This window comes from Juglans regia, chromosome 3, assembly GCF_001411555.2.
Source record: "Juglans regia cultivar Chandler chromosome 3, Walnut 2.0, whole genome shotgun sequence".
NCBI classification, from domain to species: Eukaryota; Viridiplantae; Streptophyta; class Magnoliopsida; order Fagales; family Juglandaceae; genus Juglans; species Juglans regia.
This window is the reverse complement of record NC_049903.1, coordinates 2,072,856-2,211,366: the sequence shown is the minus strand read 5'-3', so window position 1 is coordinate 2,211,366 and position 138,511 is coordinate 2,072,856. Positions and strand designations below refer to the sequence as shown.

The window sequence follows — 138,511 nt, the reverse complement described above, 5'->3', positions numbered from 1 at the left end:
CGTGTACAAAACTTTCTATCCACGGTAAAAAATACCAAATCCATAACCAAATTAACCACATCACAATTCATTCGTGCCCACCACGGCCACATCCAAAATTAGACCAAACTTTACTCAAACTACCGGTCAAAAGAAGAAAATGACAGAAAGAGACACCGAAGTCAAAGACTGTTCTATTCCGACACAACACTCTCCAGCCACATTTAACCTCAATTTACATTTTGTTTGCCGTAAGAGGGCAGATTTCTAACACAGTTTTCTGCCTCGTGATGTCTTTAAAGTGACATAAGCGAAGCATATATAGCACCAACCTGGTAAGTGAAGTTCAACATTGTGGGTCCCGGGCCGACATGCCCGATGCCGATGCGCCACTCCGATGGAAACGGTGCGCCCCCGAGCGAGCCCAATATGACTTCGGCAGCCTCGGCAGACAAGGGCATGGACGGAATTTTGGGAAATCTTTTCAAAACCTCGGTGTCCTCCAAGTCCAAACTCTCACCACCATCAACCCCAGCCCACCCCGGACTCAGTGGGTCCCCCACGCCCTTCATCACGGTTCCTCTCTCAAAACCCTTCCTAAACCCGTCCCCCTCGGCGTACAGTAGCACAGCTACAGCCCCATGCGCATCCGCCTTTTGAACCACGACCCCTCTGGGCAAATCACCCTTCCTCGCAATCACCACGCACCCGCTAACGTTCACCCCCAATAACCCCAGCGCACGATAGTCATCATCCGTACCGTAATTAACAAACACCGCCTTAGCGTACGCCGACCCGGACGGCGAGTACGCATGGTAGGGTAATACCACGTCCCGAGTCGCTTGCGTAAAGTCCGTCAAGGGCAGGTCAAGGACTGTGCCGTCGCTAAAATGCGCAGAGAGGGAGGAGTGCACGGGATAAGAGAGGAGGGCTCGGTACTGGGCAGTGCGAGTTTCGAGTCCAAGGTCCTTGAAGTGGGAGAGGACGTAATGGGTAGTGTCGAGGGAGGGTTTGGTTCCGGCGAGGTGAGGATGCTGGGTGAGGGCGCGGAGGTAGGATGCAAAGGTGTAGTTGGTGGCAGAGGAGAGGAAAATCTGGCGGAAGCGGGGAGCATTTTGGGAATTTGATTGCAAGAGTGTAGGGTGCGGGTAATGCAGGGTATAGAATCCCAGAATGCAGAGGATGAGGACGAGTAAGAAGGTGCTCAAGGGTGATGGTTTCGGCGTAAAGAAGAAGGTGCCGGGCATGGAGAAAGCCGCTTCGGCCATTTTAGAAAACTAAAAAAAACAAAAAACCGAGTTCAGAAAGAGAGAGTTTAGGGCATGGAGCTGGCGTTATATGCAGAGGAGGAAGAGTCGGAGCAGTTTTGTATGGGAGTTACTGACAGTCTCTCAGTGGGAGTTGCTTTTGTTTTGCTTTTTTTTTTTTTCTCGGAAAAGCTTTCGTTTTGCTTTGTTTTTGTACTTGTTGTTATTGATGTTGGTGGTGAGGATATTTGATTGGTCGGGATGCGAAGCATGAGTTGTGATGTGCCAATCAGTGCCAGAAAAAGGCTGAAAACCCTCTTCCTCTTGGTCTTGGATGGATTCTCATTCTATTTTATGGGGCTATATACGGGGTTTACTGCTTAGCCGAACAGTTCCCACTCTCTCTTCCTTTGTTTTCTTTCTTCCTTGATATACATGAAGCGTGCCTTTTGATTTTGACGCCTTACCCGGAATCATGCGAAAGCGACCCTCTTCAAGTGGATGGGCCACGCACCTTGCCCACAATATATATTGTCTTGTAAATACACTTTCTATCTTTGTAAAGGGAAAGGAATTTCGTAAAATAAGTATTACGTACGTAAATAGATTATATAAAATTGATAAAACTATCCTTACAAATTTACGTGCATTTATATAATCTATTAGATATATTTTATAATAAAAATAATTTTATAATTTGATATGTCACATCAAATCATATCATTTATATAATTATTTCTTAAAATTACATTCTTTAAAAACAATTAAATTGTATAATTTTATAAAATCGAAGTTTTGATATATACGCTATAAATCTCAAAAAAATAATAAGTGATTTAATTGGATGTTGTCCGCTGTATAGGACCCTAAACGTTACAGCTACAAAGGCAATCGGAATAGGACCCTACATGGATTATCTGAACTTTGTTCCCTCTACATCGCGGGTTCACGTTCCAGACTAGTTTTTTCATACAGAGAGAGAGAGAGAGAGAGAGAGAGAGAGGGGTTCCAATGGCCAAAGATGCCCCCTCTGTTAAAGTCTAAAATGAAGTGGTGGGTCCTTCATGTTTTAAGAGCTATACAACATCAACAAGAGGATTACTTATAAAATAGAGGCGGTCTGCTACATAATTTACTCACGCGAGAAGGACAGCCCAACAAACATTTGAGAACACAATGCTACAGAACATCTCACTTCTCTCCCATTCAACTTTTTCATGTCATATACATATATTAAGGTTTAAGAATGTCATTTTCTTATTTTAACAAATTATTTTTTATTATTAAATAAAACCGATTCATAAATAACTCGAAAAATAATTGGTACTAATAGCTTTGCAACAAAATTTGGAGTCAAGTAAAAGAGCACTGTTATTTTAATTAAAGGAAAATTTTAATTGTAAATAATTTTACGCATTAATACGTGCACTCATTCAATATGATTAGTTAGAAAGTAGATTTTATTGAAAATAGTACTAATTTAAATTTATAATATAAATGTAACAACATTAATACACAGATTGGTACGCAAACTTATTTGTACGTAATAAAACTCTATTTTAAAATCTCTACAATACACAATACTTACATAGCATAAATAATACGTTCTACACACCAACTTGAGAATTGAATAATTTTAAGTAAAAGAAACCGAGTTACGTTAAATTGTTTACTTTAATCGATTATTTTCGTTATTTTCTTGATTCAATGGGCTGAGCTTCAGTTTTTAGTGGCTCCGACGAATAATTTGAAAAGAAAAAAAAACACGCACATTTCTCTCGAAACAAAAATATAATTACTCTCTCGATAAATGACATTATTAATCTAATTAAACTGGTACAAGCGTATCTGGCCAAACAGAAAAGAACCGATGTAAGTAGGCGGTGGAACGGAATTTCCAATTTATTTTGTCTTTTTTTATTTCTATTTTTTTAAGAAGCATTCATGCCTTTTCCAGCAAGTGCTGCCCCTCCTCCACATCCTTACTTTGCTTTCAGTGACATCTTTAACAGATACTACGAATAACACATTCTGTGGCTATGAATCCACACAAAAAAGGAATTGTCTCGGTTTTGTCCGAGAAAGACTGCCAGAGACATGAAATATTTTGCCTTTTTCTGGGTCTTTATTCATCTGTTTTCTGTGAAAAAAGGAATGAGAATCAGTGTCCCCTTTCCCCTTTCGCTTTCACTTGCACTTTGTAATCTACGCTAAACGCGTAAAAGCAGAGTAGATCTTTCATGCCGAGGCGAGTGACTGAGTGGGAAGAGCATTAGCTCTCAAGCATCCATATGTCTTATCAGTTGAAAATGATGCATCATATCCAATAATGCAATCATTTTAAGATGCCTTTTTTAAGGGGAAAATGATCAGAGGACGGCAGGGTTCAAAAGAGATTTTGAAAGTCCAATACCAGTGTTCTATGGTATCTTCAGATTATCGAGTGATTAGCTAAACTGTTTGATACATGGCGTCTTGTTAATGGGTCGTCTTACGCTTCTCTTAACTTGGCTGTTACCAACCCTGCCCATGCTCGTTGTCAATTCCCACCTCGGCTTGGCACCTTGATTTTATTATACCTTTGCCAAATATAGACATGAAGACTGTTAGTGTTTATAAGATGTGGCCAAGATGCATAATGCAAGAATACCATACAAACAAGGTTGAAATATACAACAATAATTAGAAAAATTACATATGGAAAGCCAGTGTAAAGGGAAAGCCTCTAAACCGTTAATGATCGTTAGCAAAATTTGATTTGTAAAATAATTTAATTTAGAATTTACCTATAAATCAGATTATGATACATCAGTAGTGTGGAAGGTGTGTCATAATAAATAACTAGTATCTCATATAAAAAGAATTTATAGGAAAATGGAGAGAGAGCAGCTTCACTTGCACTGAAGGCCATCCATGTACGATGTATCGCCTTTATATACTTGCACTTGAGGCTCTATCCATGTACGATGTATCTCCTTTATATGAAGATATTTATTATTCTGTTTCAAAATCAGGGCCACCATCCAGTCTCATACATATGGGTCCAAATACCCTTCAAAGTTCAAATCCCAACTACAGTGTTGTAAGTACCATAAGCAGCAAAAAGCAATCCACATGACAAAATGAAAAAATCCAAGGCTCTTTGCCAGAAATGGAGAGAACCACCAAACAATATCAGGTGAAATGTGGTTGGCAAAACAAATGAGATCAGTGCACATAGAGTACTTCCCACAAGTGAGGCAAATATACCAAACCCGGGCACGTACGAGGCCAAGAACGCCAAGCTGATCACCAAGATTGCACGACTCATATACATTGCAAACTTACTTATTCTGGTTGAATAATCACTGTTGCAGAGGAGCTTCTGAAACCATTTGCTTTTGTCTAAACTTCCTTCCACAATCTCTCTTATTGGGTGTATCATGATTGGGAACGTGAAGATTAGCCCCAAGCACAGGCCAACCTGTTGGTAGACACTGCAAAATTATTTAAGCTGCAAATGACTGCTTGTAACTTAATGATACAGAGGGACATGACATATTGTGCTTAAAAGGTCAATCACCGTGAGATGCTCGCTGAAGGCAAAGTCATGACCCAGCAAATCCAACCCTAACACCTACTTAATTTTCAACGGGAACAAGACAATCAACCTAGTGAAAGGTGCCACAGATCAGTATGTCATCACTTTGTTTTTGTTTTTATTTCTTTAATTTTTTATTGTCTCGTGTAATTTAGAACATGGTTTACAGTGACATATATTCGAAGATAATAAGTACATAGGGGAAAATGATGCTAGGACATGAATGGGGGTTGATTTTATTTCATTTTTACCTATAATTAAATCTGAAAAGCTATTTGGTTTTCATCAAACAAAGTTTGATCCCACATACATAGATAGCGATACGGATTTGTTTGTATCAGTATAGACATGCACGCATATCTATATATGTCTTGAAATATTATGTGTTGGCTGTATCTTTCTGAGTGTCCCATGTATCCAGTAATTTTATATGATTACAACAATTCTATATATACTCATGCATATAGCAATTATATCCAAACGACAAGATACTCCATGTTACCCCCAATGAATGAAAATCGTTCAAAAGCGTACAGTCTATGTACATCATGCATGTATTCTTGTATTTATTCCTAAGACCAATAGGTGAAGCAAATTGGATCGTTCAAGTTAGCCCTAAGTTCATACTCCCCCACTTCTCCACCCCCAACACCAGTAGTAATTAAACTTAAGTACAACGTAGATGTTGGATAAGTGAAAATCAAAATATCAGCGATTACGGGCCACATTAAGAGTACTGTCATCTATAATGCTTAAAATCAGTAATAAACATTATCTTATGTCAATAAAATTAAAAAGCACACATTTAGGTCTTACATCTACAATTATGCACAAGAGATTGGAACACATTACCTGAACTGCTACTGCCCACCAATCATGGGGCAGATTAAGAATCACGATATCTTTTGTTTGATCACCATAGGCCATGTAACCAGAGAATCCAAACAAAACATACACGAGGGTTATTCCCGTGAAAGTCTTGGCCAGCAATTTTGGGAATGTGGATTTTTCTTTCATTGAGGATTCCAATGCGAGTGTCATACCAAACCCGCCAAAGCAGAACACCGCCATCCCTCCTGCGTAAGATAGTCCTCCTATGTTGGATGTGATTGCCGCCCTATCCCTAAACGAAAATTCACTTCCTACAAGTTGTTGTATGTCATCCTTCACCACAATTGCCATAGCTAACACATTACAACAATCGGCAAAGATACTAAACGGTGCTAGAGCTGAGAGACTGCCTATCCATGACAAGCCAATTTCAATTGGTACCAACAAAAATATGGAAGACCCCAAGGTGAGACCTTGGCCTTTGAATATCGATGAAAGGTTTTGTCCTATAAATACTAGATATGCCACTGAACCTCCAACTTGGGTAATCAAAATAAGAAATTCTGCTAGATAACCGCCGGTTCTTCCCATGCATTTATAACCCAAGTCGCCGTAGGCTTTCATCTCTATTGATTCTTCTTCCGATGCCAACTTTCGCCTGCATTGAACCTGTTGACCCAGAGAATTAATTTAAATATTGGAACACGAAAAGTCCCCAAAAAATGCTGAGTGAAGTACGGGTGCTGACTTCTTCATGACAGCCTTGTACCTAAATATTCATCGAAATCATTTGAGGGGTACGTAAAAATATCAAAGATAAACGACCAAATTCTACATAAGGTATCACCCATCCAGTTATCTAGATATAAGGGTCCTGAAATTTAAAAAAAAAAATACAAAGAACTATTTTCCGCGGATATCCCGAAAGAGCCTGACTCTGAGTTCTAGTAAAGCCTGTACTCCAAATCTACATCTGGGGACGAACAAAAACGACGAAAGAAAAAGCCGATCATGAACTTACAAGGAGGAGCATGCAGTAGCAGCTGGAGAGCCCAGCCACGAGAACGACAATCGAACCGGCAAGCCAACCGGCACTTCTGAAAGCGAAAGGAAGCCCCAACACACCCGTCCCAACAACGGAGACTATTATGTTTCCTACTGTTTGAGCCATTGAAGCTGTTCCTATCGAAGAAGTAGATTCAAGCAAAGGAACTGAAGCACGTTTTCTTTGTTGCTCCATAGTGGAAGCTCAACCCAGTGAGTTTTCCTCGCTGAACTCGTGGCCTATAGCTTTATAACTAAGAAATTTAAACCAATGGATAGTATTGAACCTAGTTTGGATTTTTTGGGATTTGATCCACCGTCTGAGAGAGCTGTGTTCGATTATCAACCCACCTACTCACGCCACGTCACCAAACGCTAGGCTGTTCTATTCTGGAGTTGACGACTGTAAAATTGGGAGTAGGCGTTACAAAATAAGTTCCCAATTACATGGTAGTGTCAGTGTCAGTGTCAGGATAAGAAGGTAGTAATCCAGCACTGCAATTCGGGACCCATTTTGTCTCTCGAATAGGTTTTTTATTTTTTTTATATATTTTTTTAATCATCATAAATATTTTAAAAAAAATAAAAAAATTACAACATCATTAAAAAATATTTTTTTAATCATTCAGTAAAATAAAAAAAATAAAAAACATTCGGGACACTCTTTAGGTCTCGAATTCGGAACCTAAAGTATTTCCCAATTTTTAGTCATTAAAATCCATTATATTTTTAGTCATATTAAACGGAGATGGAAAAATGCTACATCCCCCGATGGGCTGGGCTGTAACATTTTTTTATCTATATTTTTATATAAATATTTTTAATAATTTTAAATATTTTAAAAAGTAAAATAAAAATTATAATATTATTAAAAAATATATTTTTAATTACGAAATAAAATAAAAAAAAATATTTATTCTACTTCGTAATTAAAAAAATATTTTTTAATAATTTTTTTTTTTACTTTCTGATTAAGGAAATATTTTTTAATGATATTTTAAATTTATTTTATTTTTTAAAAATGTAAAAAAATTTATATAAAATATAAATTAAAAAAATACACATAGAAAAATATATGCTAAGTTCAACAGGAGCCACCAGTGGGTTGTAGCATGTCTATTTTAAATATTTAAAAAAATCATAATATTATTAAAAAATATTTTATTATTTTTTATAATTTTTTATTTTATTTCATGACTAAAAAAGTATTTTTTAATATATATTTTTTTACTTTCTAATTAAGAAAGTATTGTCAAACTCAAGAGTATCACGATGATCACAGGCTATATGAGATTATGTAAGGAATCGTAATCAGAGTATTGTAATGGTAAATACTAAACAAATTAGAGTGCTATTGTTGTAAAAAACAACATGTGCTTTAGAATTCATTAAAGTTAGAGTTCCACTGCAAACTTTATATTAAAAATATGAATTTGGATTGGATCTCAAAACAATCCGACGTGACCAAACTCGAAGTTTCCACTTAAGCCGAAGGTTGGGAAAGCATCTTTTTACCACTCCTAGGAGATATGCATAGATTGGTATTGTTTATATGAAGTTCAAGTTTGTAGTTCTATGACAATTGAAGGCGTCTTATCTTGATTCATTTGATGATATCTTCTGCAGATAACCCAAATGAAATCAGGGTCTGTTTTCAGGAGCCATATCCTTCAAGAGGTAGGGACTAGGGAGGATTCGAATGGAATCTTCAGGAATGATGAACTTCAGTATATGTTTCGCTAGTAACAAAGTGAGAGAGAGAGAGAGAGAGAAAGGGGTTTACAAATATGATTTAATAAACTGGGATTAGAAAGATTAGAACAAAAGAAACAGCTGCTGTATAACAAACTCTAGTAATTTGCAAAGATGTGCATAAAATACACAAGGCAAGCAATTTTCACGTTCAAAATGTTACCGCCTCTTCTACTTGCAGCAAAGTATGTTTTCTGTTCTCTCTCTCCTAACCAGTTGTCATAAAATATCCAACCGTTCAGACATGTCTTCGACTAAGACAATTAGGTTGCTGCGTTTGAATAGCGTCTTTCTTCCTATTTTCCAATTGCTTCAAGATCCCAGAGACATTTTAGATGGCCTCAAAATAGTAGGGCTGGCAAACACAGTCAATAGCATGTATCAGTTTCCTCCTAGGCCCCACTGCATTTGCACCCATATCTTTGAGCTTCTTCATGGTTAAATTCACCAACTGAAATTTATTAACACTCTTCCTTTGAAAAATCCTCACAAACTGACTCAGTCCGAGCGATGCTAGCCACCTACTCAAGCCCCCAGCCTTTTGAAGATTCCTCTCAAGATTTGATGCCCTCAGCCTTTGACTCACCAACATTCCTCCATCGAAGAAGCCACTTGGGCAATGTAATAGTCTAGGCCGCTTGATAGCTTTTGAGGTATCAGATACCCCAAATCTTTTATCAGTTTTTGAGGTGCCAACTTGATCTACCCTGCTCAAGCCCCCTGCTTCCATTATTGAATCTACCCTTAGTGGCTTGGCTAATGTCGACAAATCTTGAGCAGGAACTTTTCTTGTAATTTGAATACCCTTTCTTGGAGCCAATGGTATGGACTTCTCTCGTTCATCAACTGACAATATTCTGGGACATATATCAATTGGAGCTTCTATTTGGTTACTCGTTGTCTTTCTCGGTATGGCTTGTGGCTGGCTTGGTCCTGGCTTTTGAGTTATTAACTTTTTTGCAGCAGGAAGAGGAGGCACCAAAATGGTGACCCTCTGCTTTTTCACAATCACCCAACCACCTTCTCCTTGCAAATCCAGATCATTATCAGATTTTGATGAGTCAATGTAGCCACTTGGAGTGATATTCTTATTTCTAGGGGTTGCCACAAGGTGTTGCTTTGTTCTCACCATCAGAAGACAATCTGCTTGTATGATCAGAAGACAATCTGCTTGTTATTATAAATCATGCAATACACTCAATATCCCATGTATTGATTTGATGACAACCAATGAAATCAGTAATGCATTAATGAAATAGAGCACACGATATCTTTTTGACAAGTAAAACAGACTTTTATTAATATAGACATAGCCCAAATACACAGGACATATACGCGAGAACACCCAGTTAGGAGCTAAGGATAGAGACTAATACTATGCACACAACTCTGACACAGCAACAAGTGGATTACACAATAATTATTTTGGGCAAAACAAAACAATTCACATACATGCAAGTACTGTGGAATATGAAGGAAACAATATCCTTTCCAAATCTCTTGTTTTGATATGGGAACAAATTGAGCAGTCCACTCCATCTACTTGATCATAAGGCACAGATAAAATGAAGTTCAATTGAACATGAGAAGAACTGTTACAATGCTCATTTGTAGAAGTAAAAACTTCAACTTAATGAATCTCACTGCAGCATTGATTTTTTAACAAGAAAACCAAGGTCACGAAACAAGAAAGAGGTTGTGTACCATTTGGGATGGCAAACCTATCAACCTTATACTGCTCCTATTTAAGAATCTATTCCCTTCTTCCACTCTATCACAATAAGTGACTGAGACCACAGGATAATTGACAAAATTTAATTGAAAATAAAAACAATCGAGCTTCCCACTTTCAGGAGAAATACCGAGCTCTAGACTTTTTCCACATAAATACTAATCTCGCACCAGTCGGGAAAAAAACTGACCAATGATTATATGAGGTTTTCCGTCATTATTGATGCTAAATTAGAACTGAAGAATTGGCACAATGATCAAAAGAAAACCTTTTGTATTTCTAGCATATAGTTGCATGCCAAAGATATGATGCTCCAAAATATCTGCCATCAAAAGCATCTTTACATGGTTAATTATTCAACCGAAGTCAATTCAACAAACGAGAGTCTGAAAGACATGACTACAAATATCCCTTGGTTTTCTCAATGTGAAAATTATTTTCGACTTCTGTAGACAAAATGGTTCAACAACTAACTCCACTGAAGAGCAATAATTTTCAAGCATTCGTATATGTATCCTCGTTTACCTTCTCATTTACAAGTGTGGTCCCTTTTCCCTTCAGAGGTTCTTGGTCAAACGTTAAAATTACACGAGCAAGATCATTTATTGGCCTATAAAGTCACAGTTAAATTAATATGAGCAAGCGCATTTCTTCCCTTATGAGGTCAACCGCAAAACTCTTAAGAATTAGTTTGACTTAAATGAGGCCACAAGTTGTCTTAAGTTCTTAACTGTCAATGTTGGATTAAAAAAAACTGTCAAACCTGAAACCCCCAAGTAAGTACTAACTCTGCAAACACAGAGACGGATTCTCTCAGTCACTTGAATTGCATAACCAGTGAAACTACGAATAGAGTGAACAAAAGCACCTTTTTTTCGATGTGAAGACTGAAGGGCATGATAAGAAAATCATGGAACGTAAGAGAGACTTGAGAAAATTACCAGTAGGGAGCTGGGGCAGGCGAATCGTAAATAGTCAAAGCGCTTGACTGAAAGCACCCAAAGCCCTAAGGAACGAAAACCGGATGATTAGATCGAGATAATGGAAGTGATTAGGAAAACCAAAATGAAACTCAATGCCGTTTTGGGCATACCTTTGATGAGCTCAATCGCCGGAGACAGAGCCAAGTCCGGTTCTGAAGTTTGGTTTTGGGTTGAATTTTACGAAAATATGAGTGGTTTGTCATCTTCGCGTGTTGATGTATAATTGTATTTTTGTTCTTAAGGCGAAAATAAGTCGCTGCCTTTCGGCCGGGCTATGAAGAGTTTTTAACGGCGAAGACAGAACGACGGTGAAGGGATGGCTCAATTGGAATTGACGAATTTATATTTAAAAAGTTGGGGATATTAAATGAGTAATACTATATACATTTTTAGACTGTGATTTTTTTTTAAAAAAAATAAATTTTCCATTACAAAAATAATTTTTATATGTGTGTTTCAGATTTATTCATTTTTCTTAAATGTAATGCACAAGACTTATACATTATAGGACTATAAATATCAATTTTTAGATAAATAAAAAATTTAACTGAAAATTGAAGTTGAAATCAGATCTTCATTATCATCTCAAAATATCTGATCAATGAAAAACTAATTTAATTAATTAAATTATATTAACAAAAAAATCCCCATTTCGTATTCATTTAAAATAAAATTATTAGTTTTTTTAGTCGCTTTATAATTGACATTGCCATTTTATAAAATAAACTCGCCATAGAAATTTATACTTTGAGAAATAAAGTTATCCTATTTATATTCTTCCACTCCAAGACGTGCATAATCAATATTTCATACCTTCTTTTTTTGTTAGTTATCCCTTCCTTCTTGAACATTAATATCTGCAGCATAGGTTAGTTTGTTTCCTTGTTGGATAACTTTTATTTTTGTAAAGATGAAAACAATTCCTCTGTGAAAAGATAATAGAAAAATGGAAAAATATACCAATAAAAAACTACAAGACATAAATTGGCTTTATCATATTCTCTTCATATTAAAAAGAAAATAAGTACTATAGTTATAAAAAAAAATTCAAAAGTAAATTCAAACTTAATATGATATATTAGATTTACTTTACAATACAAGTAACTTTACAATCTGACATGTCATAGGAAGCCTCATCAGATTTATTTTTATGAATTTCTTTTGTAGCCAAATCATTTATGTAAAAAGAACTATATTTTACCAATTAATTTTGGCTAAATTGGTATTTTCTCCTTTAATGAAAAAGAATTATTATATGAGAAAATAAGGTAAACATTTAGGGTTGGTTTGGTTACACAAAACTAAACTATCTCATCTTATTTCATATAATTATTATAATTTTTTCAAACTCACACACAAAATATAATAAATAATTCAACTTTTTTAAATCTCAAAATAAAAATAATATTATAATTTTATATTATAATAATATTTTATTCAACTTTTAATAAAATATTTTATCTCATCTAAAGTGCGTAACCAAGCGAGTACTTAATTGATTGTAATATGTAATACATTAGGGATTTGTTCAAATCAATCTGCCAGCCAAATGGTTATTAATTACCTATAATATATATACTAAATTAGTCGGATTTTTTTAGATTTTACGATGGCCCAACTGATCATGGAAGAGAATTTAAATAAAAAAAAATATTTAACTTGTTATTAGATAATAAATTAAGTATAAGAACGATTTACCATTTTAAAATGTATCTTGTTTATAAAAAAATATGAATAAATCTAAAAAAACTCAAGAAAAAAGATTATTTTTTAAAATAATGTTATGCACAATTATAGAATGTGCAAATGATGCATAATCATTTTTAAAAAGAGTGAGTTTTATTATTAAAAAATTAATTTTATATGTAAGTTTTATATTTATTCATTTTTTTTAAAAAGATTGTGCAGTACTCATAATATCATTTCTTTAATTTTTAAGACTTTTGATTTTTTTTAAAAATTTTTTTATATACAATTATTTTTATATATTTTTTTACGTACTTTACTAATTTAATTAGCTTTGTCTCTTTTTTAATTTAAAATAAATATTTTTATCAATTACATAAGTGGAGTGTAAACAGCAAAATCATTTTGTTTTAGAGGTAGAGCACGTGAGGTCAGTATAAAGAATAAATATAGATAGAAGTTACTTTTGGGAGCATTCATTTTGTACACATGATATGACATCATCTAGACCACACATCTCTCTAAGTGAGTGTTGGGAACAATCAACTAGAAGTAACCACGTAGTGAGTGTAAAGTGTGTACTGCTATAATGACTTCTCTTTAATATTACTCATTAATAAAATGATTATTAATAAAATTATATATTTTTTTATTTAATTTTTAATGATTAAAGATATTAAAAATTATTTAAAAAAAAAAAAAAAACTAGCGTACGCCCAGCGGTTACTGGCACGATCCATTAAATATTGAGAGAGAGAGAAAAAGCAAAGCCCGACGACTGCTAGAAAGTGGAAAGGATCACAATTACACGTGCGTAGCATGCACAGCGAAAGCAATAACTCTTCCCTCTTAACAGCCTGCGTCAGCGTTAATGAAAAACAAACCAAAAACGGAAGGAAGGAAGCAAGCTTGCCTACGTAACACGCGGGCTTTCCGCGAACTGCAAAAGTACTGTAATCCTTCTGTGTGATCTTTTAATTCTTATTACGCGCTTGGAACCTATGCCACCGAACGAGTCTGGAAACGCGCACCATTTTATTCTCCTCAATTAGCAGCAATACTCCCGATCACAACCACGAACTTTGATTTTTGTTTTTCTTTAAATAACCAATCACTGATCCAAATCTTTCTCTCTCTCTCTCTCTCTGCAAATTATCTTTTTCATCCGGTATCCTCCAAACAGAAGATTAAGCGCCCCCAAGGTATACAAGAACCCGAATCAAAATTTTTTTGGTGTGAGAATTTACTGGCTTGTCAAGAAGATGAAATTCGGGGAGACTTTCACGGAGTACCTGCACGGTGACCAGGAGTGGTTCTTGGAAAAATGTTCTCATGTCGAATATAAGAGCCTCAAGAAAGTTCTAAAGACCTGTCGGAGTTGCAAACCATTGGGTGATTCCTGCAAATCGGAATGTCAATGTGAATCTTGCCCTCGATCGTGACTTTAGTTTTCGTTTCTCGGGCCGGTGTTTATTGTCGTTGATAATAGTTTATCCTCTAATGATTGACATTGTTGAATTTGTGAAGTTGTGTATTGATGAAAAACAAATCTAGGGAAATTACAGTGAAAATTGATGATTAGTAAAGCAAACGAGAATAATTAATCTTCGATCTTTGTGCTAAGTTTGATTACATGAATCAAGGGTTTTTTTTCTCTTACAGGGCATTCAAACTATTTGAAAAGCTGCTAACTTGGCTTTTTTTCATAATTTTTTTTTTAAATTTGTAAACATGCGCGTGGATTTGTCAAACATAATCATTTTTCTTGTTTCTTTGACATACTGGGAATTGCATTTTTGTATTCTTTTAGTTGGTAGTCGATAGTCCCTCTTATGAAGCTTTGTGCGTTGATGATCTGTAGTGTGTGATCAGAAGTTCTTTTCTGAGCTGACGAAGGAAGCTTCGGAAATAAATGGATGCTTTAGTTCAAGAGTGAGGCATCTCCTTGATCTTCATGTTGCCTCCGGAATGCAGGGATATTTATTGCGTTTGCGTCGTTATTTCAAGAATGATCAACAGGCAATGGTACTAGAAGGACGGATGCTGGTTGAATATGTTACAATGAATGCGATTGCAATCAGAAAAATCCTTAAGAAGTATGATAAAGTATGCATCGGATAAGTTTGTACCTGCTCACTATCCTCGCTGTTTTGGTTGATTTTCCTTTGCATCAAACAATAATTTCCGTTGTTTTGCGCCTTCCCTTTTAGGTTCATTGCTCAGAAAATGGGAGGAATTTCAAATCCAAATTGCGGGCGGAACACATTGAGCTTTTGCAATCACCTTTGCTCATAGAATTGGCTGCTTTTTATTTGAGTCTCAACGGAGAAAAAAAAGGAGAGTTTAATGAGTTCTCCAGCCAGTTTTCTTGTGATTTTGATGCCACCCCACCTGTAATGAAATTGAGACTTCCGCATTCTATAAAGCTAGAATATGATCTGACTTGCGCTGTTTGCTTGGTAAGATCCTTTTTTTCAATTGCATTCTGGGGAAATATATTTTGCTTTTGCACGCATTCTCTTATATATGTGTATTTAATTATGCTCTCACAGGATGTTGTTTTTAATTCATACGCATTGAGTTGCGGCCATCTTTTTTGCAAGTCATGTGCTTGCTCATCTGCTTCTGTCTTGATCTTCCAAGGCCTTAAAACTGCAAATCCGGAGTCAAAGTGCCCAATTTGCAGACAGGTTTGTATTTAGCATCAGAAGAAAATGGGGAAGTATTATTTGATGTCCAAACGCCTGTTAATGCAACTAGAGAAACCTAACAATAAGCTAGTCAACTTGTTGTACAATTCGGTAGGGCCTTGTCTTTTGACTTTCTCGTGACTTTCTTAAGTATGCTTGCTTCTTCTTTAATCATTTAGGGGAGGTTTAGAAGGTTAGATGTGAATTTTATATTTTGTTTTAAAGTTTAAAATATTATATTTTAACATTATTATTATTTTAAAATTTAAAAAATATGTATTGAGATTTGAAAAAATTAAATTGTTTATTATATTTTATATGAAGATTTAAAAAAAGTGTAATGATATGAGATGAGATGAGAATTTTATATTTTATTTTTGTTACCAAACCTGCCCTTAGTTGTGTTTGTACAAACAATTCGGACGAGATGAGATGTATTGAATAGTAATTTAATAAAATATTATTAAATTTAATTTTTTAGTATTATTTTTATTTTAATATTTGAAAAAGTTGAATTTTTATTATATTTTTTATGAAAATTTAATAAAATTATAATGATGATATGAGATGAGATAAGAAGGTTTGTGTATCCAAATCCAGCCATAAAGGAGGAATGTTTTTAGTATTATTTTTATTTTGAGATTTAAAAAAATTGAATTGTTTATTATATTTTTATATAAAAACTTAATAAAATTGTAATGATGAGATGAGATAAGACGATATGAGATATATTAAATAGTAGAAATGAGATGTATTAAATAGTAGTTGAATAAAATATTATTAGATATAATTTTTTAGTATTATTTTTATTTTGAGATTTGAAAATTGAATTTTTTATTATATTTTTGTATAAAATTTTGATAAAATTGTAATAATGAGATAAGATGAGGAGATTTATGTATCCAAACTCATCCCTGAATGTTTCAAAGTGCCTGTTGAATAACATACATTCCAACAAATTTGAAGTTGTTGTTATGACCAGATTACATGGTAATAGTTATAACTGTGAATCTTGAGGGTAGTTTAGTTGGTCTGGTTTTGCGTTTACTCTTCAATGATCATCAGTTCGAGTCCTCTTAAAACTATTGGAGGTTACCTAATCGTTAACTTTAGGGCTCGTGGGATTAGTCAAGGTGCGCGCAAACTGGCCCAGACACCTACAATTAAAAAAAAAAAAAAATTGTAACTGTATAGTGTGGGTTCCGAGAGAGTAAATTTATCTTTTTTATCTTTTCTGGATCAGGTTGGAGTATATGCAAAAGCAATGCACATGGTAGAACTGGACATGCTATTGAAAAAAAGGTGGAAGAGAAATGAATAACCTATTCCCCCTTTCTTCGCCTGAGAAAACATCGCCATTACTGACCTCAAGAGCTCTTGCAGGTGTAAAGACTATTGGAAGGAGAGGTTTGCTGCAGAACGTGCCGAGACGACGAAACAATCCAAGGAGTTTTGGGATGCAGAGGCCAAGTATTTAATTGGGTATTGATCATCATGTGGTTCTCTCATGATAAAACTGAGTTTTCAATCCTAGTACTAAGCATTTGCATGTGGTGGGATTTTAGTGGTGCTTGGTGTATCTTTGGTGACAATGTTCGTGCTTTTAGTTTTAACTCACGAGGAAGACATCTATTTTCACCGTGACCATATATATCATCAGTTAATTTGCAATGTTGCTGAAAATGTTATTTTGTGTTTATCATCTAGAGTTACCTAACTTATTATGGAAAATATATTAACCACAAATGGATTACACAAAAATAATTTCATAAACTGATGTGGCATGATATATTTCGTCAAATTGTAAAATTATTTTTATTATAAAGTAAATCTAACGGATTACATAGACCCACATCAATTTATAAGATTACTTTTATGTAATATCTTTGTGGCTATACTAATACCCACTTATTATATATAATCAAGGTTTTTGTGGATATTAATTTCTCTCTATCGTTGCTTCCCATTTTTTTTTAAGAAAGAGAAATGTTGAGTTTGCAATAAATATTATAAGAAATATTATTTTACAAATTGATGGGAATTTATATGCCAGAAAATAAAAGGTGAAAATGTTCAAATGGCACAAGAATTCGACCTGAATCGATTAGAAATTGAGCCAATTTCAGTATTTTTTTATTCGTACACATAATTGTACGCGTATTCGTACTCATAATTTTTGTAGACTTTATAATTGTAATGTCAGTTTGGATAGTGAAAATATTTTATCTCATCTTATCTTATAATACAATAAATAATACAACTTTTTAAAATTTTCGCACAAAATATAATAAATAATTTAATATTTTCAAATCTCAAAATAGTAATAATATTAAAAAATAACACTCTAACAATATTTTATTTAATTTTTAATTTTTATATAAAATCATCTCATCTCATCTCACTATCCAAACCACACTAACTTTATCTATTTTTTCATAAAAGTATATATTCACTGTCAATTTGGATACAAAATCCTCCCATTAATCTCAACTCATTTCATTTAATCATTATAATTTTTTTCAATTTTTCACATAAAATATAATAAATAATTCAATTTTTTCAAATTTTAAAATAGTAATAATATTAAAAAGTAATATTCAAACAATATTTTATTTAACATTGTGGTTTGGATTCAGATATGAGTTGAAATGGTTTGTGAATAATAGAATAAAAGTTGAATTATTTATTATATTTTGTATAGAAATTTGGAAAAATTATTTTGAGATTTGAAAAAGTTGAATTGTTTATTATATTTTGTGTGAAAATTTAAAAAAATTATAATGATGAGATGAGTTGAGGTATATTTTAAATATAAACAAAACCTCAATTTTTATCTCAAATTACTATCCAAATCTCCCTTAAAAATTATAAAAAAAACCATTTTAATTTATCATTCAAGTTTTAAATTTAAATAATATTAGATATAATTATGGATTAACTACTGCAAAAAAATCAAAAAAAAAATTTTTTGATTAAAAAATTTTTTTTGATCTTTTTATCAAAAGATCAAAAAAAAATTTATTATTAAAAAATATTATTTTTATATAAATATCATATTTATTGAATTTATTCTAAAACAATACGTACATTTTTACTCAAATGCCAAATACCATTTCTATTTTTAAGTTTTAACTATTTGAAAACGGCCTCTCTCTCTCTTTATCCTTCCCCCTCCCTTATCTTCTGTCCATGTTAATTTTTGTGTAGGTTTTTTTAGTTTTTAATTGTGTTTTTTCGGACCAAATAAGGAAAATTTGTCGTTTGAGTGTAGGTTTTTTTAGTTTTTAGTTATGTTTTTTCGAGTTAAATAAGGGAGGATTGTCGTTTGGATGTTTCCAACCGTCACCTTTCAACACGCGCCATATTGGAACGATGCTCAGTCGCCGATCTTTAAGACCACTGAATCCAGTGTCCATTAGAGTGGAGCGTAGCCCGTACGCACGGGAAGAAGTTCCAGATCTCATCGGCGAGTGGCTTCACGCGCCATCGAGGACCTCTTTGTCGACGCTACGCTCGGCTTCTCTGGTATCCTTATCTCCGGGACTTCCAAGATTGACCGGCGATTTCCCTTCCAGAGTGACCAGTGTCCTGCACGCGCCTCTGTCGTTGCAATGTGCACTGTTCATTCTTTTTATTTCAGTGTTCTTTGATTTTCTGTTTCTTGTTGTTCCATTTCAATGTTTTGTTTCGTTGTTTTTTTTTTTTTACCCGAGTGAGGTGTTGAGTTTTTGGTTTCGATGTAATTTGGGACAAGATCTGTTCGAGAGTGGCAGGCGATGTTACGGTCGATGGTCGTACGGCCAGTGCTCGTGAGTAGGTGCCGCCTGCGCAATGGAGGCTATTTTGTCCATGTGTGAGCTGGGTGCTCATGCCGTCAGTACTCAAGATGCTGATGCTTATTGTGGGCGTTACGTCCGGAGTCACACTGGTGCTTGTGGTTTTGTAGTTATTAGTGTGTTTAATTTGTAGCTATTTTTGGAGTTTTTAATAAATTAGAAATAGACTATTGGATTTAGTATCCATAGTAGGGTCCTGTACTCTTCCTCCCTAAGAGGATAGATGGGGTTTTTAAATTCTGTTTTTACATAATTAATTTTTCTGTTAAGAGAGAGTTTGTTGTGTTGTGAAGTTAAAACAATATCTGTCACAAATAAATTTGTGTGTGGAACATAGAAGAGCTACTGATGCGTAGTTAGTTTATAGTCTAATTTTTTTATGTATTTATAAATCATAGTTGTAACTTGGTATATTAATGAAATGAGTCTGTTTTCCTTTTTTTTAAAAAAAGAAAAAAAACTATTTGAAAACGGCCGCCGGATCCATTAGCCCACTGGCCACTAGTTTCATCACTGGGAAAAAGAACGAGAGTGCTTATACCCACCAATTCAGTGGCTATAGCCGGAGTCTCTCTCTCCGTCTCTGTGTGTTCATCTGGTTCCGGTGACAAACAACGATGACCTTTTCGTCCTGGTTTTCTCGTCTACGTTCCGCTTCGAAGGACTTCTTCTACTCCAACCTCCGAAGCTCATATTTCCATAATCTTAACACTCCAAGATCACCCACCACGCATATCTTCCACTCCCATAGCTCAAGAAACTCATATCTACCGCTGCTTCCTGCGGTCCTTGCAGCCTCAGTTGGATCAATTGCCCTTCAGTCTCATTCAAAATATTCATTCTCTGACGCTTCTGATCTCGATGCTAGGTGTGTTTTTTTCCCTTTTTTTATAAGAAGTGTTATTTTAAGATTTTTGATTGGTTGGGAAAACAAGGAGCTGCTCAATAAATGGGTTTTAATGTTTCTGGTTAATAGAGGTGGCAGCTTTGGGGGAAAAGGTAGCACGGAGTTTGTGGTAAAGGGCTCTCGTAAGGAACTTCCACAAGAGCTCGTTGGTGAACTGAAGGCTATCTGTCAAGTATTCTATCGCTGCTTCTTTATATTTGATTGTTGTGAAATTTTGAAGGAAGGAATACGGTCTTCATTATCATCATCCTTGCTGTCGTTGCTATTGTTATTATGCCAGTTGTTACAATTGTTAGTTTATTGTTTGTGGGCGGTTAATGATACTGTTAGTTATGCAGGATAACATTACTACGGATTATGATGAGAGGTATATCCATGGAAAACCACAAAACAGCTTTCACAAAGCAGTCAATATCCCTGATGTGGTTGTTTTTCCAAGGTGAGACTTATATGGCCATTTGGCCTTGAGGTTTGATGATTAATCTTTGCGGATAAGCTTTTCGGGTCCTTCATTGTTCCTTATCTTCATATGTTATCTTATTCACACTTCTTCAAGAATGTTGGTTTCGTATGGATTTGTTTAAACTTCACATAAATTTATATGAAGTAGCAGTGTACAAGTTCTTTGAGATTTATAGCAATAGTATCTATCTGAGTTTGTATTTATTTAGAAACTCTAGCAGGCCCTGTCAAAAACTCAATGATGATGATGTTTGCATAGTAGATGAGTTTAATCATTAATGCCATCTTAAAGTGAACTTTGTGGTAATTTTCTTCCCCCACCCCCTTCTAGGTCACGATTGTAGCAGTCATGTAGTGTGGCAGCAAGATTATAGTTGGATGGTGAAGCCCGAGCTATGATGATGTCTGCATAATAAGGATTACGGAATAGAAGGTTGATTGTGGGAAAGCTAATCATGTCACCATATGAACCTTTTGCAAGTGTGCGCACGTATACTTGTGTACCATGAATGTTTGCTCAAATTTAGGTGTTTCCTATGTGTGATAGCTTAATATGACAAGATGCATGAAATTTTTCACGAGCAGTTTCATATTATGTATTCAAGACACGAGGAAATAGTTTTAGGGGATACGTAAAAACTCTGCTTTTATGATATTCAAAATTTGGAATGCAGAAATTTCTTGAGATTATATGAAATACTTATTAGATTTCATGGTATCTAGACAGAATGTGACCTGATTTCTAATTTTCAGGTCCGAGGAAGAAGTTTCCAAGATAGTCAAATCATGTGACAAGCATAAGGTCTGAGTTACTGTGTTTCTCCTACAAATTCTATGGATTGACAGTAACGCTCTACTCTTATGCTTATCCTTCACTTGTACTGTGGTTCTTGCTTTGAGATACGTGGTATTCCCCTTTCACTTGGATGGTTCTAAATGACCATTAAAGATAAGCATGTTGAAAGAATTGCGAGAATGGCAAACTACCTACCATAGACATCCACAATTAATGATCTAGTTTGCTTTGCCTGCTATTGCAAGTAAATAAAAAAATAACCCTAACCTTTTCTAGAAGGTACTAAAGTGGGTATGGTTTTAATCCACAAGCAGGTCCCCATTGTACCATATGGTGGAGCTACATCAATTGAGGGTCACACCTTGTCTCCAAATGGAGGTGTTTGCATCGACATGACATTGATGAAGGTATGTATTGACCTCTTTGTATTGTATAAGGGTTAGCACCGATTTGTAAAAATCAGAAACTCACTTTCTTTAGAACTGAAACTTAAAATTTTCTGATGCCGTTTCTTATATTTGGATAGAGAACTCTTAATTTTTGGCTGACAACTTTGCTCAAGAATTATGCAATTTTTAGGCCTTCATATATTAAATGATATAGGGTACATCAGCACAGTTAAAAGTTGCAACCATTTTATTTGGTTCGATGCCGGCTTTGATGCAAGCATGCAAGTGCTTCCCTTCCCTTTTGTATATAGATTATGTATTCATATATGTAACCCAACAAAAGACAAACTTAGGGGGAGCTGACACTGCATTTTATCATGAGCTGGATCTTATTTTCACTTCCTTTGATGTTGATCTAATGAGTCTAAATTCATCATTCTCTTGCATTTAATTTATCTTTTCTAGTTGCAAAACAATTAATTTTTGGCATTATGATTATTGGCCGTCATGCTTATATCGAATCATTTGTTCAAATGGTAGAGCATTAAAGCGTTACATATTGAGGACATGGATGTGGTTGTTGAGCCTGGGATTGGATGGATGGAGCTTAATGAATACCTAGAGCCTTATGGTCTGTTCTTTCCCCTTGATCCAGGTTAGTTTAACATGTGTTCTTCTACTAATGCTTTTGTTTCGAACCAATACACTTATTTATGCTTGTTCATTGCCATTTAGAACCAATACACATTTTGAACCGGGCGAGTAATAGCAAATTTTCATGAAACTCATAGCCTAGTTAATCAACACGAAACTTTATCTCTGCAGCATACACTCTTCTTTTGATAGCATGGCATCACAAATCTTATGCTTCTCACTGCTCTACTAAATCAGAGAGGCTACTTTGTATAATGAAATTTGGGTCAGCATGTGGCGTTGCTGCTTCAAATTTGCATAAAAAAACTGAGACAATCCATTTTGTGAATGTAATTCTATGCTTTTAGTTTGCCCTTATCATTTTTGGCCAATTTAGGGTGAGATTGACTCCATACTATGTTTTGTGCTGTTCATTTATTTTATATATGCATCTGTACACATGCATCTTGTTGCTGTTCATTTATTGTGCTGTTCATTTATTTTAAAGTGTTTGGCTTATCAATAAGTTCTTATTCTCTCTCCGTACACATGCATCTTGTTGCTTTGTTACGTTGATGGTTCTGTAGTTTAGTTGATTAAGATGGGTGAGGGTATGAATAGGAAGAAGATAGCTTCGAATGTTGTTTTCAGTGAATTTAAGTCTTTTGTGGTGGTGAGAGATGGTCCTGGGGTGCTAATCACTGAACGTGGTTGGAAGTTTGTAAAAAAACTGCACTTGGGTTCAGCTGCAACAAGTTGGTTTATCAAGGCACTGAATGACTGCTTGAAGTTAAGGAGAAGAGAGTTCTACACAGCTCATCGGGAAGGAGATAGGGGATTCATAGCCCAACGTTGTTCTAATCCTCAAGGAACATTCATGGCATTGCTGGAATATAAACAGGGGGGCCGTCGGAACTGTATTTTCATTCCTGAGGATCATGAGGGAGCGGGATGGAGGAGGTTGATGGAGGTGTTGAGGGAGGTGCTGCCTCAACAACTCCAGTCGACGGCAGTGCTGCCTCATTTCTCTAGCGGCAACATGGATGTTTTACAGAAGCAGAGTTATCTGGACATTACTAGAGGTACTGTTAGACTGGGCTCTAGTCCTGACATGCATGGGAGGGATGGTGGTTTGGTTGGGGTGCAGTGTAGTGGGGAGGATGGCAGGAGACGTGATGGCTTTGACAAGGAAGGTATGGTTTGTCTCTTGTCAGATATGCAGGCTCAAATTAGTTCTCTGCAGAGTAATTTGGAGAAAGTGAAACGCAGTGTTGTGGAGGGGGGTTGGAGGGAGTTGGGCTTGGGGCTGGAAGATGGGTTTTGCTCCAAAGGGAAAGGCCTCTCATATGGGCCAGGATACGCCCAGCAGGTCCCCTGCTTGGCTCAATAGGCCCAGCCTGTCAAGCGACAGGCCGTGGAGACTGCGTGGAGACGTCGGCCTCTAAGGGCCGAAACTCCTTCATCGTCGGGTGGGCCTCAACACCTGCCGCCGACAATGGACCAGGGGCCGCCGTCAGAGGGGGTGGGTCTCCCGTCGTCACCTGGGGTGCTAGAAACAGTGGCAGAGCACCGAGAAACAGGGGAGAAAGGTGCGATGGAGGTTGACGGAGGATGCTGAGGTGCTCATTCATCGGAGCTACCGCAGAAAGTTGCGACGGAGGGTTCTGAGGTCTCTTCGACGCTATTGCAGCAGTTCTGTCCACTGGGGAGTGAAGTTTCCGGGGCGATGGTCATGGATCTACTTTCGGGACCTGCAACGTTGGGTGCGACAGAGGTAGCCGATGCCCCTGCGACGTCGGGGTACGCTCAGATCAAGTCGCCGACCACCGTCGAGGGCTTAGGAGTAGCTCAGGTATTGCCCATGTTGGCGGAAGTGGAAGAAGAGGCTTTGAAGGCAGTGGAGGTCGAAAATGATGAGCCTGTTGAGAAAACTTTGGAGGATGGGGAGGTGGATGAGGTGTGTAACACTCGGAACTTGTGGGTGGAGGATATGGAAGGGGGGATCGATGGGGGCACTGGGTCTTATTCAGTGGTGTTGAAGGAGGCTGATTCTATGGTCCAACCAATGGATCAGCTCATGGGCAGCGGCTTTGTGGGTGATAAGGATGAGTTGGAAAGTCCTATCCTATTACGTATTATTTCCCCAAAGCCAGTGTACAATATAACAGACGATTGGCTGTTAAAAAAAGTAGAGGAAGTTCAAGAGTGTGTGAGAATCTCGTTTGCTGGGTATGAAGAACAGTTTAAGACCCTGTTGATTGCAATGGAGGCAGGGAGACCAACGGTTCTGAAATCAGCAGTGAAACGGGACCGGGAGTTGAAACGTCTCAAATGCTCTATTAATTACGACAACAAGGAGGGAAGTGTGGGGAGGGAGAGGTTGAAGGGTAAGGGCATTTCGTTATTTAATGAAACCTAAAATCCTCTCATGGAATGTAAGGGGGATCAATAACGTGAACAAACGGCTTCGAATTAGATCCCTCATTCGGAGTTGGAAGGCTGACATTGTATGCCTTCAAGAGACTAAGTTGTGTGGCGTTGATAGATACATAATTCGAAGCTTGTGGGGCTGTTCCTTTGTGGGGTGGTGTTCTCTACCCTCATCGGGGGTTTCGGGAGGGGTGTTGGTAATGTGGGATAAGCGTGTGGTGGAGATGGTCGAAGATTGCATGGGGAAATTCACAATGGCTGTATCTTTTAGGAACACTGAGGATGGGTGGTTGTGGGCTTTAGCGGGTGTGTATGGGCCCAATGTAGAAAGAGATAGATGCTTTTTGTGGGAGGAATTGGCAGGTCTTCACTCCTTATGGGATTTACCCTGGGTTTTTTGCGGAGATTTTAATATTGTTCGGTTCCCTAGTGAGAGGGCAGGGGCCTCTACGTCGTCAGGGGCAATGGAAGCCTTTTCAGAGTTGATCTTTGATCTGAATCTTGTGGATCTTCCGCTGATTGGGGGGGCCTACACTTGGTCTAATAGCCGAGGGGGGTCCCGGCTGGACAGATTTCTAGTCTCCTCTTCTTGGGAGACGTCAGAAAAGGCTGCCACGTGTTTGTTCCGATCATTTCCAATTTTGCTTGATTGTGGTGGTATTCGTGGGGGTAGACGCTTCTTCAAATTTGAGAATATGTGGTTGGAAGTTGAAGGATTTGCTGATAAGGTAAAGGTTTGGTGGGACAGTTATTCTTTTGAGGGCACCCCTAGTTTCATAGTGGCGGGTAAACTTAAAGCTCTCAAGTTTGACTTGATGAAGTGGAATGAAGAAGAATTTAGACATACGGAAGTGCAGAAAAATATCCTTTAGGATGAGCTGCAGGCTTTGGAGGAAGGGGTAGTTAATGCGGACTCTTTATTAATGAAGAAAGTGGTGGTGACAGAAATTGAGAAAGTATTGTTGCTAGAAGAAATATCTTGGAGGCAAAAATCAATGGCACTTTGGTTGAAGGAGGGGGATAAATGTACTAAGTTTTTCCACAAGGTGGCTAATTCACATAGGCGTAACAATGCCATTGAAGTACTCCATTCCGGTCCTAGTGTGTTACATTCTTCCGAAGAAATCCAAGACCACATAGTGCAGTATTATGAGGATCTCCTTGCTGAAAAAGAAGAATGGCGCCCCAAACTAGATGGTTTACCCTTTGCTCAACTGGATTTGGATGTAGCTGGATGGTTGGAGAGGCCTTTTGATGAAGAGGAGGTGCATCTCGTGGTGAAAAGTATGTGCAGAGACAAAGCACCCGGTCTGGATGGTTTCTCTTTGGCGTTCTTTCAGGAGAGTTGGGACATTGTGAAGGAGGAAGTGATGCAGATTTTCCATACTTTTCATTCTAGTCAAAAGTTTGAGAAGTCACTAAACGCCACTTTCATTGCTCTCATTCCGAAAATAGCCGGTGCATATGAATTGAAAGATTTCCGGCCTATTAGTTTGGTAGGGGGGATTTATAAAATCATATCAAAGGTGTTAGCTAATCGAATGAGTTTGGTCATGGACAAACTCATTTCCAAACCTCAAAATGCATTTGTAAAGGGGCGGCAAATTCTGGACTCAGTATTGATAGCAAATGAGTGCTTGGATAGTCGGTTGCGAGAGGGCACCCCGGGGGTTCTTTGCAAGCTCGATATGGAGAAAGCTTATGACCATGTATGTTGGGATTTTCTCCTTTATATGCTTAGAAGATGTGGTTTTGGGGATAGATGGTGTGCTTGGATTAAACATTGTGTCTCAACCGCTCGATTTTCGGTCCTAGTCAATGGAAGACCTTGTGGTTTTTTTCAATCTTCCAGGGGTTTGAGACAAGGGGATCCACTATCCCCTTTCCTTTTTGTCATTGTAATGGAGGCATTGAGTCGTATGGTGGAGGCCGCTGTAAGGGGGGGAATTCTTGCTGGTTTTTCAGTGGACAGCAATAGTAATACCAGCTCCATTTCTCATTTACTCTTTGCTGATGATACGCTCATTTTTTGTGATGCTGTAAGTGGCCAGATTCAAGCTTTAAGGGCAGTTTTGTTGTGTTTTGAAGCTGTTTCGGGACTCAAGGTGAACTTGGGGAAGTCGGAGCTGGTTCCGGTGGGGGAGGTGAACAATATAGCCTCTTTAGCGGAGCTACTAGGTTGCAAAATTGCCTCTCTCCCTATGACATATCTTGGACTCCCCTTAGGGGCGTCTTTCAAAGCAAAGAGCATTTGGGATGGGGTGGTAGAGAAGGTTGAGCAACGACTTTCAGGATGGAAACGGCTATATTTATCGAGAGGGGGGAGATTAACCCTTATTAAAAGCACTCTTTCCAACCTTCCCACTTACTATCTTTCTCTATTTCCATTACCGGTAGGTGTAGCAAACCGGTTAAAAAAGTTGTTTAGAGCTTTTTTGTGGGGTGGTATGGGAGAGGAATCCAAATTTCACCTTGTGAGTTGGCAAAGGGTGAGCTGTCCATTGGCGAATGGGGGGTTAGGGGTACGAAACTTGTGTGTTTTCAACAAGGCACTCTTAGGGAAGTGGCTGTGGAGATATCATAAGGAAGGGAATTCGCTGTGGAGAGAGGTTATTGATCATAAGTATGGTTGTGAGTGGGGGGAATGGTGCTCTAAGGAGGGTAGGGGGTCTTACGGAGTAAGCCTGTGGAGATTCATAAGGAAGGGGTGGAATACCTTTGAAAAACATCTTAAGTTTGAGGTGGGTGATGGAACACGTACCCGCTTTTGGTTCGATGTATGGAGTGGGGAGAGTCCTCTTTGCCTGGCTTTCCCAGGTGCTTTTAATTTGGCTGGAAATCAGCAAGCTCCAGTTTCAGAAGTTCTATGTCGTGCCAATGGGATGGTCACTTGGAATGTCACTTTTACAAGAAATGCTCAGGACTGGGAATTAGAAGAGCTGGCAGAGTTTTACAGTTACTTATATTTAGCAAAGTTAGGGGCCAATGGGGGAGACCGTATGTTGTGGACTCACACGAGGAAAGAGAAGTTTACTGTTGAATCTTTCTATAAGGCTTTGACAGTCCTACAACCCACTTTCTTTCCATGGAAGAGTATATGGAAGGTGTTAGTGCCTTCTAAAGTTGCTTTTTTCACTTGGACAGCTGCTCATGAAGTTGCTTTTTTCACTTGGACAGCTGCTCATGGGAAGATATTGACGGTTGACAATTTAAGAAAACGAGGTATGGTGATCATGGAGTGGTGCTACATGTGTAAAAAAAGTGGAGAATCGGTAGATCACTTGCTCTTACATTGTGAGGTGGCTGGGGAGCTTTGGGCTGGTATTCTTAGTAGAGCTGGGCTAAGTTGGGCTATGCCCAAGAGTGTGGTGGACCTATTAGCATGCTGGAATAGGTCTCATAGTAGTGCCCAATTAGCAGCCGTGTGGCGGATGATTCCTTTGTGCCTAATGTGGTGTCTATGGTTGGAAAGGAATGACAGATGTTTTAATAACAAGGAGCGTGCAATGGGGGAAATCTGGAACTTCTTTGTATTCTCTATTTTCCAGTGGTTTTCTGCTATTGTATTGAGGGGAGGGAATGTTCAGGAGTTCTTATCTTCTTTCTAGTCTATTAGAATGTAATTAGGTGCCTCTCTTAGTATATTTCCTGTGTACTTGGGCATTGCCTAGTTTCATTCACATCAATAAAAATTATTACTTACAAAAAAAATATATGCATCTGGTTTAGAAATTAGGCTCGAGCCATGAGGTCCCATTGTTTAATATAGATTTACAGTACTAAAATTTTTTTTGTATTGTCTCCGGGATTCCTTGTCATAAAAGAAATTTTTGAAATGCAGGGCCTGGTGCTACCATCGGGGGTATGTGTGCTACACGTTGTTCCGGTTCTTTAGCTGTGAGGTAGTTGCCCTGTTTTCTCAGCTTTGAATTTTTCGGTTTTGCTGGAAATATCCTGTTTTTTATTGGTATCTTGATACATGCAAGTTTGTTTCTCTTAAGTAAAGACTCAAGACCTTGATTACCTGATGATGTGACATTTAGAGGCCTACGTAGACTGTGTTCAAATGTTATCCAAAACCTAATGGTCTTCTTTACTGAACAATATTATGATTAAGTGGTAGAAATACATGAAAGCAACTGAGCACAGTCTCAGCTTCTCTAGCAAGTATTCTTTTGTCACAGATTTATAAATGCCCAAGTGTTTCTGCTCTGAGAGAGTACTAAAGTTGCAGGAGTATAATGAAATGTGGTAAGAGTTGCATATGATTAATATGTACATGGAGTGCTGTATCAAGGTTGATCTTTAAGAATATGTGCCCTTTTTTCTTAATTGATTATCATAGTTCCTGTGGGTTGTTTGACTTCTATTTGTTTTCAACCATTTCCGTAACTATCTGATTGAAATCTTGAGTTGTTGCACCTTGTCCAACACAGATGCTGATTTATGGATAGTGGATCTATTGTTACCCTAGCAAGTGTCAACTGTATGTACTATGTACACTATATCCCAAATGAACTAGTTAAGGCTACAACTTGAATTCCCCAGAATCATGTATAACACCTTCTTCTAGCTGGTATAGTAGTGTAGGACTGGAAAACTTCCCAATCCAGAATAACACTGGTTCCTTTCCGCTCTGAGTCCCCATGCTTTAGGAGTGGTGGTGTCTAATCCCAAAAGTGTACCCAAAATTGGTCAGAAATGGCCATCATGGGTATCTATGTACTAAACTTTCATCTGCTTCCATCACTTTATTCTGTAGAACATCTACAGGAGCAAGCAAATTTAGAAATCAGGTCCATAATTTTTTTTTTGATAATTAATAAGAGAAATTTTATTCCAAGTAAATAGGCATAGCCCAAGTACACAAAATGTATACAATTTTTTTTTTTTTATAAGTAAAAATATTGTATATATCAAAAGGAGAAACCAAGTATACTGACTGTATACAAGAAAACACATTGCCCAAAATGACCCAACAGCCCCTAATGACCCAAAAAGCCCATAAAAAAAAACCCTAAATACACCAGACTTGATCCCAACCCCTTGTTTCCCATAGAACTAAAACTCTACCCAAACACCAACCCCAACACCTTGATTACCGTCTTCACAATGCCCTCCCTTTAAACTTCCCTCTAGTTGAGCTATCACCCTTAGCATCATAGTTGATTGCCGAAAAAAGACGCTGTAACTCCCTTCTTTTCTTGAAACTTGATTTGGTTTCAAGTGCGCGGCTTGCCTCGATTGTAGTAATTAGTTCATTAAATTGGTCTTCACATCCTCCATGTGAAATTACCACGAACTATTGAATCTTGTTAACTTTAGGTAGAATCCAATCTGCTTTTGGAGGAAGAGAGACCAGGGGAGCCACAATATCCCCATACACTGTATCCAACTGCACTCCTGACTCTAGACATTCCTCTACACAAGACACCAACGCCAAGCTCATTGGTTCTCTAGTAACTCTATTAGTTCTCTCCAATGGTATTGGGGTCCCCATTTGAGATTCTGGGGTGACAGCAAGTCCCTTCACCTCTGGGGTGATAGCAGATCCTACATCTCCTTCAGACCTCGGCAGTACACCATTTTTCTTCAACTCTGACGAGGGAGCCATAGTTTCTTCTGGGACCAAGGGTGTAATACCGACTATCGGTCTATCCTATGTTACACGAGGCGAATGACATTCAATTACTGATGTCTCTACGCCAATACCCGAATAACCCAAATTTCCTTTTGACCCGCCATACTCTCTTGGATCTGGTTATAGGAACGGGGCTAAATCCGATCTTCCATTTTCTTTTTTCTGAGTTTAAAGGATTCGGGCCTATCTTGTTTCTTACCATCCTGTTGGCTCTAGCTGAAAGTCGGTCTATTTTCGTAGACAAGAAAGTTATCGCTGCCTTCAACTCGACAAATTGGGTTTCCATCTCCTTTAAAGAATTGTGCATCTCGACAAGTTGGTCCTGAGGCGTGATTTGCAGACCCCCCACACTCTGAACCACCGAAGCATGACCCGTCTTTAGAGCTGCCGCATAGGATCGTCTCGCCATCGAGGATGTACTTGGGTCTTTATGTACCTCCAAGTTCTCTCTCTGCCACGCCACCTACATGTCTGCTACACAACTCCTTGACAGAGTAAGGAAAAATTACGTAGCACCTCCCCCATCCTTCTCCAGCCACTGCCCCCCTCTTCAGGAATGAAAATAACATTCCTCCTCCCACCACCACCATACTCCTCCACCGCCATATAACATCCTTGAGCATTCGAGCAGCAATGCGCCCTAAAGCTGCATCAACCTTCCCGGACAGTGGAGAAAAAATCTTGTTTCTTCTCTTTAGTGCACCCTTCCATGGCCTAAAATGTATACAAATGAGAACAACTACTTACAAGCTAAAACATAATACAACTAAAGCAAAACATTACAATCATTCCCATTCCTTACAAGATTCTTCACCCAAAAGCTTGAAGTACTAAGGAAAAACTCCCTAAGTTCCCCCATAGAACGTTCACAATTATTAAAGCACCTCTTGTTCCTCTCTAACCATAAACACTAAAGTAAGCACATGGGGATCATCTTCAACACTGCAGTGTTGTTACTTCTCCCCTCAATACCTTGCCAGCATGCAAAGAAATCCTCCATATGCATAGGCATCACCCAGAAAATGCCAACCCTTGCAAAAATCTCATTCCACAACGATGTCGCCACCTCACAATGAAGAAAAAGATGATCAATAGATTCACCATCCTTCTTACACATAAAACACCATTCAGCCACCTGAAAACCTCTCTTCCTCATGTTGTCTGTGGTTAATATTTTCTCAAGGGACACCAGCCAGCAGAAGAAAGCAACCTTACTAGGCACCTTGGCTCTCCAAATACATTTCCAAGGATAATCTTTGACCCCATTACTGGTTAAGACCTTGTAAAAAGAACTCACTGAAAATCTGGAATTAACTGTATGCACCCACAGCAAACTGTCCTCCCTGTTCTGATCAAGCTTCATCTCTTATAATCTTCCTAGTAAGTCAGAAACTTCACATACTTCCCAATCCTGCACATCTCTAGTAAATTCCACAGTCCAGCAAATCAAATTGTTAGAAAAGTGATAGGAATCAGCCACTGCAGCCCCTTTATCTCTAGAAATCCTGAAAAGATTAGGGAAAACAACCTTAAGAGATGAATCCCCACACCAAGTGTCATGCCAAAAATAGATCTTGCCCCATCCCCCCCCACCTTGAATTTAGTATTCTTGACAAGGTCCATAATTATTTCCGAATTTTAGTCTTAAATTTATGATGATAACCTGGATCTTCTCTTTATATGTTGAATTCTCACTCACATAAGTAGAAAAAAAATCTAGAAATAGTTTCAATGGTTTGATTTTATATTAGAGTTAATTTTTCTGTTTCTAGCATGTAGGTATGGAACCATGCGTGATAATGTCATAAATCTCAAGGTTTGTCAGTAAACCTTATTGCACCGATATCGAAACAATCAACTCTTCTGATGTCCAATTCACCTTCCAGATGCTGTATTGTTTTTCTGTTTGTCTTCCAGGTAGTTCTTGCCAATGGAGATATTGTCAAGACGGCATCTCGTGCTCGAAAGAGTGCTGCAGGGTCTGTTCTTTCTTCTTTATCAAATCTATTGTTGAAGATTTCCTTTTCTCTGGTTATATTTCTGATGAGTTCTGTTAAAAAATAAATGAGAAAGCTGGTGAGATGAAAATGAGATCTTTAACCAGGCAGGACTTTAACCTTTCAACATTGAATCTCGTAGGTATGATTTGACCCGCCTGATGATTGGAAGTGAAGGAACTCTGGGTGTGATAACAGAAGTCACTCTTCGGCTTCAGAAAATCCCACAGTATTCAGTGGTACTTGGACACTTTTTTTTCTTTTTTTAAGATTTTTTTAGATAATTCTAGTTTGCTGACTTATGTCTTTGGATAAGTGGATGTTAAACCGATCATATAATAAAAATTTATCATTTAATTTTATTGTTAAGCAGTTTCAATAAAAAATATATTTGAATCTCACTTCTCATTTCAACGTATCCAGTCCTCATTGGTAATCCTTGCCACTATAAAGTACACAGTTTGTGTGGAGGCTTCTTGACTTGTGGGTTGTAAGCTTAACTGCCATCCTCCCTTGTTTCTGATTCCATACAACAAGGTGAAAGATAAGTGATACATAACATGTTGGGAAAAAGATACACTAAAAATGGAAGACTTGCATTTTATGATAATTTGAGCTGTCTTGTTACTTCATATGAATATACAAGTAATTTAACTAATCTGATCGCGTTAGAGAAAATCTTTTGGTTATCAACATAAATCTCATCAAGACAGAAGTTGATCGCTTGTATTTCTCTCTATAGAATGTCGTGGTTCTTGCCTACAATGCTTCTACAAATTTGGCACTGAAAGATGAGCATATATTTGCTGTTGCTCTTATTGTATACTCGCTAGCTATTGCAAGCACCCATGATTGAAGTGTTCTAAATGGATAGAAATGTGTAACTCTGGAATCATAATTCTGTTGTATGGTTATTAGGTGCTTGAAGTTAATCACAGTTTGGCCATTTCTAGTGTAAATTAAGATTGTTTCTTCTATTAATATTTGGAAAAGATATATTGTAGTGAACATTGGCACCTTTCTTTAACCCACTTTCAAATATCAGAATTAAAATTTTCTTTTCTTGTCTTGAAATCATTAATTAACTCTCAGTTGGAGTCATATTCATGTCCAATGCTTAAATGCATTTTGTTGATTAAATTCTCAACAATATTGCAGGTTGCAATGTGTAATTTCCCTTCAGTTAAGGATGCAGCAGATGTTGCTATTGCCACGATGCTGTCTGGTATACAGGTGGGACTTTAGCTGCATATTTTGTCCCCTTTTCAATTCCTTTATGGATATTCTTTTCATACTTCTAGGTGTCAAGGGTAGAACTGTTGGATGAGGTTCAAGTGAGGGCTATCAACATTGCTAATGGAAAAGATTTGCATGAAAGTCCAACTTTGATGTTTGAATTTATTGGCACAGGTAAACAGGATCCTCGTTCACTTTCTCTCTCTCTCTCTCTCTGAAATTTCAAATTGAAGGCAACTTTATCAGTGAGCTTACTGCACTGACCTGGTAGGCTTCCTTTATTGTCATAAGGCCTAAACCAACATTATTTTATGATTGTTAACTCTTATGTCGGCTTAAACTAAAAAAGTTTATGCTGAATAGGATGTAATTATTCTAGGTTAGAAATCAAAAGTAAGATCACAGATAATACGCTCGACATGACTCAGGCTTTAAATTGTCCTCCTCCCTTCCCTCCTCTCTTCTAAGTAACATTATCATTGTTTTTTCATATTTCTGAATAATACATCACAATTTCCTATAGAAATTTTCTCTAACATACCTTCTTCTGTACCTTTTGTGATTCCTGATTTATTCCCCAATTACTGTATTTTAGAGGCGTATTCACGCGAGCAAACACAAATTGTTCAGAAGATCGTTGCAGAGCACAATGGCTCAGATTTTGTTTTTGCAGAAGATTCCGATGCTAAAAAGGAACTTTGGAAGGTAGAGATTACTTAACGGATGTTGAGTACTGATTGACATTTTGTTATGTTTCTTCTTCATGTTGACTTAAAAACTAGGCCATTTTACCGTAAAAAACTTAGTGTGGAGCTATTTTGTATTCAAATAACAAGCCTACAAGTTTGGCAATTTACATCTGCAAATAGACTTGGTGGCTGCTTTATTTAAAATCTGCACTTGAACTTGCGTTGTTCAGTGCACATCTCCACTATTTTAATGTAAATGTCCAAATTATATAGTTTTTCATGTATGATGTCATTTATTTGGTATGCATTACGTGGATCTACTCAAGCATGCACTGTGCCCTCTATCCCAGCTATTTTACTGCAATGAATAATTATAATCTTACCTTGCTAATAAAGTTATAGTATGACATGCATAAGTTATACACGTAAGTAGAATGTGGATCTCCAAAACCCAATTTAGGTTCAAATCCTATAAAGCATGGTTCTATTAATGTTAGGCAGCTCTTGAAAACTAGAATTACTTCATCTCCGTGTGACTCGATTAATAGACTGATAGTACATTCAAATGTACCTCTTTACGGATGCATGGATACACGCACGTGCACGAGCACACACACGTACAACTTGGACTATATATGCATATACAGTATGTGGTTCTTGAGCCACATCCTTGTGTCTCAACTCAGTCCAAAACATACCAGAGATCAGGTTAATTTCTGTAACCAATCTTTATCAGATCAACACACGAACTGACCTTTATGTTCATGTTTGGTAAGTAGGTATTGGTTTTTTATTCACTCAATTTGCAGCACTTTTTTTTAGTCTTTCGGTAGAGATCCGATTGTGTATCTTGTTTAATGAGGTCTCTGGTCAGAGGCTTCATCCAAGAAGTTGATCTCTATGTTTTCTAATGCAAAGTTTTAATTACATGAAGATAAGGAAGGAGGCACTCTGGGCTTGCTTTGCATTCAAACCTAATTTTGAGGCAATGATTACGGTCAGTTGCTATTGGAGATTTTAGTTAGAATTGTATTTGCTTCCTTACTCTTAAGAACCACTTTTTTTCTTTTTTTTTTTTGGGGGGGGGGAGATGGTGTGCCAGTTTAAAATCTATCACTTTTCATTTTTGCAGGATGTATGTGTTCCTCTCTCATCCCTTGCAGAATTAATATCAAGGTCCAAACAAGAGCTCAACGCATCACCACTGGTCTGGTATGTCTGATCAGAATGGCTATTCTTTTGTTACCTATAAAAAAAAAAGAGAGAATGACTATTCTTTTGCGATGTTACCTGATACTCACATTGCACATGCCTCTCATCATTTTTCCTATTAACAGCACAGTTGTTGCTCATGCTGGTGATGGAAATTTCCACACGGTGATTCTGTTCGACCCTAACATAGATGAACACCGGCAGGAGGCAGAGAGACTTAACCAATTTATGGTTTATACCGCATTGGCAATGGAAGGTCTGTACTCTATTCTGGGACAAACTTAGAGCATCTGCTTTTATAATTTTAATATGCATGCTCTATCAGAAGTTGATGTTATCTTGAGTCAATTATTCTGCTGCTTTCCCTGCCTCTGAAAACTTCTAACCAAAAAATTGTGGCTCTGCAACCTGAAAGCAAGTTATGGTGCTAACAATTGTTTTTTGTGACAACAAGCAGGAACATGTACCGGTGAACATGGTGTTGGTACAGGGAAAGTGAAGGTACCTCATTTGAATCTTTAAACATTTAGGATATTTCATAGGACGTCAACATGCAACTTATCAAATGCACCAAGAAACAACATATCTAAAGATGGGTATGCTTGATTTCATGCTTTGGTACTTCCCTAGGGCCAATGGCTTGGAATTAAAAGGAACTTTTGCTTATTTATTTCTTTACTGGGACAACTGGGACAACTAATGCAGCCAGGTATACAAGGAATGCATAGATTATGCCAATTTTTTTGATGGATTATAGCATTGAGGATACATAAGATTGGTCTTCAATCACAGAAGGAAAATTTACCCCATATGAGGACTATGGCTGGAGCAAACTTTTTATGATGCTTCTTACTTCGGTTGATGTTTTTCATTAGCATGTATAATTTACTAGTATTGGCGATTCAAATTCAAAGACTCCAGTGCATTGTCAATTTTTTAAACAATGTAGTTACTATTCTGCATTTACCCTTTTCAGTATCTTGAGAAAGAGCTTGGAATGGAGGCTCTGAGGACAATGAAAAGAATAAAGGCTGCTTTAGATCCCAACAATATTATGAATCCAGGAAAGCTCATTCCTCCCCATGTTTGTTTCTAATCTTTGCTCATATATGCATGCCCAATCCTCTGTTCTCACATGCGTGCACATCCTCTTTAGGAACTGTTGTGCCTTCCAAATATTGTACCTGCCAGAGTGGCAGAATCTGTTTTGTAATCCACAGGCAATAATGACTCGTAAACTTGGTCGATGGGCAATTACATCAGACTTTTTAGTGTAATTACATCAGTCCTCCCACAACATCTGTTTGGCGTTGACTTGGGAAATTAAAAAGTTGTTACTTCACTCCTTGTTATAAGTTTCTCATAGTTATTTTGTTGTTTCTTCTTAGTGATTTTACTACTTGATCTGAGAATGTTCAGGAGTTGTTTAGATCGAATTTGCTAAAAGAAATTTTTAATGTTCAAGTGGTAATCCAAGTCTTAATGAGTATACAGTTTTAAAGCGTGCAAGTTTCGTGCACTATTTTTTTTTAAAAATAGAGTCTATTATTAAAAAATAAATTTTTTATATGAATTTTAAATTTATCTATTTTTTTTAAAAAAAGTGCGCAAAATTTACATAGTTTAAGACTATAAATATCATTTGTTTCTTGACAAATAAGTATGATTGGTTTTGTCAAAAATAAAGAAATTCTTGTAAAAGTTGCGCTACTTTTAGAATGATCAAATCTCACGTAAAAGTTTGCTACATGATCTCAACTTCATTGTCATTCGTAGGCTATATCATAGTTGCTAATAACTTTAGAATGATCAAATCCCACGTAAAGGAGAGAATCGACAAGAAAATCGGGCCACCGATTCGATTCATCGTTGCGAGTGTAACTACAACTGGGATTCTTGTCTTCATATAACCTAGTTGTGTCGGTTTTTCTTTCTCGACCAAGGGGTCTAAAGAGTAGGCCAATAGCATATGACTTGGCAAGGATTTAAGCGGATCCCCCGGGCTGGTCATGAAACTCCGAGTCTTTTTCATTGGCATGCCCGCAGGAGGGCCAAGCAAAGACCAGAAGTCAAACGAGGTAGAAGACAAGAGTGGGACAAAATAGAAGCAGTCTCAAAGATTCTAAATATTGAGCTTTTAAAAGTATTTTGTCTTTGCTAGAAAAGGTAAAGATCTTCGCGACTCTTCGATAACCGAGTATAGATTTGGTTCCTAAGTTGCATATTCATGGAAAGATAAATATTGTTATTTATAGTAAATTATGTTATCTTTGTTTATATAACATATTTTAAATGATTTAGTGTGTTAACCACTTAAATAATTATTTAAAATATATCTTGTAACAATTAGTAATAATGAAAAAATCAGTTATAAAGAACATTATTTTTCTATTTTAAATAATAATTGTTTAGGTGGTTAATATATAGAAAAATGTTTTAGCCACAAAGAAATTCTATAAAAGTAAATTTACAAACTAATATAGTTTGATATTGTATGTTAGATTGTAAAATTATTTTTATTATAAAATAGATATAATGTATTCTATAAATTCAAGTTAATTTATAAGTTTACTTTATATACATATATTTTTTTTTATGATTGTAACATTTGTCTGATATATCATATTTATCTCTCTATCACCTGCAACCAATGCTGAGGGTAAAAAAAAAATATATATATTCATCATCTCTACACTACACATTACACATAATTTTTTAATTTTTTTTCTCTTATCAAATGTGTGGTGTATAAATGATGAGTAGAATAATTCAATTAGTTTAAAAAATAAAAAATAAAATTAATAAAATCAAGTATAATGTATAGTGCATGAAACGAAATGATCATAACAAACCTCGAGGGGGCATTATCTCTTGTTTAGGCTACGTTTGGATATTGAACTAGGTTGAATAGTAGTGAGTTGAGATGGTAGAGTGAGTTTTGTGAGATTCACTTAAGATGAGTTTAAATGTATTTGGATATTAAGATGAGTTTATATGTATTTATGAGAAATTTAAAAGAATTGTGGGTCTCACGTATAAAAAAATGTTGAATTGAAAAAAGTTATAGATTCCATATGTAAAAAAATTTTGAGTTGAGATGAGTTTAATAATTTAATATTTAGATGTTAGATTTTGTTTAAAATTAAACTAAATTAAATTGAGCTCAGAAAAGATTAACAACCAAGCCGAGCAAAGGAGGCTGAGTGAAGTGGGAGAAGGAGGTAGGTCTAACACTAGGCATGCAGCAGGTTCCACGGAGTTTTCGGCAGTGGGCACAGATATTAAATTTTAAAACACAACACATGCTCAGTCGGCCACACAGTGCACACACATATGGATAGAATCGTTTTGTAGAGGAAGACTTTCAAACCTAGATATTGGCCGGCCGGGATGGTGGAATTTGGCCGGGCTAATTAAACCGTGCAGTAGTACTTACTTGAACCATCGCCATATATTATATGTTATACCCACCATCTACAGCACCATCATCATCATCATCAGTACGTAGTACATGCACCTGAGATTTGGGCAATGCATGTCCTTTGCTTAGTTTGTATTTGAACATGAATCGACAAGCTGCTTTGGCGTTTTGCATCAGCAGTGGCACTAATGCAATCTACAGGTAGGAATTAGGATTCATGCACTTGAAAATCCAGATTTTTCACCCCCTTTTGTCTTGTTAATTATAAGTTCATCCCTGCATAATTATATGGATTATATATCTTCACTACAATAAAATTATCCTTTAGGAACATTTTATCTCTAGAAATATTTTAAAATAATTTTTTTTCATCTCTAATTCATCTAAACAAATCTATCGTAAAATAAAATTTAAATTTCGTTTTAAAAAAATTTGAGCCATATTATATTCATCGAAAATGTGTGGATGTATCAGACTCTGAACAAGAATTAAAAAGTTTTTTTTTTAATTTTTCTTCATTCAATTTGTTTATATTTTTAAATATTTATTTAAAAAAATCATTACATCATTAAAAAATAATTTTTTAATTATTAAATAATAAAAAAAAATTATCGGGACCTAACTCTTAGGTTGCGTTTGGATGTTGAAGTGAGTTGAGTTGAGTTGAGTTGAGATGATAAAATATTGTTAGAATATTATTTTTTAATATTATTATTATTTTAAGATTTGAAAAAGTTGAATTATTTATTATATTTTATGTTAAAATTTGAAAAAATTGTAATAATGAGTTGAGATGAGTTGAGAGATATTTGTCATCCAAACGAAGCCTTAATAGCATTTCTGAAAATATTTTCATGTCCAGCCCCCTGCTGCCAGTATATAAGCCTATCTAGCTTAGGGGTGTCAATATGTTACACGACCCATTAACCCAACACGAACACGACACGATAAAAGCGGGTTAGGGTTAACTCTTAACGGGTTCGGGTCAAAACGGGTTGACCCGTTAAGACACGATAGCTTAACGGGTTGATAACGGGTCAACCCGTTATGACCCGTTATAACCCGTTATAACCCGTTATGAAAGTTAAAATTACAATTATACCCTTATACCTAAAAAATAAAATTGTTGGGATTTTAATTTCGATATTTTTATTGTTTAGATTGTAATTTTGGACTTGTAGTTAGTTTTATATTTTTTTATAGATACTGTGATTTTAATATTTATATAAAATTATGGTAAAAAGAGGTTAATTTTGGGTTTGTTTTAATCCATTTACATAAATAGGTCAAAACGGGTTGACACGACACGACCCGTTATATTATTGGGTCGTGTTAGGGTTTGAGATTTTGACACGATAAGCTTAACGGGTCGGGTTAGGGTTAACCTATATAGTATAATATATATGTCTTGACACGACACGAACACGACCCGTTAACACGATTTGACACCCCTAATCTAGCTAGCTAGCTAGCTAGCTCGGTGACTTCAAATTAGTGGGGATCCGATAAGCCAGCTTGATTGAAACCCAATCAATTGAGGGCCCATCTAGCCGTCGTCCCTTTTTTATATATTTTTTTATTTCTACTTTAATTACTAGTACAGGCGGTATCCGCCACCATCCTTTTTTACTGGTTTAAGTTCCATTCAAAGGGCCCAGCTAGCGCAGAAAAACTACTCCAATTGCAATTACAAAATTAACTCGTTATCTTCGACTCGTTCCAACCTTTTAACGTACGATCTGTCATTTAGAAATTAGAATATTAGGGCTTAAACTATTGTTAAACCTCACGAGTGTTTGATGGCGGCCGCCACGCGAAGTACTGTAAGTGTCAATTAAGAACTATGCATTAATAGGTAGTGCATTATATCCTTTAATTTTATAGTAGTATTACAGTATTACGTATATTTATATTTTTATTTATAATTTTATTTATAAAACTCATTTTATTAATTTTTTATTAATTTTAATTTTAAATTTTAAATTTTATAATTTTTAGTATATCAATAATCAATATGTAAAAAAATAAATTTTTCTTAAATATATCTAACATTTTTCTTAATTTTATAAGTCGCGTCTTATTTGCCTAATTTGGATACTAATGTATTCTGAAATAAATATTTTATTATTATTTATTATTTTATTATTTAATATTTTATTATTATTATTCAAAAAATATGTCAAAATACCACGGTAACAAAACTAACAGTTCCTTCATTTTCTTTGTCTAGAACATAAGTCGCATGCAGCCTCCACGTGATAATTAATGGCGGAAAAATGTTGTTTATTAATTCTTTGATTTTATTAATATTCCAGTTACATCATTTGAGATCGAAGGATCAATTTTACGTATGAAAATTTTATAAATTAATTAATTTATAAAATTATTTATGTCAAATCAATCGATGTATAGCAAATTTGATCTAGCTAGCTAGGCTGCCATTCTTTTCCCTTGTTTTTTAAAAACACTACTTTACCTCTCCATTTTGTCCACTTTATTTGACCGCTTGTCTTTTTTTTTTTACTTAGTGATTAAAAAAGTAATTTTAAATGTATTTATATTTTTTTATTTTTTTTAAATATATTTAAATGTATTAAAAAATATGAAAAGAAAAAAAAAAAAAAAAGTTACGCTGGGCGGTCAACATGGGGCGGCATTGTAGCCGCACCCAAAAAAAAAAAAAAAACTACGGTTATTCATTCATACAATTTACATCCACATGCATGGATGGCACGTACGACATACACATGAAATTTTATTTACATTTTATTTGATGATCCCCAGTTTCTGGGAACCCATGCATGCAGTTGACCATTCACATGATCCAAAAAGTCTTATGTATTTATATAAACTGTTACACATAGATAGGTTAAAAACTGAGCAAGCTATTCTTCATATTCTAATTGTAAAGCATGATGAGAACCCTGATCACCTAAGCCATTAATTTCAACCCTAAAAACAAACATTAACCTAGCCACTACTCGCATCTATGGTCCATATTCAATGCAATAAGATAAACCAATGGCCATGCACGCATATGCCACCACTTTCAATAATGTCCTTCAAATTTACACAATCACCCCCAACTTTTCCCACTATCCCTTCTCTAACCACCTTCCTTTCCCTTACTTATATCCCTCACACATTCCCTCCTGCATAGACAAACCAAACTAACCCATCCCTTAATACAGATTTAGCAACATGGGTTCTCTCCCCCACATCGTCGAAGACTGCATGGGTGTCCTCCAACTCTTTAGCGACGGCACCATTTTCCGCCTCAAAGACATAAACTTCAACATTCCTGTCGTCCACGACAACTCAGTCATATTCAAAGACTGTCTCTACGACGAGAAACTAAACCTCCATTTGCGCATGTACAAACCTACGTCATCCAAATCCAGTCCCATGCCTCGTAATCTTCAGCTCCCCATCATTGTATACATCCATGGTGGCGGCTTCTGTGTCGGCTCTCGCGTATGGCCCAACTGTCACAACTGCTGCGTCCGCCTGGCTTCTGGGCTCGGCGCTCTAGTCATCGCACCGGACTATCGGCTGGCGCCAGAGCATCGGCTTCCAGCTGCCATAGACGACGCAGTGAGTGCAGTGAGGTGGCTAAAGGGGCAGGCTTTGGGTGAGAGTACCGGTGGCGATGCATGGTTGAGCGGCACCGTTGATTTTGACCGGGTGTATATAGTTGGGGACTCGTCTGGAGGGAATATTGCTCACCATTTAGCGGTCCGGTTCGGTTCCGGTTCGTTTGAGGTGTATCCGGTTCGAGTACGAGGTTATGTGCTGCTGGGACCCTTTTTTGGCGGGGAGGTCAGGACAAAGTCTGAGGAGGGGCCGTCTGAAGAACTGCTGAATTTGGAGATACTTGACAGGTAATTATTGTCACATTTCTTTCAATTATTAAAAGAATTTTCATTGGTTTTACTCATGATTAATCGTGATCATGTCATATTAATGATCAGTATGATTGGTTATGTCCTATATTATATATATTGGTTTACTTGATCTATATATGTTTTTATTTTTAATAAGTAAAAATCTTTTTGCAAAGGAGTTTGTATATATATCAAATCACGCATCAATTTTGACATGCAATATATCAATATAATAAAATTATGTGAATTAAAGACAGAAGTACTAAATATAAGATATTTTATTCACTCAAAAAATTTTTTTTTTATTTTTCTTTTCAATAAAAAGGTCATGTTAATATCGATATATAGTTTAGTGTGCTAAACCACTTGTACCTAATAAGACTCTTTTAATAATTATAATACAGATCATACATATTATAATTAATCCTATTTTCAAGGCAATGGTTGAATATAGATCATGCAATGTCATGTTGTGCTAATTATTATATATATTATTAGTTATAATTGCTACTTAGGAAAAAAATGTTACCATAAAAGGAAAACAAACAAGGTAAGAGGTAAAGCTCGATCTCATAAAACTTACCGCCAGAAAAGGTGGGTGGAATAAGAAGAAAAATAAATAAAAATGATGACTTGTAGAAATTCCCAACAGTACGTACTACTAGTCATCATGTGCTCCTATCCTTTTGGCTTTGGGTCGCTTTTTAGTTTTTCCTTTTGGTGATAATTGAAGCGCATCAATTTCACAGAAATGATTAAGGGTAGTCCGTACGAAATATAAAGGTGATACAACTTGGAACAGTGGCCACCAATATTCTCGTGGAAAATACCAATTGAATTGACTGTCACTACTCGGGAATATCCAGGAGTCACGACATTTTAGTGATTTTGTTCTCATCTACTCTAGCCTTATTCCTCCGATCGAACTGACCTCCGATTTCTGACCACCTTTAATTTCTTGAATATCAGTTGGTTGGCTGTTTTTTGTTTGTTTTTTTCCTCTTCAAATTTATGCTATCTAGCTAGTCTTCTTAGTCTTCTTGATCATGTTAATGACACGTAATTATATTTGATTAAGGATTAATATTATGGGTGGGTTTCTTAGTGTCATCTCATTTTTAATTTGCTTTTGCAAAGTATATATAATGAATTAATGCTAAATTGCCATTAATTACGTACAGCTAGCTAGCTATAACATCTTTCTGTTTGGTGCATGGGACATTTTAATTAAAAAGGTCTTAAAAATCTTGGTACCTGCCTATAAAAACCCTAGATCGAACATCGATCATGGATAAGATATTCTAGCCTATATATATATATATATATATATATATACGTAGAATATAATTATATAATCATCAAAAGATAAGTATAATGCAACTGGCCTGGATATATAATTAGTCATTTTTTTAATTAACATATAAAGTCATGCATGTGCTGCAGTAGTAGTACTTTGATCGAGTCAGTCACCAAATTGAAAATAATTTTGCATTTTAAGAACGTCAGCAAATTAAGTCAAGACAAATATATATATACGTACGTTTAGTTCAAGGCCAAAGTAGTACTTATACGTATATAATTAGATCATTAACATACACATGTCAGGCATATTTTAGTAAATAGCAACGCGTGGCTTTTTCCGGCCTATTGGACTTAAATTTCTTTATACCACTTGGCAGTGGTGCCAAAACAGTCCATTTCCATATAATCCATATCAGCAATCCATTAAAAAGTCATCTGTGCAGAGGGGTTATTATCAGGAACTTTTTTCCATTCTATTATTATATTGCGCTTTCGTTGCTATCACATCTCTAATCGTACCAGGAGTGCTTGAATATCGTTTGGAAAAACACTTTACCAATTCTGAAATGGATCAAATCTTATTAATTAATTTGTCCATGTGCCCTGCTATATATACACATGCACATACACACACAAATGAAATATTATTGCATCATGTATGTATGTGCATATATATGTTTTAATTAGATAATATTTAACTTGGCCATGATAGTGATTTTCCTTCAAATTTTCTTGTTTTCCACTGTTCTCAACAGGTTTTGGAGGCTGTCGATGCCCATAGGAGAAAATAGAGACCACCCATTGGCAAACCCATTTGGACCTGCCAGCCCTAGCCTTGAAAAGGTGGCCCTTGACCCTATTTTAGTGATAGCAGGAGGAAGTGAATTGCTGAAAGATAGAGCAGAGGACTATGCCAAGAGGTTTAAAGAACTAGGAAAGGAAATTGAGTTTGTCCAGTTCGAGGGAAAGCAACATGGTTTCTTCACGAATGATCCGTTCTCAGAAATTGCAAATGAAGTCATCCAACTTCTCAAACAGTTCATGCTTGAAAACTGCATGTAATAACTAGCTAGCTAGGCCAGAGAGTTAGAATCGTACCGCGTGTTGGTTCAGATTCTTGATTAATGTAACATGATTTAGCTAGCGAAAGTACGTACGTGCGTAGTACTAGTACGTAAGGCATGCATGCAAATTAAATTGGTCGTGGAAAATCATGAAGCTCTAGCTAGCTAGTTGGGTATTGTTATTCATTTTCTTCTTTTGGAGTACTACTGATTGTAATATGAAAATCAAACTGGGCTGTGATTGCACTCTTGGGCACTGGGTTAATATAGTCTCTTTGATCATACTATATATCATGTATATATAATATTTATGCTCTCGTACTGAGATGATCTTAAGCTAGCAGACATATATATATGCATGCAGTTTGCAGTACTTATAAGGCATTCTCCTGATAATATTAATGATATATGCTTAGACATTTGTCTCGTGAGTTTACGTACCTACGCTAATTGTTAGCTAGGGTACTTAAGCTCGAGAATTTTGAGCCCCGAAATGTTGGCTTCAAATTCTGCTTAGATGAATCAACGTCATGCAAATAATTAAAAGATACATATATACCAAATTTATGTGCACGCCCTCGCAGTAGTACTGCTGGCCGTCCACGTACAAGTTATATATATTTGGGATACATGATACCCTCGATCGAATTAATTTGACATCGATCAGAAGTTTGCATGCATGGGTCTGCCTGATCTCATGTTCTTAGAAAATTTTCATGTGCGTGGATCTGCTTCCTCTTTGTTTTCCGAGGGTTTAAAAATGTGAGTGGCTTTCACTGTTTAGGCAATTTGGTGCGCCTACTAATTGGAAAACATGCATATATATATATTAATTAAGTTATGATCAATCATAAACTGATTGCAGGAAGTGGATCTCTAAGAGAATCTTTTAGAGGGAGAAAATCATATATATCATTATATATATGCAGTCAAATGTTGAGTGGAGAAATTCATCAAAAGATTGATTAATTAATGACAAGTGGTGGATCGAATGCTGCAATATCAATAGGATTAATGATTCCATGAACATCTTAGAAATTTATGGTCAGGAATATATATGCTTCAATAATAAGAAATCTAGACTTATCCACTCACTGTTCGATCTGTTGTTTTCCATTCCGATCTGTGTTCTCTTTGGGTAATTAATTATAACCTCATAATGGTGATCAGCTAAACACGACTTTCCTTTCGAACATATATATGTATATGCATATCCAAGTCTGTCAAGCCCATCATGATCATCAGCAAATTAATTTCAACTAATAATTAAAGTACTAATGGATTATAGCCGTTCTTTATAAATCAAGATGCAGGCCATGCCGGGAGAATGACACGATCAGCTAGCTAGGTAGGCGCGCAGATCTTTTGAAACATTCACTGAACACCATGAATCCAGGTCAAGACTTGTAATCAGATTGAATCATGTTGGATTTACATTGTTGATGATGTGGGGACATATAGCCATTATATTTCATTTAATTATTACTAATTGGTAGTGAGTTCTGAGCTCATGCATCTTCGGGATATATATATATATATATATATACACAAGCTGCTCGGCCAGTACTGTCAATTCCTGCTTGTCACAGAGATTGCCACTATGGACATATCACCTGGACTGCTACAAAAGTAACAAAACCCAAAACACACACACATGACACTTTTGATCTAGATAATTCCGTCATCAGTACCACCACCACCACCACCACCAAAAATATTTAAGGATTCCACTATATATATAGATATATATATATATATATATCACACACACTCGTCCAAAACCCCATCACTCTCATGTTTACCATAAAATAAAAATCCTACTTTCTGGTATGCACACTTTATGAATGGTGCAATGACTTTTTGGCTTCCACAAAATTAAAATAATAACCATTATTATTATAAAGAAGACTTTCTGGATGAAAGATAAGTTGTGTTGTGTCTTATTATTAGGGGCCTTTTCAAGAAGATTTGGTGGGTCCGAAATCGGCTAGCATGCATGTTGGTACCCATGACTCGGATTTATCTCCATATCCAGTTTTTGTATGGCATTTATTTGGACCAATTATTTATATACATGGTAGCTTATGACACTAGCTATGACCCAGTACTTATCTATCCGTTTATTTTATTTTCATTTTCTTAATTGGCTTGAGTCCTTATCCCCAATTAAACAATAATGAACCTAGCTAAAAGTGTATGTACGCATTAGTAGATAAGAAAATCAGCCATCAAATGGCCGGGAAGAGAAAAAAAAAAAAGGATTTAATTTATGGTCCATGAGGTACGCTTATCATTTTTTTACTGTATTTGTAAAAAAATAAAAAATAATATTTATAGTCGTAAAGTGTATAAGTATCATATAATTTTTTTTAAATTAAATAAATACGATATTCATACAAAAAAATTATTTATTTAATAATAAATTTTACTTTTTTTAAATAATTATATAATATTTCCGTACTCTATAATTATATATAATGATATTGTTAAAAACAATTAATGTGTTATGATCACGTACGCATTCAGACACGTGGTTTATACAAATCCTTTTTTTTTTTTTCTTTCTTCTTCTAGTGCTCGGGCTGCTGACTAATGCTTTGGACCCCATGGCTGAAATATCCAATGTTCATAGAAAATTTCGGTGACCAGAAAGATAAGATATCGACCTTTCTTTTATAAGTCACGTGTAATGTGACAATGACACTGACACTGAATTTAGCTGGAAAGTTGGATGGAGATCTCTTAATTATAGTGCATTATATATAATTTTTGAAATCCAAGCATTTGGTTTTTTACGAGGTAGCTTGAATCTGTTGAATAAATATTTTTATAGATTTTTTATTCAGAGTGGTGTCTCTGCTGTTAGATCAAATTTTAATAAGTGGGTTTGCTCCACATCTGCTTGACAGACAACTCGAGCGGGATGCAAATCTTAACGTTTATTCGAACACCGCTCGATACTCCACTCAAACGAATGTTCTATTTTTTATAGAAGTATAAAAAATCGGTGAATCGTTAAACTAGATCGGACCGAACTGGCGGGTTTGGTCTGGTACGGTACCAATTTCATTTTTTTCAAAATTGGTCAAAATCGATCCGGTTCCGATTTTCTTTTTTCTAACATCGGACTAAACCGATTCATATATATATATATATTAAATTTTTATATAATTTTGTATTATATGATAAATTACTAGCTAATATAATATTAAATTTTAAAATCATATATAAATAACTATATATTATCACTATAGTCTATTGTATTAGTAGTTATACCAATACTATATCACTATATATTATAATATACTATAATATATCACTATATTATATATTATAATATATCACTATATTATATATTATAATATATCACTATAGTCTATAATATAATCACAATATATATTATGATATGCTACAGTATATTATCACTATATTATTATACACTATAATGAGATTTGCTATTCATAAGCACCACACACTACACACCACAATTTCTTTTATTTTTTAATTCTTTTTGGTTTTATTCTTCTTAAAATAATTGAATTTCTCTACTTATCATCCATATACCACACATTTAGTAAGAGAAAAAAATTAAAAAAATAACAAAAAGTATGGTGTGTGAGACTTATGAATAGAATTTTTCTACTATAATATATACTATATTATATATACTATATAATATACCCAAAAAAGGGGACCGAAATCAATAAAACCGGTAGTACCGATTTAGGGGTGTAATCAGTGCAGTATCAATTATTTGAATCTAAAAAATAATATATACCGATTCGGTTATAAAATATGTCCAAAATCGGACGGAACCGAACTAGTCACACCCCTAATTTTTTTAGCTTCGTGTCGTTTAAGTATAAATGCAAATTGTTTCAATTGTATTTGATACTTTTGGCATTTGAGGTAGCCGTACATTTATAGTAGAGAGATAAAAGTGTCCTCTTGTAAGAATCTCAAAGTTTATTGGGTGTATTGGGGCTTTAGGATTGAGGACTTTGTGATTTGTCTCTTGTACTCCACTTTTGTTGATAGTGAATTCATTGAGACCAACCCCACCAGTGGATGTAGGCTCACATGAGCCGAGCCACTTAAATTTTTGTGTTCCTTGTGTGATTGTCATATTTTTCTTTTGTTTGCTTCCACTATTATACTTCAAATTAGCCTTTGATAACCAGTTTATCACAACAACCTGGTATCAGAGCACTAGGTTGTGTGCGAGATCTTGAGGGATAACTGTGACAAAGTTTGAAGTGGAGAAATTTAACGGTCATAATAGTTTCAGTTTATGGCGCATCAAGATGAAGGTTTTGCTACAACAATAAGGGTTGTCCAAGGTATTGGATGGGAATGTGTCTAATAATTCTCCTATAGCGTCAAGAGAAGAAGAAGATAAGGCACATAAACAAGAAGGTAAAGCGACTTCGAACTGACAATGGTATAGAATTTTGTAGATGTAAGATTGATGAATTCTATAAAGATGAAGGTATTGTCAGACACCGCACAGTTAGACATACTCCACAATAAAATAGGGTAGCTGAACGGATGAATATGACTCTCTTGGAGAAAGCCTGCAATATACTTTCGAATGTTAGCTTGTCTAAAGGTTTCTAAACTGAAACAGTTAACATAACTTGTTATTTGGTTAATCACTCTCCAACCACAGCTATTAAATTGAAAACTTCAAATGAAGTATGGTCTAGTACTCTTGCTGATTATTCAAAGTTGAAACTTTTTTGGTTGTCCTGCATATTTTCATGTTAATGAAGAAAAACTTGAGCCATGAGCAAAGAATGAAATATCCATTGGATATGCCAGTGGCGTGGAATGATTCAGGTTGTGGTGTATTGATCCTAAATAATCTAAGTTTGTAATTAGTAGAGATGTTGTATTCGATGAACAATCGATACTTAATCCAAGATAAGAGTTTATTGTGAATACAGGTGAAGAGCATGATAATGGCGAGAAGGTGAAGTTGCAGGTTGAGACTTCACAAAGGGTGCTAGGTTGCACCCAAGATCATGATGTTGCTGATGAGCATGATTCTAATATGATAGTGGCGCACAGGGTGAATAAGACTACAATATAGCTACTGGTAGACAGAGGAGGTAGATCAGGTCACCTCACAGATATGCTCATACAAATATGGTGATGTATGCATTTACTACGGCATAAGGCATTATTGGTCAGGAGCCTTCCGGTTATTCAGAATCTGTCAAGAGTAAGAAATCTGCACAGTAGTGCGTAGCGATGACTGAGGAAATTGAGTCTCTTCACAAAAACCAAACTTGAGACTGGTTAAGTTACTGAAGAAAACGAAAAATGTTAGTTGCAAATGGGTCTTCAAGAGAAAAATAGGGAATTCAAGATGTTACAGATGTAAGGTACAAGGCACGCTTAGTTGCAAAGGACTACAGTTAGATAAAAGACATCGACTTCAACGAAATTTTATCTCTAGTTGTGAAACACAGTTCAATTAGGGTGTTACTTGCTATGGTGGCATTGTATGGCGTAGAGCTATAACAACTTGATGTTAAAACAACGTTCCTACATGGTGAGCTTGAGGAGATCATTTACATGCATTAGCCAGAGGGGTTCATTGTTGAAGGAAAAAAATATCATGTATGCAAATTGAAAAAATTATTATATGGTTTAAAGCAGTCTCAGAGGCAATGGTCTAAATGTTTTGATTCTTTTATGATTGATCGTGGTTATTTGAGGAGTATCTATAATAATTGTGTTTATCATATTTAGTTATCTTATACATCATTCATTTATTTGTTACTTTATGTTGATGATATGCTTATTGTTGCTAAAGACATATATTATATTAACTTGTTGAAAACCCAACTCAGTAATGAGTTTGAAATGAAAGACTTAGGTTCTGCAAATAAAATTTTGGGGATGAAGATTTATAGAAATATAAAAGTTAGAAAGTTGTACTTGTCCCAGAAGTTCATTGAGAAAGTTTTTGAGATATTTGGAATGTCTAATTCAAAGCTAGTAAGTACACTGTTTGCTACACATTTTAAACTTTCAACATCCCTATCTCCTCGGATAAATGAGGATGAACAATCCATGGTTAGCGTTTCTTATTCCATTGCAGTTGTCAATATTATGTATGCAATGGTTTGTACTCGTCCAGATATTTCACAGGAAGCGAGCATTGTTAGCATATACATGGTTAATCCGGGTAAGACTCATTGGCAGGCTGTGAAATGGATACTCAAGTATTTGAGAGGGATTTCGAATTTTGACTTAATTTTTTATAGGAAAACTGTTTTCAGTTCAAGGGTTGTTGGCTATGTTGATTCTGATTATGCTGAGGACTTAGATAAGAGAAGATCATTGACTTTGTATGTTTTCACTTAGTGTGGTTCCGCTATTAGTTGGAAAATAACATTACAATCTACAGTTACTTTATCAACTACAAAAGCAGAATATATGGCAGCAGCAGAGACTGTTAAGGAAGCCATTTGGCTGAAAGGTCTGATTAGTGCTTTGGGACTACAACAAGATGGAATCTTAGTGTTTTTTTATAGCCAAGTGCAATACATTTAACCAAAAATCAAATATATCATGAAGGAATAAAGCACATTGATGTCAGGTATCATTTTATTCGGGAGGTTGTTACAAAATGTGTGTTAGAAATTCAGAAAATTACTACTACTAAGAATCCAACAAATATGATGACAACACCAGTTCTAGTATACAAGTTCAAATCTTGTTTGGACTTGATTGGTGTTTGGGGTTTGTGATTTTCTTAGGGGATTTGGTGGAAGGGGTCGATTATTTGGTTAATGGATTTTGTTAGGTTTGATGAAATTCAAGTCAAGGTGGAAATTTGTTGATAGGTGGCTTGAATTATGTTGAATAACCGCCTCTACAGACTTCTTGCTTGAGTGGTGTCTATGTCGCTTGAGCACCGATCGATACTCCACTCGAGCGAATGTTCTATTTTTTAGCTCCACACTGTTTAAGTATAAATACAAACGGTTTCAATTGTATTTGATACTTTTGGCATTTGAGGCAACCGTACACTTACAGTAGAGAGAGAAAAGTGTCATCTTGTGAGAATCTCAAAGTTTATTGGGTGTGTTGGAGTTTCGGAATTGAGGATTTTGTGATTGATCTCGAGTACTCCATCTATGTTTATAGTCACTTTAGTGAGACCGACCCCTCCAGTGGACCTAGGCTCATATTGAGCCAAACCATTTAAACCTTGGCCTTTTTTGTGTGATTGTCATATTTTCTTTTATTTGTTTCCGCTATTATACTTCAAATTAGTTTTTGATAACCAGTTTATCCCAACATGTTTCATTTTATGAAGAGCAGCACTACACTTCCCAAAAAAATATTCCAAATAGTTGTCCCGAAAAGCACATTTCACTTTTTTTCTTTTTCTTTTCTTTTTTTTTTCATGTATTTTTTTAATCATCATAAAATCATAAACATTTTTAAAAAAATAAAAAAATTCACAACACTATTAAAAAACACTTCCTTAATTACTAAGTAATAAAAAAAAAACACATTCGGGACCCAAAACATTTCTCTCTTATAAATACAATTAATCTGTATACAGTTTATATTTACTATTATACTCTCTAATAAACATCAAATTCTAAATATAGTTAATACGAGCATGATAGAATCTCCAAACCATACAAAATAATAATTTGGATTTATAGATTTATAAGTAGAACTCATTAAAAGATCGTGATTTTATTTTGAAAAAAAAAAGCTTATCCAACGTTCTATGAGTGCCAAAAATTCAGTATCGCACCTGGTATAAATTGGATGATTGCCGATAATGGTTACGGATCTATAAGTGTTAGATTCTCAAATATAATTTAACATAGTACATTATATTTACTTTATAGTTATAAAAATTTTATAATATAATATACTCATTAGTTTAAAACTTTATTATAAACGGTCGAAAGTGCTAACCATTTATATGTTCGAGAATAATGCTAAATACAAATCTCAAATAGATAAATTTTATAGGCTATTTGTAAAAAAAGTGGGTCATACTAAAAAATCATAATTTTTTTTTACACTTTTTAAAAATTAGCTATATTTTTTTATAATTAATTTCTCTTCCAAATATGGGATCCATGAAAAGTAGGTTGATATTGTCATCTTACCGAAATTGTAGGCTTGTGGCCCAACAAAATGGTTTTCCTAATCTGCAAAGCTCCATTGTGTGTACTCTTCTGCAAGCATGGTGGGCTCTGGGTATGCACTCTAGACTGGGCCTTAAACTATCCCTTTCTTACACTTGGGAGTCGTTTCTTCACCATGCAAAGACTGCTTGCCTTATCAACCTTAATCTTGGGAATAAAAGTGGATTCTGATATTTTGACGAGTTTTATTTTTTATTTTGATTGAATTATAATCATCTCTCCAACAGAATGTTTTGATAACTTTATTCCAATCATCTCCGATTACCAATTCCCACACTAAAAGTAATGAAAAATGGGACCAATCATGTCCACATCTCTCAAATCAAGTGCATAATCATCATAGCTATGTCAACCACTTTTATTTTTTCGAAAAAAGTTGTAGGGTCGAAATCATATGTTTTATTTTCTTCTAATTTGTACGGTTTATAGATCCCAAATCAATCCAATTCGACTTTCATTATTGAGTTATCCAAACACTACACATGTTTGCTAGTTAATACTTATATAAGCTAACTAGTTAGGGCAACGTGCACTGTAATATGTCTAGTTGTCTACCATTAAATGCTGTGAGATGCATAATAAGTAATAAAATATGACCAACTTCAGATAGGATTATCGTACAAAGCAGATCATCATATTATCACAAGCAGCATATGAATAAAAAATTTTGACTAAATCATTTTCCTTTTTATATCATATTATAAATCCTAATATCAATGATTATATCAATAGTATTTTTAGGAGTTCAAGATAAATTTAAAATATCATTAAAAAACACTTCCTTAATCAGAAAGTAAAAAAAAAAAATCATTAAATATTATTTTTTATTCTACTTCGTTATTAAGAAAATATTTTTTAATAATATTATATTTTTTATTTTATTTTTTAAAATATTTAAAATTATTAAAAATATCTATATAAAAAAAAACTAAAAAAAAAAACACATAAATCAGAAAGTAAAAAAAAATATATTAAAAAATACTTTCTTAATAATATTATGATTTTTTTTAAATATTTAAAATGATCATGCTACAGCCCCGTTGGGGGCTCCCGTTGGACTTAACATATATTTTTTTATGTGTATTTTTTTTAATTTATTTTTTATATAGATTTTTTTTACACTTTTAAATATTTTTAAAAAATAAAATAAATTTAAAATATCATTAAAAAACACTTCCTTAATCAGAAAGTTAAAAAAAATCATTAAATATTATTTTTTATTCTACTTCGTAACTAAGAAAATATTTTTTAATAATATTATAATTTTTATTTTATTTTTTAAAATATTAAAAATTATTAAAAATATCTATATAAAAAAAACTAAAAAAGACATATAAAAAAATGCTACAGCCTAGCAAGAGCCCCCAGCATGTATTATTTTATATGTGTTTTGTTTCAATAATTTTTTTATATAGATTTTTTAATATTTTAAAATTTTAAAATAAATTTAAAATATCAATACTTTCTTAATCAGAAAGTAAAAAAATATATATTAAAAAATATTTTCTTAATCGTGAAGTAAAATAAAAAATTATAAAAAAATATTTTTTATAAATTTTTATTTTACTTCATGATTAAGAAAATATTTTTTAATAATATTATGATTTTTTTAAAATATTTAAAATGGTCATGCTACAGCCCCTCTGGGGGCTCCTGTTGAGATTAGCATATACTTTTCTATGTGTATTTTTTTAATTTATTTTTTATATAGATTTTTTTTACACTTTTAAATATTTTTAAAAAATAAAATAAATTTAAAATATAATTAAAAAATACTTCCTTAATCAGAAAGTTAAAAAAAAATTATTTTTTATTCTACTTCGTAATTAAGAAACTCGTAATCGTAAGATAGTAGGTTTTTTAGCTATGGGTTTAGCAAAAGAAAAATTTGGGTAGGATCCTATAGGATATCTCCCTTCAAAATCGGACGTGAAAGTTTCTTTTCATCCGACTCAAGTAGTTACATCAAATAAAGATAAAGAAAGGAAAGTGGGAATTCCTTTCTTTATCTTTAACCACCCAAAAAAAAAGAAAAGATCTACTCTTTACTCAAGTTTCAAATTAAGGCCGAGCAACATTTCATTAATTTATTTTTTTTTCTTTTTTTAAATTGTTTAATAATATTTTAATTTTAATTTTATTTTTTAAAATATTTAAAAAGATCTATATAAAAAAAAAAAACTAAAAAAAACACATAAAAAAATGCTACAAGCCTACAGCCCAGCGGGGCATGTAGCATTTTCCTATTGAGTTATCCAAACACTACACATGTTTGCTAATTAATACTTATATAAGCTAATTTCAAAATAGCACGAAATTTAAGCACTTTAAATTTAGATAAATCATTTTTTAATATAAAAGACTTGGATAATAATTGCAAAAAAATTATCTTTTATCATTTGTTTTTAATTAATAGCCTATAAAGTAATTAAATAATATTATATGTAGTCGTGAAGTGTGTAAATACCATACAATCGTTTTGAAAAAAAATAAAATATATTATTAAAAAATTAATTTTATTTTATTTTTTATATAAATCTCATATATATTTACATTTTTTTAAAAATAATTATTCGAATAGAACTATTATTTTTCAAAATAGTTAGATGATAAAGTGGTACTGAACAATTATTAAATTTCCAACATGTGTCTTCCTTTTTTCCTCTCCCATTGTTGCTCCTTTGCTCTGTCTTGACTAGAACTGCATGAAGTAGCAGAGCACGTGCGACCAATAAATAAAGGAGGACCAATCCTCAAAGAAGTCTCCCAATCAGATAACAATCCCCCCCACGAAAGAGGTTAGGTGGGGTTGGGGGAGGGAGGGATTTGATGGTAATTTATGACCATGAATTATCTAGAAGGCCTATAATTGCATTGAACCAAAAAAGGGTTTGATCTTATTGCATTATAACTACATGATAATTTAATATTCTAATGCATCATTTCAATAATTTTGAAGTGTAAATGTTGTGAAACGCATGATAATTAAGAGTATGAATCTAAATTAATGGAAGAGGTGACCAGTGAATGAAGTGAGCTAGCTCCAAAGAATGAGCTGATTATGGGAAAAAAAAATCCTGAGAGCAGAGCTAAGCAATTATTGCAACTTGTTGATTTTTAGTGACACAATACTACTTTTATTAGTCATGACAGCACTGTTCTTGTAAGTAGTCCCAGATAGGGATTATAGCCATGAAGATACAGATCATTTAATATTTTTCAAGTTCTATTTGGTAAATTACAGCCCATACATTTTGCCACTTAGCCATCCCGAACGGTTAAGGTCTTGTTTGTTTTTAAGAATAAGATAAGTAAAGATTAAAATTAAAAAATAAAATAAAATATTATTAGAATAGATATTTTAATATTATTTTTATTTTAAAATTAAAAAAAAAGCAAACCAGACTCAATGTTTTCAATTTCTACAAGATTTTCAAACAAGAAAATAAGAAAAATATTTACAATTTTCAATTCTGATTTAAATTAAAGATATTTTTATAAAATAATTTGATGAAGTGCCAATTCCAAATTGCAACCTGCAGCAGGAAAAAGAAAAGGAAAAAAGATTCAAAAGGTTTGTTATACCGTTTAGATGAGAGTTGTTTTATTAAAAATTAAATAAAATATTATTATAATATAATTTTTTAATATTTATTTATTTTAAAATTAAAAAAATTAAATTATTTATTATATTTTATATAAAAATTTTAAAAAATTATAATAATTAACCCACAAAAATTTGGATAAAAATACCACAGCTGCAGGAAGAGCAGAACTGGACAAATCACCCAAATCGATGGTGCTATTTAATACAATATTATAATAGCAGAGAGAACCAAAATAGAGAAGAGCAAAAGTGGTCAAAAATATAAAATTAGGTGGAATAGTTCTATTGGTGTAGGGACCAGTTGCCTCGGTTCCTTATCTACCTGTTCACAACAAAAAACTCCAAAAAAGCAAAAACAAAAGCCAGAAGGGAAAAAGAAAAAGTAAAAACACGCTGTTATTCGTTGTAGGCTCCGACGATTTTTCATCCACCAGATCATTATTACACACATCACAACCGTCAATCGCTCCCTCTCCCTCCTTCCCTCTTTCTCTGACTCCTCCCTCCTCTGAGTCCTCTCTCTCCCCACCCCCCGGCATATCGAGAAGATCACGAAAATCGAGAAATAACGTAGCGAATAAAACAAAACAAATCCAATTAAGGTAACAAGGAAAAAAAAAAAAAAAAAAAAATCTAGGGTTCAAATTCTCTCTCCTCTTCGAATTTCCTTCCCTCCTCCAAACATCTTTCCTTCTCGGTGTTTTCCCTCGTGTTTTCTTTTGTTTCCTAAGAAAGCGGGGGAAAATCTCTCCAGGCGTTTGTTTGTTTGGCTGTTTTGCTGATACGTCTTCACCGGATCCATTTTTTAAGAAAGATATTTTCCCGGTAAAAACAATTCACCCTCCATTTTCAGCTCTTGACGACGACGAATTCCTCTGCTTTGGTTCTTCAAGCCGTTTAAAGGTATTCCCCCTCTGCATTTCTTTCTGCCGGCCTCTGTTGGTTTAATTCGGAAACTTGTTAGCGGAAAGTGGCTTTCTATGGAATGCTTGTATTTTCTTTTTTTTTTTTTGTTTTCCCTGCGACTTGGGTGAAATTTATCATGCCTCGTCGATTACTTTCGTGAAATAAGACGTTTTTTAATTCCTTGAATACAGGTATACTTTCCCGTGTAAATTCTCAAATATTTTTGGTCGAAGGAAGCAGAGCCTTTGGAAGTCTTCAATCGTTCGGCTTTCATATTTTTGTGTTCTTTCTTTTTTCAGGAGTTTTTCATGTGAATTTGTTGGTCGAGAGGAACAAAAGCGGGCGGTTGGGGTGAAGAAGAGGAGGAATAGCTACGGAGGATTTAAATTCGATAGGGAGGATTTGAGACCACAAAAATAATTTTTTTTTCTATCTTTTAGTTTCTTGATATATTGTAATATTCCGATCGATTGTTGCGATTTTATTTGGAATTTATTTGAGGTTGAATGCGAATTGGTTTATGGATTTGGAAGCATCTTCTTCGAGAGATTTGGTCAAATGCTGTAATTGTGGGTGTAGCTGCTCGTTGATCAGTAGTTCTTCACGGGATTGGCTTCGGTCTGTAAAACGAAAGCGTGACGAGTTTGAGGATGGTGACAGATTCTCCATTCCAGGCTTCGATTTCTTTTCAAATGCACGGGTTCAAATTGAGAACGAATGTGCTATGCTTCGTGAGATGGTTAGTAGCCAACAAGGAACAATTCAGGATTTGCATACGGAATTGGAGGAAGAGAGGAATGCGTCCTCATCAGCTGCAAATGAGGCCATGTCAATGATATTGAGGTTGCAAAGGGAGAAGGCAGAGATCCAAATGGAGGCCCGACAATTCAAGCGTTTTGCTGAGGAGAAAATGGCACATGACCTGCAGGAGCTTGTGGCAATGGAAGATTTGTTGTATAAGAGAGAGCAGGCCATTCAGTCGTTTACTTGTGAAGTGCAGGCTTATAAGCATAGGCTGATGAGTTATGGGTTCTCGGAGGATGAGGTGGAGAGGGAGAGGGGTGGACATAGCCATAATCCAAGCATGGTGGAGTTTGATGCCCAAATTGAACTCCCCATGTATGAATACCCACCTTTGAAATGCAACCTAAACGAGACCCAAGCTCCTTTGGAGGAAGATAATGATGTTGAAGATGTCGACAAATATGCATTTGGTGAGACCCCTCGCGCTAAAGACCAGTTGAAGAATTTGGAAAATAGAATCTACCAGATGGAGAGAAGTCCCAGCAACAGTCGGCTGGATGGGGATTCCTCTGGTTCGAAGAGCATTCTAGAAAAGGTGGTAGTTGGTTACTCTCCTAGGCTGTCAAGACACTCCAGGAAATTTTCCAATGATTTTTCGGCAGAATATCTAAGGCCCATTAGCAGTTTCAATAAATCAGAGGATGTCTCACAGATAGAGGATTACTCTAATTTGAGAAAGTTAGATAATGCATCTGAAATTGCAGATGACAACATGAGTGACAGAGTTTATACCATTGACTCGATCCATAATGGAGCACCAAATAATGGTTTTACTAAAGCTGGAGTTGAGTTTTCTGAAGATTATGTAACCACTCCAATGTCCTTGAATCAGGCTGATTGTGCTGATCCTGATATTAAGAAGCTCTACATGAGGCTTCAGGCACTTGAGGCAGACAGAGAATCAATGAGGCAGGCAATTATTTCTATGCGTACCGACAAAGCTCAAGTGGTACTACTGAAAGAAATAGCTCAACATTTGTGCAAGGAAATGTCACCGGAAAGACGAATGACTTCGAAGAAGCCATCTCTTCTGGGAAGCTTTTCATTCTTATCAGTTTTTAAGGTAATTCCGGATACTTTTTGCCTTTGGTGTTGACCAATGAGAGTATACATTTTTTACTATAATTTCCAGCGTCTTTAACTCGTCTCTTTGGTTTCTCCACGCATCATTATTTTTGTGATGTTTTATTAATATTTTTCAGTTCTATATTTATGAGTAGTTTAATCATTCTGCAATCCACACTTGAACTAGATCTTGAAGTATGAAAGTCATTACCATGTGGGGGAGCTTAAGACTCTTTTTCTTTAAAAGCCTGTATATTTGGGTGACTGCTTATATTTGTGCATCTGTCCCTAGTTTTCAGGATTTTACCTTCTTTTTCCTATTGATGTTTTGGTGTAATTTCTTGTGTACTTCCTGTGTACTCGGGTAGCACTCTCTTTGATATTTAATAAATGTTTCCTGCTTATCAAAAGCATCTCACGACTTCTCTCTTTTAATTCTCTTTTCTTTCTTTATCCGTCTTCACCTGTTTCTGTTTCTCTCAACTGTTTTGCCATTGTTATTGTACTTACGATAAAACCTCTTAACTATTCCTTTTGTCCCAGTGAATACCATAGCTACTCTGAATTTCTGTTGAACTATATTTGCAATCGTGACAATATGGCTCTTGTTTATTCTGTTCTTCTTATTCCTTGCTGTTCATTCAGCCTATCACTTTAGGTAGTATTATAATCGATAGTTGGTAGGATTTTATTTGGTAAACCTGAATTGCCATATCATTTTCTACGAGCTTTTCTGAGCAAGCCTATCATTCCCCCCACAACTTGAAGACTTTTTTTTGCTTTAGATTTGTATCTGAAACTTGTCAGAATGGCTTTGCTGTTTTATAGTCGGAAGCATGATAGCATTCTACAGCATGTGTTTTTTAGCTTTTGCACTTATATTTTGTTATAATTTTCTTGTATTGTGTTCAGTGGATCGTGTCATTCGTTTTCTGGAAAAAGAGATCTCGTCGAAGCAAGTGAGTACTTTTTTTTAATGGATGACAATGCTGCTATATATGTTGCTCTAAATTACATTTTCTATTCAATTATATGAAAATTTAGCTGCAAACCCCCACTATAAGTTGAGGTATATGTTACATGATAGCCCTTAAAATGAATTCAGGGGAAAATTTAAACTAAAAGTAAATAAATAAAAAAATCCCCGAGAAGGGAGAAAACAATTCTTTGTGGTAAAAGATCACCGTCTATTTAGAGGTTAACAATTTGGTGATTATCCTAGGAAAAACATATTTTTTCACCCATGGGCACTAGCTATGGAAGGAGAAACGATCAAAGCTTTAAGGACAAGGAACGCTAGTTGGAGGAACTTAGATCTATATTCTTCAATACATTATTCTTATGGGCATTAGTTATTGATTTTAATGGGCATAATGTTCATGATCTCCTTGTATCCCGTTGTTTCTCTTGTAAACATCTTGTGTACTTGGACAATGCATTTACTTCTTTGAATATTAATAAAATCTTACCTATAAAAAAAGGGACTTTTTTTTAACTGGAGAACTTTACCTCTTGGCTGTGGCATTTAAAGTCTGGATTCATAAAAGTGGTTTGATCTCTTATTTTTCTCATTTCTAATGTAATTGCAGGTACATGGGTAGGCTGTCAAGCAGCAGTGTAGGATTGCTAATGCTCTTGGACAAGGCCCCCCGTGTAAGGCCATGGAGATGTCTTACAAGCACGCAAGTATAAAATCACGTTCCTCAACTTTTGAATCCAATGGGTGTCTATCCTCATGTTTGTGATGCATTTGATCGTGACCACTAGATTTTGCTTACTTTTTCTCTGGATTCTTGGTTGCTGCGAGATTGGTTGAATTGTGAGGTATTCTTTTGTTACATTTCTTGTGATTGGCTGTATTTTACTGGTTGAATGGTGAAACATAGATTTTTGGTGTAGGCGTGCTTGCTCTCGTATAGTTGGAATTAAGCTCTAAGACTGTTATTTGGCAGCCCCCTCCTGTATATTGCATCCTCCCGTATGATTTACCATCCAAGTTATGCAGTTTATTCTTTTAGCATTCAAACACGTTACTTTGCGTTGAGGCATACTACATTGTAAGGCTATTATTTTTATCTGATTTGTTGAGACTTCTTCTACATAAGATATGATGTAGATATGTTAGATTTCTTATTTTTTTCACCAAAGAGAAAAAAGAAGAGGGAGTTGTCTTACAGCTGCATTTGATGTATTTCTCGTCTGGTTTCGTGCGCTTTCCTTCTCTGTCCTGCCAAAACAATGAGATAGTGAGGAAGTTTCGTCTTGAAGGACTAGTACAATTATTTCTGAATAAGCCGAAAATTCTCAAAAGGGGGAATAGCATCCTCTTTTTTTCGTGTCCAGCAAACATAAATTGCTCTATTTGCTGCTGCTTCTCCTTTCTATGTTTTGGCAATATTGGCTCAAAAGGACGCCTACTGTGTAATGACTGAGATGGCTGACCTTTCTTTCCCCTCATCCGAAATTAGATCTCGTGGATGATGGGGTCCAGTTTCTTAAGTTCAATGGGCGAAACTTACCGTCTTGTCCTACTTAAAAGCTACGCATTATGACCTTATAAAATGAACAGAAAAGTCTCAGAAAAAATGAGTGTACACTACTTTTGTAACTGACGTAAAAGCATTATAAAAGTTTGATAGGCCGATCAATAAAACGTAGAATTCTTCATGATTTGCAAACGACTCTCCTTAACCTCTCATCCAGCATTTGAACTGTTCTATAGTCTTTTGTAAGATGTTCTGACATTTTCCATGGTGAAAAACAAGAAAAAGGTCCAAACAAACAAATTGGCATAACTGTGCTCCCGTTGATTCGATGGATTATTATTCAGTGTGTTAATTTGCATCGACTACTTTACCAGAACATGGTTAGCCCCGGCCCTATTAAACTGCAATCATGGTCTATTAGTTTTGTGGTATCCTTTCTAGTTTCTGCTGCAAGTTCGGAGGAAGAGGAAGAGGAAGAGGAGATATAATTTATGTAGTTTGTCTTAAAATCAAATCAGTCATTGTGCTTAATTGATACCTCCGCACGTCCATGTTCTTATGGTATTACACTAATTATTGGGAGCGATCCTGATCAATAAGTGTTCCACACCCCTAAAACAGCCTGAATCAGAGCCCTTTTAAATTTCTTATATCTTGAACTGCCCTTGATGTATCCAGCTTATAAGCACGTCGTTTACTGCTCTGCTAGAAGTCCAACAAGTTTTTTTTCTTCGTTTTCAGTTTATTTCATCGTGAAATTCGACCATTTCAACCCATAGTTCAATCAGAAACCTTGACACCCCCCCTCCAATTCAAAAGATTATTCACCCAACCATAAGCCCACCACAGGCTTCCTAGATGTCTTGCATCATACTGTTTGTTATATATCATGGTTTATACGTTGCAGGAGAAATTTGTTGAATGTTTTAGACTTGATTTCTTGAAGAGGCCAAACACGTACAAAGCATGACACCGGTATCTGGAAAAAGAGAACGGGTCAATTTATATGAACAGTTTTAAGAGTACTGCTGTCGAAACTTCTTTCCCTGGAACTATAAGCAGAAGAGAAAAAAGGCACAGCAGAAGAAAATTTTCTTTTGGGATTCAATAACATATAATTCGAAGGTGGGTGCTTTCAAGCTAGATCTCTGCTCCAAGAGCTATATTCAACCCAACTGAGGTATGTTCCGTTTCAAAACTGGCCGGAAACCCACCAAAATCAATTCGGTAAGTACTGCTAAATAATTGTAACCGCCATCCAATAATTACAATGATTAATTTTATTAACCTCCATTCAATCTGTAAAACAATCTTGAGCTGGTTACACAATATATTGGTACAGTAGACTGGTCCAAACAAACCATTAAGATCCGAGATCGAGGATATACTCAATGCACCAGTTTAGAACTCTCAAGCAGGAAAATTTTGAAAAGAAAAATTAGTAATGATCAGAGAGACAACCCAGATTGAGATTTTTGTAATTCCCATGCCTATGTATATATCGTCCTATTACTGGATCACGTGTCTTGTTGAAAAAATAACAGATGGGATTGATTGTGGAAAAGAAATAATCTTGTTTATCCATTTTTAATTAATGTGAAATATTGTATAGTTTTTGCGCTTCATGTACCATGCACCAAAATCATACAGGAGGCAGATGAGACGAAAACAGCAATTTGCAGTACTAGGTACTTTTTTTTTTTTTTTTAAGGAGACAGAATCATATGTTTAAGAGTGGCCTATCTCCAAATTTTATTAATAAAACCCTCACTTGTGACGGAGGAATACCATAGAAAATAATCAATAACCCATTATGCCATAATCCAATAAATCCAAAACCTCCTACTACAAATACCAAACACAAAATAAAAATCCAGCACTATCTTCGTCGTCTCAGATACGACAAATTATTTTTATCAAGTCTTAAAAGATCTTTGGTGTCCCTTGGAAAGTCAAGCACTGAATAATACGTGGTATTGCACCCTGTTGCACCAAGCTTCGTCAGGCTATCAACAACAACATTACATTTTTTGAAAATATGTCTATAGGTAAAAGTAATATCATCAAGATAACGCAAAATCTCCTTCCAAAAATCCTCAAGGTACCACAACCCACACCGTCTAGATGCTATCCACTCTATAATTAATTTAAAATCCATTTCAATCTCAAGAGTATTGAGTCCCATCTGTCGAGCATTTCGCAAACTATACAACAAACCCATAACCTCAGCATATGTATTAGTACGGGATCCAATAGAGGCACAAAATCCCAATATGAAACTACCACCATGATCCCTGAGAACTCCCCCCACACCTGAAAGCCCTGGGTTATCCATCGAGCAACCATCCACATTAAGCTTACACCATCCACTTTTTGATCTTACCCATCTCACAACTTTCTCCTTTTGGAAACCAACTCTTGGAGGAGGAATATTTAAAGATTGTAATAAAACAGCATCACTTTTACTAATAACATTCCTTCCCGTAAATTTCAAAACCACCCAGGACAACCAATATTTAATAGAAAGCCAAACCATGTCAATTGTTTCATACCTTCCATCCTGGCTTTGCAGCGTCTCCACCATAACCGCCATGTTATAATAATAGGGAGTAAAACTAGGTACTTCTTTGATTCCCAGTAAGCCGTTGCACTGTACTCAAAAATTCCTCTGGCCTAACGTGAATAACCTTGGGAGGTTGCAAATATATTATAACTGGAGAGGTAGTTCGACTTGGAGGTGGCAGCTTCTTGATGATCTTTGTGGAACTTTTGCTGACTGCAAGAAGTGCAGGCGCCCCGGGACCCTGCAACTGCGTTTTTGTTTTGGAGCTCATATCATGAAGATTCTGACCAAATGAATAATCACAAGTCTTTTTGTTTCTGAGGGGCTGATTGAGCTTGAATTGCAGGGATTATGTACGGATTTTTGGCTTTTCATCTAACACAAGAACCCCAGATGTATTTATACTGGGGAAAGAAGAAGTGAATAAGAGTGGAGTTTGGTTATAGAAGAGGAAAAAGTCGATGTATCATGGTCAGCTTTGAATTAGTCTTGGTTTTTTAATGATTGATGATCTAGTATCGTTTGCCGGCTGTTTGTCTCGAAAATAATTTTCTTAACCAATAGTTGAACAATTACACAAAAGTAGGTACGTAGTTAGCTAGTAAGACAAAATCAGTCAAAACTATACAGTACTTGTTCCGTGGGGGAAAAGAACTTACTCCATGTTGTGCTTTTAAACCACCAAACACCCCCAAAATAATATATATTTATATATATATGTGTATATTAATTACAGGCGGGTTTCTTTTATTTTCTGCTTTTCTTTCTTCCATATATAATATATATGTCAAATATAGATCAGGACATAATGGAAATACTAACGTCTAAAACACTCGATAATTAAGAAAAAAAGGGTGGTTCTTATTACAGGTTATCATACGATAGAGAATTATTTTTTTAAAAAAAATCTGCTTTTACATGACTTATTTACATGAAGCGCACACCTTCAAAAGCTCGGTCTAAGTTTGAATTAATGGACAGATTAGCGAGGTAAAATCTATCATGCCAGCGGGAGGTTATCGCTCAGACTAACGTTAGGTATAAGTTTTAAGAGTAATGTTACATATAGTCGTGGAGTATGTAAGTGTCGTGCAGTCATTTTAAAAAAAAGTGATGTTCACTATTAAAAAATTATTTTTCTTTTCATGTGAGCTCATATATATTCATTTTTTTCAAAGTAATTGCGCGACGCTTGCACACTCACGACTGTAACTATCATTTTTCAAATTTTAAAGAGATAAATTCTGTATAAATCATTTATAAAAAATGAAGTTTTATTAATAAATAATAATTTTTTTATATTTTTTAAAGTGTGAAGTGTGATGATCTATTTTCTTACAAATGTTTGTGTGAGGCTTGTGATGTATTTGAGATTTGCATAAATCATTTATCTATGATTAAGAGTAAAACTATAGGAAACCTCATGTCAGCTGCAAAGGAAGAAAAAAGCTAGCTTTTCCGAATTTTTCTTGAATTTTAAAGAGATAGACACAAAATAATTAGTCTTTATAATAATTATTATTGCTTGTGAGAATTTTTTGAATAATATAAATAATTAATAAATATTTTCAACATATTTTATATGTTCTCTCTCTTTCGTTTGGTGCCATCAGCTTGGATAATTAAGAAGATGAGAGAACGTCTAAGCCTATAATTAAACCAAGTAACTAAAAGTAATACCTATGAGATTAGACATGGGGTGGGGGTATTAAGGTCCGGTTTAGATATATAAATTCATCTCATTTTATTATTATAATTTTTTTAAACTTTCACATAAAATATAATAAATAATCTAATTTATATAAATTATAAAATAAAAATAATATTTTATTTAAATTTTAATAATATATCTTATCTCATCTCATCTAAATCACGTAACAGTTAAAAAATAGTTTTGATTAATACAACGTATAATCAGAAGGGTTGACGAGGTTCTTGGTGGCAAAAATACTACTTGTTGACTGGGTCGACTACTCTGCATGCATGGGAGCAATCGATCGAGATTCAGGAGGTGGACAGGCAGCGGTCGTCTCCAGTACTTTTGTTGTTCTAATTAGCTTTCGTGAATCATGCGGCAGTACAGATCGCTAGAAGAGTGGGCGTTGATAGCAAGCCTCCTTGATCTTCAGAGAGTATTACTCATCGATGACTAATTTGGCAGAAAATTAAGCGCTTAATTAATTTTCACGTCTACGGACAAAAGTAATATTACTGCTTCGCAAACCTCGATCCTCTGATCAGCATCATGCTAGCTAGTCCCCAGTGTATGTATGTGTGTGTGTGTATATATATGTATATATACAATTGCAGTTTATCATGTTATGCTTTCTCCCGACATTCCCTTTGGCGCTTGAATTATTCTTAACTGCAAACCTCCGGCCTACACCATATCCCTGATCAGCTTCCGCGACCCTAGCTAAAGACATGCATGCAAGCCTGCCGTTAAGTAATCGTCGTCGACGGAGATGCATGCCTGGGAAACGGAGATCGAAATCTTACTGCATGATGTCACATCGAGTACTGGTTTTGAACTAACGACCTTCCTTTGACTGATTTGAGCCTCACCAATTGGCTTGGTCTTCCCTTCTGCCTCTACCAGAGCCTTGGCGTCGGCGGCCGGAGAAAATCACCTGAAACTGGTGAGCCTTGACCGGTTTAGATCCGCTTCGGTTGCTCTTAATTGCCTGCCTCTTTATTCTTTTCATTTTTTCCCTCGGCCTCTTGGCTCTTTATTAGATTAATTAAGTAGCTGATCAAGTCTATAATATGCTATAAATGGCTCCGACTTGGATTCAGATCGCCTTTGCACAGTCTATATATATAACTCAAAAGGTTTTAAAAAATAAACTACCCAGGGAACAGGAGAGACACGTTGCTGCAAAGCAGAAAATGCACCAAATGCTTACCCATAGATATATATATACACATATGCGCGCGCGAGTGTGTAATCCTATATATGAATTTTGTGATTCCAATGAAACTTATATATCGAGCCTTGCATTTCGAGAATTAGGCTAAAAGAAATTACAAGAAATTTGGTCTCTAACGTACTGAACAATGTCCCTAATCTATATATAACTTTCTCTCAAAGTCACTCAACTTAGAGATCATCCAAGTTGACCGGCCAGAAAGCTTCAGAATATGCAGCAAAATAGGAAGAAGTTGCAGATATTCCAAGAAATGGATCAACGCCATACTCTACCCCACTGTTATAGTGCTTCTTCTTGCTGCCATCACTCGAGATAGTTCCCATGCCCATGGTTTCATCAGCCGGTCTTACACAAGAGGTAGAAGAGTAAGAAGCTGTATCATGAGAATCAGCAGCAGCAGCAACAGTACTACTCGATGCTTGTTTCCCAGTAAGCCGTTGCACCATACCCATGAAATCCTCGGGTCTTACATGGATAACCTTGGGAGACTGCAAATACACTATAACAGGAGAACGGATTTTTCCAGTACTAGTAGTAGTACTTGGAATTGGCTTCTTTATCTTTGTGGAACTTTTGCTCACTGCAAGAGGTGCAGGCCTTGAACCCTGTAACTGCTGTCTTGTTTGGGAGCTCATATTATATCTGATTAAATATTATCACCTTAAATGAATAATTAAACTGGCAATTTAACGAGCAAAAGTTGAGTACTATATCTATTGAACAAGCTGCTAGTATAGAAATTTTGGTTTTGGTTTCTTATAGAAAGTAGAAACCCCGTGTATTTATATTGGTACTAGCGTGGCAAGATGGGCTGAGTACGTTGGTGATTTGGGTGAGAAAAAGGCCAAACATGATCATGATCTGGTCTGCTTAGAATTGGTCTTTCTAGCTTTTAATAATGATTATTTCTTTTCTGAGCAGATCTTGCATGCCGGCTAGCTGTTTGTCTAGAAATAACTTTCCATTTCCCCAAGTACGTTTGCAGTTGAACAGGTAAATCTTAAGTTGGATAGCAAGAAAAAGTCAGTCAACCAATTAAGATAAAGACGAAGTCAGCCATAGTCAAGGTACGTCATTCCAACATGGGACCAAGTTTTCTCCTCTAGTAGGTACTTTTTCTTTCAGAATTAAAAACCAATAGGCAGATAATATGACTGGGGCTTATTTAAATAGGGAAATAATTTTATTTTATTATTATAGTTTTTTTAAAATTTAAAATAATAATAATATTAAAAATTAATTAATATTATAAAAATATTTTATTCAACTATCTAAAATTATCTTACCTCATCTCACTATTCAAATAAGTCTTAAAAAACAAACTATAGCTCATATAGGATCAACAAAAATATTCGTCTTGCCGGTGGGAAAAAAATTAGTTCATATTGATTACCTAAGAAAAAGAATTAATAAGCTTCATGTAACATAGTCAAAATTCTTAAAATTATTATTCAAATTTTAAAGTCTAAATTAACAAGAAATATATGTAGAGTATATCTTATAATATTTATTGAATATCTAATATTATTTAAATAAACCTTCAGTTTTGAAGTTCACATGCTCTATGGGCATATGCGACAGTATCATAAGCAAAGCCAATCAACTTGGGACCATGATAGCAGACAAGCGGTGGCTTAAAGATCAGAAAAAAAGAGACAATCATGTTTTAAAAATGAAAAATTCTAAATATAAACTATACACTTTTGTACATCATTTAAAAATTTATATGATGATAAAAAAAATAACATATTTTTACGTAATGTGCAAAGTGTGAAGCTTCTATATAATACGGTTCTTTAAAAAAGTAATTTTTTTTTCTCGATAAAAAAATACTATTAATTAAAAAGCAAACAGATACATGAGATTTATAAAACATGCTTGAAAGCATATTTAAAATACAAGTTACGTGGAGAGGTCCTTACCACTATGAAAAGATAAAATGCAAGAGAGAATGGTGGAGAGGGGTATGCTTCCTAAGAGGGAATGGGAGGCTGCCCTAGAGGTTCACATGTTTCTTGACTGGGAGCAGTCCTAGAGGTTCGTTCTCAAAGAATCTGGCATTTGGCTCTTCTGTATGTTTTAATTTGGAGTCAAATGGCAGGCAGGACAAATCCGACACATACGATAGAATGGTACTGGGTCTTCTTTAGCTAGCTGTACTTGTGCTTTTCATAATTGAAAGGTTCTTCAGCGTATTTAAATAGAGGGTAGTTATTAAAATAATTAATCTCAAATGGAAAACTAAATACAAGCTATGGCCCATGAAAGAATGACATTAGAATTTTTAAGGAGGATACGAAATTGTCAATTTAATAACTAAATTAAATATATCCGGGCGGCCTTACCCAAAGCTTTTACAAGTTCTAATTTTTTTTCATTAAAAAAAGGGTCGTTTAAAACAAGCGAAATCATTGTTTCTATTCTTCTTTTTTATTTTATTTTTCCCTCTAAAAAACACTGAATAATATATGAAAATCATTTTATTAGATGAAGGTATATAAATGGAACAGGAAATATGGTAAAATATGAAATAATGGTTGATAATGACCATATTACCCGTGATTAAGGTTGTGTTTGGATAGTAGATATTATTAGATATTCTGTAAATAGTAATAAAATTATAATGATAGAATATTGAATAGAAATGAATAATAATGAAAATTATTAAATAGTACCGAACAGTAAGACAAAAAATTGAATAATTAAAAAAATAATAATAATAATAAAACAATAAATAAGAGTAAAATATTTTAAAAATTATTAAAAAAATTGGCATGCAATTATAATTAAATAATTATATATATTTTTGGAAGTACTGTTACATGCATGCTTAATGCATGGTTTAATGTCACCCATATCACCCATAATACGCACTACGCACTCCTCATTATCCTTCGTTCTAATCGTTTGCTTTTTCCTTTTAGCGTCAACCTCTCCTCTCTTTCTGCTAAACAACCTGGACATGGCGTCCCCTCCATTTTTTGAATGAAGCAAATCCATTACGGGGCATCGGATCGTTTGATCAACGTCTTCTTCTTCTTTTTCTCCACAACGACTATGCTCCCTGCTTTCAATCCCAATAGGTCCATTTCCTGCACTTGCTCGCTTTTTTCCTCCGTTTCCTTTCTCTCCTTGAACGTATTCTCCCATTCACGCATTTTCGTAATTTATGTTTTATAATAACACTTTTTGCATTATCCCGAGCTTATCTATCGGTTTCGTACCTTTTTTCGTTCCTTTTCCCGATCATGCTTTTGTAATCATTCTGAATGCTTGATTGGATTTTCTTAATTTTTGAGAATTTGGATCTAAGACAATTGCAATTAGGGTTTCCAAATGCACGGTTTTATAGCAAAAAAGATGCCTTTTTGGGGTTGTGAATTAGTTCGAGGTTTCTGATCTGATCACACGGCTGGAGCTTGAATGCATTTAGCTTTAACGAGGAAGATCGATTAGGATGTTGGGGATTCCAGAGAGGGATTTATTAAGGACTTGAGAGATTGGTATATTTTCATGGGGAACACATGCGTAGGTCCAAATCTTAGTTCTAATGGATTCTTGCAATCTGTTTCTGCTGCGGTCTGGCGAACTCGGCCACCAGAGGATCGTCTTCCCCCACCCATTGCCGAAACCAGCGGCAAATGTGCGTCAAGTGCTGGTCCCGATTCCTCTAAAGGCTCTCATGCTCCTGTAGGTCACGTTTCTCCTAAAGGTTCCGATGCTCCAACGCCAGTTCAGAGCACACCTCCTGAGATGGTGAAAATTGCCAATGAGCAAGCTAAACCACAAGAACCTGAAAAACTCGTTAAGCAAGAGGTACCGGAGAAACTCGTTAAGCAAGAGGTACCGGAGAAACTCGTTAAGCAAGAGGTAGCGGAGAAACCCGTAAAGCAGGAGGTAGCGGAGAAACCTGTCAAGCAGGAGGTAGCGGAGAAACCCGTCAAGCAAGAGGTGAAAGAGGGGGGAAATAAGGCTGAGGATGGCGGGAAACCCAAGAAACCTACTCATGTGAAGCGGGCTTCGAGTGTAGGACTTCAAATGGAATCTGTGTTGGGGAGGAAGACGGAGAATCTAAAGGAGAAGTATACTTTAGGCCGAAAGCTCGGGCAAGGCCAGTTTGGGACGACGTTTCTGTGCTTAGAGAAAGGAACTAGTAGAGAGTTTGCTTGCAAATCTATTGCAAAGAGGAAACTGACTACGGAGGAGGATGTGGAGGATGTTAGAAGGGAGATTCAGATAATGCACCACTTGGCTGGTCACCCCAATGTGATACAAATTGGGGGTGCCTATGAGGATGCTGTTGCAGTTCATGTTATCATGGAACTTTGTGCGGGTGGGGAGCTTTTTGATAGGATCATACAGAAGGGGCATTATACAGAGAGAAAAGCAGCTGAGCTTGCAAGGATAATAGCTGGTGTCGTGGAAGCCTGCCATTCTTTGGGTGTAATGCATCGGGACTTGAAGCCAGAGAATTTTCTCTTTGTCAACCAGGAAGAGGAGTCAGCACTTAAAACAATAGACTTTGGGCTTTCGGTGTTCTTTCGGCCAGGTACACATTTTTTTTTGGTTATATGTTGTTTATCTCTATCATTCAAGTAATCGATCAAAAACATTCTTTTATTATGTTTATCTGATGTTGTAATTGCAAAAAAAAAGTTTGCCTGGCTTTGCATAATTATACTGTGAAGGTGGCAAGTAACTTACCAAAAAAGGTGGCAAGTAACTTAAGTCCTCATTTTGGCACGCAAATAGTTAACAACAAAAAGTATAGGCTGCAAACCATCAACATCTAGTTAATGAATAGACCTAATGTGAAAGTTTTTTTTTTTTTTGGGGAACGGGGTGTGGAACATGTGCGCTTGTTTTATAATGTTTCTATTTATGTTGCCCTCTTAGGTCAGCTGAGCCTGATAGGAAGTTTTGATATCGATCAATATGTTTGAAATTTACTCAATTTCATGAGTGGTTGAACATTCCAAGCGTTTCTTTTCCTATGATAGCATGGGATGTCACTGAATTTAAACTTGTTGACGTTCATTGCTTTCCTCTACACGACTTTAGATTGAGTCCCTTTCTGTGTCTGAACTTGGGAGCATAATTCATCCTTTTAGGTGAAACTTTCACTGATGTGGTTGGAAGCCCTTATTACGTGGCCCCCGAAGTGTTGCGGAAGCATTATGGTCCAGAATGTGATGTTTGGAGTGCTGGGGTGATCATTTACATCTTATTAAGTGGTGTCCCTCCTTTCTGGGATGGTGAGAATATCATGGTTCATAGCTTTTCCATATTCTATGTGCATTTAGTATGCATAGATCAATTACATCTGATTTCATTGTATTCTATGCTATATATCAGAGACGGAGCAAGGAATTTTTGAGCAAGTCCTAAAAGGAGAGCTTGACTTTATATCAGAACCATGGCCTAGCATATCAGATAGTGCAAAGGATCTGGTTCGAAGAATGCTTATAAGAGATCCCAAGAAGCGGCTGAAAGCCCACGAAGTTCTTTGTGAGTATGCATAGCTTAATGACTTGGATCTTGTTATTATGTTGTAATCAAACTTTACTGACTTTACTATCAAGTTGTTTATTACTTTGTTAGAGATTCATAATTGGTAGTCCTTCATATTTAATGAAATGGTGCGGATATACTGCATGGTATTATTTTGGATGTCATTTGAGTTTGGATATATTATGTTGTTTTTGTTCCAACATGAACGGTAGAAGCAAATGTCCATCTGTTTTTACCAATTTAGCAAATTTATCCTTTCAGCTGAAAATAGAAAAACTACAACTTGTGGGGGGGGGTTGTTTCCATGCCATCATCGGGTAACATAGGATAGACCAAGTCTTTGTATTGATTGACTATAATTTAGGGAAGGTTTATTTGTTCTGTTCACAACGACATCATCACTTAAAGTCCAAAAAGCAAACAAAAAATTGTAAAGAAAAATCACATCCTATCTGGCTGCCATCTTTGACCATGGCAGCAACAATCTGTAAAGAATCCCTGTCCTCTATATTAATCACATCCCATCTGGCTTGGATAACTCATGGCGGGAAGGTGGCTCATTACTCTCCTATTTCTAAAAGTTAGGAGCATAAAGGATAATCAAAAGGCCATCTAACATATTCTAGGTATATTATTTGAAGATTTATGACTAGCATATTTGTCAAGCAACTAAATATTACAAAAGAAGACCTTGGTCAATATGCTGCCAATCTCAGCATCAGTTTTATAATGATTTAAACTCTTGACACCTGACACCAATTTTTTTTCTGTTTTTCTTTTATCATAAGGCATAGTAGTCCACTAAGTAGTACTTTTGTTCCTCTGCAGGCCACCCTTGGGTTCAGGTTGATGGTGTTGCACCTGATAAGCCTCTTGATCCTGCTGTACTAACTCGCTTGAAGCAATTCTCTGCCATGAATAAGTTAAAGAAAATGGCCATCAGAGTGAGTATTTTCATCCTTCAACTCTAAAATTTAGGGATAGCACATTGTTGTAAATGCAATTTTGGAACGCTATTTCATATAAACGCCCATAGTGTGTATCTCATGATGCATATAGTACTAGTTTGGTTGCCTGGAAATGACCCATTGTGCAAAAGTGCAAAAATATATCTTTTGTTGAATATTTATACTTTTTTAGTAGAAACGTCTTGGTTTTTATCTTTAGGTCTCGTTTATTTTCGCAGACGAGATGAGTTGAAATAAAAGTTTAAAATTGAATAAAATATTGTTAGAATATATTTTTTTAATAATATTTTTGTTGATTTGAAAATGTTGAATTGTTTATTTTATTTTGTGTGAAAATTTGAGAAAGTTATAATGATGAGATGAGATGAGAATGATTGTGAAAACAAACGAGGCCTTAGGAGAGGTTTGGATTCAAAATCCACCTCAACTCATCTCATCTCATCATTACAACTTTCTCAAATTCCCACACAAAATATAATAAACAATTCAACTTTTTCAAATCCCAAAACAACTTTTTCAAATTTCTACACCAAATATAATAAATAATTCAACTTTTATTCTACTATTCACAAACCATTTCAACTCATCTCTGAATCCAAACCTCTCCTAGTTGATTTATAAAAAGGAAAAGACTTTATAAATATTTAAATGCTGTTTAAACATTATTGTGATCTCTATTTTGTAGGTCATCGCTGAAAGCCTCTCTGAAGAGGAAATTGCCGGTTTGAAGGAAATGTTCAACATGTTAGACACAGATAAAAGTGGACAAATCACTCTTGAGGAACTAAAAACTGGTTTACAAAGAGTGGGATGTGATCTCAAGGATTCTGAAATTAGTGGATTAATGCAAGCGGTAAGTGCTATTTAAGTGCACATTTAGAGTTTTATTTGTGCATGTAGCATATAGTCCCTAAAAATAAGGTTGACAGTTTGTGTCGAGTGAATGGATTGGTGTCGAGTTCAGTCAAGGTCTGGTCATATATGAGTGAACCCAACCCAGTCCAGATAACTGAACATATCAGGCATATTGACATGAACTAGACTCGCTCAACACAACATGTTTGACATCCAGGGTGAACAGGCCCTACCCGACCTGATAAGTTTTTAGCTGTTTTAGTGGTAAAATGGGTCATTTGGATCAACCTGCGGATTACGTACATACACAATTATCAATCGGGTTAATTCAATTGTACTATTATTTTTGTGTCAAGTCCATGTTAGGTTGGCAGGTGATGTCAAAGATTGCCGACCTTACTTAGTAAGCATCCCCTGCTCATCTTTTAGGATTCGGGGAATAAGATGAGATAAAAATTTTATGAATAGTAATAAAATAATTTGTGAATAATAGTTAAATAGTTTTAGTTGAGTATTTTTTAGATTTTGAAAAAGAAGCAAAAAAGTTGAATAAAAAATATTATAAAGTTAAAATATTGTTAGAATATAGTTTTATAATATTATTTTTGTTTGGGGATTTGAAAATGTTGAATTGTTTTTTATTTTTTGTTTAAAAGTTTGGAAAAGTTATAATAATTAGGTTAAAAATTTTATATTTGAATTATGTTTAGGAAGGAAATGGGATGAGATGAAATGATAATTTTAAGATAAGATCTATTTGCAAACAAGTTATAATGATTAGTTTAAAAAAATTATAATGATTAGTACCTATTATTTTTGGGGTTGGAAAGTGTCACTGTCCTTACTCTGTTCGTGTTGAGTTCATCTAGCCGACAATGACCCAAATTAGGGTAACTTGTCCTGGGTGTGAAGAGCATGCACTAATCATTCATACATACAAATAAACAGACTTCTTTGTTTTTGCTTTGGGTCAATGAAGTTCTTAGCGATTTTAGTATCTTAATTTCTATTTTGTTTGATCAAACCACCTTTTTCTTGCAAAATCTCAGGCAGATATCGACAATAGTGGTACCATAGACTATGGCGAGTTCATAGCAGCAATGCTACATCTAAACAAGGTACAGAGAGAGGATCATTTGTACGCAGCCTTTTCATACTTTGACAAAGATGGGAGTGGATACATCACTCCAGATGAACTCCAACAGGCGTGTGACCGGTTTGGCTTGGAAGATGTTCACCTAGAAGATATAATACGTGAAGTTGACCAAGATAACGTAAATGACTTTCCCTGCCAATTGTCTGTTCTAATTTATTCTTCCCCAACCCTATTGTTATTATTATAAATTTTCTTTTTGGCATTTTTTACAGGATGGGCGCATTGATTATAACGAGTTTGTGGCTATGATGCAAGACACTGTTTTGGACAGAAGGGCCCACAAAGTAACATAAGTATATCTCTTTAAGATTAATACCTAATCCCAAATGACAAACCAACAAAGAGTCGGTAGGTAATATTTTTCTTTAGCTAATATTTGATCTTTCTTCACAAAATTTGAAAGGCATACTGTTGTAAAGGTCAGCCAGGCTTCGGATCGAGTGGGGAGAGACTGATTCTTTTGCTCATTTTGTAGTGTTATACCTCTTTGCATTTACTCAGTTTTCTATTGAATAGTTGAAATTTATTAATTTATTTTACCTAACCTATTAAAAAAAAAATTATGGGAACCCTGTTGGCAACCTGCAGATCTTTGATCTTATTTTCTATTTCACCACCTTCTCTTTTCTGTTACCACTGGACTCCAGGGACCTAATTACAGAGTATCCAACATTTCTTTCGTTTTATTCATCATTACAGTAATATTCCTCTTTACCTTTTCAACACTGTTAGCCTCGCCTGAAACCATGCATGGTTATGCTCTCAATTTGGCTCATGGCTTACGGCCTCAGCTCACAGCATCCGAGTGAATTAAGCTTGAAATGCCAAAAGTAGGAAAAGGATAACTAATTGACATTGATTTTCTTACAGTAATTGGCTGTTTCTTGCTCTTGTTTGTGTGTTTATATCCTTTTGATATTGATTTTAACGTTTCATGTGCCATGTATATATGTTCCTTCCATTAAAAAATTGACTAGAAAAAGAAAGGTAGGTTGAATTGGTTGGGGAAAAAAAAACAAAGCAACACCATAGGCCATCTTTGATCGTTCCACTGGACTTTAGAAATATTCCAATGCAAGTATTCCATGTTCTTGAAATGAGTACTATGGGATTTATTTAACAAATATTTCCCCATTCAAAGGTTGTCTGCAGCTATTTCATACATGCACGCCGAGGTTCAAGAATAATATAAAAAGACTTTGAGAAACCAATTCCATTCCAACAATCCCTCAACTCATGGCTAGATTACTTCAATATTCCTCCTTCTCCCTTTGTTTCCATTCTATAATTGTGGTCACAGTATTAGGTTCTATCCCAAAGCTTATTCTTTCATCAACTCTATACTCTGATATCCAAGTGCTTCGCACCCTGAAGCGTTCTGTCGATCCCAGCTCCATCTCCCCAACATCTTACCTTACTACCTGGGACTTCATTGTGGATCCCTGTGAAAGTACAGGTAAACAGTTTCTCGGAATAGTATGCAGTATTCCTCTAGACAATACTAGCGCTCCTAGTAGAATTATAGCAATTGATCTAGATAGCGTTGGATATGATGGGTTTCTGTCGCCGTCGATCGGGAACTTAACCGAGCTCACCACCCTCAGCCTAAACAGGAACAAGTTCCGCAGAACCATACCAGAATCGATCTCCAATCTTAAAAAGCTCACCCGGCTTTCACTGGCGGACAATTGCCTCACAGGCACCATTCCTACAGAAATCACTTTATTCAAGAATCTTGAATATCTAGACATTTCAGGAAACTTGCTCACTGGCTCAATTCCAACTAATATCACCAGATTACGAAGCTTGGCCTACTTAAGTTTTTCAAGCAACTCATTCACAGGCACAATTCCTGACCTCGCAGGGTTGTGGCAGCTTGAAACTCTAGATCTTTCTTCCAATCAACTCTTTGGAAATTTGCCACATTTTCCTACGAGATTGAAAACACTGTTGCTAAACAGCAATATACTTTCAGGCCACATTTCTCGTGTTAAGATGCTCAACGACCTTAGACGACTAGATCTAAGTGACAACAGGTTTTCAGGTCACATAAGCAAGGACATTGTTTCATTACCTAGGTTGGTTCACCTTAATGTTTCAATGAACCGTTTCACCGCAATAGGGACGCGCAACTTTTCTAGGGAAGAGACACAACTTCAGGTGCTTGACGCAGAAAAAAACAATCTCCATGGTCGTCTGCCTATAAATTTGACCACAATTCAAAATTTAGACACCATTAATCTAGCGCATAATCAATTGGCTGGGCCATTACCAAGAGAATATGGAAAAAAATTAGAGAATTCTTGGAGAGTCCTGTACTTGGATCACAACTTTCTATCAGGAAATGTTTCACAAGAGTTCATTGTTCACGCACCTCGGATCGAAGGCAGCCTTTCCAAAAACTGCCTTAGGTGTCCAATGTCAACAACCTTATGCCGAGGAGGGCAAAGGTCAGCTTCAGAATGCATTCAGGTACAATAATGGCAGCGAAGTACGTAGGAGTACTCGTCAGATCGATCAAAATCGTATTGCAAGCAGATCAATCATGCGGGGGGAAATTAGTAGAAAAGTTGTCTTTCATGCATTTTCAAGAAATAAATAAAATCCTTGTGAAAATGGAAACCACGTAGGGATCTTTCATAAATGAAAAATGCTGAAGACAGTCGCTCCATACAAACGGTGGGTAAACGGCATGGCACGTCAACTGATATTTATTAAAAAAAAAAAAAGAAAATCAGAACAACAAAACTCTGTTTTGTAAGAAAATGGATTCCCGATGCTCTGGTCAAAAGCTTCTATCCATCGATCTCGTCTTTGGCTTGCTTCGTGGTGTTGTTCCTCTCAGATTGTTTACTTGCGTGGTGTTGTGGTTTTCGACTTCTTGCGTTGTGGTCTTCAAGTAGATCTGTGCTCACCCATTCAACACCATCATCTTCCTCATGTGGGTATTCGGCTTCAAATCAGCAAGATGCCATTTGTAGACTTCAAACGAGCATTTTTGGACCTTAAAATATCCCCTTCATCTGTCATTTCTTCTTCTTTGAATGTCCTTACGCCCTTACGCCGTTTGATCTTTCTATTTGAATTTATTTTTGGACCTTTTTTTTTTTTTTATCCTTTAAAAATTCCGAGAACATTTATTAATGTGGTCAAGCAAAACAGCGACGACACGAACTTCAAGAATTCACTTCTATTGTACTTGCAATAAAGAGAAAATTATTATAGCATCGGAGAACTTGCTTCCGCACATACCCAATTTGATTCAAATGTCTGTCTCCCTCCCTCCCTCCCTCCCTCTCAAATTGAACCTTCTGTTTGCAAGTTTACTGTGATTTTGTTGGATTTGTTTGATGGTCGCTAATTCTTTCTTTTTTTAACAAAAAAATTTGTTTAGCTATATTTTTTTATGGGTACCGAATCATTATTTTTGGATTTTATTGGTTGCAAGTATACTCTTGAAGTAAATCAATTGGTTTATTTATTTTGTTTGTGAAGGAAGAAAGTCCGGCTCTGTACCTAATACTTACAGCTTTTTGCTTTTTGAGCTTCACCAACCTTCTTTCTTGCATATATTTAGTTTTTGAAGAAAAAAGTTGTGGGATTGATATTTTCATATTGGGTCTACATTTTTGTAGATTCTCGTACTTTCGTTTGGTTGGAGAGAAAAGGTGGGAAAAGAACTGAACATAAAATTTTTCACCTTACAAAATTGAAAAAACTAACCACAAGTAAGTCGACTAGTTGAAGGTTCCAAGGAAAAAACGTAGAGAGGAGGGGGAATTGGGGAGAGGGAAATTGAGGAGAGAGATTCAAGAAGCTTCAATACACCATTGGTTGCATAGGGTAGACAAGGCAGTTAAAACTTAAAATAATGTGGATAAGCCAAAGGAAAAGTGGGAACTCATATCATGATCAAATGGATCAATAGATCAACTTAATTATTAAACTCGGTTATTAGCCTATTATTCCATGCATGGAGATCATCTGGGGTTTAAGGCTTTTTTAACATGACCAATGCGCCCACCAGATTCGATCAGGTACGTCTGCAGGGTCGTCACAGAGGCCATGCAATAATTAATTGACCTAGCTAGGATATATACTTTTTTTTTTTTTTCCTCATGCATCGGCCAGCTGATCCCACAGCACATGACACTCGACCTACCACACATGCAATTTAATCTTTTCCATGCCAATACACAAATTACCTTTTTTCAACTTTCTAAAAACCCCATCACACTAGCTAACTTCTGAATCCATCTTTCGTTTTCAAGTCTCTTGTCTGACAAACTCTGTCAATTTTCACTTTCGACGCATTGAATTGCAAACTGATCATTATCGATCACAGCTAGAGGCGGGTGATGACCAGATGATGCTCTGCGACCCTTAATTAATTTCCTTGACTACTGATCACGTACATGACCTCACATCACAGCTAGCTTGCGGACACCGCGCGCGCAGATGCATGTACTTTTCCTAGCTATAAGTGTATTTTGATTTTCTATTAGCTAGCTAGGACAAGTCAATTTTAAGTACTGATCAACGATCATGGTCATTTATATATCTTCTGTCCCTTATCTCTTGGTGTTATGCACAATATTTGTGACCGCGCGATGCATGTGTCGACATTGTATGAATTGATTATGATTTGCTTCGCATTCATTTCAACTTTCAACGTGATGATTCCCAACTTTACCATGCCGAAAGGCCAAAAGAGGAGAAAAAGATTTGCTTACCGTCCTATCAGATACGTGAACATAAAGATAAAATAAGATACACGTGGAAGAAGGACATGAATGCAGTTGCATAGAGTGGATCTCCACGTGTCGAGTCGTGTGCGGTATTGAGTCGAAGCCACCACCAACTCGATCGATCGTACGTGGTGAGTTGTCTACAGCTAGCCGTGTCTGCAGTGTAAACGTGGCGAGGGAATGACGGCTTAAGTCCAACTGCCTGTCTGTCTGACCGTCTCACACTCCCACGTCCTTGTCACGTGGCTTTTTCTCCCAATGGCGGCACCGCCCCATTTAGATTAGAGTGTGTATTTCTCTCATCTGGGCTAGCTATAGCTTGTATTTATTGCATTTATAAGCTTTGTATTTGTTTATTAAGAGCGAGACAACTTTTATTTCTTTTTTTCTGGAGAAAACGCATTATTTTCTTTAAAAATGTTATTTGTTTAAAACATCTAGATTCTATATAATCTCATTATACATATCTAGAGTTAATTGGGATAATAATTTTGGAAGTTTTTAATATAAAAATTAAGAAAATTCTCTTAAGAAAATCCGTGATCGAGTAGTTCTGATCCAGAATTAGATGAACAATTTGGTGATGAATAGTGTTTCATGTATTTATAGTTTTATTTATAAGATTTATTTTATTATTTTTTTAAAAAAATTAAATTTTAAATTTTAAATTTTATGATTTTAAACATAATTGAGATGTAGAAAAATAAATTTTTTATAAATTTTTTGAAAAATATATTTTATATTTTCTTTGTTGGTTATAGAAAAAGAAAAAGAAAAAGTTAGTAGGGTTATTTTAGCCTTAGAAAGATGGTCGCTGGATGGAGTTGAAATGCCACGCGCGTTGCGAGTAGTGGTGGAACGAGAGTGACCAACCAGCCACCAGCAACAGGAGCGACAGACGGCTAATAATCGTGCGTCAGGAACCACCAAAACTCATGTCCTAATTTTGGTGACTACTTTGTCCATTCCCTCCATCGTCAAAGCATAAATCATGTCCCTACGCCTTTAGTCTTTAAACGATCAACGGCTCCACATGTTTGGAAACAGTACTTTTTTTTTTTTTTTTTGTAACGATCTTCTTAATTTAAATCGAAATGTTTTTATACTAAAACATGAGTCATGATATTTATCAGGATATCTTATCTAAATTATTGAAATAAATACAAACCTAAACAATTTTTATAAAATTCGAAACAATATATAATGATCTGATCATGAAAATATTATTTTCAAACCAATTTTAACATGATGAGGTCTCATATATATATATATATATATATATCAAACTCTAATAATAAAAATATAAAATATAATAGAAATAGTATTGATGGAGAAGTTCGAGAGAGAAGTCCGGAGGAAGAGATACTTTAATTTCATGAAGGCCAGTAACGTTTTTCTATTCTCAAATTAATATTGTTATTGAATATGATCAACGACATAAAATATGTTAAAAAAATCACGGTGCTCAATACTCTTAATTCTGTCTATTATATATTACCGGCCATGATCTATATATGACCCTTTTAATTATAGGATCTTGGCTCCTCCTATATAAATATATTATATATATGCATTAATAATAAGTAGCTAGAATCTTGCCTACTTCGGTTATGATTATATGATCAAAAGAAGAAATCTATTATATATTTTAGTTTATATATATCTATAGAAGCTAGCTAGCTAGCGGACTTCAAATTATAACCATTTGATTTATGTGTTTTCATTTTCCAAGTAAGTATACGATGATGAAACCTGTCCAACACTTGATTTATAATATATCATTAATCGCCACTATTAATTGATCACGAATGAATCTCTCAATCAAGTACTTATATATAACTAAGAGTCTACATGATGCAATGTCATGGAGTCTAATCTCCAATGATCGATCGATGTAGATCACGTACGACACAAGTGCTTCAAAATGCTGTAATGGGAGCTCCACCACATCATCATGCAGTACTGAGACGACAGATATAAGTGCTTGCTTCAAATCATGAGGCCAGGTAAGTTTCCACTCTAATTCCCACCCTCTAATTTTTCCATATTTCTTCGCCCTCCATCCTTACTTTGATCTCGCCAACTGGCCGCAAGGACATGATCTTGGCATATCTTGGCATATTTATATATATAAATTCAATTTATAAGTTGGTGTGGATAATATACCTAATAAAGTGAATTTTACAATATATAATTTGATTTGGAATAAAAATTTTACGCAAGTATTTGTAAAAAAGTGGAGTCTACTTTAAAAAAAAGTATAAAAAAATCGATCATTATTTTTTAGTGGTATCTACTTTTTTTTATAAAAGACCTATGTAGAATTTATATATTTGAGACTTATATCTTGTGTATATATATAACTCAACGCCGAAACTCATCTTAATTAGTAGAAATGTAGCTAGCGTGGGGTCGTCGAGTACTTGGCCGTTTGATAATTTTAAGGCCAATACGATTAAAAAATATACACGTACGCATTGGTTTTAATTTTCTTAGTCCCTCCTATATATCTGATTTTTAGCATATATAACCAAAAACATATATCATATATTATCGAATCGAGGCTTAAGTAGGAGTAAGCTAGCATGATATGTTTAGTTCGGACTTCTAAACACCATAGATTAATATTTCATGTCGTACGTTTGGGGGAAAACGACAACCCACTGGCGTTATCCGCCTTGTGCCTAGCTTGAATAGAATATTGCTCAATGCTCATGCACCTTTTGTCCCACATTGGAAAGTCATAAGAAACTTTTGTAGTTTATATACGAAATGAAAAGTTAACAGCTCGGCCAAGATCTCCAAATGAAAAAATCATCTAAACATCTCATCTGCTGACCTTGGCCAATATTTTCCTGAATTTTGTTTTTTTTTTTTTTTTTCTTATCAAACTTGCACTAATATTATATATAAAAAAAAATGAACACAGAATTAATAAATAAATTAGAAGAAGATAACGATCGGTGAAGACAACAGAAAACAAATTAAGTAAGATATGCCGTGACGATAGAAATGTAACTAGAGGCCGCACGCATCATGATTTCTCTATCATCCTGAAAATATAATGAGAAAAATGGCTAATGTACGTGTTCCAATTCGAAAAGGAAAAACATGCAGATCAGCTCGATCACAAGAAACTCCAAAAAATTTTGGTTCCCTGCTGGAAGGGTAACCTAAGATCAAACCAGAGCCTCATGTTACAGCCACGCAGGCCTCGATCGGATGTGCATGGTAAGCAAATAACAAATTCCATGGCTTGTGTTGCATTGGGGCGCTACCTAGCTACTTGATTAAATCAAGAGTACTCGATCGGCACACCGATCAGCCAAGCAAATAAGAGATCATTAATCAAAAGCGTCCTGGCCAATTTAAACACTGTTTAGATATTTTCTTTATAAATAGTAATGAGTTGAGATAATTGAGTGAGTTTTATAGAGCACACTTAAGATAAATTTAAATATATTTAAATGATAAAATGAGTTTAAATATATTTATAAAAAGTTAAAAAAGATTTTAGATATTACACGTAAAGAAATGTTAAGTTAAAAATAGTTGTAGGTCCTACGTATAAATATATTTTGAATTAAAATGAATTTAATAATTTAAAAATGAGATATTTAAATGTTAAATTTAATTTAAAATTAGACTAAATTCAATTCTTAAGTGCCAACTACGGCGTTAATTGACTCTGGAAGCTGGATTTAGTTGAGGCAATGGACGTGAACCGAAATTAAACCAAGAAAATTCCAATGCAACAGAATTACGAAAAAGTCCACACACGTGTACGTCTCATGTGGCCGGATGATCTTTATCTATACATCTTTTATTCTTTTTAATTATTACTGCTCATCTTATGCTGTTAGTCCAGTTATTATCACAATTAATTAATGGGACATATATTTTGTATTTTGTTGAGAACTAGCTAGCTAGGAGGGTGTTTTGGTAACTACATAGCACTGGATGCACGACGACGTACGTCGACGGTGGTGTTGTTGGAGCCTATTATATATTTATATATACCCTTCTTGTTGAGAATTGAGATATTCCTGATCTCCTACAGGTCCTCCCTGATCCCTAGCTAGCTAGCTTTTCAGTCACCCAAGGTATGGATCGATATATAATCCTCGGACCTCATTTAATTCTGTTCCTGCAGCTATACTGTATCTTCATGCTATTGTAATGTCGTTCTCTTTCATATATATTGTTAATTTATTACTCCTACACTGGTATGTTGACGTACGTTCGGCCTCCTATATATACACACACACACACATATATATATATATATATATATATATATATCATGGTGGTAAGGCGTCTATGGTGAAAGATGACCTCTCTGTATATCTCTCTCTCTCTCTCCCCCATGCCACCTCCACCATAATTATGTCTAGTAGGGAGGTTCTGAAGAGAGTTTAGGTTTCTCATGTCTTCTAACCTCTAGCGAGATTTTATTTATACCTCAAGCTAGCATTTAGTCTGGTTTCTTAAGACATCCATGACATTTCAGCCGCATCTTGATTATCTGATCAATTATATATAAAAGCTGATGATCCGGTCATTGGGAAATATATATCGCTAGCAAAGCCTAAACTATGTAATAAGGAAGACAACTCTCGGACACGGCCACACGCATAATGTTACATTATTTAGACGTTTCATGGTACATGAATTGGTTTGTATGGCAGCCTGGCATTGTTAGTCTTGTAAAATTTTATCCATAAGAGTCATTGATGAAAAGGTAAATTAATCACGAGAAGCACTTCTACAAATCCATTTTAACTAGAAGTACTTTTTGTTTCTGGGTGTTTGCTAGCTATATATTTCATAGCATACCATACCATACAGTCGTGAGCATGGAGAAAACCAATTCATCCGTATTGGCAAGGGCAAAATCGGATCAATCAGTGGTGGAGACGGTTGCAGCGGCTGCGGATAGCGGCGGAACCCTTTCGAGAAAGTCTAGTAAGCGGATGGTGCCATCACCAGGGCGAAGTGGTAGCGGCAGCAGCAAAAACCCACACATTAGAAAGTGTAGGAGTGCCCAAATGAGGATAGAATTGGATGAAGTGAGCAGTGGCGCCGCTCTCAGCCGAGCCTCGAGTGCCAGCTTGGGCTTCTCTTTCTCCTTCACCGGATTCACAATGCCTCCTGATGAAGCAACCGACTCCAAGCCGTTTAGCGACGATGATGGTTGTAAGTCTCTCTTTGCATATATTTCTTGACTACAGTACTATAGCCAGCCGGGTGCTCCTAGTCCTGAGGTCACTCTGATCGAGCATGTTGGTGCTCGCAAGCAGGCCGGCCACTTGGATTCCACAAAACCTTTGTTGGGAAATACTGTTCCTACCACTTGGTTTGCGCGTGCATACGTGTTTGCATTCATGTTTTTTTTATCTTTCATATATAACACGTTACATCAATACATAATCTTTAGGATTTGTTGGTGCAAAACTTTTTTAAGTAACTTCAAACAACGGAGAGTGTGTATAATAATGCACTTGGTGAGAATACTTGGTATTTTCATAATATTTTATTAATATTTATTATTTTTTTATCTATTTTTTACTATTATTTAATATTCTATCATTAATTTTATTATTATTATTATTTATAAAATATTTGAAAATATGTTCTCACTATTCAAACGTAATGTAAATCTGGATGCGTAGAAAAAATACATAATTAATGTTACAGTGCTACCGATCATGGTCGTAGACTCGTATGACTTATGTTGGCTTTAGAAAGGAAACGGAAACACAATTAATAAATACAAAGAGAGACTTCTGTGGGCTGCGCACAAAACGGATCAGATTTTAGTAAACACTGTTGATCATGGCAAAGGGTAGTGATGACAGTGAGCCTTGAGAGCGTTGAGAACGGAGAAATGATTGATGTGAGAGAGAGCGCAAAAAAGTGAGGCTGGTGCAGTTTACCCACTTTTATTTGACCCCACTCAATAATGAACACAAAGTGTTAGGAAAAGGTTTAGAAGGTGAGATGAAAATTTTATATTTTATTTTAGTGTTTAAAATATTATATTTTAGTATTATTATTGTATTAGAATTTAAAAAAATTGAATTGAGATTTAAAAAAATTGAATTGTTTATTATATTTTGTATAAAAATTTAAAAAATATGTAATAATGAGATGAGATGAAAATTTTATATCTCATCCTATTCCAAACCTGCCCTTAGTCTATGTCTGGTCTTTATATGAAAAAAGTGTGCAGTAATACTACTGCTAGCTTGTAACCTTGTACTACCACTCGGACATTGGGAGGTTGGTGCCAAGTGGCCCCCCCCCCTCTTCCCAAAGGAACCACTTAACACTTTGGCTGGCCTTTGGTTCGACTCGAGAACTGAAGGAAAAAAAAAAAAAAAAATCTGCTTCACTCATCCTTTGTGGGTTTTTTAATTCCCAGCTTCTAGCTAATAACTATAGTTAAATTTTTTTATTTTTTTCATTCAAAATTAAAGATCATGAAGTGATTATAGGAACCTTTGAAGAGTGTTTAAATTAAGTGGGTAGCTAGCTTGGTCCTGTTTTATTTATATTTTGGCTTTGATCTAGTTTTCAAGGATGCTTTCGAGTGTCACTAATAATTAACATGTGTTGGGTCTATCCTTCACGTCACACTCCTAATCGGTGGGAGACATCACCTTTTTTTTTTTCTTTTTTTTTTTACAAATAACGATGAATGGTATCTTTCCACTCCTAGTACCAGTTAATTATAGAGATAATTGGGTCCCATGTCTCATATATAATTCTTCAGATGCGACATTGAAAAGGATTTCACTACTTCACGTCTCTTTGATGTGGGATCGTAGCTAATTAAAATCACGGAGACTTTCTTTCCTTTCTCTTTTCCTTTTCATATGTATTTGTTAATGAATTTAGAGAACCTGTACGTACGTTATGCATGACGACTCCTATATTTATTTAGAATGAGTACTCAAGGTATATTGCTGACTTAATCAGTGTATTATTTTTGAATTAATAAATTCAATTAAATGTTAGTAGTGTTATGTGTAGCATATTTCTACTAGCAGTACACAGGATTGATGGATTCTGCTGTTTTCTTATTAATTACAACATTTAATCATCACATGCAATCTGTTCGTAATGATCAGTACTACTTGGCATGAATGAAATGGAAGCGCTAGAGTTTTCACTTTTCAAGCGCTGATTAACGTTTCGGCTTTGTGCTCATATCTATTAATATTAGTTATACGATGTTGCAGCCGATCAGGATCTTGAAGCTGGCACGCGTAAGCCGAAGCTGCAAACAGAACCAACCTTGCCAATTTATCTCAAGGTAACAGTGCCGGACATGCATGTTCTCCTTTACCCTTCTTTACTGAGGCTGCTCCACGTATCGGTGTTCGAACCTTATGTGCTTTCAATGTTCCATGGATTGATGCTATACTATCTCTTTGGACAGGAATGGGCATTGATCACACACATATACATATATAGCATCAACGCTACCCATAGAACATGGCTAGCAATTGCAATATTATAATATAGCATGGACAGGTTCAGTCTTGTACAGAGATTCATTCTATATGATATTTATGTACAAGACTTCCCCTTCTTTCCAGCAGTACTAACAGCCATTGGGTTTTAGAACCAGAGGAACTGGTTCATATTCCTAACTGGTTCTGAGTACTCCTGTATTGAGGCTTGGAAATCCGAGTCAGACCTTAAGCTTAAAATAAGAGAAACATTAAAGCACAGATCTGCTGAGGAAATAAGTGTTTTGGACGATCTGACAAGTTTTGTGAGCACTGGTATCTAAAGAACAATGTTTTATATGTGTTTTTTAAGTATTAGGAAGATGTGTAATCAATTTGCTCACTGAGGATGAATTCTTATTTGGGAAATCGCAGTTCACCGATGTGAAATACAAGGTAACTCTCAAAGGAATGAGAACAACCCAAGAGAAGGATATTCTGAATGGGATTACGGGTTCAGTGAACCCTGGGGAGCTTTTGGCATTGATGGGACCTTCAGGAAGTGGAAAGACAACACTGCTAAATCTGCTCGGTGGCAGGCTTAATAAGCCCACCGTTGGATCACTTACTTACAATGACCAGCCTTATTCCAAGTTCCTAAAATGCAGGTCCGAATCTAAACTCTGTTCATGGCTAAATTCACTTTCTAATATAGGCTTTGAGTATGCACTAGAATATTGATTTTAGTAATTAGATTCACTATTTCTGAGCCGTTTTAAATTTTTAGGATAAGTAGTAATTTAATTTCCAGCTCTAGATTATTCAAAAGAGACAAAGGAACAGTAACACATCACTAGTGCAGTTACAGTACCCAAAGATGTCAGTGTTGATCATCAAAACAGTCAATCAAGGGAAGGAGCAATTACAATGAAGGATTGATTTGGTTTCCCATCAAGAATTCACTTGATCTAAGCCTTCTTATGAATCTTTACCCCAGATTTGCTAGTTTTACCTAAAGGCACACTAGAATAAACATGACCTCGGATTTAATTAGAATTAAAGCCCAAATAGACATCAAAATAACGTGAAACATTTGACAGGATAGGATTTGTGACTCAAGACGACGTTCTGTTTCCTCACCTTACAGTGAAGGAAACATTGACATATGCAGCCCTCCTACGACTCCCAAAGACATTGACAAGAGAGCAAAAGGAAAAACGAGCAATAGATGTCATCAATGAGCTAGGCTTGGAGAGGTAATTTGCATACCTTTTTCCCCCACTTGCTTTGACTCAGGAATATATTTAAGAAGCATTCAGCATTGTTCTGCACTCCTGAAGTTAGTCTTGTTCTTGAAAGCTAATGTAGGAAGAGAAATATAATGTGCATACAGGTGCCAAGACACTATCATTGGGGGCTCCTTTGTTCGGGGAGTGTCAGGTGGAGAGAGGAAAAGAGTTTGTATTGGAAATGAGATCCTTATCAACCCGTCACTTCTGTTTCTAGATGAACCAACCTCTGGTTTGGATTCTACTACTGCTTTAAGGATTGTCCAGATGTTGCAAGACATCGCAGAGGTATTTTACACACTATTTTTCCTATTGGCAAGTTACACAATATGTTTCTGTGACAATGTAATCTACAGAAAGCAAAGATGTATTGTATGTGATAACTTTTTCCAAATTTATGGCAGGCCGGAAAAACAGTGGTAACAACGATCCATCAGCCATCAAGCAGACTGTTCCACAAATTTGACAAGTTAATCCTTCTTGGGAAAGGGAGCTTGCTCTACTTTGGAAAAGCATCAGAAGCAATGGTGTATTTCTCATCTATAGGATGCTCTCCTCTTATTGCCATGAATCCGGCAGAGTTCTTGATAGACCTTGCAAATGGGAACCTCCATGATGTCTCAGTACCATCAGAATTAGAGGACAAAGTGCAGATGGGGAATTCAGAGGCTGAAATACGGAACAGGAAACCATCTCCTGCTGTCGTGCAAGAGGTAAACAGAGTGTTAATTCTATAAATCTCATTTGCTTTTTTTTTTCTATTGGTTGACATGGTTGTTACGTTGAAATGTATTTAAATTATAAGCAGGAATCATGATTCAGTAATTACAAAAAAATGGCACGATGCACCAAAACAACATTTATAGAAATATCCTGACAGAGATCTAGAATTTACATGATAAGCATGTTTTACAATCTATTGTAACAATGTGCTTCTGTTTAGCCGAAGAGAGGCCCCGGTCACATGACCTTGTATGTCATGATCATATAGCTCAACCTTCACTGTCATGACATGCTCAAAACATATGGCCGGTTTATAGATCAAATGACCGAATCACTTTCAGTCACATGAACATTTGTGACAGAAGAGAGGGAAGAAAATTCCTAGTAAAACCCATTAAGTGGCAGCTGTGAATCATGCCTCCAACTAGCAAACTGTTTTCCCTTTACATAATTCAGACCATATATTTTCCCATGAATAAAAGTTAAAAGCAGCAAAAACTGGTGTTTAGAGTTCCTCATCTGGAAATCAAGTTCTTCATAATTGTGATTGTTATGTCCTAAGAGCAGGTGCCACCTTACCTGATTCCTTGGGAGCATAATAAAGGCTATGGCCCTTCTTAATGAATCTTTTATTTAAAAGCAGTACCTTGTGGGGGCGTATGAGACCCGAGTTGCACAAAATGAAAAGAAGAAACTTCTGGTTCCTATACCCCTCGATGAACGAGTAAAATTGAAGGTCTCTTCTTCAAAGAGACAGTGGGGGGCAAGCTGGTGGGAACAATATTCCATTTTGTGTTGGAGAGGATTCAAAGAACGGAGGCATGACTATTTCAGCTGGTTGAGAATCACTCAAGTTCTCTCTACTGCAATTATCTTGGGATTACTGTGGTGGCAGTCTGATACTGACAGCCCCAAAGGCCTGCAAGAACAGGTAAGCCAATTTCTCATCAAGATTTCATTTAAGTTAATTGACCTCCAATGGTACTGAAAAATCGCACATAGCTTCTGCTGACTGCTATTGTGCCTGTGCGGAAATATACTATCCAGTAGCAAACTTAACCTACCTTTATTGCAGGCAGGACTGCTTTTCTTCATCGGTGTCTTCTGGGGATTCTTCCCTGTATTCACAGCAATCTTCACATTCCCGCAAGAAAGAGCCATGCTGAGTAAAGAAAGAGCAGCCGACATGTACAGACTAAGTGCATATTTTGTGGCTAGAACTACAAGCGACCTTCCCCTTGACTTGTTACTACCAGTACTATTCCTTCTTGTCGTCTATTTTATGGCAGGCTTGAGACTGAGTGCTGGTCCCTTTTTCCTAAGCCTGCTTACAGTCTTCCTCTGCATTGTGGCGGCTCAGGTATACCTCTTATAGTGGTGATTAAGATGACATCTTAACCAAAAATAGCAAATGTAATTAAATATGTCTGGTTGCAACAGGGATTTGGACTAGCTATAGGAGCTACATTCATGGACTTGAAGAGGGCAACTACTCTGGCCTCAGTAGCTGTCATGACCTTCATGCTAGCTGGTGGGTTCTTTGTGAAGGTAAACATGCGAACCCCTTTTCTTTTCTTTTTTCTGGGGGTTGGGAGGTGGAAGCTCGGAAGTCAATATAAATTTTCTTCAATTGAAGTGTATGAAGAAGGGGAAAAAAAGGTTCTGAAGATGTAAGTTGATGTATGCTGTGTGACATCAAAACAAAAGGAAGAGCTCTCACTGTATATATTACAGTTCAAGATTCTCTACAAAAAACTTATTTCAAAAGCTGCCACATAAATCTAAATCCAAAACTAACAATAAAATGTCTACAACGTTGCAGAAAGTTCCGATATTCATTTCTTGGATCCGCTATCTGTCTTTCAACTACCACACATACAGGCTGCTTCTGAAGGTGCAGTATGAACACATCACACCCACCATAAATGGGATGAGAATAGACGAGGGTATAATGGAGGTCAGTGCCCTGGTAGCCATGGTTTTTGGTTACCGTCTCCTGGCATACCTTTCTTTGCGGAGGATGAAACTCCAATCTGGAGCTTAATAAGTTTGCGATCTGCAAAGGAGCATGGATCTGGTCCCTGGACAGCTAGCTGCACAAGGAGCTGAGTGTCAAGGTGAAAAGAAATGGCAGCGAGTTGATCAATGTGTAAAAACCATTCCCCATAAATGGCATCCAAGGAGAATGCTACGTGATCCTCAGTCAATTTCACTGTATGCAAAATCCTCTGAGATGTCCCCGGAAAATCTCAAACTCATGCGGTCTTAATGTTAAAAACGACAAACAACGGTTCTATGTAACCACATCAAATATTTATGAAGAAAATCTACTTACAAATAAGCTTATCGTTGAAATCTTACATATCAGTTAGCGTAAGTATTGATGCTTTAATTTTTTAATTTTTTTTTTTTATTGTAATGGGTCCTCCAGTGTTAGTACACCTACTAGTAAATAGCATATCTAAAAATATATCTAGTGGATTGAGGTATGAATTTTAACAAAGATTCTATACAATCATTTTTACGTATTTATTATGCAATCATATCAATGGAATGCCTACTCAAGAAGTAGGCAAAAGTGATTGGATGTATCAGAACGAATTTTAATTTGCAGATTAGAAGATACATAAACGTCATGTAGACAACTCAACAATTTTCGTTTGCATAGTTTCCGCTTAGCGAACAAAAAATTACAGAGCAATCCCGTGTGCTGACATTGATTAACTACCCAGTCTGCAAGATACATCGACTTCAATGATTGTTGGCCTCTCCAAAGGGGGAAAATGAAAATAAAATGAAAAACACAAAATATCAAATATGTTCATGCCTCCACCCACTGTAGATCGTTGCCACTAAAGAAGCAAACTATATGATTTTGCAGTCAGGTGGTCATGCTGAATCACGAACTTTTCTCATATGGACCTGGTAGATCATGCCAACGTCCTTAACCAACCAAGAAGTCGAAGGAGGGCAGCATCTAATATTGGTGACTTCTTCTCCAGCCCTGCAAAAAATAAAAAACCAATTGAGAAGTGAGAAGTGAGAAGTGAGAAGTTTATGAAGATCTTGCTAAACTTTTGTCCAGAAAAAGTGTCGTCCTGTTATTATCCAAGCCTCGTTTTCTAGAGGGAGCTCTTAACAAGTCAAGTCAAAGACTCAAAACTGTGAGCTTATATACAAGTAGCTAAGCTGTTAAAAGATCAACCGAATCATTTCAACCCGTAACAAGCTACTTTGTACTTAAAGAGGCCGTAGCTCACCAATATCAGCAGCTACTCGGTGTGCACACATTACTCCTGAAAAGGCTACAGCTATAACACCTTGTCCTGGAAAGCAGCTATCACCAACACAGTAAAGACTATCTACACCCTGTAGTTTCCATTATTGGATGAGCCAAGTAAATTCAGTATGCTCATAAAACTAGTTACTGATAGACCCACCATAGCATATAACTGAACTTACTGTGGTATTGAATGGCATTCCGAGTAATCCCTTGGGAGTGCCTCGTGGCATTGGTCCATAGGTACCTTTATCACGAGCCAGGTAGCGCCTGTGTGTCTTTGGTGTTCCTACCTACATGAGTCAGGACCAGAGACACTTTCAATGGACGTCGTTTTGTCAAGAGCTCAAGAAGCAGATATTCGCAGACAGTGCTATTAAACTGGGAAGTGGGGATATTGGAGGGGATCAGTTTCAATATGTTTTCATTACAGCACAGAGTAAGTAGTCAGGTAGATTTAACAAACATTCAGCATTGTGAAAACCAAAGTTTGATTTCAACCTTCAAGTACATGCAGCATTCTGCAACTACAGTTCACTTATACCATTTTGCACATTGTCAAAAGCATATTTGCAATATTGTTCAGTAGTATGACCAAAGGCCTGTACCTCCATAAAGACGATTGATGATCTCAGCCCTGGAAATAGTTTCTTCTCTAATCTCCTGATTATTTCATCTGCTACAATTTCCTTCTTTGCCTCATAGTCTTTTCTAGGAAGACCCTAGAAAGTAGAGCAGCTCCTTTGTTATTTGAAATATCATAGACATTTTTTGAATCCAACCTAAAATTTAGGAAGGGCAAAGATCCAAATGAGATGTAACCTTTCTATTTAATTTTGATAGATTATACTTACCTCCCAGTCCTCCATGGCAGAAGTAGTAAAAATATGAAGAATGTGTCGTCCTTCTGGAGCCAATGATGAATCAAGGACAGTTGGAATGCTTAAAAATATACTTCCATATGGCTCCTCTAATTTTTTCCAATCATTCTTTGTTGTTTTGGAAGAGGAGGAGGGAAGCAAAGACAGAAAGGTGAAGTATTAATCAAATACTACTTCAGTATAGACCCAAAAAATTGCCGAGGAAATGAAGCTATGAAATAAAACAAGTACCTCAAGCACAAAATGGTGGCAATCCGTATCTGGTGGCAGGGTCTCAGCTTTAACCCCCATGTGAATTGAAAGAAAAGATGGAGCCTTAACATAAACTTTCTGAAAATTCTCTTCTTCCTTAGGGAGGCGTTCTCCCTTTAAGAGATTTCCTACACAAAAGCAAAGTTTGATAAAATTAAATTATGAGCAAGAGAATTAAACATACCATCACATAATAAAGCTAAAAAAAAAAGATTGTCATCCAAATGAAAATTTCAAAATTCTCGCCAAAACTAACCAAAAGTATCCCATCTAGTAGCATTTGATATTATGGTTTTGGCAAAGTACTCCCTTCCATCTGATAGCCTAGCTCCCACCTAAAAAATGCAAAATAAGATCAAATAAGCAACAAAGACATCCTTTTGACCCAGAGATGGATAATTTTTGAGTTAGTTATTTCAAGACTAATATCAGGCTTACAGCTTTTCCCTGCTCGAGTATAATGCTAGTCACATTTGCCTTGTAAAGTATTTCACTGCCCTGATCAATCAGGCCTTTTGCTAAGGACTTCGCAATCCCACCAACACCACCAACAGGGTAGTTAATACCACCAAAATGCCGGTCACAAAGAACCTGGGACAAAAAATATTTAGGGAAACAGCATTAAAAATAAAGAGAAATACTTTAGCAACAAAGGGATTACACAAAAATAAATCCACAAACTGATGTGGCTTGATGTAGATACTTCAGATTGTAAAGTTACTTTTATTGTAAAGTAGATCTAACGGATCACATGAAACCACATCATTTTGTGGGTTTATTTTTTTGTACTCTCTTTGTGTATGTAGTAGCACTTCTCTAAAAATAAACATAGAAATAACCTAAAAAGCAAATTGAACAGCTTACCATGCTAGCATTGATCATTGGTGTCAGCAAAGCGTTGACTGTGCTCACAATGAAACACTGCAGGAACAAAATAAGCGAAACTTTTTAAGTTGAGGTCCATGGGATGAACCATATGTCCAGGCTATTCGATAACTATATAAAAATTCTAATAGATTCAAGAAAGTTCCTTCAACCCACCTCTGCATCTATGAAAGACAACAACTGGGGATCTTTAATGTATTTTCGAGCTATGTCTCCAGCATTTTGAGGCAAATAATAGGCTGCAGGCGCCAACATTATTTAATTCCATAAACAAGAGATCTGAGTATTGGGTATAAACTTTTGACAAATTAAACTGAAATTTTCTTTCACATATATATATGTTTTAGCAGTAAGTACAAGTGTGAAGTAATCAAAACATCCACTTTTCCTTGCGTCAACTACTTTTCATGCCACAATCACATATGACTCCCAGTACATAACGCAAGTATCTGAAATCTCAGCAATTGATCAAACTATTGCCCAAAAGATATCCCAACCAGCACTGGTGAAATAAACCAAAGCCCGGATAATCTCTACAATTATGACATTGATTTACAATTCACCACTAAATAAATAAATCCAGGCAACAATTATTACCGAGTGTCAAGCATTCAATGGGCTTCTGGAAGAACTGCCCAAAAAGGTATATTGGCTCCTCAAGTGACTTCAATTCCAAGGAGTTCAGAGCGTTGAAAATCTACTCATTATTTACACAAGTTCCTAATGTGAGTAGTGAATAATAAGTGGAGGCAAAAATAGCCAGCGGAAGTTGTAGTCATCTTAATTAAAAAAGACATTCCGCTTTAAAATTTACGACAGACCTTCCAACATTCACCGTAGAACTTGAGGATCCCTTCCTTTTCATGGGGAAATTTATCAGTAAGCTCTGCAATGAATTCCCTATATTCTCTGTGCACTCGGACAGAAAGGTTATTGGGTAAATGGAAATGGACAGTAGTTGGATCAGGTATCACTTGCATCTCACATCCAACTGCAGCCAATGCTTGGGTTATCAGATTTAGATTGCCCTGCCCAGATTTGAGGAACACATCAAATACAAATTTCGCATTTCTACAAAATCACCCTACACCATTATAATTCTTCAGAACACAAGTTATGATATGAACCAAATTTTATCTCTATCACCATAAGCACATGGATATTTATATTTAAATATCATCGCACCAGAAGAGTGTAACGTGGGAAAGACACAAGGAATCCACGCAAAAAACTGACCTTGTCGCTGAAACCAAACATCACAGAGGACCCAACATCAAAAGTATACCCATCCCTCTGGTAATATCCAGAGCTACCACCAGGAATGACATACTTCTCCAAAACCAGAACCCTAGCACCCTTCACCGCCAACTGCGTCGCCGCAACTAATCCTCCAATCCCAGACCCGATAACAATTGCATCATAAGAATTCTCGCTACCCAGCCCCCCTCCACTTCTCTCTCTCTCTACCGCTTTATCTACACTAAGCACCGATTTGGACCTCAATTCAAATTTGTGATTGCTCCAATTCACCTCGCAAGCCCCTGAAATCCCACTACTATGCTTGAAACTTTTGGTATTCGGGATTCTCAGGGCACCACCAGACAGAATTTTGCATCCTGAACTTGTAAGTCTGGAAGTGCCCAACTGTCTGGAGCTGTAAAACCCTGAACCCATGCTAAAGAGCTGGTGATCATTGAGAGCTCGAGTTTTAGCACGTTTAATAGAGAAGGCCTTGTGTTTTCTACTACTGGGTCCGATCCTACTTGATTGTGCGGCATAACACTCATAAAAAAGTTGACGACTGTTAAACCCAGAATTAGAGTCGCAGAGATTGCAACCAAAGAAACCAATAGGTTTTACTTTTTGAGAAACGAAGAAGTTGAATTTTTGTTTTGGGTTTGTGGGTCTTATAAAACCCAATTTTGTGGGACTATGGCGATTGAGAATAAGGGTATTGTGGTTGCCAGGTAAAGAAGAAGACATAAATTCAAGCACGGGAAGTGAGTGGGCGAGGGTCATTTTTCTGAGTTTTTCCTTTCGACAAGAGAGATTGAGGTTTTTAAGCTAGTGCTGGTTCTATTACATCTGTATTAGGTTAATGAAAAATGAGTGGGTTGTGATTCCACTCCATGATTCCCCAATCCTAATTGAGACGAGACAAAGGGCAATTCTTTATTTATAGAGCGAAAATGGGACAAACTGTTATTCAAAGAGCGTGGATACGTTGCTTTTTGGATTTAGTTGGCCACTGGGTTTATTTATGGGTGGGTGTTTGTGAGATTGTTAACTGGGGATGACTGATAATATTCCCTCAGCTCTGGAATGTTATAGTGGACAGTAGCGACCAGCGGATACACAGAAACAGCCATGATTTTTATACATGCATTTTTCTTATTTCGGCATTCTTCCTACTTTTTCTCGGTTGTGTATGGAACCATGAAAGAAGAGGAGCTGTGACTTTTTGGCCTTGGCGAGTGCAGAATAGAGATAAACTGCCTTTCAATTTTGAAGCTAGAAAAATGCAACCCATATCCACTTTACTTTAGTGTACCTATGAACGAGTAACAAGTCAAGACTTCCTTTGCCCGACAACAATTGCAAACAAAGTCGCATAATCACAACATGCCGGCGTTTTAGTAGTATTAGGCTATTAGCTTAGAGAGTTCAATTTTAAATATAATAAAAATCAAACTATCTCATCTCATCTCATATAATTATTACAATTTTTTAAACTTAACCTCAAAATATAATAAATAATTTAATTTTTTCAAATTTTAAAATAAAAATAATATTATAATAATATTTTATTCAACTTTTAACAAAACATTACATTTCATTTTATCTAGACTGTAACCAAACGAGGGCTAATCATTTTTTATAGTCTTACAGTCTTTTAATCATTTTTTTTAATTCTTTTACTTATAATCTCTACATTATACATTTATTAAGAGAAAAATAAATAAAAATACAGGTGATAATTTAACAATGATGAGTAATTTGGTTTTTTTTTTTATTATTATTTCTATTTGCATCAGCGCATATTAGTTGAAATCTAGACATTATAATTTTGTGGGGGAGCAAAGTAGCCCAACTAGCCCAATCTTGAACGACACCGCGAGAGATTCGAGAGATTCCGTTAATAAAAAAAATTTGTGTTTTGTTCTGTAAGAAAAAAATGTCACTGCAGGGCCCAACCGGGTTCGAACCGGTGACCTCTTGATCTGCAGTCAAATGCTCTACCACTGAGCTATGGACCCAACTTGCTTGTAATCTTGCATTAATATTAAAATAAAGTAGTTTTGAGATGGAGAAGCAAAGGCAAGCCAAAAAATAATAATAATAAGAAAAAATGACGGAGGGAGAGAGAGAGAGAGCGAATAAATGTACAATTAGCCCAGATAAAGAAATAATAATTATTTTTAAGAAACAATAAAATAAGCAAAATTTGAAAATGAAGTGTATGGTTGGCAACGCACCACCGCGTCAATGTGAAAGAAAGTCCCTCACTATACGAGAAGGCACGGAACGTATTCGTTCCAAGATCATTTAAAATGAGTGTCAAATCATGTTAATGAGTTGTGTTCGTATCGTGTCAAAATATATATTATATTATATAATTCAATCATAATCTAACCCGTTAAGTTTATTGTTTTAAAATTTCAAATCCTAACATTACCAATTAACATAACGGATCGTGTCGTGTCAATTCATTTTGACCCGTTTATGTCAATGAGTTGAATAGATCTAAAATTAACTCGTTTGATCTAGTTAAATTTAGCATAATTTTATATAAATGTTAAAATCACAATATTTATAAAAAAAATATAAAACTAACTACAAGTCTAAAATTACAATCCAAACAATAAAAATATCGAAATTAAAATCTTAACAATTTTATTTTTTAAATATAAGAGTATAATTGTAATTTTAACTTTCTTAACAGGTTATAACGGGTCAAAACGGATTGACCCGTTATCAACCTGTTAAGTTGTCGTGTCTTAACGGGTCAATCTGTTTTGACCTGAACTTGTTAACGCTAAACCCTAACCCATTTTTATCGTATCGTGTTTGTGTTTGATTAATGAGTCGTGTCATATATTGCCACCCATATTCACAATAGTTGTTTTATTTTATCCTTTAAAATATATTACTAAATTTCACTTTTTTTATTTTATATACTTATTTTTACAATATATCATACATCATCTTATCTATTTTTTTTATATCATTTAAATAATATTTTTTTATTCTTTTTAAACATTTCCTTTCTACCAATAAATTTGTAATATTCATATATATTTGCAATATATTATTATATACAATGTAATATAATTTATTCCTATACATACAAAATAAAAATATATAAGCTAAATAAAAATTAAAAAAAATATGAAAAAATTGGATAAATAATATTTCCAATATATATTTTAGAAAAGAATAAAATGGAGGTGTTTTAAATAATGAATAAAAAAATTATATTGAAACGTCAAAATAAAAGGAAATAAGAGAGTAAATAAAGTACAAATAATAAAAAATATTATTTGAAAAATGAACATCACCCACTATATATAACTTCTTTTATATAATTGGATAGAACTCATTTTATAAAATAAATTTAAAAAAATTTATATTTTTTATATTATACATAAGTCAGAATGCTCTTAATGGTCCAATTGAATTGAAAAAATTTTATTTATCATTTCCATATCATATATATTATTTATATTTTTTTATTAAATATATAATATATGAATAATGAATAGAAGAAATTAATTAATTTTAAAAAAATAAAATAAAAATAATTTTTAATAATAAAAATAAAAATAATATATAATATATAAAAATGATGAGTAGTAAAATTGATTGAATTAAATTATATTGTATAACATACAGGTGCTCTAAACCAAGGCCCCATACGTGCCATCCCCATTCATCTTTCCCACGTGGCATTTAACCACCCTTGGTTGACAGTTTGACACGTGTGCATTCCCTTCAAACTGTAAAAGAGTTTTTTAAACCAATAAGCCTTATCCAGTCCCCACTTTTAAATCCAATCCCTTACACTGCACGTCACTCCTCTCTGTCTCCCTCTCTCTCTCTCTCTCTCTCTCATTTTGGATCAACTCTCAAGTCTGTTCCAATGGCTCTCCGGATCGTGTACGGGGTGGTGTTCTTGTCCTTCTCTTGCACCTGCATCAAGATCCTCCACCTCATACTCCACCCAGTCTTCTACTTCACCTCCTGAATCCACCCCCCTCGGGCGGCGGTGCAGCTCCAAACATGTTGGAAGCTGAGTTTTCCTGGAAAATTGCTCGGAAAGTCGGAATGGGTTAGTCGTCCTGTTTTTCTCTTCCTTTTATAAACGTATACGCGTGATGGGTTTGTATCTGTTCACTGGCTTTTCGAGTGTAGTCTTGTGTGTTCCTTTTTCTTTGATTTAATTTCCTTTTCTTTTTTTTTTCATTTATACCAATGTTTATTGGTCTGGGGTGACAGGATATCATGGGATTTTTGTTTTTTTTAGGATTTAATGGGAATTGATGTACTTTGTGGCCAACAATGTTGGCTCGTGAATTTGTATTTGATATATAAAAAAAATTATAAGCGAAGGATGCATAGTAAATGTCTTATGTAAATACCATTTAGAATCTAAACAAAAGGGATTCGTTGGTGCTTAAGAAGCTTGTTAGTGCCTAGTTTTTTTTTTTATAAATATCATAAGATATTTGAATTATTATGTACTAAGTTCAGAAGACTGAAGTTTATTATTATAATTATTATTTTCGTCACGAACATAGCAAGATTTTCTTAGAATTTTTTCTGAATTCCAAAAGTTAAATAGGCTGAAACCGCTGATAAAAAAAAAAAAAGGCAAAAAAGAAAAAGAAAAAACCTATGGTTGGCCAACCAACCATGACAACTTGGGGACTTTTCAGCTTTAATCGGATCCGACAGTGGATCGAAGGGTATGGGCGGTGGCCGACTTGAATGGGTCAAATTATTCTGTCCTATCATGCATCTTTACGTGCACGATAAGGGCTGAGATCACAATATACCAAAAGTTCACCATCTGCTGCCGAATTTAGGAGGTTATTTTCGCATATGAAATTAGATAAATTGAGAAAAAATTTTAAAATTAAATAAAATATTATTTTTATTTTAAAATTTGAAAAAATTAAATTATTTATATTATTTTTTATAAAAATTAAAAAAAATTATAATAATTAAATGAGATAAAAAATCTTATGAAAGTGAATAAGTACTTAGTTTCAAGAAAAATGGGACAGTAACAAAGGTTTTACTGAACCAAAGAAAAAGAAGAAAGGGAAAAGCTGAGTTATTAATTATTCAATTTGAAGATATCTAATTCAAATTTTAGTCCAAATCTAACGATCATTTTTCAGTCAACGATAGTTCGTCCGCAAATATTTAATAGCTTTTGTTTTCATTTAGGTTTGGGGGGTGAGATGAGAATTTTGGGTTTTGTTTTGAAGTTTAAAATATTAAGTTTTAATATTATTATTGTTTTGGGATTTGAAAAATGTGTATTGGGATTTGAAAAAGTTGAATTGTTTATTATATTTTGTATGAGAATTTGAAAAATGTGTAATGATGAGATGAGATGAGATGAGAATTTTGTGTTTTGTTTTTGGCCCCAAACCTGCCTTAGTCGTCTGAGTGTAAAACTTATCTCAATTCATTTTAATTCATCTTATTTTATTATTATAATTTTTTAAAATTTTTACATAAAATATAATAAATAATTTAATTTTTATAAAAGACAGGCTAAGGTCAGCTGGGAAAAAAATCAGAAAATAATATAAATATTTGCTCTCATTTAATTTCTTAAATATTGGCGTCATTGGGGTTTTTTTTTTTTTTTCATCTCATCTCTCTACCAGTTAAAATATAAAAGGACAGGACAAATTAGGGTTTAGAGTTGAGTAACTTGAGTTATAGGGCAAGTTTAATAAGAAAAAATAAAAATAATTCAGGAAAAATTGACCAAGGTTGTCAGGTGAGTGTTTGGAAGATTTTTTCAGTCTGATAATCTTGGCCGTAGCATTATATTTTCATTCCGTATATAAACTACAAGAACTTCTCTTGACTTCCCAATGTGGGACAAAAGGTGTGAGCATTCTATTCAAGGAACAAGGCGCATAACACTAGTGGGTTGTCGTTTTCCCCCAAACGACATGAAATATTCTATGGTATTTAGAAGTCCGAACTAAACATATGCTAGCTTACTCCTAGTTAAGCCTTGACTCGATAATATATGATGTTTTTGGTTATACTAAAAATCAGATAGGGGGGACTAAGAAAATTAAAACTAATACGTACGTGTATTTTTGATCGTATTGGCCTTAAAATTATCAAACGGCCAAGTCTTTTTCTATATTTTTATTATTTATTTTTTAGATATTTTTTGTTCTTTAAAAGGTACCAGAGTTCTATTTTTTTTATTATTATTATTAGAATGATCAATATCATTAACAAAACATTACAAAATGTTCTTCTTATCAAGCCAGATAGCTTGGGAAACAAAAGATGGTACATGATCTCACAACATTTCAGTATCTAACACCTTCCAAGCATGCCTAGTCAAGCTGTGAGCAGCTTAATTCATTCCCCTATCTGTTAACATGCGAGACTTTAAACTCTTAAAAACCATTTAACAATCTCTGAATGTCTTACATTAGAAATCCTAAAGTAGAGAAATTTTCAGACGAGGAGAGTAGTTCATTAACTAACACTAAGCAATCATTTTTCAAAATCAGATTGAGCACGCCCCCATTGAGTAGAAAACTGCAACCCTCTTAATATTGCTATAGCTTCAATAAATTATGGGGATGTCATCCTAGTTTCCACTTTACTGCAAGTTACAAACACATCACCTTTATCATCTCTAAGGATCACTCCTATAAGGAAATTTTTCCCTACTTCACAAAACCCATTGGGCCTCGGCCCAATACCCGACTCAAGGGCCACTAGGACCACATAGGGGGCAAAGCATATACCAGGGAAAAGAGTCGAGTAATCGATAGGACAAGTTAGCCTAATAACCCACAGCTGCGTTCAGAACCTATAAACTTGCATTGGGCATAGCAATAAATGCGTAAGGTCCTCGATCCATTGATGTCAGATCATTTGCGGCTCAAACGTAAGGTTAGGAAACCACGTTGCATTAATAGCGCCACTATCGAGCTATACGCCATATTTATGGTGCCGTCGTAGAGTCACGCAGCATTAAAAGACTCTGACAACATAAATAACTAGAAAGACACAAATTATGTGGAGACAGAGACGATCTGCACCTCCTCCAACCTACGATATAAATAACAAGTTCCAGGTATGAGAAAACTCTATGATCCCTAGACTCTCTCACTTATTTCCAAACTTTTAATAATATTTACTAACTTTGGCATCAAATATTTCCCAGCTCCAAAGCCGCCCTCTCCTAATTGCTTTCCTTCCTATTTTTTACAGGCCCATTTCGAAAGACTTAAGTTATCGGAGCCTAATCCAAAAGTGTGTGAAACATGACGTTAACAACCCACACACCAGCTTTTTGTTTATCATATCTAAGCTACAAGCCCCATTCACATTCAACTTCAAAAACTAGATAGAGGATGGTTCCAACAGCGTACCTGTTTTGCCTCCTAAAAATAGAAACCACTAGAGTTCCCTTTTACCATTGAAGAATCGACATTAATTGATTTAACAAATTCATTTTACACATATATGAATTATGATATGTTAATTTTGCAATTAGCCCAAATTTTATTTTCTCCTTTTTATGGGCCAAAGATGAAAGAAGTATACTTTTCAACCGCAAACCATTATATCTTTTAAAATTTGAGTCTTAAACTATATACTAAAAAGTGTGATTTATTCTTTAAGCTACTATATATTTTTTAATTTACATACTTGATTAATTGAGATCATCAAGTTAAAGCTATATTTGCGGATGGAAAGTATTTTTTTTTCTAAAAAATAATCTGGTAAATGAGAATAAAGAAAAAAATGGTCCTTGACTTAACTATTTAAGAACCAAAATCATAATTGATAAATGTAAACAAAATTAAAAAAAGATATATATAGCCCGCCAATTCCGTCCGTGTGTAGTAATACAAAAGAAAAAAGAAAAAAAAAAAAAACACCTTGTGTAATTATTTCCTTTAGGCTAACACTTTTAAAACACACCAAACTACATAAATTATATATGAATCACACTCAGTCGTTTAAAGAAAATATAATCTCTTGGGAGATGTTTGTTGGTATTGAAAAAATTGCACAACATGCTGAAAAGAGAGAAAGAGTCATTCCTAACCCACTAAGTTGACTAGGCCTTGAGCAGTATTGTTTGAAACCCCCGACAGTATTCCGGTGTGAGTGTATGATGATGATGCGTACGTCCATGACAATGGATAGAACATAAGTTCACAAAAAGTAAATAAAGATAAACACAAAGACTTATGTGATTCGGTAATAGGCCTATGTCCACAGGTATTTAGAAATGAGAGTTTTCACTATAATATATTCTCATGATCCCCCCATATCTCACTGTACAAAGAAAATTGGAGTTCTTCATGTTGGAGATGCTGTCTTTCTCGAGAGGTTGCTAAAGAAGAAGAAAAAGATTTGATCGAGAGTATTCTTTTGTCATCTAGCTGAAGGCTTTTTATATATCTCCTTATTGCGTGTGACAGTATGTAGTGATGTGACCTAACCCATTTACGTGCGTCAACCTCCCTTCTCTTTCTACTTTCTCTCTAACCCCTCGGACACTTGCATGTTCTTATGTCCCTCCTTGTCTCTTTATTGTTTTCCCTCTTGTCGCTAGCGGTGGCCTGGACTCAACTATGTGCTATGGTATTTTATCCCTCCACAAAGTTGTTAGAACTTTCTAGAAGAATAATTAATACTAAATACAAATTTAAAATGTATAAAATTATTTTTAAAAAGTAAAATCCATAATTAAAATTTCTTTTTTGTTAAATTAGTCTCACTTATTTTTCAAATTTGCACAAAACTTAGGCAGTCTCTGTGAACTCTTCAAATTATTTTGACGGGAGACCGATATCGTCAACTAGACAACATTGGACATGTTTACTCCATGATCCGTCACAGGTTTCTGGACCCAGCAACAGCCAGGCGGTTAGAACGGGGGGACCTTCTAGAAGGGGCCCGTAAAATATAAAGTCTCATCGCATGCGGTCGCGGCTGAGAAATATAATATAATCAATTCCTGTGAACTTTTTGACGGTAATGCCAAATTCCGTTTGATTATTTCACAATGCCCAAATTGCCCTCGCATAATTCAACCTGGATGAATAGTGTAAATCCAATTGAAATCAATTATACTAAAAAACTAGCTTAGTACGTAGTCCTCTGGTTTTTTTAGCAAACCTTATTGAAACCGGCCAATAGTTCCCCTCGGATGATGATGACCTTTTCTCCAAATTAAGGATGCTGCCTCCGACCCCTATTTAAGAATCCTTTTCATTCTCGTCCTTTGGTTTTTCTCTTTTCTTCGGTAAAAAATTGTTTTTTGTGTTTTTTTCTCAAGTCCTTATCTGAGCCGTCCGTTCCACTTCCACGCCTATCTAATTTCCTCGTTTTTCAACTTAACATTACACCAACCGCGCGACAACAGCTTCTTCTTCTTCTTCCTCGCATGCATAGGCTGTTTTGCTTTTCTTTTCCTTTCCTTCCGGTGTTCTTCTTATTCTTTTAATTCTTCGTCTTCCACGCAGCTTTAATATTACTTTTCTATCTTCCCGTGCCTATTGTCCATGGATCATGACCCAATTGCTCATGATATTTAATCCCCCCAACAAAAAAAAAAGTTTGATAGTTTACGAGACCGACCACAGGCCTAGAGAAAAATGGGCATCTCTGTGAGAGTTGGATTCATGGCAGTCTTTGCGGTCTCGGGAAGCGTAGTTCTCCTTGCTCATCAAGTACATAAGCGCCTCCTCTCTGATTTCATGAAAAAAGTTGAATCTGAATTGGGTACTACTACTCGTGTCCTGCACTCCCATGCCAAAAAGCTGAAAAAAGTGGAATCCGAATTGGGTACTATTTCTTGCACTTCCATGTCATGATAAAGGAATTGAATGCTACGTACACTCTTTTTCCGCCAAATATATGTTGTATATATATATATATAGTTTTGATTTTCCCGCAAATCGAATTCCACATACTTTTTTGTTTTTCTAGGCATATACTTGTCTTTTATGTTTCTTTCTGTTCTATATAGGGTCCGAGAAATATCAAGCCAAGAAGAAGGTCAGATTTGCAGACGATGTTAAAGAACCGTCATCGAATAACAAAGAATACCGTAAGCAACAGTACTTGTCGAAGCAAAAGCAAAGTCAATGAAGTACATATGGGCGGGACAGGTCGTTGATGGTCGCAAATTGGAGCTCGCCACGCGCGGCAGCCAGCCAACAGATCAAAACTCTGTAGTTTCTGCATGTTTTGTTGTTGTTGTTCTTGTGCTGGCGTTTAATCTTTCCATGTAGTGGCGGTGTTCATGTTTTCGATCTTTTTTTGCAACAAAATAGGGATACAACAGGGGGGGGATCATGTTGTAAATATCAGAAGTAGTACTTCCCATAAACGCTTTTTTTTTCCTTTTTGTATGTATAAAATAGTGGTGTTTGACCAAACTTAATATTAGTTTTGATAATTTATGATAAAAATTAAACAACATAAAATATGATTTTGCTATTTTCTAATTTTTTTTTTGTTGGGCTTCCAAGTTGGGGAGAATTGCTTTAGTTTGGCTTCTATCTTCGTCATATAACTTATCCCACACGAATATTTAACGTCGATCACTGCTTGATTTCTCAATATTGCACGTGTTCGTTAAAGAATGATTACGGAAAAGCCAACCCAAAAACTGCAAGGAACACAACCACCAAGAGGGGGTCATCTTTTCAAAACCAAAACAAAAAACAAAGAGGGGTATTATCACGGAAATGGCAAAAAACAAGAAAGAATCGTCACAATCTAAATCATAACTCAAATTGACATGATTTTATATAATATCTTAGATATATTTGATAATAAAAATAAATTTATAATTTAATTTGCTATATAAAGACATGTCAGATTGCAAATTTATTTTTATGAAATTTTTTTACAAACTAATTAATCACTATAAGAAAATTATTCAATTGTAACTAGTTATTTTTTGTTAAAATAAGTCTATTTTGATCATAAATAATTATTTTCATCACATATAATCCGTCACAAATATTTATTTTTCTTGTAGTGTCAATACATTATGTAACTAACGGGTGTTGTGTTCTAATTTATGTACACGGGTTAGTTACATCACGTATCAAAAGAAAACTTTTAGGGTGCTTTTGAACATTTAAAGGGGGAACAAACTAAAATGGACAGAAACAAAATAAATAAAGAATAAGGACAATAAATTAAACTATTTGTCAAGAGTCATGGCTTCGAATGCAAATATATATACAGGAGCTAAAACAAACCCTATGCCTTGCACTCTATCATACATTCATCTCTAAATGGGTTAATGGGCCGCCAAGAAACTGTTAATTTGATGACAAAATATCAGTTTGCGAACGGACTGCAGGTATCACTTCATAGATGCCAATTAGATATAAAGCTTATACGATAGCTAAGCCCATTTATTAAAAGCCAAACCCACTTCCTATTTAATTGCAAAATATTTAGAGGTGACAAATAGTCTTTTCAAGTTGTGTTCGTGTCGCAACATTCGATTATATCTTTCTTCTATATATATAAATGCGAATGAAGTATAAATAGTGTTTTCGTCTAACAATTTTATTTCCTCTTTTGCCCCTTTGCTTTTGTTATTTTCTATTTTAATCCCTCAGTTTTCCTTTCATTTGTTAGCACTTTTACGTTGTTAGCCCTTTGTGGATTTTGTAATCGCCTTGCTCGCACTTCTTGCGAAGTGCTCTGTGTTTCTTTTCATCTAACAGAATCTGGAAATTATAAATGAGTATTTTTACACAAAAAAAAAAATAGTGTTTGATTTCTGAATTTATACTTATTTCGCAAACTCCCGAGAAAAATTTTCCTCTCCTTTCTCAAGAACCTTTAAGTGGCGGTTTCGATGAAGAAAAGAAATTTATTTTGCATTTGCACGAGACGAGACCAAATCCAAAATATGTTCAGATCTTAAAAAAAAACCCGCTCCTCCAGAGAACAGGAGAAACAAAGAGTAGATCTGAAAACACACCCATATATATATATTAAATTTAACCAAACTCAAAGAAAATCTGCAAACTATATGTTCATATATATATATATATATAAAGGATAATAATATTATTTCTACTCAATTCTACCGTTTCATTTTACTGTTTTAATTTTTTTTTTATTTAATGATTAAAACAATTTTTTTAATAATATTATGATTTTTTTAAAAAAAATATTAAAAAATACATGTATAGAAAAAAAATAAATAAATAAAACTGTAGCATTATTCAAAAAAAAAATCCAGATGAATCAAGAAATAGAGGGCACATATGAGAATCTACAAGTTAGAGTAAAAAAATCATACCATATACATTAAATTAAACCAAACTCAAAAACAATCTTTAAAATATATTTTCAGATCTAAAAAAAAAAAAACAATCTACAAACTATTTTAGATCTAAAAAAATTTAAAGGTTGGCAAGATGGCGACGAGCATGGAGACTGCATGACTCAGTAATGAAGAGAAAATGAGAGATACATGGAAGAGAGTATTAGGAGAGAATGAGACATGGAAAGACGTTTTAGGTGAGAATTTTGAAAAATGAGTGAGCTTGCCAAGTTGCCGACGGAAGAAGAGAAAATAGAGAGAGAGAGAATTAGGTTAGTAGAGAAGGAGATATAGAAGGACGTTTTCTCCTTCTTCTTTTTTTTTTTTTTATTTGGGGAGAGAGAAGAAGAAAAAAGTTTTTAAGATTTTGTGTTTTGATCAAACGATGTCGTGTGAAATTAAGGTATTTTAGACTTTTACTCTTCACATGTGAAAAACGAGCCACGTAAAAAAATTCTCCCAAATAAATCCAAATTGATAACTATTCATCAAATTCTTGAAAAAAAAATAACAACAATCTGTATTTGTTTATATAATTTTTTTTCCAATCTCTTAATGATTTATTCTTATTGATTTCTTAAAATATATAATTTCGAAAGTTTCATCTTTGTTTTATTTTCCTATGAATTGAATTGTTTATTTACTAACATCAAATTTATAATGTTATTTGAGGTGCATTTACAGTTTCAAATGAAGTATAGTTTTTTTTTTTTTTTGTTTAACGTAAAGGATGAGATTTTTTGTTATAATTATATGATTAAATTATGTAACATTTATCATTGTATTTTTGAATTTTAAAATTTAAGTATTATATGTTTATTCTGAAAATAACAAACATACAACATAAGCATTGGATTTTAGATGTTAAGAGTAGTAATAATAAGAGGAATAGTATATTTAGTAATTTACCATAAAAAAATAAATTGTAATTTCTTAATATTTTAAACATATAAAATTTGGTTTTTACTATTTTACTTAGACAAGTGTGAGAATGTTAAATCAATTACTTTTTAAATTTTTAATATTTCTTATACTGTCATAGAAAAATTGAAATCATTAAGAAATTTTTGAGCATTTCATTTTTGTGTCTTAGTAGTGCTAAAAAAAGGTTAAGAAAATTCTTGAAGTAAAATAAGATGATATAGTTTTTTATTATTAAAGTAAGAGTTGCGTTTGGATGTTGAACTAAGTTGAGTTGAGATGATAAAATATTATTAGAATATTATTTATTATTATTATTATTATTATTTTAAAATTTGAAAGTTAAATTATTTATTATATTTTGTATTAAAATTTAAAAAAATTGTAATGATGAGTTAAGATGAGTTGAAATGAATTTAGAAATTAAAGAAGCCTAAACTGTGCCTTTGGAGAGATACAATGATGAAATTATTATCTATAGTACTAAATAACATGGTGTAGAATATGTTAATATATATATAATTATATATATACTATAACATTTGTAATCGATTATTGTTTTGAAAATTTATATAATGGTGAAATTTTTTATACATTTTTATAAATAAATGTTTGATAATTACTGAGAAATTATCTTTTCTGACCTTCTTATACCATTAGTTCTAACTGGCCATACGTGCGCACGTTAATCCTACTAGTATATATATATATATATGTCAACCTAAATCTAACATGTTAAACTAAACTTGTCAATATTTAAATTCTAACCCGACCCATTTTATTTATATAACAGATCGGGTCGGGTCGGATTATTTTGACTCGTTTATAATTAATTAGAAATATGTTAACACGATATAACTCATTTAAACCCGTTTATTTTATATAAATGAGTTGAACCAAAACGCATAACTCATTTGACTATATTAACATAATTTTACATCAAAGTTAAAATTTATATTTATTAATAACTACAATATCTTAAAAAATATATATCAATATTTTTCAAATTTTAACGTATAATAAAACCAATATTACAAACCATATATTATCAAATACGAGCATAGATCTAAAATTATAATTTCAACAATAAAAATATAAGCAGATTAAGAAATATCAATATTACAACTTAACAAAAATAAAATTTTAATTTTGAAAAAATTTTAAACGGATCAAAATAAGTTGGTTTCATGTTAAACATGTTGACCCGTTATTGACCTGTTTATAAATCATGTATTAACGGGTCAACTTGTTTTGATCTGAACATGTTAACATCAAATCCAAACTTACTAATTTTATATTGTGTTCGTGTTAAATTTATGAGTCGTATCACATATTGACATTCTTAAAAACATGTCGGATTTTCAATTTAAAAATTATTAGAAAACTTGCCCTTACGCAATTACTTATACAACTATTACTAAACTGGCATTCATCACTCCCTAAAACTTTCTATCGTCTATGGAGCAATCCCAACCTACCTTGTACTTCACTTGTATAAGTTCGTTCGTACAAACCGTGGTCCCTGTATATAAAATTAATGAATAATCGATTTTTATTTCTCTAGTCACATGAGGGATTCTAATTTTCTTTTATACAGTTTTAGGAAATACAAATTCTGTATTTTTGTTTTTTGAAAAAAACAGAATTTATTATTAAAAATAGTTTTTTTAATATGTATTTCATATTTATTTATTTTTTACATCTAATTCAAAAGCAGAACTCATGTACCGTCTGATCAAAAACCCATGTGTGCCAATTTGATTATTTGCTGATATACAGGTATCCATAATGCAAGAAGATGAATACCCAGTGGACAATAGGCAGGTAAAATTGAAGGGTCAAAACGGTATAATCATTTGCAGTACGTGTCATGCATTTAATTAACATTTTTTTTTTTTTTGCATTTAATTATCATATATAGCACAAGACAAAATAGCTTCTATATTCATATTCATGAATCATGATCTGAAAAGGATTTTGAAAGCTCAAAAAAATAAATATATATATATATACTAGCGGTGAAGTGACGTGCGAGGCACGTTTGCCCTGTATTTAATTGTTCTAAAATATAAACATATAGTGTAGAAGAAGAGAATTTAATGATAAGGTCTATGAAGATAATATAATTAATTGTTTAAGCAAACTATAATTGTTTAAGGTCTTTAATAATAGATTTAAACAAACTATACGTTTAAGCAAGACTGGAAAGTGAATATTACATCAGATATTACATAACTGTTTCTTTTGTTACTGAAAGTAAAGTTTCCTGGTTATGGATTCAAAGTGGTGTGTTCTCCTCATTCACAGCATTTATGGAAAGAACATTGAAGTTTTTGTGGCGTTGTTTTTGGAGTTGATCTAAATCTGCACCCAATTGTATGATCCATTTTTTGCTTGAACATAATTTTGCCATATTTTGGATATATGGTAAATGTTCCTGCATGAAATAAATTTAGAGTATAAGCATGATTATCAAAGATTTATAGGCATGTTAATATAGAATATATAAAGTATAGTGAATAAATATAAATGTAGTGTTTGTGTCTAATTGTTATAATCTTGTGCAGTTCTGTCCATTAAACGGTCAGTTTTCAACCAAAAAAGTAGATTAAATGGGCCTCTTTGACTTTTGGTAATTAAGCCTTGATCTTATGCATATCTTGTATATATTTACTTACTGTTAGTGTTTTTACATCATTTTTACTGTACTGGATCATTTGATCAGAACATGAGCATCTATAGGAGATATTCTTTTCTTGTTAGAGATAAGGACAAGGTGCTGCTGCTATAAGATGTCGCTACCAAGGGAAGGAAACTCTATGGTTTGGCAGGAGACCAACCAATTGAGGCTCCCTTCATATTATTAGTGTATGAATGAAAAAACTTAATTAAACATATTGTTCAGTACTAACAATTGAAAAAAAAAATGCTAAAACATGGTGATGAGTCCTTCTCCATTTGGCTAGATTAGAGACTGCTGCTTGTATGCTTTTTTTTTTTGTGTGTGAGTGAGCAACTCTAAATGCTGGCTTTAAGCTAATATATATGTATATATATGGGTGATCTCTTTATATTAATCATGCTAAAGCAGTATTAAAGTAAGTTTGTTTTTATGGGTAGAAGCTGGCATTGCTTGAGCCAAAAGGGAGTGAGTTCCATTGACAATGCATTCGAAGAAAATATCCTAAATTAATCAAAGATTTTAGGTTCTCAAATTGTGGGGCAAAGGGGTCCAGTGACAGGTATTCAATTGTTTTTTTTGTTGTATAACTTTAGAGAATATCATTCGTAGACTACTCACACCTTCTCATGTACACCCCACCCCCTTACTTGGTATTGTTATGCTAACAAGATCAATAAAAGCTAATACAGTCCAATAAAAATAAAAATAAAAATTGTAGGCAAACAAGAATAATTTGACACCAGAATGGCGTCTTTTCCTGTTGCTCGAAGGCATCAGAAAATCTAGAGGAAGTAATAGGTGGCCTCCAACAAAAAAGCTACCAATAAATAAGTTAAGTACCACACAGTTTTAATTCTTCTAAGTACGTAGGTGCATGATTTCACAATTCAGTATAATATATATATATATAGACACAGTATCACACATTTTTAATTCTTTAAACATGGTCTGCATGCATAAATGATGTGATAATCTTTATATCATATTTATCAGAAGCTATATAACGTGCAGTAAAGAGACTTAGTTAAGGCATTTGTAGTTAAGAAAAAGCTAAATCTATCTTGGAAAATAAGATTGATTTTTACATATTAAAAACTTAGTTATTAAGTGAAAAGTTGGTTACCTCTCTGGTGTGTTCCATTAGTTCAATTGCTGTGCAACCTAGAGCTTCTTCTGCTATTTCACCAAAAATGACTGCTCCTAGTCGTCCATTGCCATCGTCAATGTCAATGTAGGCGCGACAGCTGTATAAACAAACTATATTTTTTAGTATAGATAACTAAACAATATTTTTAATATAACATAAAATTGATTAAACAAATTATATTCATGATGTAAAATTTGAATATAACATATATACCGTGGTTGTGCATTACTCATATATTTGCAATGGTAACACATGAATTTTTCATTTTGTTCATATCCTGTTCCCTTCTTACATCCAATGCAGGACATGTAGAAGAATATTTGATGGAGATCAACTACACAGATAGTTGCTTTAATCCAAAATTTTGCCTTCTGCATAAAATTTTGAACAAACATATGTTTTTAAATGTTTGTAAATAGTAAATAGTATGTTTGTAAATAGTATGCATGTGTAGTATTTTTATTAGGCAATATATGTAAAGAGAAAAAAAGTTAAAGAAGACTGTAGAGACGTACCATCATTGGTTGTAATGTTTTAAGGAAGCCAGCAACATCATCAACGTATATTTCTTGGATCTTTGTTGGCCCATGTATTGAGGTAATTTCTCTAGGAGGTTTCATATGTATTGCGACCGCCATAATAGCTGCTCAATTATGCAAAAAAATTTTCTCGTGAACTTTAAATAAGAGTATTAAGAATGAATTTTAAAATATTGTGATATTTACCTATTTCAGATCCAGTGTTTTTGTAGTCATGCAGATCGGTGAATGGGATAATATTGTATTCTGGTGGTTGTAATTCCTCTTCATCATCTGGAATGTTTTCGATGATTGTTCTGGAATTTAAGATCCACTGGTATTCGTGCGCTTCGATTTTATGTCTGGCATCCAAAGGTTTAACATAGGCATTGCTAATGTAGTATGATCGGAAGATGTGTAATGTGTCATTACGTAGGTCTATATCTTTGCCAAAAATTGTTGCTTGCAGTCGGTTGCCCTGCATAATATTATTTAAATGAATAGTTATATGCATTCAATTAATTGTAAAATAGTGTTTATTAAATATATACATGTAGGATTAACTGTGTAATGTAATCTAAATATTAAGTGTATTTTTGCAAGTATGATAATAATGTCAATGTGTTACCTCAGGGTCTATCAATGTCAGATTTTGATATTTTGTTGGTGAATGTTGTGCAGTACGTTTGGGAGATTTGTCTGAAACAATCATCTTGATACTCCAATTTCTTGTAGTTGGAGTAATATTTTTGATTGATGTATGGACAGTCCGCATGTTGAAAGCTACTCATGCATGAAGAGAAAAAGATATTAGTATAAATAATTGAATTTAAACAAAAAAATTTTAGTAAATAATAAAATAGGAAATTGAGGAAATTATATAATGGAAAAACAAATTCTATTCAATCAAGAGACATATATTAAAATTAGATTACTCACAGAAGTTTATGATGGATATGCTAGTGTTAGTAACTCTCTATAAACAATATTATTTGTTTCGGCATCTTCCCAATCATGAGTTGATACTGGTCTTATAAGAACTTTTACTGAAGCAGAAGTCTTGGCTCTTGACAATGCTACATATAGTTGACCATGACAGAATACGGGTTGAGGCAAGTATACACCAACAAAATCTAATGTCTGTCCTTGTGCTTTATTTATTGTCATCGCAAAACTTAATCTGATAGGAAATTGTGTTCTTTTGAATGGAAAACCACTCTTATCATCTGCATTTGGCAAGAAAGGAATTCTTGGTATGAAAACTCTTTTGCCAGTATGATGACCAACTGCAATTTCAGCATCAATGATATTTCGTTCAAAGTTGTGGCAAATAAGACGTGTCCCATTGCACAAACCTTCTGAAGGATTAACATTTCTGAGCAACATGATAGGACAATTTTTTTTTAGTAACAATTCATGGGGTGGAAGTCCATTTGGTGTTAATGTGTTTAAGAAATCCTCCATGATGCCTTGTTCTGATGTATCAATTGTTTCGTCAAAGCTATAATATTGTGTAACTTCACCAGGAAATCTTTGAATGAGCATTGCATTTATCTCATCGACCGAATTATTCTTTGGTGTCAAGATAGCTCGATTTGTCATTTCGGATAAATTTTCTGAATAACTGCCAATATCTTGGAAGACCGCATCGATCAAATTATCTAAGGACTCCACATCATTTTTGTAAGGAATAAGCATTTCTTTGGGAATTTCTGTCTTGTTCTCAATTGTGATTGGTGTTGTTCCATTTCCAACCTGAAGTAAATAATTTGAGAAATTTGGATCGAATCTTGCTCGCATATTTTCACTCAACCTAATCTTAGTTAGAGTGGACCACAAATATGACGATGCTAAACTGGCATCAACCTCTTCTTGTCTTGTGCCTTTACGAATCACAGGTAAGACTTGACGAAAATCTCCACCAAATACTATAACTTTTCCACCAAATGGTAATCTTGAATCAGTTATATCTCGTAACATTTTATCCAATGCTTGCATACATTCTTTTCTAGACATAGGTGCTTCATCCCATATGATTAACCTTGCAAGACGTAACAATTTTGCAAGAGCGCCTTGTTTGCTTACACTGCAAGTACTATTTTTGTCAAGATCTAATGGAATTTTGAAGCGAGAATGTGCTGTTCGACCCCCAGGTAAAATAGATGCTGCAACACCAGATGATGCAGTTGCAAGAGCAATAAAGTTTTTTGATCTCACTGTAGCGAGGAGTGCTTTATACAAGAATGTTTTACCTGTTCCACCAGGACCGTCAATGAAAAATGCAGCAGATTCATTTAGAAGGACTTTCTGCAAAATTGACTCGTATGCATGATGTTGTTCAGGATTAAGAGTCATTGAAGCCATAAGATCTTCTTCTGGTATCAAAACTGCAAATTCATCATTTATTTCTCGAAATTGAATTTCATTCTGATCCAAAGAAACATCTTGGTCTATTAAATGAAACCTGTTTATGTCTTTTCCCATCGATTCAAGAGTTGAAGAGATGCTTCGCAAGACTTTTGTCTTAATATCTGCCGATGTTGCATCATTTGTTTGGAAATCACTCGACATATCTTGTTCAAAACATTCCCAAAGTTCTCTAGGATTTGTTGGATTACAATATACTAAAATTGTTGCAAATAACCGTCTTAAACTGTTTGGTATTTGGTACAAGGAAGCCTCTTGCATACAGTCTTGTAAACTGGTATCTCTTTCTAACAAACCATGTAATGTAGCTGCTTCACGAAAGGTTGGTGCAGTGACATTGCCAATTGTTTTGATGTGGTCAAATGACAAAGGACCTCTTATATGATTTAACAATATTCGTAAGTAGTACCTTTCACCTTCGAATGGACTTGCTGTGACAATACGACCTATAACAGTTTTCTTCTTTCTTGGAGTCCATATTTTATGTTGTTGGCTCCAAACAAAAACCTCAGGAAACTCTTTGTACAATAACTTTCGAGCATTTTCATCAGCTTGATTTGTTGAAAAGAATTCAGTCAACATTGATTTTGCCGAGAAATTAGATCTTAGAACATTGTTCAGGTCGTCATGTGCATGAAAAGCTACCAAGTGTTGATCTTCAAGATGTAGATGTAAACTATAAACTGATGGATACATTTCATTAAGAGTAAAGCCATATATTCGCCACATAGCCTCTGGTGGAGCAATCCATCTAGCTGATTGAAATTGTTGGATTTCATCTATCTCTTGAATGTTTTGTCCAGGAATTAAATTGAAAGCAACACGATCATGACCTTTGTAAATGTACTTATAGAGGTATTTGACTGCTTTGATTGTTGAGCAAATTTCCACATTCATGTGACAATCGAATTTTGCAAGAAGGTATGGATTATGTGGAACAACCCAACGGTTATCTAAATCTTTACCTCTGACTTTGACAGTTATTCCATTATCACGACGTTTGTACTGTGGGAAACAATCGATTCCAACAATTGTGTTTGATGCAAAGCTTTTTGGATAGTGATTTTTGCAACTGCCATTTTTTTTCATACATACATTGATCGGATTCAATACTCCACAGGGGCCATGCATCATATGCTTTATTACTGTTTTGTGCAAATGCGAATTTCGATCTTTATCAGGTACTTCTGCTGATACAATTTCATCAAAAGATTCGGGAGCATAGATTTTCCAATCTCTTTGTAATATGATTAAGAAATGTGCATGTGGCAATCCTCTTTTCTGATGTTCAATGACATATACATATGCTGAAACTTTTCCAAACACCTCCCGTTTGAATAATTCATCCTTCAATTCTTCTAATTTTGCTCTAAAGATACGTGCAATTAAATCAGGACGATTTTGTGCTTCTTCTTGTGGTTCCAACTCATCCAAGATTTCTTTCCAACTTGGGTTGCACGTCATAGTTAAAAATATGTCAGGTTTTCCGAAACGTTGGACTAAAGCCATTGCTTCCATGTATCTTTTGCGCATATCTCTTGGACCTCCAATAAAAGAAGAAGGCAGAATAATGCGTTTACCAACTTTAGAAGCATTGTTTTGTCCAATTGAAATACTGTCAACTATTCCTTGATACACCTCAGATCGAATCTCTTGTTGCTTATTTCGGAAATAATCCAATCTTGACGTCTCAATTTTCACGTACATATCAACAACAAATTGCTGCAGTAAACGGCCCGAGAATAACAAAATAGATCTTATATTTTTCCTAATTTGAAGCTTGTAACAATAGTACTCGCGGCATGACACAACAGGTTCTTTTCTAATCTTTTTCAGCACTGTAAGTTGATAAATTTAACAAATCAGAAATATGAAACTGTTATATTAGAACAATTAAAAGTTAGAATAAGAATAATTATTTTAACCTTCTTGTTCCTTTGTAAGTAGTTGCTCTGCTGATATTGATTGTTGGGGGTCAATTGATGCTCTTGTTACTCGTTGTGGGAGTCTTTCCCCTTTCTTTACTTTTAATATTCCTTGGTGCCAACCAGTATCGCCAAAAGGAAATAACAATGGATATTGCAGTGGATCATAACAGCCAAAATAATATTGGACTATATGATTCCCACCTGCATGATTGAATACCACAATATTTCGTCCTCTCAATTGTTCTGAATCATCATCTTCAATCCAGATAACTGCTACTTGGGAAGCTGACGGTGCGTTAAAAACACGTTGATCCAAACCCACATCTGATCTAATATGAATTTTGTGATTTTCCAAATTGGGCAGATCCCCAAGAATTCGAAAGAATGTTGAGTATGGATTAACATGAAGTATATCCATGAGTTGAGCAATAATTGATGAATCCAACCTTCCAGTGTCATAAATACGATTGTCCAATTCATGTTCAGTATCATAAAAATACAATTGTAGATACGAAGGACGTCCATCCAGAGGAACCAAGTTGTTAATGTAATGATAAATTTGACCTTGAGCTCGGAATGTATAAATTCCTTTGTTCCTTCTACATAAATCTCTATCAAATTTAACTCCAAATGATGTAAAAGCAAATTTATTGTTATATGTACGCACATACGTAAGAAAATTGACAGATTCAACTGTGTTAGAAGTAAACAAATCGTAAAGTTGTTCTGGAACATCATTTGTAGTTAAAGAAATTGTTCCATCGGCACAACAAAAACCATTTGTTTCATGTTGAAATCTTTTTGCCTCACAATATCTACAGAATGGAACTGACGATAACAAAGTTGTCTCAAATGACACTGTTTGTAATATTTTTCTAAGACCAGCCGATCGTTGATGCTGCTTTCCTATGAAGGAAAAATGAATAAAACAAATTAGGCAAACTCTTAAAGGTGATATGATTTTCAATAGAAGTATCATTGAATGAAGATGTGTATAAGGAAGAAAGAAAATGGAAAGAAGTACAATTTAATTTTATACATCTTTCTTACCACGAGAATTTGTTGATATTCTTGTTTCAAAGTTGGATTGGCATCGAGAAAAAGAACGAGCCTATTGAATAAAAAATTGAACATGTTGAATAAAGAAAAAAAAAAGAAGACTAATGGAAAAGTACGATAAGAACAAAGGATATACAATAAACCTGTTCGATCGGAAGTGGACCAGATGTATGTACATTTTCTGTACATGTATTTGTTGTCTCAAGTGGAAAAGACATTGTAGCATTGTCCAAACAGAGAGATTCTGTTGACACAATGTCAATTGTGTTTATTTGCTGATAGTGAACTCCGGAATTATCAATATTAGAATTATATTCGATTTGTTTAACGGAAGATACATCACTGGTCGAAGCATCAGCACGAGAAATGCGTTGTCTTTTTGTACATGGTCTGACATTTTCATTATTGTGCATAAATTCTATATCTCCTCCTAACACATTTGTTTCATTGTGAAGGATTGGTTGGGAGAGAAATTGTTCTTCGTCTTGAATAGTATCATTCGTAGAATTCCTTTGTTGAAGATATCTTTCTTTCTTTTTTCGTTGTATATGTTTTTCTTCTTCTAAAGAAAAAGCCTTATACAAATTGTTCATCTTAGATTGTTTTCCAATACCTTGGAAAATATTTTAAACAAAAACTAAAGTTATAAGAATAGAAAAGAACTAATTGATTATATAATGATAACTTTGTATTGATATATCAATGTAAGCTTATTACTTTTCATTTATATATGCAACAAAAATTTTTTCAATCTAAATATATGTTCGAACAAAATAAAACCAACAACTACTGAGGTTTACATTATAAAACCTTGGAGTAGGTTTGTAAAAGTTTGCAAAGTACCCTCATGAACCTCAATAGGTCATTTCCATGAGTCTAAAAATACAGAGTGAGCAAAAGCTGATGATAATATCTTTACATCATCATATCTTTACAATGACTGTCACAAGCTAAAGATAATATTATCTAACAGTCGAATGATTTTAAGAAATTGTTTATCTGAACAACGCTAGTGAGTTTGCTCAGAATACACGCATCATATCTTTCCAATGACTGTCACAAGCCAAAGATAATATTATCTAATCTCAAATTTGATATTTTATGTAACAATCAATGAAACCAATAGCAAACACAACCATATCATTTGACTATATCTGCCTAGTCATGAACGGAACAATAGCATAAAACTGAAAAATTATGCACAGAACACGATGAACCACATTAAAAACAAACTCCACATACATAAGAGTGAGAGATTCAACAAAGTTGACGGAAGGTACCTTAAAATGAACTCGGAGATTGGAACCTCTGGCTTTGCAGGCTGAAAAAAGGTCAGAAAAACATGTCAACTTTCTATTGCATTAAGAATAGTTGTTGAGGAAACTATAAGAAATAAAATAACATTTAGAATCTCATATGTTATATCTATGTTTAACAGATAATAAACAATAAACAAAAATTATATGATTTTTTTAGTATGAATTGTACACAAAAAATGTATAAATAAAAAACTTACAACCAAATCAACTATTTAAACAAATAAAAGGGAGCAACAAATTTTGAAATTTTTTATAATTTAATATTTTGTCTGCATACTCTTATATATGCACTACTATATGTTCATTTGAGTAATTAAATGCCTTCCAACAACATTCAGGATGAGGCCAGCTGTAACCCTTGTATATATGTAATATTACTCTACTGATCAATTAGAATATTTCCATGTTAATTTAGAGAGTAGTACTGCTTGGTTTTACCCATTATTTTTCAGCTGATCGTGAACTCATACGTACGTACGTACCATATATATAAACATTATGTATTAATAATAAATAATGAGATGTTTTTCAACATATATTATTTTTTTGTAGTGAATTTATAATGATTTTTAATATTGATGTTATTAGAGACATTAATGATTTTTTCATCTAGAGCTATTTTTTATCTAAATATTCCTACTTACATTATATTATATATTCAGTTTTATGGAAAGAAAAGAAAAATTTGACTATTATTTATTAATAATAAATAATTAGATATTTTTTAACTTATATTTTTTTTTTGTATTGAATTTATAATAATTTTTACTATGATATTGATCTTATCTATAACCTCGGTGATGGGTTCATTGTATCAAACAAATTAGCTGACTTATTCCTTATTTAAATACGATAATATAATTGGTTGTACCTACTCACTAAACATTAATTATCAGGCCTAATTTGTATTTTATTTTTATGAAATTTGCTTAATTTTTTCCCTTTTAATTCCCTCCAGCTTGTTGGTGTGGCTCATATATTTTCTATGTAAAATATATTTATGGATTAATTGTGTTGTTGGTGATATATTTTTTCTGTATCATGATATTAAGAGTTATTCTATTATTAAATATGTGTATAGAGGATATCATCTGCAGAATTTGATGTGTCACATTCACTGAAAGATTTTTTTTTCTAGACCTATATATAATTACCATTTCATTTGTAATTATTCAACTTAGGATTTTCAAGTTAAAATTCAAGATCTTGAATTTGATATTATCTCCATTTATTTGTTAAATAAGAAGTTTTATTACATAAAACATCATAGGTATAATAAAGTCCTATACATGCTTGAATTAAACCTCTAAAGTTATTTTCTATCTAAACATTCTTATGTACATTATATTATATATATTCAGTTTTATGCAAAAAAATAAAAAAGAAAAAGAAAAAGAAAGAATTGAGTATGTTATTAGTAACATAACTAATTTTTTCATCTAAATTATTTTCTATTGGAATATAAATCAATAGCCGTTCCCATTTCCAGTCTATAGGCTCACATATGCATACAGTTGGGGATACATGAAACGAACATGTTTTCAGCACTATAATGTGATCCAATATGCCAGTCAATCAAGAATCATGCCCTTGAATGAGCGTAACTACAGTTATGATAAAAGGGTCAATGTGTTTTAAAGGCAAGAATACAATGGAAGGTATGTTTTATTTATAAAAAGAATACAACCCTCACTAATGATTGGTCATAAGCAAAAACAAAATCAGTAAAGTACGTGATTCATTTCAACTTGAAGGTGCTGCATGAATAGGCAGCAATGACAGATGGTTATGGGTCCAAGCCCAAGCTATAGGAAACGCATAGAATAACCTCTGATTTAGCAAAACAAATGGACACGGATTGCATAAATTTTTAATACAGTAGAATGCCCAAATATTTGGTCAAGACCTTGTTAAGTAAATTGTGATCTATGCTTATACAATGCAAAATTTGAATCAATGGTCATCAATAAATGATTTCATTCAACATATATTATTTTTTTTATTAAATTTATAATGATTTTTTTTTTCTTTTTCCTCAGGTTGTATCTCGGTCGCCCGAATCCTCCTCACCGTCGGTTTTGGTTCAGCCCAGCGCCGCGCCGCCGTGCGCCGGCCAGTCTCACCGCCACCACCGGGGAGTCCCTCTCACGCCGACGACCACCCGAGGCACCATGGATGTCCCCCACGCGCAGCCGGAGGTGTCCCCCGCGGAAACCCATCCGAAATGGGTTTTTCCTATTTCTCTCAACCGGCGCCGCCGTACGCGGCCAACTACCGTCACGACAACCACAGCCGACTCCGCCTCACGCCGGCGACCAACCCAGCCACCGACGATGTCCCCCACGCGCAGCCCTAGGTCTCCCCGCGGAAACACATCCGAAATGGGTTTCTCCCATTTATCTCAACCAGCGCCGCCGTAGGCGGCCACCCAGGCCACCAGACCTCCACCACCTCACCCCGGCGACGATCTCTACCAGACCCGGCGACCACGAACTTCCCTTTCCGTCTCCGTCGCCTACTACCATTAACACCCAGACGGAACTCTCTTTCTCTCGTCAAACCAAAAACAAACACAGAGGAAACAAACATGCGAGAAAGATGAAAAACAACATGCAGAAGTGAAATTAAGAATTTTTGCATACCAAACGGTGAGAAGAAAACTCTCAAACTGCACAGAAATATTTCTTCTTCAACTCGAAACGTCTGCAGATAGAAAGTATCTTGCATTCTATCTATTTTATGAAGGCTAGATATTTTACGAAGGCGAGATATTTTGCAATGTCGAAGAAAAGCTAACCAGATGTTTAACATTGAATTAAGATGTAAAAATGTGACTGAAACTAAAGGAAATGAACGGCAGAAGAGGACGATGGTGTTGAATCCTTTGAACTACTGTTCATTACTGTAGATCTTATACGCACTTTTAAGATATAAGGGGATATAGTTGGTCGGTGAGCTCTCGATCGCTGCTAATAGTTTAAATAATTAAAAGGAGAAGTATATTAGTCGTAGCGCAATTGAACTAGTGCATGACGTGGTATCTCCTTTAATTTGGATGCATGCAAGAGATATTCGATGGTGGTCATGTAAGCGTTGATGTTATCATTTCATTCGCCTGATGGTTGACACACGTACATGTAATACGTACGTGTCCCGAAACATGTTTCACGATGCGACAATTTAAGAAATAAAATATAATTTTATTCTTCCCTAAACATGTTTAATAAACATTCTTACATCTGAGTATTTTATTTATTATCTTGTTTATAATAACAGTAAAGATTATTATTTTTTGTCTTCAATTTGTCCTACGTTTTATGTAATCTATTATTATTTTAATGATCTAATCACTTATATTAAAAAATATATATTCAAGATAATAACATTTATTTAAGATTATATTTAAATGTTAAGATAATATCAAAAGATTTATAAATAGTTGTAAAAAAATAATAAATTATTTATAAATAATAGTGATCACTTCTCAAACACAACCTTACAGATATTTTAAAATACAAGTATCATGATTACCATTTTGCATTTCTAAAAATAGATATAAATGCATCTCACACATTGATGTACTGTTCCATGTCCCCCTCTCTCTCTCACACACACAATCGAGAGAAGAGACATTGATGGAGGCAAGGACATCGACGAATAGCAACAACATCAAGGGAGGCAATAGCGACGATAATGATGAAGGCAAGGGTGAAGAGCGATTCAACGAGTGACGAGGAAGGTGAGGGGTACAACAGCGACAACGTCGATCGGTGAGGAAGTTTTGACGGGACGTCGGCAAGTGGCGACGACGACATCAAGAGGAGCAGCAACGACGACAATGACAAAGGCGAGGGTGAAGGGTGCCGACACGGAAAGAAAGAAGAAGGAGAGAATGGGAGAGGGAAGAAAAAATATAGAAAAAAAAAAAGAAGAAATATGTCGAGGAGAATGAAAAAGACACGTGACTTTAGTATGTCACATCAATATATAAAATCTCTCTGTTGGATCTCTTTCTCTAATAGCCATCTTCTTTTTATTGGTTTATATGGAGAATTAGGCACTGATTTAATTTTGGTACGCAATAATTTTGCAGAAATTGACAAAACATCCCACGAGGAGGGCCCCTGACATTAAACTCATCGCAGAGTGAAAATCACCTGATCAGGAGCCCACACAAAAGACACTCGGCCCCAACAAAAACATTCACACGCGGAGGTTAGCGGCTCCGTATTCCTATCGTGATCTCAATCCTCCGTAAACTTCCAGTTTTTGTCCATCAGAACTGCGAACAAAAAAACATTAGTGTTGCCCGCACGTGGTGTCACAGTAAATGAACTATATAATTCTCAAATTAAGCGCGTGCGTGTTCTTTTTCCGTAAAAATGAGATGGGAAGAGAATTTTATAAATAATAATAAAATAATTTATAAATAATAATAAAATAGTTTAAATTAAATATTTATTAAATTTTATAAAATAAGAGAGAAATAATTGAATAAAAAATATTATAAAATTAAAATATTAATAGAATATTATTTTATAATATTATTTGAAATTTGAAATTTTAAAAAAATTGAATTATTTTTTATTTGAAAGTTTTAAAAAATTATAATAATTAAATTTAAAAATATTTGTATTTAAATTATATTTAAAAATGAGATAAAATAAAATGGAATAAGATAAACTTTGGAAATGAGATGTATTTTCATAGAGACCTTGATGGGTTAAGATTTACACGTCAGATGTGACCACATGATACGCGTTTAGATTTTTGGCTCTGAATACGTGGCAGTGCTAGTGTGTATTTATGGGTTGTTCGCATAGATCTTTACTGTTGAATTATGTTGGTTTTGGCCTAGAAAAAAAATATTATGGTTTAAATTCATTTTAAAAAAATACTATTTATATTTATAATTTTATTTATATAATTATTCATATTCATGTTCTAACTATATTGAAAATGATAAAAATTTTAAAATTAAAAATATAAAATTTTAATTTTTTTTGATAAAATAGAACTATCATTTTATAATATTGTGTGTAAAATTTTATATGCATATAATACTACTCTTTTTATTATTTTTTTTAAAACATAACGACTTTCCAGTAATTTGTGATCACATGTATTTTATATCTAATATTCCGATTTGTGTGACTGAATAAAAAGTTAATAAAGGTCGATAACTTCTTTTTTTCATATCAATAAAATTCTACTTCTAAATAATTACATGAAGAATAAAAATAGGTATCATTTATAATTCTTATTATGCATTATGGAAGATGGCAGTATCAGTTGGGTGATGTCTAATCATTTACGCCTGATTTGACGATCACGAAATATCGAGTTTGATGTTATCAAAAGCATTTTCTCTAATAAAATCTTGTGCACATCCGAATATACTATTTTTTTTCGAGAGAGAGAGAGAGAAAAAAAAAAAAAAAAATCGTTCATGCATCTCCTCGGCTAGCCGAAACCTTTTCAGATAGCTGCCCTTGCGTATACTCGTCTTCTAGCTTTTCACAAAATAAAAAAGAAATACCCCCTTGCCATTTACATTCTCCTCCTCACTCTCTTCGTCCTACTCCTTCCTTTTAGGACCCAAATCAAGCAACAATTTATAACCCCTCATATCCTCCGATATCAAATCAGATTCCCAACAGCGTATTCCTCGCCTCTGCATCCGACCCTCTCCATCGGCCTTTGTTGCGTATCTCCTGAAAGGACCTCCACAGAGTCCGGTTTCCCGTGCCACTCCAGCACGGCCATCTGATATTTTCTCTGTTGGAGGTCTCCTTCAGCTTTCTTGAGATCATTTCCCAAGGACCATCTAGTTTCTCTCCAGCTCCATTCTCTCCCTCGTTCAGGATCCAGATAGAGAATTTTTTTGTTTTCGAGTTTCTGAATCTCTGTTTCCCAAACATCACTCCCTTGAGATTCTGAAAAAGAAACCGGGAATTTCGAGGATCGTTAAGATTTTTTAAACCTGGTACTTTTTAAAAAAAACATTGTTCTGGTTTCAAGACTCAGGCCCATTTCCTATCATAGAAACCATCCATTTTTCCATTCAACCATACATCAAAATCCCACCCATTACCTGAAATCCCATTCTTTTCTATCGATTACTTGAACCCATTTTTTCTTGAATCATTTTTGATGATTTCTTCTTAAACCAGTCAAACAATCATGTCTAGGCAAAACATGCCACGCCCGCAATCCTCAAACCGCCGCCAATCGCTCCTACCGACCCAAGCGTCATCAGGGAAGTCCCGGCTAGCTGAGGTAGCGGGAGGCACTACCGCCGAGTGTGCCGCCGTGTGCTGCTGCTGCCCCTGCGGGCTTGTGAACCTGCTGTACCTGGCCATCTACAAGGTCCCGGCGGGGCTTTGCCGCCGCGCACTGAAGAGGAAGCGGACTCGGCAGCTGGTCAAGAAGGGCCTGCTTCCGCCTCGGCGCCACCGGTACTCGTGCGGGTATGATGAGACCGGGATACAGATTCACCAGGTGGTGGCGGTTGACGGCTTGTCGCCGGAGATAAAGTCGAAGCAGATGGAGGAGGAGAAGGAGGTGATGAAGCTGGAGAAGGAAATGTGGGAGAGGTTTTACGGTACTGGGTTTTGGAGAAGTCCTTCCCAGAGGGAGTCACCCCAAACGGTAAAACAGCTATAGCAAAACATTCAAAGATAAAACGACGTTCATTGCCCGTTTCTGTGTTGTTCCTCTTCACCTGGAAAATCTCGACTTCTCTAAGCGAATTTTGTCACTATTCTGTTATTCTTTTTTTCGAGTTTGCCGAGGGAAGAGGGCATTTTGATATCTTTATTGCCGTGTGTTGATCTTAGGGTGTACCAGCCTTTACATAGGAGAGGTTTAATGCTGTGAAATTGATTGTCGAGTGGGTATGGAAATGTGTTACATAATTCTGCTGCCTTTGATTATGGGTGTTTTGGATTTCAAAGAAAGTGGGGGGTTTTGGTTATTGCATGCAAATGGACTGGCCACGTTTTGGGATGAGATCATTGCGTGGAAGTTGCCTCATTGACTGTTTGCGTTTGTTGACTTTCTACTTAAGTACTCTTCAAATTAATGGCTTGAAAATGGCTGGTGCTTAGATTTGATGAGATCTATTAGCACCAAAGATTAGATTATTGAAAGATGGGGGACATTTAAGGGCCACTTCAGATTTGTTATTGACTATAATGGTTAAATTAATTATGTATTTTTGAGGAGAATATTCACTTTTGATTAAGAGCATTAGCATTGGTTTATGCATATGCATATACAAAATTATCTCTTTTACATTTCCACTTTGCTATTTAAGCAAAATTTCTACATTGGCTTATACATATTTGAAACAAAATAATAATAAATTATTATTATTTTATTATTATTATTATTTTGCTAAAATTAATTTTTTTTTATATTTTACAATTAATATTCACTACATACATTTGACATTAATGATACAAATGTAATAATAAAAAATATAATTTTTTAATAATAATATATTAAAAATATAATAAAATGAAAAAAAAAATATTATAATAATAAAATAAATGTGCAAGTGAATGCTTGTTTTGTTGTTGAATGAGGGAAAAAATGAAAGGATTGTGTGAGAGAGAGTGGGAGGAGAGATAAATAATTATTAAAATATGATTTGTAGGGTGAATAGTGATTATTTAAATTTGGATAAATACTATTCATAGGTAGCTAAATATTTGGATATGCATAAGCCAATGTGAAAGATTTTATGGTCATATTATGCAAATATAACTTTGTATATGCATATGCATAGACCAATATTAATGCTCTAAGAAGAGATACAGTTGTGTCTTGTGTACGTAACTTTTAATTTGGTTTGTCCTTGGACAATTTTGATCTTATGGTATGGCAGAAATATTTGTACCTTTTTCTACCACACTGTATTCATGAAGCTGGTCTAGTCCTCCTCATTCACTACGTACCTTTATCATTAATGGGGTCACTATCCATTTAACATGATATTAACTCCCATGTGGCTTAGAACTGAACTGCAAGTGGTGTTTGTGGCTGGACATGTCAACTGTCCCTTTGTGTTGCCTCTGTGGGGGTATAGATAGGACCTCTTAACCTGTCCTTGGAGAAGGGTAACTCAGCGTTTTGGCATTCTTGCCCATTTTTCACTCCCCTCAATAATGAATTCAGAGGGGCACCCAACTCAGTCTAGGGCTGTTGTTTCTGTGTGCTGTCTTTTGTTTTCACGTTGACATTGTTATCTACAAAAAGAAACCATAGAATAATTCAATCTATTGTCTTAATTATAAGGAAAAATCCCATAAAGCGTGAAGGTTGCTGCTTTAGATCAGATTCCAGAATCGTTTTCTCGACACAAGCATATGTTAGATATAAGCAGGTGCTCATCAATCATCATTTAATTTGGGCGATTAAGATGTCGCAGTCCCAACTTTGACCTTTTCTTTTAATCAATTCTGGTCGTAGTTTCCCTCTTACTATGAATACTTAGATCTTCTCTACTTATCACTTTAAGCTCCTTTTGCTTTGGTCTGTTGGACGCATCTACCCATTTGGAAAATAAAGGATCTACTTGTGTATCTTTCGGCTCTGATTTGCTTGCTAATTCAAAGTTCAAACCTCCTTTTCCATTACCCACCCTTTGTTGGATTATTTTTTAAGCAAACGGATGGACATCATTGCTTTGTTTTTACTTTTTCATATAAAAATCCAGTATTGAAACCGTGATTAAGTCATCATGTTTGCCAGTACTTAGTTTAGAAATTTAGCTCATACACCAGTCCCAAAAAGAGGACGGGTAGCACGTATCAATAGCTAAATGCATACTCTCTCTCTCTCTCACAAGCATAAGTTTCCACCAACTTTGAGTAAAAACTGCAAACTTATGTGGAGGGGTTTCACATGATATGAACCACACAACCTTCTCCAATGTATACTCATGACGTAGAGAAGGATGAAATAGAGAAAAAAGGGATAAAAACATAGGAGAAACATGTGAAAAAAAGGAGTTATATATTAGCTAATAAATAGTTAGCAGTACATAGATCTAACAGTCTTATTTTATAGTAATAAGGTAGCTAGTATCACGTGGTTTTAGACCTATAAATGCTTTCTCGGGTGGAAAGACAATGTCCATTATCGTCCTGGCTGGTAGGTGGCCATGCATGCTACGAGTACGCCATGCATGCTACGAGTACGAAGGTCGGTCTTTTCTCTTGGGTCGAGCGAGAGTTCGGTCTATAAAACTCAAATTTAGGAGGCCCAACCCAACGTACAAACGAAAAATTGATGCAACCCAAACGTCCAAATCTGACCTTTCTGGGATCTAGCAGTTTGTCAGCGATTGAGAACCTTGTTTGGCTTGCCAATGAAAACTCTCTCCCAACATTCCCATGCTTAATTAGATTTAACTCCCGATCTTTAATCATACAGCTTGAATATTGGTTCAATCACCCCAAATCAATTACCTAACTACAATAATTATTTTTATTTTTTTATTTTTTATTTTTTGCTTCGGATTTTCGTCGAAACATATCGAGAGAAAATTGTTTTTATTGAGAATTGTTATATTAAGGTAGTGTTAGTTAGGTACTAACCGATCATCCAACTCCAAATTAAGTGTTGTACCATTCATTTTATTGGATGCCCGTTGTCATTTTACAAGCTAATATCTCTGTCTCTATAACGCCTCTGGTCAACGTTTTTTTTATTCGATAGTGATAATTTAAAATTGAAAATAAGATTTACAAGTCACTTTGAAAAATAAACATTCAACATCAATGATTCAATGATATGATAAAGTTTTATTAGTAATAGATTTCAAATTTTAAACAAGTTTTTATAAATCAAATAATTTCATATTAAGACATAAAAGTAATAAAATAAAATAAAATAAATAAATAAATTTTGTATGCAAATATATATATATATACTATAGGGCCCCTATAATTAGTGTGTGGTAGATAGTACACAAAACAAATCCTGGGAGGTAGTTCGGTTGATCCGGCTTTTGATTTGCTCTTCAATGATCACTAATATGAATTACCGAATCGTTAATTTTGGGGTCATGCAGGATTAGTCGAGATCATGCAATGATCAGTCTAGATTATTGGGTAGGATATTTTATCCGATTATACTGTCCTCTTTTTTTTCTCTCTCTCTCTCTCTTTTTTTTTTTTTTTTAAGGTTCTCTCGGTCTACTTAGTTTGTGTCAACGACTTGTCAGTTGTCTCCTTGTGTTATTAAAGATTCCCCCATTTAGTCTTGAAAGTTGCCCCATAAGGGTCCAGTTTTTGTTGACTACTTATTCTAGATTTTTCATATTGGAAATGTAAATGATGTATTATATTTGTAAAATAATACTCTAATAATGCAAGGGGACTTCCAAAAGTTTAACAGAAAATTAAAGAGTTTTGACACTTACAATTTAGTGAGTAAATATAATATTTATCGTCAAAAAAAATTAAAATTTTAAAAACTAATAAATTCTTGAATTGGTATATCTTTCTTATCCTAGTATTTTAGGAAATGTTAGTATATTAAATCAATATTATAAAAATTGATAGACAACTTATAGAATAATATGATGCCTATGATTACTAATGTGAATATTTATAAAAAATAATAATAAAAGAAGTGAGAAATAAATTAAAAAGTTTTTAGGTTCGAAAAATGGAAATAGACTCTTTAAAATTTTTTCTCATCGATTATTATTTATTATCTCATATTTTATAAAAAATATTTATATATCTTATAAAAAATATTTCATATCTTATAAAAAAAATTATAAATATATAATATAAAAATAAATAATGATTGATACAAAACATTATTTATAAAACCTTTACAAAATGAGAGATATTCTAATTATATTATTATTATTATTATTATTATTATTGGTAAGGGTTGGGAAGTGAGGATGGGGCTTTTTGAGATGCTGTGGGGATGGTGGGCTTGTTTTCCAACACACGAACCTATAAAATGACAAAAACAGAAAGAAAAAAATAATAAAACAATTAAGGCAAATTAGCAAACCCATGATTAAAGGTGAAGACGGAGGGTCTTTGCCTCTCTCTTCTACTCTCTCCCCTCCGTCTCTCTCCCTCTATCATAATCATCACTGAATTCTAGGGTTTTGATTTCCCTCTCTATGGATATCTAGCATTGCTTCCGGATTGGGTCGGGGAAGTCACAGCTCGATCTTCGTTTCATGGGCGTTATCTAAATCATTGACCCATTTTCGTGGAACATTTCCTATTCGTTTATGGAGGTAAACCCAATATCCTTTTGGCTAAAATTCGATAAATCTTTTTCTTTCCATTCAAAAAATCTCAAATTGGTTTATCGGATATATTACTGTTATGCGGCAGATCCATTTCGCATCTTTATTTATTTATTTACTATGTACTTTATAGAGGGTTTTTTTTTTTTTCCCTTCGCTCAATATTTGTTTTTTCTGATAGAGGGTTTTGATGTTAAAAACTAGCTTCGGCGTGAATAATGGGGATAATCCTCATTTATTCTGTTTTCTGCTTTTTGGCACAAAGAATATTACAACTAAAATTTTCCTGTATATCTAAATTTATTTATAAATTCATGAAGGAAAAATAAAAGTTCTGAAATGCCATGGGGAAATTTCTGATACAGCTAGCATATTCCAAACATATAATAGTTTATTTATCTTCCACGACAAATGTCGAAGACAACCTGCGTTAGGTTTGATACAGAAATTAGAACATAAATGGAATTAAGTGGTTTAATTCATTTTTTTACCGAATCTAATGCGTGAAGCATCGTGGGATATTTTGATAAGATTGAAGAACTGAAAGAAGTATGTAATGGTGTCCCCTCTTAAGGAATTAAATGACTTAAATATAACATGCATTATTTCCAAGGCTAGTTAGCTTTCTCGGAGAAATTGACAATTTTCAGTCAACTTCAAAGATTTGTTAGTAATTCCAGAATATATATCCATAGTGGGGGGTGTTTTTCTAATCAATTTCTGGAACACCGATTTTCATCCTTGAAAATCGATTGCCTTTTCTCTCTCAGGGTTTTTAATATGCTGCATTTCTTGAATGAATTTTGCAGAAAGATTGCTTATTTGGGGGGATTATTAAATTCTAGCGTGTTGATTCTGTTCTGAAATTGAAGGTTTTTTTGTCTTTAAAGGTAGTGGAGATGGAGGAGACAAACCCTGAAAGTCATATGACATCAGCTGCAGCCTTTGTGGAAGGAGGAATACAACAAGCCTATGATGATGCTTGCAGCATATGCCTTGAGGAATTTTCTGACAGTGATCCATCAACGGTAGTACATTTAATACATCTATCATAGCAGCCCTCTTGCCCCGCATTGATTTTCACTAGCAAAAGCTTGTGCATTATTTTTCTCTTGTTAGTACTGTTGAAATCTGACTTTGATTTTATCCTATTTCTTGATTTGCAGGTGACTATTTGCAAGCATGAATTTCACCTTCAGTGCATCCTTGAATGGTATAATTACTTCCATTTCGTTATTGAACTGTTATGTGACTTTCTTTTCTGATATAAAGCATTCTCTTCCACTTCTGTTAACAACATTTTGTTTTTGAGAAGAAATTATGCTCAAAGCACCTAAGATGTTTGCTTTATATTCCATTTTTCCCCAGATGATAAAAATGGCTGGAATTGGATATTTTTCTTCTGCTTTTTTTTTGGGGGCCAGGGGGCGGGGCAGCAGTCCTGAATTTGTTTTGATTGGTATGTTATGCTACATGAAGCGTAACATCTCAAATCTGCTCAAATCAGCCTTAAACTGAAATGGATCAAATGATAGTTTATTTTTATAAGACGTATGAATCACATGCTGCTCCTTTATTGTGGCATGACTCCTAGTAGAATGTTCTAATTTTACAAGTTTAAGTTGGTTTTCATATGATAGCTTTAAGGCTGGTTCCCTCCCTCCAGCTCTCTCTCTCTCTCTCTCTCTCTCTCTCTCACACACACACACACACAAACACACATTCTGGTAGAGCATGGGGTCAGTTGGCAGTTAGAATGACAGCCGCATCCTTTGTTTAGAGGAGAAATTTTCTGACAAGTAACAGGTCAAACACCAAAAAGCTGACTACCTGTTTCCCCTCAAAAAACCTTTGAAATTTTTGAACATGTCGTTTCTTTATTTGGGTTTAAATTAGGGAGGTAAGTTTGGAGTGATGATTTTTTATTTTTATCTTCAAAGATAATGCATTAAAGCAATGTCTGTTCAAGAAGTTGGATTTTATAAGGTCTACAAACAATTTGGCAAAGAACAAGTGATTTCTCATTTTTTTCTTCTCTGTTTTCTGATTAGAACTAATCATTTAGTTCATTACGGACCTCTCTTTCTTTTAGAGAAGTGTACTATGAATGCAGATTTCATAGTGTACATAATTATGGATAAAGGAATAAAGTGTTGGAGCCTAACACAGATTTTGAATTTAGGTGCCAGAGAAGCTCTCAGTGTCCCATGTGTTGGCAACCTATTAGCCTGAAGGATCCCACCAGGTGCATTTTGTTTGTTTTAGTTTTTGGCATTTACTACAAAATTTCATGTAATTATTTCCATGTTGACATCTTATGTTCATATTTTGGCAGCCAAGAATTGCTCGAGGCAGTAGTACGTGAGAGGAGCTTCAGGGTTGCTCCACCAAGAAATGCCACAATATTTCATCATCCCACCTTTGGTGATTTTGAATTGCAGCATGTCCGTTTTTTATCATTACTTTGCATTTTTTTTCTTTCATTGGTTTTCAAAACCCATTACATTGTGTCCATCGAGTTATTCTTATGTTATTTTTTGAATGGTAATGCAGTTACCGGTGGGTGCTAATGATGCCGAACTTGAAGAGCGTATAATCCAGCACTTGGCAGCTGCTGCAGCAATGGGAAGGGCCCACCACATTGGTAGGAGGGAAGGTCAGAGGAGTCGACCAACTGCCCATGGTCGTCCACACTTTTTGGTATTCTCCACTCATCCTGGCGGACCGCCTGGTCCTGTTTCTGCCCCCATAGGAGACAATGAACCAGCTGCAATCAGTGGGGCTAGTCCATCTACCCCGCTTGCATCTGGTGGAGATGAACTATCACAGCCAGTTTCGCATTTTCCTTCTGTTCATACCGATCAAGTTTCTTCCCCATCATCTGGATCCACTTTCCTCCTGACAAATCATCAGGGAATTTCATTTAACAATCGGTAATCATGATTATCTTATATTCTTCAATAAGTGCCATGGCTTTCTTTTTATAACATATATATATATATTTATAATATATGAATTATGTGTTTCTCTTTCTACTGTGAACTTATATGCAGAGTTTTTATATTTGTTTGGATTTTTCTTTATTCTGTGTAGGAGCCCTGCTAGTCATTCCTCGCCGCCGAATCAAGATAGAGCAGGGCCATCAGATTTTCAGTCATTTTCTGAGTCTCTAAAATCTAAATTTAATGCCATGTCAATGAGGTACTTTTCATGAAATGAATACTCATTTTCCTGGTATCCCATAATAGGAAAATTTAATATATTCTTTCATTTTTGCATTATCATCAACACTTGTTGTACTTGTACTTGTACTTTAGATACAAAGAATCGTTTTCAAAGAGTACAAGAGGGTGGAAGGAGAGGCTTTTCTCTCGTAATAATTCCATTTCAGATATTGGATCTGAAGTTCAGAGGGAAGTGAATGAAGGAATTGCTAGTGTATCTCGAATGATGGATCGCCTTGAAACCAGAGAAAGCAGTACTGCCAGCGAAGCTTCTGTAGCAAATCATTTGGATGATTCTTCTGTCACAGAGCAGGGCAACCAGAACATTGTGGAGACTCGTGAGGAAAACCCTTTGAATGACAGCAATCAACCAGCTTCTTGTGCTGCTGGGTCTTCGGGTTAAATTGTTGAACATTGTTTCAGCAATTGCATCTATCCTGAGCATTTCATATTTGAAGGTAACTAGTGATGGTGGTACTGAGCATTTGCAGCTTTAAATTCAGTATTCCAGTATGGAATACTAATCCACTAGGCTACCTGCTTTACACTACCAATGCCAGCATTTTGCGACATGCTTCTTCCATTATCACTTAGTATAGTGCACAATGCGATTGAGACTCAAGATCTGAGTTTAATTCTGCTTGTTTGCACCGTGTGAATCTGTTTGTATATGTCAAACACCCCCCTGCAAAAAACAAATAGATAACATAAAACCAAAACAAAACAAAAGTCAAGAAAAAAGAATGTGCATGTAAGTTACTGATTCAAGCTTTGATCTGAGTTTAGTTTGGATTTCCAGGTTGGCTGTTTTCTCCAGAAATGACATGCTGAGGGCCAGATGGCTTTGCAATGTACTTTAGAGGTCAATGGTCATTGTGGTTTAAATTCAAATAAAGGGAGAGAGAGAGAGAGAGAGAGGAAGTCTGGGAAAGAGCTTCAATCTGGACAGAGACTTATAAATGGGTATTTGTATCTGAACTTGTTTATATGTAAGTAAATGACCCAGATGTGACGCTGGATATGTATTTTACTGTCTGGATGGCTTAGTAGATTTGGGTGCTAATATTAATATAAATACATATGTTTCTGACACGTGTCAAAACTAAATGTTCTCGTACAACTAGTGTATTTTTCTAACGGGTTCAGTGTTTTTACGGTGATGATGAAAGGTAAAGGTGCCCTTTTATAGCCTGTAATTCTGTGTGGAAGTTGTAAATTCAAAGACAATCAGCCTGTTTTTTTTTTTTTTAATATTAAATATGCATTAAAATTAAAACAGATATACAAGAGGAATGGATGGAGTGCCGTACAGAGGGAGAGGGAGTAAAATAAAGAGAAATGAACAATGAATCATAGAATTGGATTGGATCTATGTTCATTGGCAAAGCCAGCCTGCGTTGCTTTGCTACTAGAAAATTGAGCATTATTTCCATCAATCTTTGGAGGCCATGCTTTTGGGATTTCGCTGGGGATGATAATGTAGCAGAAAGCGTTGATAGGAACGCATAAATGTCGGTACGTGCCCCCACACCAAAATAAAGCTTGAATCTCTTGACATTGTAGGTCTGCCTGTTTCCCAGCTACACCCAAACAATCCGAGCAAAGTTCTCTCCTGCTGTGTCCATCTCTGGAATCCGATGACATGGGCCTTTGATTTATAACTCTGGTATTTTTTTTTTGAAAATACTAATAAAAATATACAAATGTAAAATATTCCCACTTCCCACCATTGTGTTAATATGATATTGTGAGATGATTTTCATATTTTTCTCAACAAAATAAACACACAACACGCACTTTCAGATAACCCAAAACTTTTAAGAGAGTTCAAAGTAAACTTTTAAACTTATACAGTGATTTCATAATTTATCCTCCAATACGACATCGAATTATAACATGAAAATATTTTACAAATATGAAGAACTGATGGGGGTTTAAACCTGTTTGGCAACATAAATGTTCTTAGATATTTCTAAATTATTTTAATATTATTTACAAATTATTTATTATTTTTTTTCCTATTATTTACAAATATTTTGAGCAATAATGCTGGGCTCACCGAGAATCCTTACCAATTTATTTATTTTTATTTAATAATTAAGAAAATATTTTTTAATAAATTTTGTGATTTTTATTTTTATTTTTTTAAATGTTTAAAGGATTTAAAAAAAATGTTAAAAAAAGAAAAATTAGCCTTCTCAGTAGACACTCTAGATGGAAAGTGTCGGTGGGTTTTGCAATAATTTATAATGAGATATTCTTAGTATCTAAATCAGCTTGTATTCTGCCACCTTAAAGTTTAAAACATAAAAGAAGGTTTCCTTCCAGTTTGAACTTTGAAGGCAAGTAATGGAAGGCTCTCTTCTTGCTCTTTCAACTGTTTTATAACGATAAAAAATAAGAGAAAATATATTTATAATTGT

General features: G+C 34.9%; 15 protein-coding genes and 1 non-coding gene across 28 annotated transcripts in view; 10 read left to right on the top strand and 6 right to left on the bottom strand.

Moving 5' to 3' along the window:
- LOC109011903 (probable glutamate carboxypeptidase AMP1) overlaps positions 1–1,549 on the bottom strand; it is a 7,184-nt gene extending 5,635 nt beyond the window's left edge. Inside the window, exon 1 of the mRNA XM_018993283.2 lies at positions 312–1,549. Coding sequence (XP_018848828.1) covers positions 312–1,247 — 936 coding nt within the window. The 5' untranslated portion in view covers positions 1,248–1,549. The remainder of the gene's footprint in view (positions 1–311) is intronic.
- Positions 1,550–3,120: 1,571 nt separating this feature from the next.
- LOC109011902 (amino acid transporter ANT1) lies at positions 3,121–6,983 on the bottom strand. 2 transcript variants are annotated; one of them, XR_004801186.1, is made up of 4 exons: positions 6,659–6,983; positions 5,659–6,306; positions 4,122–4,689; positions 3,121–3,805 (listed from the first exon to the last, which is right to left on the bottom strand). XR_004801186.1 is itself a non-coding variant. In XM_018993282.2 (3 exons), the coding sequence occupies exons 1-3, from the start codon at positions 6,875–6,877 to the stop codon at positions 4,288–4,290; spliced, it is 1,269 nt and encodes a 422-aa protein (XP_018848827.1). In that variant the 5' UTR covers positions 6,878–6,983; the 3' UTR covers positions 3,121–4,287. The 2 variants fall into 2 exon arrangements, 1 of the variants encoding a protein (XP_018848827.1); XM_018993282.2 differs by having other exon boundaries at positions 3,121–4,689.
- A 1,476-nt stretch (positions 6,984–8,459) lies between these two features.
- Positions 8,460–11,368, bottom strand: LOC109011901. Of its 7 annotated transcripts, XM_035687979.1 has the most exons (6): positions 11,259–11,368; positions 11,107–11,171; positions 10,897–10,954; positions 10,691–10,775; positions 10,434–10,487; positions 8,460–9,576 (listed from the first exon to the last, which is right to left on the bottom strand). In XM_035687979.1, the coding sequence occupies exons 5-6, from the start codon at positions 10,459–10,461 to the stop codon at positions 8,765–8,767; spliced, it is 840 nt and encodes a 279-aa protein (XP_035543872.1). In that variant the 5' UTR covers positions 10,462–10,487; positions 10,691–10,775; positions 10,897–10,954; positions 11,107–11,171; positions 11,259–11,368; the 3' UTR covers positions 8,460–8,764. The 7 variants fall into 7 exon arrangements, with proteins under 7 accessions (XP_035543872.1, XP_035543871.1, XP_035543874.1 ...); XM_035687978.1 differs by having other exon boundaries at positions 10,691–10,954; XM_035687981.1 differs by lacking the exon at positions 10,434–10,487 and having other exon boundaries at positions 10,691–10,954.
- Positions 11,369–13,835: 2,467 nt separating this feature from the next.
- LOC109011964 (probable E3 ubiquitin-protein ligase BAH1-like) lies at positions 13,836–17,197 on the top strand. Of its 2 annotated transcripts, XM_018993380.2 has the most exons (6): positions 13,836–14,253; positions 14,696–14,940; positions 15,045–15,293; positions 15,387–15,524; positions 16,768–16,826; positions 16,908–17,197. In XM_018993380.2, exons 1-6 carry the CDS (start codon positions 14,097–14,099, stop codon positions 17,011–17,013), a joined length of 954 nt encoding a protein of 317 aa, XP_018848925.1. In that variant the 5' UTR covers positions 13,836–14,096; the 3' UTR covers positions 17,014–17,197. The 2 variants fall into 2 exon arrangements, with proteins under 2 accessions (XP_018848925.1, XP_018848924.1); XM_018993379.2 differs by having other exon boundaries at positions 13,961–14,253; positions 15,045–15,524.
- Positions 17,198–19,838: 2,641 nt separating this feature from the next.
- Positions 19,839–37,094, top strand: LOC109011899 (D-lactate dehydrogenase [cytochrome], mitochondrial). Its single transcript, XM_018993271.2, has 18 exons — positions 19,839–20,228; positions 20,337–20,439; positions 20,606–20,706; positions 21,483–21,531; positions 21,840–21,932; positions 22,455–22,569; positions 28,819–28,879; positions 32,398–32,434; positions 32,536–32,597; positions 32,758–32,854; positions 33,774–33,848; positions 33,917–34,025; positions 34,447–34,556; positions 35,475–35,537; positions 35,673–35,752; positions 35,878–36,008; positions 36,210–36,253; positions 36,729–37,094. Exons 1-18 carry the CDS (start codon positions 19,978–19,980, stop codon positions 36,846–36,848), a joined length of 1,701 nt encoding a protein of 566 aa, XP_018848816.1. The 5' UTR covers positions 19,839–19,977; the 3' UTR covers positions 36,849–37,094.
- Positions 37,095–42,342: 5,248 nt separating this feature from the next.
- Positions 42,343–45,712, top strand: LOC109011898 (probable carboxylesterase 15). Its single transcript, XM_018993270.2, has 2 exons — positions 42,343–43,054; positions 45,115–45,712. Exons 1-2 carry the CDS (start codon positions 42,375–42,377, stop codon positions 45,419–45,421), a joined length of 987 nt encoding a protein of 328 aa, XP_018848815.1. The 5' UTR covers positions 42,343–42,374; the 3' UTR covers positions 45,422–45,712.
- An 11,901-nt stretch (positions 45,713–57,613) lies between these two features.
- On the top strand, positions 57,614–62,168 carry LOC109011897 (myosin-binding protein 7-like). 2 transcript variants are annotated; one of them, XR_001999392.2, is made up of 5 exons: positions 57,614–58,122; positions 58,425–59,992; positions 60,907–60,953; positions 61,584–61,818; positions 61,894–62,168. XR_001999392.2 is itself a non-coding variant. In XM_018993268.2 (4 exons), exons 2-4 carry the CDS (start codon positions 58,646–58,648, stop codon positions 61,684–61,686), a joined length of 1,497 nt encoding a protein of 498 aa, XP_018848813.1. In that variant the 5' UTR covers positions 57,614–58,122; positions 58,425–58,645; the 3' UTR covers positions 61,687–62,168. The 2 variants fall into 2 exon arrangements, 1 of the variants encoding a protein (XP_018848813.1); XM_018993268.2 differs by having other exon boundaries at positions 61,584–62,168.
- An 8,717-nt stretch (positions 62,169–70,885) lies between these two features.
- On the top strand, positions 70,886–77,007 carry LOC109011896 (calcium-dependent protein kinase 20-like). Its single transcript, XM_035688976.1, is given in 8 exon segments — positions 70,886–72,522; positions 73,085–73,228; positions 73,329–73,481; positions 74,313–74,428; positions 75,138–75,305; positions 76,357–76,581; positions 76,676–76,721; positions 76,724–77,007. Coding segments are annotated over 8 exon segments (1,935 nt in total). The 5' UTR covers positions 70,886–71,486; the 3' UTR covers positions 76,771–77,007.
- A 682-nt stretch (positions 77,008–77,689) lies between these two features.
- LOC109011958 (receptor protein-tyrosine kinase CEPR2-like) lies at positions 77,690–79,486 on the top strand. The gene has a single exon (XM_018993372.2). The coding sequence runs from the start codon at positions 77,700–77,702 to the stop codon at positions 78,942–78,944; it is 1,245 nt and encodes a 414-aa protein (XP_018848917.2). The 5' UTR covers positions 77,690–77,699; the 3' UTR covers positions 78,945–79,486.
- Positions 79,487–85,260: 5,774 nt separating this feature from the next.
- Positions 85,261–93,084, top strand: LOC109011894 (ABC transporter G family member 22). Of its 4 annotated transcripts, none has more exons than XM_035688968.1 (11): positions 85,261–85,314; positions 86,028–86,404; positions 88,456–88,529; positions 89,104–89,336; positions 89,769–89,924; positions 90,062–90,245; positions 90,362–90,670; positions 91,324–91,611; positions 91,756–92,040; positions 92,121–92,228; positions 92,503–93,084. In XM_035688968.1, exons 2-11 carry the CDS (start codon positions 86,068–86,070, stop codon positions 92,722–92,724), a joined length of 2,196 nt encoding a protein of 731 aa, XP_035544861.1. In that variant the 5' UTR covers positions 85,261–85,314; positions 86,028–86,067; the 3' UTR covers positions 92,725–93,084. The 4 variants fall into 4 exon arrangements, with proteins under 4 accessions (XP_035544861.1, XP_018848807.1, XP_018848808.1 ...); XM_018993262.2 differs by having other exon boundaries at positions 86,028–86,407; XM_018993263.2 differs by having other exon boundaries at positions 85,272–85,314; positions 86,060–86,407.
- A 185-nt stretch (positions 93,085–93,269) lies between these two features.
- Positions 93,270–98,328, bottom strand: LOC109011895 (prolycopene isomerase, chloroplastic). Its single transcript, XM_018993267.2, has 13 exons — positions 97,215–98,328; positions 96,800–97,006; positions 96,576–96,675; positions 96,135–96,217; positions 95,958–96,014; positions 95,532–95,684; positions 95,350–95,428; positions 95,073–95,221; positions 94,815–94,949; positions 94,569–94,682; positions 94,143–94,253; positions 93,941–94,049; positions 93,270–93,684 (listed from the first exon to the last, which is right to left on the bottom strand). Exons 1-13 carry the CDS (start codon positions 97,995–97,997, stop codon positions 93,611–93,613), a joined length of 2,154 nt encoding a protein of 717 aa, XP_018848812.2. The 5' UTR covers positions 97,998–98,328; the 3' UTR covers positions 93,270–93,610.
- An 835-nt stretch (positions 98,329–99,163) lies between these two features.
- On the bottom strand, positions 99,164–99,235 carry TRNAC-GCA. The gene has a single exon. It is a non-coding gene; the product is annotated as a tRNA-Cys (tRNA).
- Positions 99,236–106,420: 7,185 nt separating this feature from the next.
- LOC109011968 lies at positions 106,421–107,630 on the top strand. Its single transcript, XM_018993385.2, has 2 exons — positions 106,421–107,057; positions 107,242–107,630. The coding sequence occupies exons 1-2, from the start codon at positions 106,868–106,870 to the stop codon at positions 107,361–107,363; spliced, it is 312 nt and encodes a 103-aa protein (XP_018848930.1). The 5' UTR covers positions 106,421–106,867; the 3' UTR covers positions 107,364–107,630.
- A 6,642-nt stretch (positions 107,631–114,272) lies between these two features.
- Positions 114,273–119,614, bottom strand: LOC109014885. Its single transcript, XM_035688264.1, has 7 exons — positions 119,398–119,614; positions 116,056–119,106; positions 115,470–115,624; positions 115,049–115,319; positions 114,839–114,966; positions 114,576–114,694; positions 114,273–114,420 (listed from the first exon to the last, which is right to left on the bottom strand). Exons 1-7 carry the CDS (start codon positions 119,612–119,614, stop codon positions 114,273–114,275), a joined length of 4,089 nt encoding a protein of 1,362 aa, XP_035544157.1.
- An 8,143-nt stretch (positions 119,615–127,757) lies between these two features.
- On the top strand, positions 127,758–128,240 carry LOC109011893. The gene has a single exon (XM_035688263.1). It carries the CDS (start codon positions 127,758–127,760, stop codon positions 128,238–128,240), a length of 483 nt encoding a protein of 160 aa, XP_035544156.1.
- Positions 128,241–132,588: 4,348 nt separating this feature from the next.
- Positions 132,589–137,180, top strand: LOC109011892 (E3 ubiquitin-protein ligase RHF2A-like). The gene is made up of 9 exons (XM_018993259.2): positions 132,589–132,852; positions 133,755–133,892; positions 134,031–134,077; positions 135,047–135,109; positions 135,200–135,308; positions 135,418–135,797; positions 135,958–136,065; positions 136,182–136,546; positions 136,888–137,180. The coding sequence occupies exons 1-8, from the start codon at positions 132,847–132,849 to the stop codon at positions 136,489–136,491; spliced, it is 1,161 nt and encodes a 386-aa protein (XP_018848804.1). The 5' UTR covers positions 132,589–132,846; the 3' UTR covers positions 136,492–136,546; positions 136,888–137,180.
- The last annotated feature ends 1,331 nt before the right edge of the window (positions 137,181–138,511 follow it).

Coding starts and splice junctions, on each gene's coding strand:
- LOC109014885 (XM_035688264.1), bottom strand. CDS start 119,614: ATGGATATACTTCATGTTAATCCATACTCAACATTCTTTCGAATTCTT. Junction 114,967..115,048: donor AAACACTGGATCTGAAATAG/GTAAATATCACA, acceptor ATAATTGAGCAG/CTATTATGGCGGTCGCAATA. Junction 114,695..114,838: donor AAACATTACAACCAATGATG/GTACGTCTCTAC, acceptor AATTTTATGCAG/AAGGCAAAATTTTGGATTAA.
- LOC109011892 (XM_018993259.2), top strand. Junction 133,893..134,030: donor CTGACAGTGATCCATCAACG/GTAGTACATTTA, acceptor CTTGATTTGCAG/GTGACTATTTGCAAGCATGA. Junction 134,078..135,046: donor CTTCAGTGCATCCTTGAATG/GTATAATTACTT, acceptor TTTTGAATTTAG/GTGCCAGAGAAGCTCTCAGT.
- LOC109011894 (XM_018993262.2), top strand. CDS start 86,068: ATGGAGAAAACCAATTCATCCGTATTGGCAAGGGCAAAATCGGATCAA. Junction 88,530..89,103: donor CCTTGCCAATTTATCTCAAG/GTAACAGTGCCG, acceptor GGGAAATCGCAG/TTCACCGATGTGAAATACAA. Junction 92,041..92,120: donor TCTGCATTGTGGCGGCTCAG/GTATACCTCTTA, acceptor TGGTTGCAACAG/GGATTTGGACTAGCTATAGG.
- LOC109011895 (XM_018993267.2), bottom strand. CDS start 97,997: ATGACCCTCGCCCACTCACTTCCCGTGCTTGAATTTATGTCTTCTTCT. Junction 94,683..94,814: donor CTGCCATGGAGGACTGGGAG/GTAAGTATAATC, acceptor TCTACTTTCTAG/GGTCTTCCTAGAAAAGACTA. Junction 93,685..93,940: donor CCGAGTAGCTGCTGATATTG/GTGAGCTACGGC, acceptor TATTTTTTGCAG/GGCTGGAGAAGAAGTCACCA.
- LOC109011897 (XM_018993268.2), top strand. CDS start 58,646: ATGGATTTGGAAGCATCTTCTTCGAGAGATTTGGTCAAATGCTGTAAT. Junction 59,993..60,906: donor CATTCTTATCAGTTTTTAAG/GTAATTCCGGAT, acceptor TATTGTGTTCAG/TGGATCGTGTCATTCGTTTT. Junction 60,954..61,583: donor AAGAGATCTCGTCGAAGCAA/GTGAGTACTTTT, acceptor ATGTAATTGCAG/GTACATGGGTAGGCTGTCAA.
- LOC109011968 (XM_018993385.2), top strand. CDS start 106,868: ATGGGCATCTCTGTGAGAGTTGGATTCATGGCAGTCTTTGCGGTCTCG. Junction 107,058..107,241: donor AAAAGTGGAATCCGAATTGG/GTACTATTTCTT, acceptor TGTTCTATATAG/GGTCCGAGAAATATCAAGCC.
- LOC109011901 (XM_018993273.1), bottom strand. CDS start 10,503: ATGCTTTTGATGGCAGATATTTTGGAGCATCATATCTTTGGCATGCAA. Junction 9,577..10,433: donor ATATGCTAGAAATACAAAAG/GTTTTCTTTTGA, acceptor TCATACAAGCAG/ATTGTCTTCTGATGGTGAGA.
- LOC109011899 (XM_018993271.2), top strand. CDS start 19,978: ATGACCTTTTCGTCCTGGTTTTCTCGTCTACGTTCCGCTTCGAAGGAC. Junction 20,229..20,336: donor GCTTCTGATCTCGATGCTAG/GTGTGTTTTTTT, acceptor TCTGGTTAATAG/AGGTGGCAGCTTTGGGGGAA. Junction 22,570..28,818: donor GTTCTTTCCCCTTGATCCAG/GTTAGTTTAACA, acceptor TTTGAAATGCAG/GGCCTGGTGCTACCATCGGG.
- LOC109011958 (XM_018993372.2), top strand. CDS start 77,700: ATGGCTAGATTACTTCAATATTCCTCCTTCTCCCTTTGTTTCCATTCT.
- LOC109011893 (XM_035688263.1), top strand. CDS start 127,758: ATGTCTAGGCAAAACATGCCACGCCCGCAATCCTCAAACCGCCGCCAA.
- LOC109011898 (XM_018993270.2), top strand. CDS start 42,375: ATGGGTTCTCTCCCCCACATCGTCGAAGACTGCATGGGTGTCCTCCAA. Junction 43,055..45,114: donor AATTTGGAGATACTTGACAG/GTAATTATTGTC, acceptor TGTTCTCAACAG/GTTTTGGAGGCTGTCGATGC.
- LOC109011902 (XM_018993282.2), bottom strand. CDS start 6,877: ATGGAGCAACAAAGAAAACGTGCTTCAGTTCCTTTGCTTGAATCTACT. Junction 6,307..6,658: donor GCTACTGCATGCTCCTCCTT/GTAAGTTCATGA, acceptor CTGGGTCAACAG/GTTCAATGCAGGCGAAAGTT. Junction 4,690..5,658: donor GGTGGGCAGTAGCAGTTCAG/GTAATGTGTTCC, acceptor GTCTACCAACAG/GTTGGCCTGTGCTTGGGGCT.
- LOC109011964 (XM_018993379.2), top strand. CDS start 14,097: ATGAAATTCGGGGAGACTTTCACGGAGTACCTGCACGGTGACCAGGAG. Junction 14,254..14,695: donor CTGCAAATCGGAATGTCAAT/GTGAATCTTGCC, acceptor GATGATCTGTAG/TGTGTGATCAGAAGTTCTTT. Junction 15,525..16,767: donor AGTGCCCAATTTGCAGACAG/GTTTGTATTTAG, acceptor TTTCTGGATCAG/GTTGGAGTATATGCAAAAGC.